The following is a 142,102-nucleotide window of genomic DNA, read 5'->3' on the forward strand; positions in this document are numbered from 1 at the left end:
AGAATTCACATACAAGTTTAATACCTAATACAGCACATACCATTATTACACAATTAATTTCAGTAGAGAGAACTGAAACTTCACAATGTGAATACACTTTATAGCTTTGAACCAGACAGGAGCCCCCGTGGACAGGTGGGGGCTGTGTGCCGAGTAGCAGTTTTCAACCAAACGCTGCACCCACTGGGGGAAAGCACGGAGCTGTTGCTAATATTTGCTCAGGACACGCTCCACAGTGCCCCAGGGAGCCGGTGCCATCACAGAGGGGGTTCGTCTGTGCACCCCAACACTCTGTGGCACAGGGAGCACTGGCACACCTCCGGGCGCCATGGCGCTGTCTGCGGGTGACAGTGAAGGGAACCCTTGTGTTTGGCACCTGGGAACGATGTCAATGTTTCTAATTTGTCTTCAGAACAATGCGTGTCCCGTGGCCATGTCTTCAGAACAATGCGTGTTCTGTGGCCATGTCTTCAGAACAATGCGTGTCCCATGGCCATGTCTGGGGCTGCGCAGCACAGACAGCGACGGTGCTGCAGCCTGTCTTGCTCGTGGGGGGGGGGGGGGGGGGGATGGGCTTCACAGGCCCGTTTGGCTGCGAGAACAATGGCTTACAGCTGCCGGCTGTTGTCTTTCTGTTCACGAAGAACATCTGTCCCCATCCTGCTGTGTCTTGGGCACAATCTCCTCAGGTCAGATTCTCTCCGGGGTCACATCTGACGTCTTCAATGGGGTCGTTCCCTCCCGTCCGGCAGGCCCCACACCCTGTGCTCCCACTCCTGCCCTAACTTCACATTTAGACACATCCTGCCCCCCCCCCCCCCCCCCCGCCCGGCCTCCCCCTTCAGTCACTAAGCTGAGTGCTGGGCACATGAGACTCAGCAGCTGTGCAATGACTGACTAAACATTAACACACTCTTAATTATGATTCTAATGTTGGCTACCTGCTTTCATTTTTCCTTAATTTGTTACAGGGCCATCACTAACCACCAACTTCCTCAGTGGGTTTGAGAGCTGAGTACGCGTTTCCGGCTATCCCGGATGAGCCAGGCGCACATCCCAGTGGGCGCCCAGAGCCATCGGACATGACTGGAAGGTCCTCACAGGCGATGGCCCGGCCGAGGAAGGAGTGGAGGCCTTGCAGGAGGTGCCGATGACCACGCCGTCTAGACACCGCTCTTTTCCTTCTGAGTGAATAAGTCCTCACTGCTCGAGGTGTCGTGATGTCCTTTGCTGGGTGAATGGGAAGGCAAAGCACGATTTTAAGATGAATGCTGTGCCTAAAAACTGGGATGGCAGAGAGGAGTTCAAGGTCATTGCCCTACTTTAAACGTCACAAACATAAACAGTCAGAACCAGCCACCAGGCCTCATGGCTGGACTCTGCATCGCAGTGCGTTCTAGGCCATGGCTGTGAGGCTGACAGGGCTGAGGGTGCACGTGAGGCTTTGCGATACCAAAGTGATGTAGGGAACCTGGCTTTTCTGTCTCCACCTTCCTGGTGCGGACAATTGAGAACTGAACTGAAATGACATTAGCTACAACCTAAACAGATACGAATATTTTAGGATTCCCGGGTTGACAGTGTTAAATTTGAAAACAAAATACAAGATTGAGTTACAATAAGTATACATACAAATACAAGAGTGAAAATTCTTAGTAGACAGAACATGTGATCAACATTTCTGAGAATAAAAACGACTTTTTCTTATGTGCATATATTTTCTTAGGTAGCTAAATTGGCCTCTTAAAAAAGGCTAAAGGAGAATTCCGAATTAACAAGAAAATTACTATATAAAGTAAACTAACAACCATTCTGTCTTAAAAACAAAACCCACAATTCTAAAAGGCAAAACTGACATATATTTGCAGGTAACTAGACGTTTGGTCTTATAGGAAATAAAGAACTTTGAGGTAGCACAGAGGAGCTTCACACAACACAATAAGGTACTGACTGTATAAGCACACGCTAGACACACACGGCTACAGGAGATCATTTGAGTAGGTCACACGCCACCCACAGCATTTCGCACATTTGCTGTAATTCACTTTCACTCATTTATATACACTGAATAAGTCATTAAATATTGCACTTATTGGCCCATGAACCCTCAATTCTGAGGTGTTGAAAATAGAAAAAAAATCTATTTTTGTAACATATTTCATGCAACATTTAAGACATTTCAGTTCCACAAACACCATTAATAGTTGTACATGTGGACAGTCCAACGGCGTCACATCACATCTGACATTAACGACATATTCACAGGAACACGGAGAACTTCCATTCAGCACACATCCTAGGGGTGATGGGACAACGCTTGGAAACCATCCTAACGGTGCAGAAAACCTGGACGGACGCAGGACACGCTCACCTCCCTGAAAGGCAGGGGCCTGCAGCTCACACACCACATGCCATTAGGTACACAGTCATGAGCCACAGCGACCCCGGCCACCAAAAACATGGATATGGAAAATTTTCATTCAGATATAAAGTCACAGCCAACTCTCAATTGTCCACAGTAAAGGGAAGTATGAACTCAGGCAAATGAAATACTAGGTAAAGCCCTGCCTCACTTCAGCCGGTGATGCCCAGGACAGCGCAGGGCGATGTGGATGGGAGGGAGGGGAACACAAATGCCACCTCCAACTTGCGCTGTAACACGTGCAGTGACACACACCCAGCAGCTGCGGAGAGAGCTGGGCAAATAAAGCTTGATTTGCCCACAAACAGATGGCCTGGTCTCAATACGTGAGCTCTAACATAATTTCAGAAATAATGTATTTTGTCTAGAATGTTTGCAAAATGTGTTTTCGCTCTATCCTCTTTTTAATGGGAACCAATTATGTGCACAGACACCCAAATCAGTGCAAAGAATCTATTTTATAGACCGATTTAAATAGTTGTTGAGTGACAGCTGGAGTGTAGCAAAAGCTCCCTTTTTTCTGGCACTGAGAGCGCCGAATACAGGCATTTCCCTTCATAAAACGTGTGTCATGTGTGTGCACGTGCCTCTACATGTGTCTCTGTGTGTGCATGCACCCATGTGTGTGCATGTGGGAGAGGCAACACTGTGTTTGTGGCCCAAGTGCAAATATTTTCATCTACCAAAGGGAAATCGTATTTGACTGAAGTGTCAAGCATTTCTGTAAAAATTTTCAAGAGAAAACGTTTATTTATGAGACACCAATAACAATGGGTAGATATGTCTTAGTCACGTTCCCCAGACCTGGCTTTGCCCTAGGGGAGGCTATACTTCTGGCATCTGGAGCCTTTGGTGCACTGCAGGGATACTGATGCTTTTTTCTGGTCATCAACTTCATCTTTTACTCAATCTGTTTCACTTCATTCCAGAACATAAAACAGGCTCATGTCTTTGACTGGCTTTGGTCAAACTTCACCTAAAATATTAAGAACTCTAACAAGCTGACCCTAACGGTCAACTCAGCAGCAAGACTCCTGGTGAGCTGTGAGGTGCAGCTGCTGTCCTAGTGAGCTGTGGGGTGCAGCTGCTATCCTGGTGAGCTGTGGGGTACAGGTGCTATCCTGGTGAGCTGTGGGGTGCAGGTGCTATCCTGGTGAGCTGTGGGGTGCAGCTGCTGTCCTGGTGGGCTGTGGGGTGCAGCTGCTGTCCTGGTGAGCTGTGGGGTGCAGCTGCTATCCTGGTGAGCTGTGGGTTGCAGCTGCTGTCCTGGTGAGCTGTGGGGTGCAGGTGCTATCCTGGTGAGCTGTGGGGTGCAGGTGCTTTCCTGGTGAGCTGTGGGGTGCAGGTGCTGTCCTGGTGACCTGTGGGGTGCAGTTGCTGTGCACAGAGGGGCGAAGCTGCCACAGCTGTGGGGCTGCACCTTCCGGCCACTGGAAAGGCCCCGAGCATGCTGACAGAGCACAGGGAAGAGTCCTGGAACCACACATGCACTCACATAGGGAGGATTCTAGAGAGACACAGGCCAGCTCCCAAGACGCCTGATAGAGCATCTCAATACGATGTGAAAACTCTGAATAAACACTTTGGTCTAGAAGGGTTTTTAGTCATGACTTCAAAATTATCTGCTTTCCACAGGCAGCTGCTCCCTCAGCCCTGAGACAGCCTGGTGGCGTCTGGACACATTTCTAACGGAGTCCCCAGGGCCTGCAGGATGCACCAGGCAGCAGAGGGACGGACGCCTGGGGACCCTGAGGAGGAGCCTGGAGACTTTGAAAGGTCACGAGGAGGAGCTGCTGGCGGAGCGGCCGCATGAGCTCCTCCTGCCCAAGTGAGCCTTCGCAGGGGCCGTGGGGGGTGCCTGGAGCTTCCCAATTAGGACTTAACCCCCAGCACCTTCCACACCCACCCACCGTCCAGAGGCTGAGATGCGAATCTGCTTCATGGGCGACTATTTGACAAAACAACTTCAGTCCAATGTTTCCGCTCCCTTAGGAACGAAGGCAACGTCCCCAAATCAGAGCACTCGGACGTATTTCCTCAGATCCATCAGGTTTGTCTCTAAAAGTAAGGGGGGGGGGGGGGCAGGTGATAGGTGTCCAGAGGGAGAATAATCCAGTTGAAACACTAATTGAATAGCATCAAGGACAAAAGATGCATGTCTGGCATTCACAAGCTAAATGGCATCTGTTTTAAGGTGTCTTCATCTTTTGAATACGCATTTAGTGAGGCCGTTAGTAAAAATGACCTCTGGTTGTTTAAGCTGCTGGCAGATGGGGAGCAGGTAGGAGGTGTCGTGCGCGCGTGCGTGTGCATGTGTGTGCATGTGTGTGGGGGGGGCACACATGGCCAAAGGCTGAAAACCCTTGGAACAACAGTGCGATAATTGATATGTCATATAACTTGATGCCATACACAGGCGCTCCCTTAGTTAACCCTGGGCTGGATCCTTTTTTGCCAAATTTGACTTTAGAAGGAGGATCCCTCGCTGAGGTCAGATGGAGAATACTCTCCCCACACACATCACAGAAGACACACCGTGCCATTCACTCCAGCTCCGTGGGGTCCTTCCTGCAAACTTCTCCCTCGATGAAACCCACACCAAGGTTCCCTTGCGGTGGAAAACAGAGTTTACAGATGCTCCTTGGCAAGACGCTCGGCCGCGGTCCATTCACCCCGATGATCCCTACGCAGCTCAGCCGCGGTCCAGTCACCCCGACGATCCCTATGCAGCTCGCCCGTGGTCTCCGGCATCTGAGACGTGTCCTGTCCCTGCCCACCGCTGCCCAATACACTCCCACCAGCACTTTCACAGGAAGATTCTCTACTTTAGAAAAGTGGAGAAACATCTTCAACACGAGCCCCAAAACAGGGTGAGCCCACCTCAGCGGCTGTCCTCCTCCCATTTCGGCTGTCCTCCTCCTCCTAATTCGTGCCTTCTGCCGCCTGCTGTCGGCGCGCTGGGCGGGGTTGGGCCACCCAGTGAGTCCGAGCAGCAGCTGGGGTTTGCGTTACCCATGGTGTCTCAGGGTGTCGGGATGTCGGGGCGTCTCAGGGTGTCGGGGTGTCGGGGGGGCGGTGTTGACAGTGCCCTCCTGCCTCTCACGTTGCTGCTGGGTGCTGAGTGTCTCCTGGACTCGGAGCATCTGGTGACGGAGGCAGGGATGGGGAGACGCTCGAGAAGGATGAACGGCTGATGGAAAAGGTGGAGAGGACAGTGGTCTCTTTCCCAACCTGGGTCCATGGGGATCCTGTTCAGACGGCTTCTGATCAGGAAAACGCGGGCATCGGGAGCTGTGCCCTGCAGGAGGAGGGCTCCAAGGAGCTTCAATCTGCGCCCGGGTCTGAGCCAGAGGGCTGGTGCTGCTGCCTGTTATGGAGCTACCATGTGTAATGGGGGCAGTGCATGTTATGGGAGTAGTGCGTGTTATGGGGGGTAGTGTGTGTTATGGGGGTAGTGCGTGTTATGGGGGGGGTAGTGTGTGTCATGGGGGGTAGTGTGTGTTATGGGGGGTAGTGTGTGTTATGGGGGGTAGTGCATGTCATGGGGGGTAGTGTGTTATGGGGCAGTGCATGTTATGGGTGGCTATCTAGTGAAGTGATGGGGGAGCTCATTCTACAGCTCCTCACTGTAGAATGCAATCTCCCCCGTAACATACACCCTTGCTGTCAGCACGCCTATTGCATAACCTTCAGTGCAATCCTCCCGGCCACCCGGCCAGTGCCCTCCAATGCCCAGCCTGTTGGGAAGCATCAGTGGAAAGAGCAGGCCTGGTGAGGGTGCCCCTCATTTAAACATCTAAGCTACGATCCGTTCAGACCAGTTCCAGGCAGGTGAATACCCATCTCTTAGGAATCTTGCCAAGGGCCTTAAACAATATTTCAATTTCTTTATAGTTGGTCTCCCAGTTATTAATAACACTGAAAACGAGACACAGTGACCTGCCTTGTACAGTAACCTGCCCTGAAAATGGGTAATTTACTCAGAAAATATGAGTCCTGTGCCCACTTGATTTTCAATTAAAAGCAAACAAGATATCCTGAGATCTCCCGTCTCCCCTCCCAACACAAGCAAGGCCTTGTTACCATCCCCTCCAGTGACCAGCAGAATTCGAACCCATGGCACAAAAGTCAGCAGAAGTGCATGTATAGCCGCCTGAGGTCCCAGCAGTAGCCCAGTCTGAGAAGAAATCTGAAACATAAAGACCCTAGAAGACACAGAACAAATCACATGCAAATACCAGATGTGGGTGGGTGGAGAGTCTCATGGGTTTAAGATCACGTATTTGCCACATTTCCACTCAGGGAGTTGCCCAAGAATTCAGTGCATGGAACAGCCATCGACACACAGCTCTCCCTCGTCTCCCTGCGGCAGTGAGTGCAGGCTGCCGGCCTTCCATGGATGCTGCCGGCTGGTGCCAGGCCCCGCTGCCCTTGAGGGGTTAGCAGCCACAGCCAGGCTGCGGCGGGGGCGGCGTCTCCTTGAGCCTCTCGCTCTGCTTCGCAGCGGTGGCGGCCTGCTCAGTGTCTAGACTCTCTGACATTTTGTCACAGATGACGTCCACCAGGCGCTCGAAGGTCTGCTTGACGTTAATGTTGTCCTTGGCGCTTGTTTCAAAAAACTCAAACCCTGCAGGGAACACAGGAAGCAGAGCCCGGTCATTCTGCCAGAAGGGAAGGGACTTGGGTGTGGTTAGGGCGGGGACGGTGGGACAGGGCGGGGGTCTGGGGGGAGGCATGCGCTGCCATTTCCACAAACCCTGGGCTCGGTGATGCTCAGGCGCTTTCTCTCTCTGATTCACCTGTGCTCCCAGCGAGGCTGCACAGACTGAAGGAGCCCTCGGCCAGGTCAGGAGCCAACACTCAGGATCCTCAACACAGGGTTTATCTTTCCTTCCTTCCCAACCCTGGCCACCGTGGAACCTCGTGAAATCTTTTCTAGCACTGATGTTCTTTGGCATTTTCTTCTTTCCCCATTTTGGACCCTACGAAAATAATTAATTCTCATAGTTTTCCATTCATTCAAAGCTTGGATTTCCTGGGCAGCTCTGTCTGTGTCCCCAGTGGAAGGTCGGAGGGGGCTTGGTGAACGGCCGCCAGGGGGCGCCACCGTGCCACTGAGTTCCCTGGAGCTGCTGTGCCTCCTGCAGGAAAAGCTTGAGAGGGATTAGCCGCCGGGGCTTTCAGCTCGGCCCCGATCGGCAGCAATGCCCTTCATCTAGGGAAGGACCCTGAGAAATTTCAAATGAGCTGCTAGAGTGGCAAGTACGAAAATGCAGTGAGTTTCACACTTCTAGGACGTGTGACGGCACCTGGGCCCAGGCGGCTTTGTGCGCTGCTCCGGACACAAGCCAATCTCTCCCTTCATGCCCTTCACCCCCACTTCCGCCCTGAGCTTGCCAATCAGTTGCCATGGGCTGCTCTGGTCCATTTGGGGACATTGATCTGGGGTGTACTGGGTTGAACACAGAAACACTTTCCTAATCTAGTCTGCATTTTACCCTATAAATCCTTGGTTATATCTGGCCCCATCTCAGAGGAGCCACGGACTCAGAATGATTAAATCCTGTGGCTTCACCCCAGCTCCTTGGGCCAAGGACAAAGAATGGACTAACATTTTACATCCATGTCAAAATCCCTCTGGCGCCTCAGAACCACTTACTTCTTAAATAGTATCGAAGGGTAGAGAACAAAAAGCCATTCTCATGTGTTAGAATGTCTAACTTGGTGACAATACTGGATAGTCAGATGGCTCATTTGAGCTTGAACCTCACTGGCTACTCTGTGTCCACGATTAAAGTCCCTGTGACTAATGGCAGGACTTGAGCTGAAGAACCCTGAGTAGAGCCAGGGTCTGTGAGATAGGGGTGGACACCTCAAACCCTCCTTGGCTAGTGTTTCTCTTTACATTCTGCATTTCTTTACGGCGAGAGTGGGAAGAGTTCTCTTCTGTCTGTGCAGCCCACAGGGCCCGGTGGTCCACGTGTCAGGTGTAAAGATGGCAGGTGGACTGGCCTTCGGGGGGGTTCCCAGTGCTCACGGGGCTGTTTCCTGTCACAGATGCCGGGACCTACTCAGGAAGCCAGGGTCCCTGCCTGAGACTTTGGAGAAAACGATTCCTCAATTCAGCACACCGTCCCAGCTGCTGGTCCAATTCTCTCATCTCTTCTGCCCACACGTCCTTCCTTATCGGCCTGACTCTGGAGGCACTGACCCCAGTGGCATCAGAAGGATTTGGCCATTAGGACAGCCCGGCACCGCACGGTCTTAGTCCGATGTGACTGCTTTCACTGCTGCAGGTGCACACTTTGAGGTCAACAAAAGGGTCCTTGGCCCACCAGGCAGAGCTCTCAGTGCCTTGACCTAATCTAACCTGGGACCCAGGTGGAGAGGAGGAGGTGTCCCAGGTGGAGACGCCCAGGTAGAGAATGCCGTATGGTAACAGCCCTGCATGGATCCAGCCTGGCTGGAGGGGTCACCCCATGACACGGTCTGAGGGTTGGATTATCAGGCCTGTGCTGTTCGAGGGTCAACTGTAAAAACCTCTGAAAAGCAGGCTTCCTCTCACTAACCAGAGATGCTATTTGTCATAAAATTGAATATTCAGGATAAAAACCAACACTACTGTTACTTCAGCTTGTAGTTGGATTCAGGGCAACTGTGCGTGAAACTGTGCAATAACTCCTCCTCCTCCAGGTGAAATCTGTGCCTTCAGTCAATCCCCGTGTGTCAGGCCACTCACACCCACACCTGTGTGCCCGGGTGTTCCAGCTCCTGCACTAAGCCAGAGCCACAGATGCACATACCTCAGCCTATCCTCTAAGTCACATGATGGATGTTACCTCCCAATCAAATGGCCTTGTTCTTAGAAACCTTTACCTTCCCAGCCACATACACCAGCATCATGGGAAACCAGCACTTCAGTCGATGATGATCAGGAAACAGAGACTTTTTTTAAAATATATTTTTTTATTGATTTCAGAGAGGAAAGGAGAGGGAGAGAGAGATAGAAACATCAATGATGAGAGAATCATGGATCGGGTGCCTCCTACACGCCCCCTACTGGGGATCGAGCCCACAACCCAGGCATGTGCCCTTGACCTGGGGCCCTTCAGTCCGCAGGCCGACACTCTATCCACTGAGCCAAACCAGCTAGGGAGGGCCAGAGACTTGTCTATAAAATTTTGAAGACCCCAGCCAGTGTGGCTCAGCCGGTTGAGCGTGGACCTGGACATTAGGAGGTTGCTGGTTCTGTGCCGGATCAGGGCTACATGCTCGGGTTTCGGGCTCAATCCCCAGCAGGGGCCCTGCAGGAGGCAACCAATCAATGTTTCTCTCATCAATGTTTCTATCTCTCTCTCCCTCTCCCTTCCTCTGTCTCTAAAAATCAATAAAAAACATTTGTAAAAGCCACTGCATTTCTATACACCAATAATGAACTATCAGACAATAAATTAAGAAAACACCCTATTTACTGCGGCATGAAGAACAAACTGCCTAGGAATACATTTCACCAGGAGGTGAACGACCTGTGACTGAAGAGAGTGTGATGGCGCACGCAAAGAGTACGATGACGCAAATAAATGCAGAGATTTTATGCTCGTGGATTAGAAGAACTCAAATGTCCATACTACTACCCAAAGCAACCTACAGATTTAGTGCAACTCCTATTTTAAAAATACAACGGCATTGTTCACAAAAAGAGAGCAAATGATCCTAAAATTTGTATAGAACCACAAAAAGACCCTGAATCGCCAAAGCAACCCTGAGCAAGAACAACAAAGCTGGAAGCATCACACTCCATGAATTCACACTATTTTACAAAGCCACAGCCATCAAAATAGCATGATATTGGCAAAGGAACGGATCCATAAATCAATGAAACAAAACAGGAACCCAACAATAAACCTCTTCCTACACCGTCCACTCCTTTATGACAACGGAGCCGGGAATCACAGAACACGTCCCCCATAAGTGATGCTGGGTGAACGGGACGCCATTCCAGAGAGTGGGGCGGGAATGCTACCTTAGCTCACGAAGAAAAGAGCTCAACATGAATGACATGACTGTGAGACCCAGACCCTGACACCCTGGAGGACACGGGGGAAGCTCCTTGACATTGACCTTGAAGATGATTGGGTTTGACACTAGAATGAAACTCAATAAAAGCAAGAACAAAAAACCAACAAAATCTAAACAGAAGTAACAACAACAAAACAAGTGGGAGACATCAAACTAAAAAGCAAGAGAAACAATACAATGAAAAAGCAATCTACTGAATGGAGGCAAATATTTCCAAATATACCTGATAAGGGTTTAATATTCAAAATATGTAAAGAGCTCATAACTCAACAGCAAAAATTCCAATTAAAAATGGACAGGGGATCTGAACAGACATGTTTCCAAAGAGGACGCACAGCTAGGACCTCGTGGCGCAATGGTAGCCTGTCTGACTCCAAAGAGGACGCACAGATGGCCAGTAGGTCCAAGAAAGATGCTCAAAGCCACTGGTCACCAGGAAATGCAAGTCCAACCACAGGGGAGGCTGCCTCACGGTCAGGACAGGCGGTGAGCACCACATAACGGACAAGCAGGAAGTGTCGTGAGGATGTAGGGGACGGGAGCCCCTGTGCAGAGCCTGTTTCTCCTGGAGTAAGAACGGAGGCCCGTACTGGGTCACAGTTGGGCAGCCCCGTTTGCCTCAGTGAGGGGCTTGGATCCTCACGATGCCCGAGTGTGGGGGGACCCACTCGCCCTGGAGAGTGTGCGGGTTCCCACGGCCGGGCTGACCATCTCCCCCAGCCCATTCCCCCACGCAGCTGGCCTCGGGGACTGCCAGCTCCCCTCCTCGTCCGGTGCCACTTACCAAGCTGTTCCCCCAAACGCCGGCCCCTCTCCACCGAGACGACACGCTCGTCCTCCATGTCACACTTGTTCCCCACCAGGATCACCTGGGCGTTATCCCAAGAGTAGGTTTTGATCTGAGTTGACCTGAAAGAAAAAGAACAGGCAAAAAAGTGATCAGAAGACAGTGGAACAGCACAAAATGAAGGAGGAGAAATATATCCCACACGTGATGGTAACAGCAAAAAAGGCCCAAATTTGGAATTACTTAGTCCAGTAAAATATCACCCATCAGTACTCATCAGGGATAACAAGTCAAAAATGAAAGTACCAACCCAGCCAGCGTGGCTAAGTGGTTGAGCGTCGACCTATGAACCAGGAGGTCAGGGTTCAATTCCTGGTCAGGGCACATGCCCAGGTTTCGGGTTTGATCCCCAGAGCGGGACGTGCAGGAGGCAACCCATCAATGATTCTCTCTCATTATTGATGGTTCTATTTCTCTCTCTCACTCCCCTCCTCTCTGAAATCAATAAAAATGTGTTTTTAAAAATTAAAGTACCAAAGGTGCTGTGTGAAGGATTCTTCTGCACTTGATGAGCTGACATTACGACGATTCCTTCCTTTTCCCACACCCACCTTCACAGCTGGCCCAATGTGCCCAGACAGTCTCTGCTTTAGGAGAAAAAGTCTCTGTTTTAGGAGAAAAAGTCGCATTTTCTGAGAAACCCCTCAGTTCCAGGAAATCCATCACACACAACCTGTCAACTGGGCCTAGGAATGGGGAGTCAATGGTAATTTTTAAAATGATTTATAAGAACTGATAGTCATTTTTAAGATAAAAATGCCAGGTTGATCAATATCAAAATTATAATACAATGGGCTGGTGCTTGAACTGACTATAAACGGGGAAACCTAGAATTCAGAATAAATTTCCATGTGACCAACTGTTGATTTTAACTTGGATAATAATTCCAACAGGCAATATTTGCAGGTGCTACTCTAACCGTATATATTCGCTACATTAATTAACCCTTAGAGTAACTCAGGGGGAGAGGGTTCAACCCCCACTTCACAGCTGAGGAACGTGAGTCCTGGGGCGGGTGAACCATTTGTCTGGGATCACTCGGGAGAGAGGCAGGTCCGCAGCCCAGACCCCCCGCACCGCTTGTCACAGGTGGGCAGAGGGTTCCGCAGACCTTCAGAGCTCGGGTGTCACAGGAGCAGGTCTTCAATCTCCCTTTGTGAAGGCGGAGACCTTGTCAAGGACAAGACTCCGGTGGGAGACATACCTCGCACTGAGTGGTCAGGAGAGAGTGGACACGTCGAAAAGCAAAATACTTGATGAAAGTTTACAGGAAAAGATCTGCAAAGTGTGAAGAAGGTAAGCTCGTGTGTGTCCTTACCAGCAAGTTCCAGATCCTTCGGGATTATTAAACGGAAAATAGCGATGAGCTCCCTCAACTTGCAAAGAGAAGAAAAGCAAACAGCTCCAGCCGCGGAGGGAGGCGCACCAGGAAGGGGCGCACACCAGGAAGGTTTGACTCAGGGCACTGGACCCAGCGCAGCTTTCAGATGAGATGGACCCATCCGGTGAATGTGACCATGGCTCCATCTCAGGGGGCACCAGGTTTTATCAGGACAATCCGGGGACGTAAGCTTCCTAATTCTGGTGCCTGAGGTAACGCACCCGTTTGGCGACAACAAGACGCAGCGCATGCCCATAACCAGGAGCAGAGGCAGCGATCTAAACGGTGCTTTCCTCTTGCCTCTGCTGTGCGGGTCCATGAAAATGGTGGACCACGGTGAACTAAGGTGTAAAATAGATCCTGCACACGGAGGGACCTGAACTGCAAGTGCTCACATTGTGTGACCAAGGAATCCCACAGGTTGCTTCCAGGAGCTCAGACTGAAATGGGTGCCTCGGGGTGTTTAAGTTGCCCGCCTGCTCCCGTGTGTCTTCAGAGCCACGGCCTGGCCTGGTGCAGGGGGGCCTGGGCATCCCCGATTCCCAGAGAAGGTCACCCGAGGGGGCAGTCACCCTGTGAGGAGGGGTGGCCAAGGTCAGGGACAGGCTTTCCGGATGGGAGGACCCGTGCTTGTGCGATCAGCCTCCTCTGACCTCGGCAAACCCACCCCACGCTGGTGATGTCGACACAACTCTCACCAGGGTCGTGGGGTGCTCCCTTCTCAGCACCTCAGGGTCTGGGCTCCACAGGACTGCCAGCGTGCACACCTTCCCATCCCCTCACTCCGGGAAGAGGTGAGGAAACCAACATGCAGCGATGGACGTCAGCCTGTGTTCCTCAGCCTCAGGGCTTCACAGCGAGGCTCCCACCAACCGGGGCTGCGGGGGGGCTCAGGAGGTCACCCCAACTTCCTGACTCGCAAGCATCTCTTCACAGACAGACAGTCTCAGTCCCAGGTGAGGCCATTCTTCCTCCCAAACCAGCTCGACGCATCCTGACCCCTATCATCTCAATAACGATGCATTTTTTCATAGAGAATCTCAAACTTTGTCTCCCGTTCACATCCTGAGACTGAAGTCCTTCCCAGGAAAATCTCTGCCCGGAGTGAACGGTGTGCCTGTTGGGATGGGAGCGGGTCCTCCTCTCCTGCGTGTTTCCACATGTTCACTGTTTGGATCATTGCTGTATTTTGTAAAACGACTCGCCTGCATGGGGGATGCTTTCAATCCCACTAGGGACCACCTTACTTCTTTGTTGGACACGGACACACGTGTACAGAACGTGGCTGCCACCACTTACTGTGCGTGTGAAACAATGATTTATTTCCCAGTCGCTGCAGCAGCTCCTTTGGGATTTACTTTAAACTCAACGAGATTAATGGGATCAGAAGCAAGATGCTGGTCACCATGGTTACTCAGCAAATGGCAATTAAGGCCGACCCTACCAGGACCGTTCACAGTCATTAAAAATCTGTTGTCATTAAGTGAAACACAAAACCAAAACAACCCCCTCCATGTTTACGTATTTTCTACGTTTGTGTGTGTTTTCTTTCTCCCTAAATACAGTCACACACACACACACGCAGGGTTTTTGTTGGTTGGGTTTGTTCTACAACGCAAGGCAGCAGGGGAGGAGTTTTCCATGTTAGACACAGAGATGACTGCCCTCGGCACAGAAGGCGATGATGTAAGTCCATTCCTCCTGTGCTGGGCAGCAGTCACTCCTAGGGGCCCAGCCTGTGCCCCTGAGCACATCCAGCTGGTCACGAGGCCCAACCCAGTGCCCACCACGGGCCTCGTGGCCAAGAACTGCTGGCCTCTAGGCGTCTAATGGGGCCGCGTGCGGGACATGAGGCACCGGGAGCTGCCCTCCCGGTCCCACGCAGGGGACAGGGCTCAGCGAGGCCGTCCAGTCCTGAGAGCTCACCGTCCACGCACCCCCTTCCCTCATTCTCCCAGCACCTGGCGGCTCACTGCTCCGTGGACTCCGGATTCGTGAGGGAGTTTCCCAGCCCCCTGCTGCTCGACACACAGGACTGGCCCCTCAAGTTATGTTTTCAAACATCCAATCAGTTACTTACTCAATGTTTCTTGGCCCTTCGAGAGCTCTGAACAATGACTCCCACTTAGAACATCCCCTCAGAACCCCCGGGACCTGATCCTAGGCTTGGAAACAGTCCATGTGTCTGCCTGTGCCCTGGCTGGGACCCGTGCCTCTGCCCGTTTCTCACCCGGAGGAAGGGGCCCGGCCGCAGAAGGCAGCTGGCTGGCGGCAGGTCCTGTCCTTGCTGCTGGGCCAGGCTGTGGGCCCTGAGTCCTGCTGGCCGAGACACACGCTGCGTCTCTACCTGAGCCACGGGATTTCTCAGCCAACGGGGGGATGATGTAGCGCCAAGATCCGTCCAAAGTAAAAACACACGGGACCGAGTTGTTTGTCTTCACGGGCTGTTCGTACAGCTGGGTCATAGAGACCAGTCTGCAAAACCTAAACATGCAAACGGCCAGAAGCTCCATGTGAGATACACTTCCCCAGAGGGTTAAGATTAACACATGAGAGTCCAGTTCGGTCCGACGAGACTAGAACTGCTGGGGTTAGAGCTCTTGTTGTCCTGAGCCGGGTCTTGTCAGGATCCCAGGGTGATGGTTCCAGTCCAGGGGCCGGGGCCCAGGGGCAGCGATTCGGACGTCAGGCGCTGCTGAGGTGCCCACGATGGAGACCTGCCGCCTGGCCTCACCCAGGGCAGGCCAGGCCTGTGTCTGCAGACGCCAGGCACACAGACCTCTCTGCTCCGCACAGCCACCTGGTCCGCAGGAATTCTCTCCCTTCTTAAAGACAGTCAGGTGAGGCGAGCAGACAGGGTGGAGTCCCCCAGGTGCCAGTCTGTGGGGCTTGCCTCACGCTGGGGCGAGGACCCTGTTGGCTTGTGAGGCCTCGAAGCCCCACCAGCAGCAGGGCCAGCAGCCTCTCGCCCCTCGGACGAGCTTCCCCACCATCCAGCCCTTCCTGCCTTTCTCCTCCCTCCCCAGGGCCCTGACTCCACTGGTTTCCACTTGAGGGAACTTTTTTTAAAGACAACCTTTCCTTCTAGCTTAAGGAAATTTTCCCTAAAATAAGCTGTTTTATCCAGCTATCTACATTCAGTCAGTGTTGGTACTTTTCACATCATAAGCTGATGGGCTATAAAATTCTGTGCTCTAGCAATTAAGAAAGGACCCAGCTCCAGATATAAACTGTGAAGACAAAGATTTACATAAATTACCATATTAATATACATATTTAAAGTTATCAGTTTATGAAGTACGGAAAGATAAGAAAATAATTTTAATTCTAGCAGAGCATCCATTTTTTCACGTTGCTTAACCCTTTGAGTGCCAACCAATATCCTAGGAACAATGCTAAAACTGCCAAGGCATTTTTGCTGATTTTACAACAGATTAGGAAAAAAATTATGATAGCGCTCCCAGCACTTTTGGCGAAAGACAAGAGGAGCACGATTGCGCTCCCTGGCACTCTAGGAGTTAACTATTTGATATGCAATCAGGGAGTGCTGGGCTGGGGGCCACAGCTACGCTGTCCTTCACTCCTGAACGCCAGGTAACAAATCTATCAAAGATGCGACCCAGAGGCTGCAGGCTGAGGGGAGGCATTGGATGAGAGGTGGGCTTAGAGATGGAACCGGAGGTAAAGATAGTTGTTGTTCTACGATTTGCTCATAAAAAGGAGTGTTTTGACATTTTGACATCAGCAGCTGATGGGCTGTATCCACAGGACCCTGTCACACTGGCCTTGTCACTACGTTTCACTTCAGAGCAACGAAGCTGATTTGAATATTTGGGAAGCCAACAGGTGTCGTCATGGCGGGTGTGGCCGTGGCGGGTGAGCACCACTCCCGTCACCTTTAGGAACGTTTTCTACAACGTGCTCTTCCACAAGAAATATAATACATTACTATATTATTCAAAACTCTATATTCAATCCATCATTTTTAGCATCTAGTTTTCTGTGTTTTGTAATGTGCATTATAGATTGGCACAATAGTATGTGCTTATTATTTATAAATAAATAAAGGAATGCTTTATAATAAAGAATCTGGTCAGTCTTTGTCCCTAGTTCCTGGGAGGTAACCTCTAAACCAGTGGTTCTCAACCTTGGCTGCACATTAGAATCACCTGGGAATCTTTTTAAAATCCTGATTTCTGGGCCTCATCCTTCGGAAATTCTGTTTCTTGGTTATGGGGTGGGGCCACAACATTAGTAACAAAGAAACAGAATTTCCGGAGGATGAGGCCCAGAAATCAGGATTTTAAAAAGATTCCCAGGTGATTCTAATGTGCAGCCAAGGTTGAGAACCACTGCAAAGCCTTACTATTTCCAAAGTGACTGGAGTGTCTGTTATTCATGATGGGTCTCCAAAGCACACCTGATGGTTTATGCTAATGATGACCCACCTGATAGTTAATGCTAATGAGATGACTCACCTGATAGTTAATGCTAATGGAATCAGAATTGGGGAGGGGTGGTCAAGCCAGGAAGACCAACCATGTGACCAGACAGCTAGCACTCTGCGGAGGAGGTCAGCCTGGGGCAATGGTGCAACCAGTCAGCCTACGTAGTGACGCCCCATGAAGGTTGGGCATCAGACCTAGGGGAACCCCCGGATGGCAACGTCTCCCCAAGGACCGCCGGGCCCCGACCTGGACCCTCCCGATCTCGCAGTCGCCATCGCTCCCTTTGGCTGGTTCTGAGTTGTATCCTTTTGTTATAATGAAACAAACCAGAATGGTAAGGACAGCACTTTCCTGAATTCTGTAGGTCATCCTAGCGAATTGTCAAATCTAAAATGGTTCATGGGAAACCCTGCAGTTATAGCCAGGGGGTCAGGAGTGAGGGGGCCCTGGGGACCTCATGTATAACTCGTGTCTGAAGTGAGGGGTCAGGGCCAGCCCGTGGAGGACTGTGCCTTTCGCCTTCCCTGGCTCTGGGCAGGCACGTACTTTGTGACTACTCACAGCTGGTAGTTGCTGTGAGGATGGGAACGTTTGGGAACCACCCAGCTAACCACTCAGGCTCTGCGGCCTCTCTTCCCTCACTGGCACCCCTGGTGGTTGCTCTGGGAAGGAAAAGTGTCCTAAAAATGTGTGATATTTATAGATCAAAATTAGGTCACAGGACACAATACACTGAGAGGGAGGCCGAGAGCGGGGACTGTGGCACTTCTGCGGCTGTGCAAGTGCGTGACTCTTGCTCGGGGTTTGGAAACAGGTGGTACAGAAAGGGACAGCCAAGTGGCAACAGGACGGTTTTGTCTGAATCTAACAGAGTCCCACACCGTACGCCATGACCATCTTCTCTGGCAACAAGAAAGGACCCTCCTGTGACAAATGTGCTATTTTCTAATTTCCTCTTTTGAATAGTTTCCTTTCATGTCTATTTATTTATGTGGGAGAGGTGCGCAGGGGTGTGGTTTACGACTGGTCACTGGATAGTTACCTTAACGAATGGAACTGCAAAGGTGCTGTTCCACCAGCGGGGAAGGAATCACAGGGCCGGAGCCCCCACCAGGGCCAGGACCCCACGCTGGGTGGGTGGTGTCTGGGACTGCAGCGTGTAGACCTGTGACTTGGTCTCTCTGCTCACTTCCCAGGGCGGCTGCTCTGCCTGGGTATTAGAAGGTGGGCCCAGTGCCTGCATGGGGACTGAGTGCGCTCACTGCGGGGCAGCAGCCTTGATGGAGATCCCATGGACGACGACCCGAACGCACCATGAGGCCAGGCAGCCGCAAGCAAGGGGCCCATTTCAAAGCCCAGGCTGCTCTCTACACTGGATCCTCCTTCCCACAGGTTCGCCTGATGCAACGGCACCACCAAGCCGCCCAGGAGCCACAAGGAGCACCCAGGGCTTGAGAATGTGCTCTTTTCACAGTGTCATCGTTGTCCCTCAAGGCCAATCCCCCCAAAGACAGGCAGCTAATTTAACAGAGAAGAAGGTCTATTAAAATGGAGAGACCCTGAGGGAGTCCTGGGAGAAAATGCCATTATTTGCAATAAATATTGTGACAAAACTGCACAGACCAAGTCTGTTTCAGAGAGCAGATGACGCAGAATGAGCAGCAACATGTGTAGGAAACGCTTTCATCCGAGAGCCCAGGTCTGCCTCGGACCTTCGCGTTCCCCCACGGCCTCGTGAGGTCAGGCAGAGCCACAGGACGCACTTCCCGCCCTGGCTTCCCGCCTTCAGAGCTCGGCCAGACAGGAGGCACCCGCCCTCGGCTCCCCTCCGACAGTCTGCATGCCAACCCTAACGCCCACCTCATGCTGTCCCCACGCCAAGAGCTGGCTTCTGGGTCATTCCCCTGCCCCCAAAACGTCCCCGCGCCTGGGCTCATGTGTGGAGAAGACACGGAGGCACACAGTGTGCCTGGGCTTTTATTTCAGTTTCTGAAAGGAGCCATGTATCTTCTAAATACGAAGGCGAGTTCAGGTTGGGCTGTCTGTACAGGGAGAGTGTCCCATACCCGTCAGAGCAGCCTAAGAAAGGTCGTCCCTGCCCGGCAGGCATGGCTCAGTGGTTGGAAACTAGAAAACAGCACCCAGATACCAAGAGGTCTGGGCAATTCCTGGTTGGGGCAAAGCCTGGGCTTTGGGTTCTATCCCGCTGAGGCTGTGCGGGAGGCAGCCAGTCAATGTTTCTCTCTCACCAATGTTTCTCTCTCTCTCTCTCTCTCTCTCTCCCTCCCTCCCTCCCTCCCTCCCTTAAAAAAGAAAAAAGAGCCTAAACCGGTTTGGCTCAGTGGATGGAGCGTCGGCCTGCGGACTGAAAGGTCCCAGGTTCGATTCCGGTCAAGGGCATGTACCTGGGTTGCGGGCACATCCCCAGTAGATGTGCAGGAGGCAGCTGATCGATGTTTCTCTCTCATCGATGTTTCTAGCTCTCTGTCCCTCTCCCTTCCTCTTTGTAAAAAATCAATAAAATATATTAAAAAAAAAAATAAAAAAAAAGAAAAAAGAAAAAAGAAAAAAAGAAATGTCACCGCTCAGATCCCGGGACAGGAGAGACTGCCCGATGCCCAGGTGGGAGTGGGAACTTGGGGTCACCCTGTCACTACCCCTCGGAGCTGCAGCATGACCAGACGGGGAGCTGAGAGGACCTTGGACCTTGACCGAGGTCAGGAAACACTGAGCAAATGCCCATTCCTCTCAGCAGCCCTCAGGCTACAGTTCTTTCCTGTCTGACGGAGGTCACCTGCGTTTCAGTGTGTCATTTACTCTGGAGAAAAAGGAGAGAAAGGTGAAGGTGCGCATGTTTGAAGGTGAAGTTCTTTCTGGTTAAGGTGCCCTGAACGGCACAGAGTGAATTATTAAACAGGCGGGAAGATGGGTCAGACTGTTACCCTTGGTCTGGTGGGTTCTAAACAACATCCATCTGCCCACCAGGTTTCCTGCCTGGGAACAGCCATCCTACCCATAGCTCCGCATCATGTCATAAGGTGCGGCCTGTGATGCTAAGGTGGGCATCCTCCGAGGTGGCCACGCTCTCAGGACGGGAGCTCAGGAGGGTCAGGCAAGCAGGGCTGAGGCGGGTGGAAATGCCGTCGGTGCGGGAGACCCCGAGTCCCAGTGGGCGAGAGGCACCTCTGATTCGGGACTCAGGGCGTTGACCCCAGCGGGCCCACTTGGTGTTAATGAACTCAGGGACCTCCTGATCCCCCAAAGCTGGAGCTAAACTGGTTCTTCTGTAGAGAACCCGCCTGTCAGCCCTGAGGGCTGGACTCAGGCGCAGGGCCACCAGCTGCCTGTCCCTCCACCAGCTGCCCGTCCCTCCCCAGAGCTGGCGACCAGGCGGGGCAACCCAAGGCAGGAGTCCCAGGCGCACCACACAGCCACACAGGCTTTCAGACGTGATGCAGCCGTGTCAGAACGGCTCTGGGTTACCTTTCCCTTCGTCCCAGACTTTTGAAACCTTTCAATTTAAAGAAAACCTGCAACAACGTGGCAGATCTGAGAAGGGGAGCGGCAAGCGTGTACAGGAGGGGCCTGATGGGAAACCACAGGTTCAGGGGCACGCGGCGCCCGGGCAGCAGCGAGCTGCCATGTGGGGTCCCTCCCACGAAGCCTGCGAGCCGGCTGTTCTAATGCAGCTTTACTCGCAAAGCCAGTGAGGCCGGGCTGGGCGTGGACGCCCAGGCCCACGAGGCTGAGGTTTGGGCTCCAGCCCCCATGGTAGACAGTGACCGGCCGCCACACGCTGTGTTTTAGATTCACAGTGATGGTCCGGCCCCACAGAGCCAGGGGACAGGACGCCACCACGATCGGGCCCATTGGGCCCTACACGCCACTCGGGGCCCCGCTGGCCTGTGGCTGCCAGAGAGGACACGTGTGAGAACACGCTACCCCGTGGGCAGCCGCCAAGGGGGAGCTGCTGAGGAGGCCTCGCTGGGGGGCGCTAGCCACTCACCAGTCCTGCACGGCGTTGAAGGACTCCCCGTTGGTGATGTCGTACATCAGGATGAAGCCCATGGCCCCGCGGTAGTAGGCCGTGGTGATGGTCCGGTACCGCTCCTGGCCCGCTGTGTCCTGGAAAGAACGGACAAGCTCTGAGAACCAGGCCATGCATCTTCTGCAACGTGATGAATGACCCCCAACAGGCCCAACAGAGTCCAGCTGTACCAGCCACGCATAGTTTCTATCTACCTCAGTCATGTCTTTCCGAGTCATTTTCATGGGTTAAGTCTGTAAATTATGAAAAACTGTTTTTTTGCAAAGATCCAGCTTAAAGCACCTTCTACATGGTTCACTCCCACTGGCAGCAGGAAATAAAGTGAGAAGGAAGATGGTGCACATAACATTCCGTGTGCTCCGCGCAGTGAAGACGGAGGTCGCGTTAGCCCGTCCTGGTGCATCTCCTGTGTGATGCCAGCGTGTCATGTGGGCTACACTTATGGGAAGGTCTCCGCATGTACAAGCAAGTGCGGGCTCTCGGTTTATGCTGTAAAGTGAGGTCAGACCCCTTCTCTGTGCGGATGTCCCTCAGTCACGGGGACCTGCCCCTGTGAGCCCAGCTGCTCTGAGGGTTAAGGACATGGAGCGTGTGGACCTGGCACACACCCAGTGGGAGGCCGAGCCCACAGTCGCAGGGCCCAGGCCACAGGGGAGATGGCCTGGGAGAGCCGAGCCTGGGCGTCAGCGGAATAGCCTGTGTGGGTCACAGGGACTGTGTCCTGTAGCTCAAGACACCACTGCCCACTCAGCAGCACACAGGGCCTGTGGCGCCCGTGCTCCCCTTCACTCCCAGCCGGGCCCAGACTCCCTCCACAGACTCGTGCGCTTCGAACCCAGTTTGCGGGGAAGTGTGATCTGCCTGCGGCCTTCTCCCCTTCTCCTTCAGAAGGCTCAGTGTGCTCCCCAGTTCCCCAACACTCAATAGGCCTGAAGGGAAAGCTAATGTGTCCAATGCCCCACAAATAGGGTCCTTATCATCAGAGTGAAGCCAGCACCTCCTGGTCTCCCTGTGGGGATGGCTGGCCTCTCCCACTCCCGCTGGGACGCTACCCCGCCCTGGGCTAGTAGAGGGGTCTCAGGGCTGCTCACAATGTCCCTGATTGGAGTGGTGCAGTCTGCTTGCCCCTGCGAGTTCAGAGAAGGTGGTCAAACCAGACTAAAGAAATGTGCACATGATTTGGGAGAGCCAGCAGGTGTGAAACGGGAGCTGACGATCAGCTGAGGCCATGGTGGACAGGGATCAGGCTGCCCTGATTAGAGGTGTTTATTCGATAACATTAGGGAAATAAGGCTCCAGAGGTCAGATGAACACAGAGCACAGAACCCAAAAGAGCAAAAATAAAGCAACCCTGTGTGGGGAGCTTTCAGAACCCACCAAGGGCAGGGAGACAAGCACAGGTCCCACCACATGGAAATCTGGCAATTCCTCAGATACAGAGAAGCCCTGTAGGTGAAACGGATCCAATCGAATGATAAGCTGGAAAAACATCCGCACTGTACCAGAGACCACGGGCAATGGCTTTAATACACTAAGTGGTGGTAGAAACCATTACGGAGTAGGTTAAATATTCTGATTTTAAATTTTTTTGTAAACAGGTACATAAATAGCTAATTTTTTATAAAAGAGTTGAATCCCAAGTATAATAATATAAAGGCAATACTGCATAGCTTCACACCTATATAGAAGCAACCTAGCCATTATTTAACAAACATTTTTTTGTACTTTTCTTGGTATTTTATAAATGAGAGAAAACATGGATATCATAAACTGCATGTAATTGGGACAAATACACACAATTATTCAGCAGAAAGGAGATAATCTTGAACAGATTCCCAAAGACTATGTTTGGGAAACAAGGTATAGTGGGAGACTGAGTGGTATATTTAGCTCTTTAGGGAACAGAACAACTCATAACAACTCATTCTGTCTTAAAACTCCCACAGCGACGTGAGCCCAGATCCCCAGTTGTCTATCAATCCCTTTTTCTACTGTGAATTAACCTTCTTCTTCTCCAGGTAAAAGATCCTCTGGCAGCAACTGAGCAGCTTCCTCACAGGCGAGGACCCGCCCCCCTCCTGCCCTTGGCACAGCATCCTCTACCCATCCCATCGCAGAAACAGCTGGGAGAGGCGCTGGGGCTCGGTGCCCTCTCCCCCGTCAGGCACGTCGTCAGGCACGTCCTCATCGAGGCCTAGAGTCCTGTGCAGCACGATGACGTCACCTCTTCCTCCTGACCTCTTCCCTGTGGCTCCCCTCAAAGATGTTAATTTTATTTATTTTTAAAAATATGTTTTATTGATTTTTTACAGAGAGGAAGGGAGAGGGCATCAATCAGCTGTCTCCTGCACACTCCCACTGGGGATGTGCCCGCAACCCAGGTACATGCCCTTGACCGGAATCGAACCTGGGACCCTTCAGTCTGCAGGCTGACGCTCTATCCACTGAGCCAAACCGGTTAGGGCAAAGACGTTGATTTTATTTTGACAGTAAAGAACCAGCCCCGGTGTCATAAACACACCAATTTCGCACGGAGCACAAGGAGGTTTTACAGGCAAAGTCATGACTGAAATGCTGCAGGAAACCACAGGGCAGAGACCCATCACGTGTCGCAACTGAACACAAGAGAGAGGAGGACAAACACAGTGTTCAGGAACGAACATCAGAGCTTTCAGAAGCTCTGACAGCCCAGCAGGGGCAGGACCCTCATTTTGTCTTAAACCCAGAAACACCATCTAACTAACTGGAGTTGTCACGGGAAAGCCCTCAGGGAGAATGGGAAACGCACCGGGCAGGGGAGTGAGTGAGAAATACGTACAGAGAATTCCCTCCAAGGGCAGGAGAGAGGACGATGACGCTGAAGCTGGTAACAGACACGCTGGCCTGCAATGGTTTTGGTATTGAAACCATTTCGGGGTGACGGGCTCATTAGCTTTTCTCTCCTGTGACATCAGGGAGAAAATGGGGTCAGAAAGCACTTCACTGCATCAGCCATTTACTGACGAGGGCGGAGGTGATATTAGAAAGAAAAGAACATTGCGCACTGGCAACTGCCCCTCCCGTAACCACAGGTGGCAGCGGGAGGAGAGTGAACGGTCCCTCCCCTTCCTTTGCTGGGAAATGGCTCCAAGCCCTGGCTTTGGGCTGCTCCCTGCCCAGCTGATCCGAATAACTGGGCCACCTGCTGATTTTCCATGAAAACAGGCTCCTGCGATGGGAGCCACCTGAAATCTCTTGCAGAGAAAACAAGGGACGAAAGTATGACTGAAACGAAAGCTTTCTCCCAGGAGCTGGTTTTCACCTCCCTCTCTTTAAGAAAATAAATCCCTTCAGTTGGTTTAAATATTTTGATTCTCAATCAGGTTTTTAGAAAAATGTTTGGCTTTAATGACAGGTTTGATTAGCAAACACTTGACTATCTGTCAAGAAAAAGACTGAAATGGGAAACATTTGCAGCTTGAGACATAGTAGCTGGGAACATTTCAGTTTGAATTTTGGCATTTTTGTCTTTGTCTTGAATTTATTTCTCTGATACTACGTGTTTTTTCTTTTAAACTCTGTGTGCTGCATTTTCAATCCCCATGGAGGTCCTGCAGAGATAAGAGGCAGTTTTAATACTGAGGAAACAGCTTTCATTTGTAAGGTCTGGGCTATACTGTAATTTGGTTTTTGTCTTGGTGGTTACTTTTCTCTGTATTGGATTACATGGAAAATGGAAGTAACCATTAGTAAAGAAACATAAATACTATCACCATAATCAAAACACATTTATTGAATGTCCACACAGAGAAAAACAGATTGAAGGGCAGGCAATCCTGTACATGATGAAGTGGGTAATTTTCTAGTTGGAGAGACCAAACCAAAGCACATTGTTGTTGACTGGTCAACAAAAGTAATTACATGTGTTAAAGGAAACAACATGCACCAATCCAAAGAGAAAGGCCACAGACTGGAGGCTGGGGAGACGGCAACACACAGAATGCGTCTTGAGCCAGTGAATCCAAATGCACAAGCCCGTGGGCATCAGCAGTCAAGCAGGAGTGACCCCTTAACCTGGACTTTGCTACATTTTACCTGTAGAAATTATTCTGAATTATCAAAGGAAAATGAAATTATGGGCAGTATCTTGACTATATGACTCATTCATTCATTCATTCATTCATTCAATAAACATTTAGTGAATGCCTATTACCAGTTACGGACTGTGCCAGGTATATGTTAAATTCCTTCTATCTATTCTAGATATATTTTTGCACATTTTAAAATTCTACACCTAATAGCATTCATTAATCAGATGTCACATTCTCTACATGTCTACGAAAGATGAGGTAACTTGTGAAAACATCATTTCTGAAGAACCAGAGAGCATAGCAATGTAAAATGGCAACTGAGACCACACCGCCGGCTCCATGGTGAGCTGTCCCCTCATAGCACTGCCAGAGGTTCTATTAGGAAACGGACTGTGACCTCATTTGGAAATAGGGTCTTTGCAGGTGGAGACAAGTTAAGTTCTCAGGGAGGAGTGTGGCCCTGATCCTATGACACAGTCCCTTAAAGAAGAGAAAACAGACACAGGCCCATGGGGGCCACACGATGGCAGAGGCAGAGTCCAGTGATGCAGCCACAGCCATGGACACCAAGGCAAGGACTGGGGCAGCTGCCACAGCTGGACCGAGCCTGACAGACCTGGCTCTGCCGACACCTTCATAAAGGTTCGTGGCTTCAAAACCACGAGTCCACAATGTCTGCAGTTTTAAGCCACCCGTTGGGGCTTCATTACGGCAGCCCTAGGACCCTAGGAGCCCAGTTTGCAATCTTTATGATCAGGGCAAAAGCAATATAAATGTCACAGCTTCCCACACACACTCACTGCTTAACAGAAGAGAAAAGATAGAAAATTAGCAGTGACTTGTGAAGTAGTTGAACATAGTTTCCCTGTGTGAATTCATGTAGTTATGCTAAAATGTATTAATATATTCCCTTTATGTAAAATAATTCGGTCAGAAAAAGGTGAGGTGATATATCTTATTGTCTTAAGACCCTGGCCGCTGTGGCTCAGTTGGCTGAGCATGGTCCCATACAGCCAAAGGCTGCCAGTTCAATTCCAGTCAGGGCACATGCCCGGGTTGTGGGCTCGATCCCCGGGTGGGGTGGGGGGTGCAGGAGGCAGCCGATTGATGTTCTGCTCTAACATTGATGTTTCTCTCTCCCTCTCTCTCTAAAAATCATTAAGAAAAGTAAAGAAGTGGATCTTCCCATCTCAGCACGAATGTGCAGATATTGGAGCAACACCACTGCCTGTGGCAGAGGTTCCACCCAGAGGCTGAGCTGCTGCCACAGGGACCCTCACACGCTGGCCACGAGGCAAGGCCTCCACCAGAACCTGCAGAGCGCGGGCTGCACACAGCACTTCTTTTGTACGATGTTCCTTTCCCCGAAGCTGTTTTTATTTCCATAAAAGAGGCAGGCACAGAGCAGCATGAACTAGAGTCTTTAAAAATAGGGAGGGAAACAGGATGCTTAAATATTTTATGCTTTCCCATTGAACGTTTATTTTTGGAATGAAATAAAAATGTTTTCCCCTTACCTCAGGCAGTTAATCTGTGAAAATCTACAAACCCTGCTTCCCTGCTGACCTTGTGCAAAGTCAGGCTGGATTCATTTACACGCTCTCAGATGCTCAGACACCGGGCTTTAGGAAAGAGAGGAATAAGCGGGCCATCAGGGAGGCCTCCCTGCCCACCGTCCCCGACTGGCTCTTCCCCCAGAGGTTCTAGCATCAAATCTCCTCGTGTTGGGCTTTGAAATGCCCAGGTCTTCACTTGCAACAGCATCCGCTTCTGACTAAAACCTACTAGACTGAGCCTGAGGCACAAGGATAGAACTTGACCTATTATTTCTGGCGGTGTTTCCATGGCAACTGTCTTTCCTGGGGTGCGGCGGGCGGGGGAGCTCTGACCACGGCGGCGAGAACCCCACAGCTGGTTCTCTCAGGGAAGCTGGGGACCTTTTCAGTAAAATGACCTAAATCTCAGAGAACGCTTCCGGATCCGAATAACATGTACAGCGAAACCGAGTAAAGGCGACTTCAATCACGAGTGCTTGGTGAGACGATGACCACAAAGGCAAAGAGAGGCACCGTTCTGCCATCTTTCTGGCTGATCTTTGGGACACACTCCCCCGTGGGCCTCAACGTTGTCAGAACGTGGGGCACAGACACCTCAGCGCAGGCAGCTCAGAGCTTCCCTCAACGCTGGTGACTGTCTTCTCACGGGTGCAACTCAAGATGCTCCCCGATCAGGTGCTCTGGTTAGAGGACAGGACTTTTACTGCTGCCCCAGAACAGGCAGCAAAGGCTCCAACCAGACCCTCCCAAGGCTGGGTGGCTGCAGGGCCGACAGCTGGCGATGTCCCCCTGTGCTTGTGCAGGGGTGTCTGGGACCGGAGAGGCTGGGGGTGGGGGTGGGTGGGTGAGGGCATTCCCGTTTATTCAGAGCAGGATCCATCGCTGACATAGGAGAGGCAAATGCGATCCAGGGCCCAGCTGGCCGAGTGACTAAACCCTCCTGACCACCTTCCGGCTAAACAAGGACAATGTCTGCCTCCTCAAGGCTGTGGTAAGGACCAGGCTTCTCGCACACACTTGGGGAGCAATAACTGGGGCTTCCTGCTTTTTTCCTGTTTGTTTGTTTTCCTTTTCCAAAGCAGCCATGTGTGGGCGACAGCAGCCCCGAGACGCACATGCTGTGAGGCTTTAGAAATACCACCGAACCTCTCTGAGCATCAGTTTACAGATTTCCAAAAGGGAATCAATAGCTAATGCCCAGCTGAAGTGTAACTGCCAGTGAGAGAAGGTCTTTAAGCTACAAACTGCTGTCGGTGGTGCATTCTCATTGTGTTAATGACAGTAAAGAACTGCGCCTGGCAAGTCCCCAGAGGAAGTGGCTGTTACTCTGCATCTGGATGGCTCAGCAGAACCCCAGTCCTTCCTTCCCATCCCCAGGGAGGAGGGGGGTGAAGATGCCAGTCCTTCCGAACCACCCAGCGACACCCGCTCCACAGCCCTCACTTACACCGCCTGACCCTGCTCCTGGTTTCACATTCTTGCTTTTAAGTTTTTGTTGGAACCTCATGGAGGCAAAGGGCCTTCAGGGTTCCACTGTTTCCAGGTTAAAGCCATGATTCCCTCCCGGTAGCGGAGGAAAATCATGTGACAGTGAGTGCTATGCCCACGTTCACAGGGGACGGGAAGTGAAAATGTGGAAGCAGGTGCTAGAGACAGGTTGCAGCATCTGCCACGTGCTCTGGGGCGGCGGGCTGTGCACCTGCCCGGGCAAGAGCGTAAGTGCTTCTCTGACCCTGGGGAGGCTGCAAAGCCTGGAAATGCAAGCATTTCTCTTGCAGGTGGTCTAAGCCTTTATTAGTTTCTAAATAAGTAGCCCTCATCTTAAACAATTTTTAAAATATAATGAGATAGTACAGGCAAATGAGCCATTTAAACACCGGAGGCAATCTGGGCTGCTGAGTACTGTCCCCCACTGAGTACTGTCAGTGGGAAACAGGAAGCCCACCGCCTGGCTCTCGGGAGCAGGGACACACGGCTGTCACAGCCTGGGGAGCCTCCACGGGTGACCCCGTAACCCCACATTTCTGCTGGACTTTACAGTGTTTCACAGTCATCCAGGACCTCCTCAGGGCAGCTCACTGCACACAGGCTCCGGAGCCCAGCCCAGCAGATGGCAGCCTGGCTGCTGCCTCCATTTTCTGGTTCTGCTGAATCCATAGACCAATGGCTTCTGCTGCTGTAGCGATTCTCTCTTCCCAGGGCCCAGGGCCAGCTGATTGCTTTGCTGACTTACAAAATGAGAACTTAAACATTCCGTACGTGATGTGTAGTTATTTTATTCGAGTTTTTTTCTTTTTATCTAAAAGTACTTTGAGAGCAGAGGTTCCCTGAAGAAATATCTTTTCACCCAACATGAGGTCCAGTAACCAGATAGTTAGAGAAACACTGAAGACCACGGGAAGCGCGAAGGATGTGATTGTAAAAATGATAGTTATGTTCTCCTCTGCACCGAAGATGCTGGTCTTGAATATGACGCTGCTGCTCGCTGGGCACGACCACCCATGAAACAGGCATAAGGATATTTGATGGCTAACCCCTGGCTGAGTCTGACCTGGCACCATGGGAGCCTGTGGGCAATCGGCGAGCACAGCGCTGCTGACAGATGCACCTGCCTGGGCTGAGCAGGGGCCACTCCTACTCGGATGGGACGGACTGTCACCTGGAGAGGTTCTAGCAGGAGGGCGGGAGAGCCCCCTTAGACATCTGAGCCACACAGCCACTGACTCAGACAAACTGAGGTCACTGTGTGCTCAGCATAGCTCCTCTGTGGCTGCAGCTCTGGGACGGAGAGTCCAGCCGAGATCCCTCGCGCACTTCACTGGGACACCCTTTGGTTTGTTTGTCCTTATCTAGTTCCTCAGGCGCTCGGTGTTTGTAATACGTGCTGTTGTGTAGGACCGCTGTGCTGTGCGAGAGATCCCAGAACCTACGCATCTACCAGGGGCAGGTTCGTCCCTCACCGAGCTCTCTCACCCCCACCCTCTCTCGGAAGCCACCATCTTGCCCTGTTTCTACCAGTTGGTTAGTTTAGGCCCACGAGTAGGTGACATCTCACCGTGTACCCACATGGCTCCTGTGTCTTTACCGTGGAGCCTGGGCTCTCAGGACTCGTGGTGGGTTATACTCAGCTGCTTGGATGACGAAGAAGAATGTCCTCCCTGGAGACAGAACACCCTGCAGGTTATCCTGGGGGAGCCCTTCCGTGGGGGCTGCCGCTTCGTCTTATCTGAGAGCCCAGCAGGCAGGGGGGACGCGGGCATGAGCCATTAGCAGAGATGGCAACGCGGGGCAGCTATCTAATTACGTTACAGCCGCATGTTCCTCTTTAAACAATAAAATGTATTTTTATAAAGAGACTGGCTTCAGGATGTGCCATTAAAGAGTAAATGGCAAGGACTAACATGCCATCTGCTTGGTGAACCCAGGGCTCAAGTGAGCCCCTCCTCCAAGCATGCCCCAACCTGAGAAGGGGGGTGCACCTGCAGTCAGCGTTCTGCCAGGAACAGGGGAGGGGGTGCCCCGTCTTCCTCGGACTCACCAGCACCTCGGGGAGCTCCCTCATCTCCCCAGTTTCAGTGCCGAGACAGAATCGCACAACATTAAGGTCTCTTTCAGACGAAGCTTTCTACAGAAGTTTATTTCTGGGCCAAAGTTACATTCACAGTGCAGGCCCCAGAAAGCTATTGGTACATGGATTTTTTAAGAGTTTATGAATTTCAGTGCAGTGATTCTCAAACTTTTTTATGCAGCCAAATTAGTTAAAGTGGAAATTCCTGCCCCCCCCCCCCCACATTAGGGATGAATCCGGGGCACAGGGTGCAGAGCCCGCCAGGGATTCTGGGGTGCCCGCCAGCACCTCACCGAGATGCGCTCCTGGCTCAGAAGAAACAAAGTGATTCCTTCAGATCCTGGCTTTAATCCCTGGGAAAAGCGCTCAGCCGGAAATTAAGACACAACCACACCGAGAAAGACGTGCCCTCGGGAAACTGATGGTGAAGAAAACACTCCATGTTGCTCACCAGGGAGGGCAGCTCTAGCTGCCGCAGACAGGCTCTGCGCACCCATCTCCTTTTACTAAAGGCCCCTTACATCCCCTCCCGCGGAAGCCACTGCACTTACCAACAGGTGACATCTGGTTACCCGCACGGCTGCCCTGAGCCCCTGTGAAGGCTCCTGCCTCTGACCTACACTCACTAACCAGGTCAATGTCCAGACTGTTCCCAGCAGGTGACAGAGTTCTCCTGTTTGACCCTGGTCTTTAAGAACTAAGTGTGTAGCTCTAGAGATCAAAAGGTGATTAACTAAAAATGTATAAACATTCAGTTACTAGTATCTCTGGAGGGTTGATTTACAGTGGGTTTATTTTCTGCTTATTCTCCTGTATTTTCATTTTTACAAAGGACTTTTATCTTTTATAATGTTTCCTTTTGCCCTGGCTGGTATGGCTTAGTTGGCTGGGCATCGTCCTGTGCACCAAAAAGTCACCAGGTTGATTCCCTGTCAGGGCACATGCCTGGGGTTGCAGGCTCCATCCCCAGTAGGGGGCGTGCAGGAGGCAGCCAATTGCTGTTTCTCTCTCACAGCAATGTGTTTCTCTCTCTCCCCCCCTCCCTTCCTCTCTAAAATTAATAAAGATAAATAAATAAATAAAGCCTATGTTTCCTTTAGAAAGAAATAAAGAAAAGGAGGAGAGGAGGGAGAAGGAAGTAGATGATGTGTGTGAGGAGAGGGAGAGAGAGCCGCCTGGCGAGTGCTACCACAGACCGTGGGGCTGGAATGCAGAGGTTACAGTTGCCACGGGTGTGGTGCTGACTGCGTGGAGGACATTGAGGGAGGCTTCTAGGAGGCCATGCTGTGGGCTGAGCTGGCAGATGGGAGAGCGTCAGCCGCGCGGGAAGAGGCAGCCTCAGTTCAGAGGGCGGGGCAGGCCTGTTCTGTCCGGCGTCTGCAGGTCATTTGCAGGACGAGCACACAGCCGCCGTGGCCGTGACCATAGATCGTCACTGGGGCCAGAAAGTGCATGAAGGCAGCCGTGACCAGCAGCGTAAGGTTCAATAGGCATCACAGGCTCATCCCACAGAGCCCTGAATGCAGACTCCAGGGTTTCTGCGGACGTGGGAACTGGGTCACGAGGGAAACGCATTCTGTACCGAGGGCTGTGGTCACAGAGCCTTTGAGCCCTGTGAGGACAATGGCAGAGCCTCGTGCTCGGCAAAGCACCCTCGTTATCCTCGGGCACAGGTCTTCATATTGCTTTGCACGTGTGTAATATGCAGCACATGTGATTCTACACACAGTGTACCATGTATCACGGCACTGCTGACAGAGGGGACCGTCTGTGGGGTTTACGCCCTTCCATCCGAATGGAACGTCACTGTCACCTCCACAGTGCAGATGGGAGAGCAAACGGAACGTGTTTGCTGCCACTGCTGTTCCTTCACCGCCGTGTGTCCTTCACCGAGGTGGTGCCCAACCTCATGCTAAACCCAAAAGAAGTCCCAGAGGCAGGCGAGAGACAGCACCACCGGAGCTTACACTCCGTCCCAAACATCACCTCAGCGGCTTCCTTCTCCCTGAACATTACTTTCTAACTAGAACGTATTTTCTAAACACACACCCATTCCTGATAAGTGGCACAGCAACTCATTTTTTTTTGACAAATACATTAGCTTAACATTTAAGCGCACATTAAATATTCTACCATCTAAACTGGGAGTATAGAAAACACTGCCATAAGAAGGCAAATGCCTGTTTGGGGATGTATGTACATTGTGAACAACCGGACTCCCTCGTTGCTGTGCTGCACACACTTTGTGTTTTTAAGTGTCCACCCACACGGAGCTGTCTTCATGCTCTAACACAGTGGTTCTCAACCTTCTGGCCCTTTAAATACAGTTCCTCATGTTGTGACCCAACCATACAATTATTTTCGTTGCTTCTTCATAACTGTAATGTTGCTACTGTTATGAATCGTCATGTAAATATCTGATATGCAGGATGGTCTTAGGCGACCCCTGTGAAAGGGTCGTTCGACCCCAAAGGGGTCGTGACCCACAGGTTGAGAACCACTGCTCTAGCACATGACTACTTAGTCGGAACGGGGCAGGCCTGCTCGCCCTTGGTGCTCTGACCTTGAAAAGGTCACTGTTTGCATCGGGTGAGTCTAGACCAGCCGTGGGCAAACTACGGCCCATGGGCCGGATCTGGCCCGTTTGAAATGAATAAAACTAAAAAAAAAAAAGACCGTACCCTTTTATGTAATGATGTTTACTTTGAATTTATATTAGTTCACACAAACACTCCTTCCATGCTTTTGTTCCGGCCCTCCAGTCCAGTTTAAGAACCCATTGTGGCCCTGAGTCAAAAAGTTTGCCCACCCCTGGTCTAGACAGATCCCCCTAGTCCAAGAGCGCCTGCATCCATCAGCCTCAGAACACAACCTCATTGTGTGAAGAGAGGAGAGTGACTCATTTATGGCTACAGAACAAGACGGCCAGTTCCTCACACTAATCCAATCAGGGGCAAATCGGTTTATCTGATGTGTTTCTCCAGTGATTTCAGAGGTGAGCAGAGAGTAGAGAACATCTAGTTCAAAACAACATTAAAAAAAGCACAAATGCCCATTTTGGGATCGCACCTCAGCGTGTTAGTGTCACTGGGCTGTGTCCTGGGTGGGCCAAGAGTCCACCCTGTTACCTATCAATCTGTTTCCAGAGGAGAAGTATTGATAAGAGTCCTCTTCTCTTGCCCACTTGAAAAGGAGAGCTGCCCTAAGAATTAAACTGCGTTTGTGTGTTGGGGAGTGGGTTGGGGATGGGGGTTGGGGTGAGGAGGGAGGATGAGAATTAAAAACAAAACAAAGAAAAGACAGACACAAACAGCTATAGAACTCACAGGTCGTCATAGGAGTAATTGCTGAAACTTCCGTTAATTGGCCCTAAAATGAAGAACATTCAGGACACCTGCCGATGGTTACTTGTCTGTGTCTGTCGGGCACTGTGAGCACATACACACGCGATGCACATGCAGAGACGGCCAGACCAGAGGGCTGGGCAGCACCACAGTTCTCCTTGCCTCACACAGTGACCGGCCTGGTTCCCTAGACCTTTCATGTCTAGATAGAAACCCCAGTGAATGAGTGCTGAGGGTTAAGGCCTTCAGCAGAACCACCCAGGCACTGCCACCTCTAGGATGGAAACAGAAATGGAAATGAAGACACGCTGCACGATTTGCTCAGTTCCAGCGAGTCACTGATCACCCGAAACCTGCCCAGCACCTCCTAGTCCAGAAGAGAGAGGACCAAACCCACCCGGCCCTTAGGGACTCACAGATGGGCGGCAGAGGGATGGGCTGCAGAGGGGGAAACAGTCCCCTGCATGACCTCACAGAAGCTGGTAGCTCCTGCTTCCTCCTCTTCCCTGGCCTTGTCCTGAGAAGTTCTTTAAACTTTTTTTTTTAATATACTTCAGAGAGGGAGAGAGATCGAAACATCAATGATGAGAGAATCATCGATCGGCTGCCTCTTGCACGTCCCCTACTGGGGATCAAGCCTGCAACCCGGGCATGTGCCGTGACCGGGAACCCAACCATGACCTCTCAGTGCACGAGAGGATGCCCAACCCACTGAGCCACACCGTCCAGGCCCCATTCACCCCTTCTTTCTTCACTGATGCAGCTCCTCAGGGCCCTTTCCCTCCTTCCCTCTGACAGTTCCTCCCACAAACTGCCACGTCCCAGCCACTTCCCTCCTTCCCCTTATCTCGACGGGGTGACTCTTGCAGCCCCGAGAGGCACTGTGATAAATAAGGTGGCATGAGACCTGAAAACTGGAAAATCTAATTTGTAGTGTCAGCACTGCTGGTAACATCTCTGTAGCCCCAGCCAGGCACCAACTCTGCCCTCACCCTCACTCTGCCCACACCCTCTGGCCTCTGCCTGCCACAGGCTGGGGTTCTAGACTCCTGCAGTTGGTGTGGGTCCTGCAGGCGGTGTGGGTCCTGCAGGCAGGTGTGGGCTCAGGTGCTCCCCAGGTGAGGTTGGCCCACTCACTTTAGTTCTCGGTGCAGATGGGTTACTAGTGTGAAGCTGGCCCTGCTGACAGGGTTTCCCCAGGAAACCTCATGAATAACAGTTTTCCTTGAAACTCATGGGAAGAGCTCACTCATATTCTTAGGGTCATTGTTTCAATATTTTCAAAACTGAGATGGGGAAGAGAATCACTGTTTACGTTGTTTATGCTGTGAAACTTCTGGGACCTCCCCGACCAGCGCTGGGCTGGTCCATGGGGAGTGTGGTGACTGAGAGCACAGGCCGCCAGGTTCCCATTCCAGCTCTGCCGGTCACCTGCAATCTGCGGGGCATGGCTGGAACCCGTGTCCCTGGGCACAGAATAAACTACCTGTCCCTCAGCTCTCTCTATGAAATGGGTGCATCTGGTCCAGCCGAATGTGCGTTTCCACGGTGATGTCTATTATTCAGCTATTTGCTTGATGGGAAGCTCTGGCTGCCACCCTAGCACTGGCTCTACACATGCTGACCCGCTGAGCCTGCACCGTGACTAAGTCACAGATACCAGACCTCCAAGGGGCCGGGCATTCAGTCTCAGGCTCTAGCTCGACGGAGCACAAGACAGCACTCACAGGCTGCACCCAGGGCTCCAGACTGCACCCAGCGGCTCCAGGCTGCACCCAGCAGCTCCAGGCTGGGCGTTCTACCTGCTGGGCTCCTGGCCTGTAGACTTCCCGACGCAGACTTGCCTCTTTTTAACTGAGTTTTAACTGCACTTCTCAGACTCACTCTGGTGGTTGCTTTAACCTAGTTAAGTCTAGTCACCAGCCACATGCCCACGAGGGTACGATACGCAGCCCCAGTCAAATTCAAGGCATGGCGACGAGGACAGCAGGCGCTGCTCCTGTGTCACACACCCTCCCGTGGAGGAAGCCCAGCTCTGCTCAGAGGACGTTTACAGAGGAGCCCAGGAGAGCAGCGCGTGGGGGACCAGCATCCTCCACCCTCGTGGTGCCGTGCTCTTTACAACCAAGGACGCGTTCACGCCAGTACTTAATTCACTGTTCTCATCCTGCTGCCCCCAGGAAACTCGCTCTGGTGTCTGCAACGCCCCAGGGAGTAAAAACGAGCTGAACCCCTAGAACAGGGGTGGGCAAACTTTTTGACTCGAGGGCCACAATGGGTTCTTAAACTGGACCGGAGGGCCGGAACAAAAGCATGGATGGAGTGTTTGTGTGAACTAATATAAATTCAAAGTAAACATCATTCCATAAAAGGGTACAGTCTTTTTTTTTTTTTTTTAGTTTTATTCATTTCAAATGGGCCGGATCCGGCCTGCGGGCCGTAGTTTGCCCACGGTTGCCCTAGAAGCTAATGAACCGAGAGGCAGGAAGCCTCTCAGGAGCCGGGTCACAAACGGGCAGTTTAAGGAGGGCATTTAGGGGGTCCCTGCAGAGCCTGGAAGGTGGGAAATCACTGCTTTCAATCCCGCTTCCACCTGGAGCCCAATCAGGCACTTTAATGCATGTTTTCTCCTGGAAACAATTTGCCTAAATTTGCAAACAGAAATGTGGCAGGTTGGCCAATGGTCCGTCTGAACAGCTAATTACCAATTACAGAGGAGCCCAGGAGAGCAGGGACCTACTGCCTGTCGCGTTGAAACCTCAGGTTCCCAGGTACGGGCGAGCGGAGGGTCCACCAGCAGGTGATGGAAGTCCTGGCCTCAGAGACCATCGTGCTGTGAAACCCGTGTGACTCCCACACGGAAGCCCTTCCCCTGGCCTCAGGGTGCAGGACACACCCCATCCGGTGCTCTCCCGCCAGCTCGGTCCTCTGCTGCTGCTGACGCCTGTGGCTGTTTTTAGGGCCCAAGTAAAGTTTAATCTTTTTCTCTTTCCACCTTGTCTTCAGGAATTGATCTTCTATTTAATTATTTCATAAAAATTGGAATGCAAGTTGCATTGGCTACAATGTTACCCAATTATGAAGGCTGGATGCAGATTATGAAGTTAATTAAAACAACCATCAATTGTCATCTACATCAAAGTGTTTCCACTGACAAAGCAAGATTGTAATTTCCCAAAAATCAATGCTCTCCTATGAGTGATAAGTGTAGAGTAACAGGACATATTGTGAGAAGCTGAGTCAGACAGTAGCCTCGTGGCATGGAGCTGATGATGTGTGAACTGGAGTCGAGCCCAGGGCTGTGTTGGGGAGCGGGTAGTTGGCCTTCAGCGCACGGAGAGGTGGAAGCTGAGCTCACAAGTCATCGGATGTAGTCGGAGCTATGTGAACACTTTCCTGCCTGTCAGACTTTCTCACCTCCTCGCTCGCTTATGCGAGGAAAATAGGAACAAGCCCTGCTAATTACAGTGCAAGTGAGCCCAGGAGATGCTATTGAGAAACAGGGATCTGTCTGGACAACACAAGAAAAGTCGGGGGGAGAGCACCCTGACTGGTCTCACCTCGGTATCCACAGTAGGGTTCCTGCAGCCCCAGGGACTGATCACCGATTTCCTCATTTACTTCACGCCGAAATTCCCAAAGAACTCCCCTATTTTTCTCTTACATGGAGTCTCAGTCTTAAGAATGGGCAGACTTCCAGGTATTAACTTCTGCATTCTCATTCAGAATTTAGAACACACTTTCCTACTAAAAAATGTTATGAAGAATGTCAGTGGAGCTACACAGCCAACATAATTCATAAGTTAGCAAAACTACTGTATTTTTTCTTAAAAGAGGAAGACAGACCTCTTGGCTAAAATGAAACGACACGGTTTATATCTCCCCTAAAAGGCATCCCTCTCCCGCCTGCCTCTCAGTCTCTGACAAACGCAGTGATGGTGGCCGACCCCTGATAGGCCGTGCTGGGCAGACCCAGCCTCTGCTCTCCTCCCACACCTGCGTCTCTGCCACCTGTCCAGTAAGTACCACAGACAGGAAGCTTCACCCACTCGGGTTCACTTCTCAAATGCAAACCCCCAATCCAGCAGTCATGCCCCAGTCCCTCCCTCACCAGGCGCTCACCTCTGGCCCCGTCCACCTGTCCACATCACCCAGGGCAGCACCGTCAGCCAGGACCCCATGCCCAGGGCCTGCTGAGACATGCAGCCAGCCAGTCCCAATCCTGCCCACAGCCTCCCCACTCCTCCAGAAACTGCCACAGGGGCTCCTGCCACAGGCTGCCTCTCCCTCTGCTCCTGACCCTCCCAGGGATTGGTTGGGGTCCGTGAGTACAACACATGTGGGTGGCAGTTGTCTGCTGACCTGTCGGCCTGGCCACCCCTAAGTAATGCCAGAGCCTCTATTTTAAAACACCCTCTTCCCCCGGCTTCACGTCCACCTCCGGCACCTGACGGTGACACAGCTTCTGTGGATCGTGTGGTTGGTGAGCACACGGGGGACAAGCAGATGGCATCTCTGGGACAAGAGACCAGCACGGCTCAGACCAGGCCCTTTGGGTGGCAGCCCTGGCCCTGACCACCTGAGGACATGCTTCCTATGAGCTCAGCCAGAGCTCAGGAGTAAAGGCGGGAAGGGTGCCGATGAGGAAAAGAGATGCAACAGTGAGCAAATGCTCGTGATGACTCTTAAGGACACATAATCCTGCTGCCTACCTGCTCCATGCAGTTCACCCTTTGAGCTCTAAGCCAGTCTCCCATAGTCAGAGCCAACACCGACTTCTGGACGTGAACAATGCAGACCTGTGCTTTCCTGGGGAAAGGGAGCTACGCAGTATGGTCACCTGCACAGTGTAGCCACATGCACACTGTGGCTGCCTGCACACAGCGTGGCCGCCTGCACACAGTGTAGCCACATGCACACAGTGTGGCCACCCGCACACATGGCTGCCCTCACAGGACCGGGCAGGAATGGCCAGACTCTACTGCAGGCTTCTCTAAGCTCAGGGCTCCCATAGCGGTTACCCGGACGATGACAATAAACACAGGAGAGGTGCTCAGTGTAGGATGCTGCATTACTTGTGATCTTCTCACTGGGAAGAAATCTCTACATGGCCATTCTTGAGGCCTAACTACTTTTTAAGTTAGAAGCAAAAGATTACAGGCCCCAGCTGTGAGATATTTCTCCATAATTAAAGTGAAAAACCACACTGAATCTGTCCCCAGTATATTCATAGCAGCATTAAATAGATACAAAGTAATAAAGGAACCAGCCTAAATACTTGGAGTCTCTGAAATCTTGAAAATTTTGATTGGAGTCTCATAAAAATGACAGTGAAACGGAAGTGCGCAGGAATGCCAAGGCAGTGAAGACAGCGGGAGCGCACGTGCACTGACAGACACAGAGTCTGTGACTCGTGCAAGCGAACGGCAATGTTCTCTAGACAGGCTCGCTCCCAGGCAGTGATGGACGTCAGCAGGAAGGACACGTCCGAGAAGAAACGTCACGTTTCTGTGGCTGTAGCCACGCTGTACTTGGCTGTGGGCTGTGGGAAACCAGCTGTCCAGGGTGTGGGTGTGGAGACCCCATGCAGCACACCGGGGAGCAGAAACAGGGAGTCCCCAGCTCTGCCTCCTGACAGAATCCCTCCTGAGGCCTGGCCTCGGGTTGGAGCTCCCGGGCCTGTGGGTGCCTGACGAGCAGGTCCGACAGAGCACAACTGCCCTGACTCAGCACTGGCCTTGCGGAACTGGCGGGTCAGCACCAGACCGGCCGGCACCAGCGGACTGGACTTGAGACCCTGCTCTGCCTTGTCTCTTAGCCTCTCTACACCTTGGTTTCCTCTCCTGAAGGTAGCTCTCCTGTGGGCAGTTTAAAATCAGGAGAGTGAACAGAATTACATAGATATCTGCAGCCGTTTGGTGCATTGGACCAATCACGACAGGTTTCGTTTCTGTGAACCCACTTTGTGTCTCCCCCTTTGAAACAGACGAGAGGCTGAGATATGGCCACAGAGTAAGAGACGCAGGTCTGCTCTCCTCCTGGCTCCTGGTGCAGGCTCCTGAGACCCTGAGGTCCATCGTTGGTGACTACTCACAACAGCCCTCCCTCCACCCAGGTCTTGCCCACAAGGGGACCCCTGGTGGCCCCTCCAAGGCCTCAGGACAAGGACTGTTTGCAGAAGAGCAAACCATGGGAGCAAAGGACTAGAACGTCCCCTCACCCCTCCTCCCCCACCTACTGGGGGACAGGTGCTGAATACCAGGTTAATCAGCAATGGCCAGTGATTTTAATCCACTGGGGCCTGAAATGGAAGGTCCACACACCCTGAGGAGAAAATGTGTGCGCGTCGGGGGGAGAGCGCACCATCGTGCAGGTGCCACGCCCAGAGGGGACACAGAAGCAGCACCTCATCCCTCCCACCCTCTGTCCTGTGCGCCTCTTCTCTCTTCTGCTCCTGAGTTGTGCCCTTTATAATCCTATCTTATAAAGAGGGAATATGCTAATTGACCCCACACCATTGCAATGATGGCGGCACCCACAGCCAATAAGGAGGGAATATGCTAATTGACTGTCATGTGCACCTCTTCTCTCTTCTGCTCCTGAGTTGTGTCCTATGGGCAATAAGTCGTTACCTGTGAGTCCCTACCACTCCTGGTGTCATGTCAGACAGCAGAGAACAAAGGAACTGCTGGTGTGCCAGTCCCACACGCGTGGTATCAGTGTTGGGAGCAGGAGCAAGGGTAGCACAGGCCAAGATGACCGCACATCTCGACAACGTGTTTGCACTTTGGGAGAAGTCCGTGGAAATACCATGAACCGGGAAGAGCAGCCGGGAAGTGATGGAAATGCAATGAGACAGCACACCATCAACGTCAAACACATTCCCAAATAAATGATTTCCTGAAGCCGACAGACAGTAGGAACTGTGCAACCTCACTGTTTTCCCGGAGCTCACACTACATCACCAAGCAGACCCCAGCTGTGGGAACAACACCAGGGCACTCCCTGTCACTCTGCACGCCTCCTCATGCCTCCGCTCACTGCTGCTCAAGCCCCTTCTAAGACACTTCCCTCAGCACCTGGGACACGCCCTGTAAGAGGGCCACCGCACAACCATGCACCGCCTGCGAGGAGACTTCTCATGACAAAGCCACAGGCACATCCACTTCCCCGCACTCTCCCCTGACTGCAGCCGGGCTGGGAAGACCCCAGTTAGACAAGTGGAAGAGCAGGAACCCACTGCAGACACCTGTGAGGACGCCAGTCTGTGCACTGAGAGCTGAGCTGTGGAAGGGCACCCAGTGTCACCGACATGTGCATAAGGGCGCTCTGCCCACAGCCTGTCTCTCAGCTCCTTCGAGCAGTAAGGCTCACCCTGGGTCGGGGCCAGCCCGGCACCTGCACCAGGTGGTGTCAGAACCAGCTCAGGAGAAACCTCCCTCATGGGAAAAGCCTGTTTGCAGCTCAAATCGACATCAGCAGCTGAGGATCATGGACAGGAAAAGGGGCCTGCACTCATGGAAATGGCCGACCGGTGGCCTACACTTTACTTCGTAGACGTGAATGCGTAGCAGTTCTCTCCTGTGCACCCATGTTCCTGATCCTTCGTCTCCCATCTGACCTTGGCCCCACTGCCCACCTGCATTTCTTCTGTCTCTCACTGGCCACTCTGATTTACCCCAGCAGTTTGGTGACAAATCCCTGGTCTATTGATGGAAGCAGGGAGGCCAGTTGGTCTCTAAGCTGATGGAGCTCCTTGTGCTCAGGGAAACCATGTTTAAAATAAACGTTTTATTCCTCTTGCTTTGTTTTCTTTGTGTGGATAAACATACCTATTAGGGCTGAGGACACAGAGTCTGTGAAGTATAAATCAACCTCGTCTGAGGTTGCAGCTGGGATTTTTGAAGGGACAGACTTCGCTTCCCTGCATTTGGCTGTTTGCCTGTGTCCTGTGGCATCAAAGGTGAGACCCACTTTGCTGGTCTGTGGGTTGGAAAGGTGGTGAGGAAGGCTTCATGGTGCTCAAGGTCACGGGGTCATAAGGCCGAACAGTCCAACCGCTCCTCCCACCAACATAGTGGCCATACGTTTTCCTTTTTCTGGGCGCTCATAAGAAGCACGACTTGACAACAGGCACAGTTTCCAAGCCTTAAAGTGGCTTCGCTCCCGCCCTAAAACAATGCCCCACAGCAAAGCGCTGCATCGGGACCGTGGCGCGGAGATGGGCAGGAGCCCTCCCCGCACACGTGTGCCCCACGCCCAGGACCGAGCACACTCGGCACAGCCACTTACCCAGATCTGAAGCTTGATTCTCTTCTCGTTCTTGAACACAGTCTTCACTTTGAAGTCGATGCCCACGGTGCTGACGAAGGCGGACGTGAAGGAGTCGTCCGCGTAGCGGAACAGGAAGGAGGTCTTGCCCACGCTGCTGTTGCCGATGATGAGCAGCTTGAACATGTAATCAAAGTTCTGGTCGGAGGAGTCTTTCTGGCCAGACCGGACATCCTGGGCGGCGGCCATCTGTGGAGGAACAAGGAGGGGTCAGCCCACCGTGGACAGCAGCAGCACCCACTCGCATGGGCTGTGAGCAGATATCAGGCCCTGGGGACAGGCAGTGGCTCTGTCCCTGAGGCGTGTCTATGGCCATCGGTCCCCCTGCAAGGTGGGGGCAGGCCCACAGCTGCCCAGATGCGCTGGCGCTGGCCCTGCATGGCATTCAGAGCCAACCAGAGCACCAAGGGGACATCCATGGGCGACATGAAAAGCAAAGATGTGAGGACGGGCTGGGCACGTGGGCTCCGACACACAAAGGCAACACCACGGGTCCGAGCGGCAGGAGCTGCTTCCCGAGTGACCAGTAACTAGAGGCTCCCGTCTCCTGGGCAAGCACACCCAGGCATCTCTATTTCATCTATTCCTATCGCGTTACCAGAGCAGCCGAACACACGGCAGCTCTTTCAAATCGAGAACCATGACGATGGCAAGTACATATGGTTCACACAATGTGCCAGGAACCAGTCATTCCTTTAACCCTCATGACTGCCCAGGAGGCGGTGCCTCATTATCTCCACATTAAAAGGAGAACACAGAGGCTTAGCAGCATGGAGCAGTGCACTCAGTTTCAGTGACACGTCCCAGAGGCATGCGGGCAGGCCCTCCGTCCTGTCCCCAGCAAGGACGGGACTATTACGTGGGAAAGACCAAGGGGGAGGCTATGCTATGGGAGGTGCATCGACAAGGGACCCCCCTGGATCAGCCACACACACACCCCCGCCCCCGCCCACCACATGCTCCTGTTTGTTATTGTAAGTCTGCACCTCACTTCCCTCTCACGTGAAATGGAAGAAATTGTGACCTCACTTGGGACATGTGTGAAAGTAATGCTCGTAGAGCAGACGTGTAGAGCACCGGCCCAGCATGGAGAAGGCTGCTGTTAACCACACATGCTTTACTCAGAGGCTGTTGTTCCTCTTTCTCTTTTTTAAACGATCGCCTAACATCTACGGAGACCAAGCAGCCTTACTTCCAAGTGCCATCTGGCTCGTGCAGAAGAGGCATGTGGAACACGGAGTCACATACATCTTCCCGCCCCTTTTCTGACGCGATGAATCTTCGGCGATCGCCACTGGTCACGGGCACCTGTTCTAGTTCATGACAATGGAATGAGATAAGCACCAGAGCCTCCGCCACACGTCACAGGCGTCCACGGTCACTGCACTGGACAGGACGGGCACCAGCATGGTCCTCAGGGCAGAGTGAGGCCACACTGTCCCTTCCATTTCCCACAGAATCGGATGAACAATTACAGCTTCCTGGGGGGGGTGTCAAAGAGCGAGGCCAGTGGACAGGGGGACAGACGCTAGAAACAGAACAGAGTGCTCAGCCTCACCCACGCCAAGGTTGTTGAGGTCAGGTGTGTGTGTGCGTGTGCATGTGCGTGTGTGTGTGCATGTGCATATGTGCATGTGTGCACGTGTTTATAGATAGCCGAGGGCCATGGAGAAAGGGAGAAGGTAAGATAACATTTTCCCTTTTGACAAATACTTACTGCCAGTAAGAGAACACAACTGTGAGTGTAAGAATAAAGACAAAAGAAAGCCAGTCGATATTATAAAATGCTGATTGCGCTCACACTTCCTTACTAAGTACACGCATAGGCATTTCTCTTTTTAAGTCAAGTAACGACACCGAGGTCTCCAGTCATTACGACGCGCACAGCATTGGCCAGAGGGAAGGCCTGGCCACTAAATGGCAGGTGTCCCCACTTCCCTTTCTGGCTCAGGGCAAACCGCCCACAAGTACCAGCCAGGACAGACCCAGGGACGTCACCCTGACGTCGGGTGAGCAATGAGGTCTGGCTCTGAGGCCGCTGGCACCCAGACCGCCTGGTGGCTGTGTTGCTGGGCACATTCCTGCCGACATCGTCCTTTCAGCTCATGCAGCTGCCGAGCTCAGCCAGGCCTGCGAGTGCCTTTGTTGGGATCCTGTCACCATCTTTTATGGAAACCAGCCCAGATCCTGCTTCTGGGTTGGCCACGTTCAGTCAGGCACAGTGAGAACAGACAACACAGACCCAGGCTGCTCACTGCTCAGCCTGACAACGACCACTGAGGGGGGATGCTCCTGAACCCCGTTCCCTCAAAAAAAAAATGTGGTAAATTCTCTGCTGCTGTTAATCCCAAATCTTACTCCAAAATTAGACGCTTCCAAACCTGCAGAAATAGAGACCTCCTCAATGTATAGACTTTGAATATAACTGTGGAGGTTTAGGTGGAGAAAATCGCAGTGCAGCTTTCCCCCGGACAGGAATTGAGTATGTTCATCCTTGCGTCTGCTAATCCTCTGAGCTGGGAGCAGAGAGGAGGGTGGCACAGAGCGTGGGTGGGCACAGAGGGCTCAGGCGAGGGAGGCAGAGCTGCGGGGATGGGGACCCCAAGCCTCTGAAGGGTTAAGGAAAGGAGTTTGCTAACCACTATTCTGGAAGATTTTTGTTAATATTTCCTGATTTATATCCCCAATAAGACTCACAGAGAGCCAAGAAGCTGTGCTTGGGAATGCATGTGTATTATTAAACTTTAGAATAAAGTAAATCCTGGCTCAGAGGGTGGACAGAGAGCCGGACGTCTTGCTGAGAACAGAGATGAGGCAGTTCAACGGGAATGTAGAGGGAATCACAGGCGCTCACTGAGCGAGTATACTGACACCCTACATACCAACTCATGCGGACATTTTCCACATTTTCGTGGAAAAATAGAGCTAAAATCTGGAAACATGAATAGGCATGAAGTAACCTCCCACAGAGCAAACTGGATTTCAGAAAAGATACAGAAAAAATAACTCTTTAAGTTCCATTCATCTTGAATTAATTTCCAACAAAAGCACCACAGAGTAAAACGATTCTTGAGAGCGATGCCACCTCCCCTGACCCCGGCCCCCTTCCCAGCACCCAGGCTCAGGGAGACTCTGGCCTGCCCTTCACACCAGGGGCCGGAGTGAGCCAGCTCTGAAGCAGCCTATGTCGCAGTTAAACAACTGCAATGGCCAAACATTTTTTTCTTGGATTTCTGTGAAAATTCCCTCCTGTAGCTTCTGCCCATGTGTTCTACATTCTGCCGGTGGGTCCTCTCCCATCGGAGGGACCGCTGGTGTCTCAGGGACCAAGCACAGCCCTGAAGCGTCATCTGCTCCGCTGGGTGGTCCCAGCTGTGAGGCTCACACGGACATCTCTCCGGGGTTGGCACAGGGGAAAGTGTGCTGTTGTGTCCAAACACACATGACTTATCGTAAAGACTCCTGGAAGGCTCAGCACTTTTTCACATTAATTGTCACACACACACAGGTCTCCCCCATCCCGGCCCATCCTTGGGCAATTTATTTTTAATGGAAATGTCAATCTTTATATTGACCCTATTACATTTTCTTTTGTTTGCTTTGATCTGTGATTTAATTCAGATCTGATCATTTTATGTCCTTTCATAAAAAATAGTTATCCATTCCATATTTGTGTCATTTATAAGTTTGATCAATACGAATTTAATATATTCATTGAAGACCTGATCAAAATGCAAATCAGATAGAAGACAAAAAAAATGAACTTGTTATGGTGTTGAATCTATACATCCATGCATGCGACCTCTACAGTAGAGGTCTTCTCTGAGGAATTGGACATTTTGGCGCAAATCCTTCACCCTGGGTGCTGAGCTTTGCAAAGGGTCTGCACACTGGATGCCGCTGCCCAGACAAGCTGAGTTCTGGAAACTCTCTCACCCCTGGAGAGGCAGGGCCCTCTGTGGGCTCAGGCTGTGGTGTGACCTGTTGCAACTCCCTGTCAGACATGAGGAGGTCCACCCAGTAAGAAGAAGGCATTGTGTCCTTTTTTTAAAAAAAAATTGATTTCAGAGAGGAAGGGAGAGGGAGAGTGAGAAACATCAATGATGAGAGAGAATCATTGATCAGCTGCCTCCTGCACGCCCCCTACTGGGGATCGAGTCTGTAACCCGGGCATGTGCCCTTGACTGGAATCGAACCCGGGACCCTTTAGTCCACAGGCTGAAGCTCTATCCACGGAGCCAAACCAGCCAGGGCAGGCAGCGTATCTTCAGAGCAGAGCCGGGTCCTGCTCAGCTCAGCTGTGGAAGGTGGCCCTGACCTTCTCCATCAGTCATTTAAAAAAATAACACAGCTGTACTCTGCTTCCCTCACGCCGCGAGAAAGCACCGAGAGCTGCAGGAGCTGCGTCCACACTGGAACCGCAGATGAAGAATGTCTCTCGCAAGAGTGTGTCTTCGCAATAACAAAGTAAGAAGTAGACATAATGGACATACCCAGCACTATGCATACAAGGAAAAACCTCTCCAAAATACCAGTAAAATACTCTAACAACTCCCATGGAGGGGAAACTAAATTTTAATATTAGTATATGTGTCTCCCAAGAAATAGTCATCATTAAATACTTAAAAATATTTAATGTTATTTTTAAATATTTAAGCCCTCAAAAAATGCCTCCAGAGATTTGCTATAAAGATTCCTTCCAAGATTTGACTTTGGGTGGTAAACTCATCCGAATATATTAAGAGTATGAATATCCAAGCTATACACTGGCAGAAAATATTTTAAATATACTTAAAGAACGAATTTCAAAATTATAAACTCTCCTGCAACTAAACAATAAAAAGATAGCCCTCAACATGGACAAAAGGCTAAACAGACACGTCACAAAGGGAGACATAGTGATGGCCAGGAAACAGATGGGAATATGCAAAGCGTCACTTGTCATCAAGAAAATGCAAATTCATGTCACAGGGGGATACCACAAAACACCCATAAAAGGGGCCAACATTAGAAAGGCCACTGACGCCCTTGACACCATCGAGGCTGTGGGGCCACCGGAATGTTCACACTGCTGGTGAGAAGGTCAAATGGGAAGGTCAAACGGTGAGATAAACAGGGCTCCAGGTTTCACTGTTCCTTATACAGTTGAACATGCACTTACCCTTGACACCATCAATTCCACTTCTAGGCATTTACCCAAGAGATATAAAAACCTCATATTACAGAAAGAACAATACAATAATGTTTACAGTCTTCATCATAATCGCCTCAAATGGGAAATTACCTCAAGTCCATCAATGGAATGGATTTAAAGAGTATGACAGATTGATACAACCGTACAATACACATCAATGGAACGGAGTGAATTATTGATAAATGCAACAACATTGGATCCTCAAGACACTATTCTGAGCAAAATAAGCTGGACTTGAGAGTACCTGCTGTATGTTGTGCAGTATGTTGATATAAGTTTTATAGAACTACATAAAGTTCTAGAACAGACTGATTTAAGTGAAAAAAGTTAAGATTATTGTGTCAGTGGATTAACTGGAAAAAGAATATGAGTGAAGAAAGTTTGGGGGTTGATTGGAGATGTTCTGTATCTTTATCGTGGTGAGTATTACAAAGGTGTAGCCATTTACCAAAGTTCATCAAAGTGCTCACTCAAGATTTTTGCATTTCAATGTATATAAATATCTCAAAAAATATGAATGAACAAATGAGAAATGCTGACGATCTGTATAATTCCAAATAAATCTAAAAGGTATAATCTTCACAGGTCACAGCATCCTTGACAATAAATGGTGACCTACTACAATGGGGCGTCTAGCCCAGGAGTGGGGAACTTTTCTTCTGCCAAGGGCCAATTGGATATTTATAACATCATTCACGGGCCATGCAAAATTATCAACTTAAAAGTTAGCCTGCTATAGTTGGTCAAACATTTAATTAACTCACCCCTAATGCCTTGGCAGGGCCAGACCAAATGAGTTCACGGTCCTCATTTGGCCTGCGGGCCGGACATTCCCCACCCCTGCTCTCGGAACCCAGTTAATGAATGAAAAGGGGAAAATGTTTAGCCTCTAAGGCATTTATTTCAGGTGGCACAACTGTTTGTACGCAGCAAGCTGAGTGTCCTTGGTGTAAGAACAATCACAGGAAAACCCATCCCTGAGCATGAAAATATCATTGCTTCCTGGAATAGGATGATGAGGAAAGGAATTTCTAGTTCCAGTATAAGCTTAAAATGGCAGGGGAAATTGTGGTTACGCATGTAACAAATCCATACCTTCTTGGACTGAAATGTGGAACTGGAAAACCATTTTCACACCACAGAGGTTTACTTTGCTATAGGTTAACTCCCCTTTCTATCCTCACAGAGGAAAGGCGGGCACCTCAGAAATCTGATCAAATGGAGGAGGAACGTTTCTCCAATGTCACCCAGGTTTTTCTCCGTTCCTGTAAGGTACGGAACTAAATTTCCGTTTCTTATACAGATAGAGGGATCATCATTGAGGCTGGACAGGGACAGAAGTTCATCAGTCATGAACTGCAAGAGTGCCATGTACTTCTCATGGTCAAATGAAACCACGACAGTTTGTTCATCAGTTTTTCTATACAGCATGACTGTATTTAATAGTGAGTATGGCTTTTCACCTCAACTTCATCTTCAGCCTGCATCTATATTCTTTCTTCAATCCTCCTCATTTGTAGCCAAACCTCTTTTATTTTTATTTTGTTTTCACACTCTACTTCATCCATTGGGTAGATGTTTTCCTTTGAAATTTGCCAGTCAGGAGGCTCTGCATTGATGAGATGACCCAAAAAGCTTGTGAATAACAAAACTGAAGACTAAGCATTTAATGAGAGACAATGGATTCATCCCATTTGGTCCTGTGAGAGAGTAAGCAAACCTGCAGGAAATTCAAATCCAGGAAGCAAAAAGCCGGCCATTTTTACAACAACGTCCCTTCCGAAATGTTTGGTTTACTTCACACAAGTTTGTTTTCTAAAGAGAACATAGAGACAATTTTTCTTTCTTCTGAACCGAATGAAGGGATTAATTTACAGCAATAGAGCCCTCACTCTGCACAATCCTCTTCCGTGTCTTCCTGGGGAGCCCAAAATCACCAAAGGAAGAACCCAGGCTTTCTAGCCTGAGATCTGGCAGAGTCTCGAACCTGCCATGTTGGGATAGTTCCTTATTCTTAATAAGCTGCAGTTTTGTGGCTGTAATGAGAAGTGGTGACCTCTAGGACTGCCTTATATTTACACACACACACACACACACAGCAACCTGAATGCAAGGCACAGTGGTGCTTGGTGCAGACAAAGCACTAAATGAACTGGAATTTGTTCAGTCTGGCTCCTGAATCAAATGACAGTTGTCCATCAGTCTTTGCCTCATGTTATGAGCACTGTTCCACTTGGCCTCGGGATTGATGCAGGCACTGAATCAGAAGGCACACAATGACCATCTCCTGCACTAACATGTTAGCCCATCACTTGGAACACTTACCAAAGCACACCTGGTTATTTAGTTATGAAGGAAATATAGATACTAAATGTTATCACTGTATATTATTTTAATAGTCACTATAGAAAGCAATTATTATCCATCACTTTGCATCAACTCAAAGAGCAATAGTTTAAAAAAAATGCTTATGTCAGAAACAACTACCTTGAACAGAACACCTTTAAAAGACCTTATAGAATTTTCCAAGGCTTCTTTTATTTAAGAAAATAAGCAAGTAAAGTAGGAAATCAACAATTAAAGAGCTCATTTTGTTTCACATCAATAAATGAACTAAATATTTTTAAGTGGTGAAAAGAGTCTCTTAAGATAATGTAACTATTGGATGAGATTTTGATTGTTACTCATTGTCCAGAAACCTAAGTAAAATTTGGGACATATATTTAAAATAATGATGTAGTTCATTCAGTTTTAAATGGAAAGAAAAAGAAATGTCAACTATTTATCTCGTTGCATTTTCATATATCAAAGTCTCCTGGGATGGGATCGTGCGTCAGAAGTATGGGTGCTGAGACATTATTGCCACTTAAGAAATATGAAGCATGTTTATAGGTTTTATTCTTCCTGTCATTATGTTTGAAAACCTGATTATAATGAAGAGTGTGTCACCCAAACAACAATTTACTTGTTAAATTGAAACAATGAATGTGCTTTAAGTAAATATACCACAGAAAATTAGTTTTTGATTTCTTAAAATGTACATATTATTCATGATAGTTTTGGGGCACTTAAATATTTAAATCTCAAAAATCTAGTCCAATCAATAAAGTACACCATAAATATGAAAATAACTGCATTCATGAACAAATTTATTTCATCACCTATTTTGATATTAATTCTTCATTTAAGTGCCTACTATATAGTTATATGAAATAATTTAAAATATCTCCTAAGGCATTAATTTCATTTAATTTTGTAACATTTTAGTGACCCTCTAAAGATTCTAAGCAACTCTTGTACACAAATAAAAATCAAGATGCAGTGTGCTGACTTTTTTCATAATTTATTTTGATTTCCGTGGATATAGGGGGTTGACTTAACTACTACCCATCTACCTTCAAACTCTATTGTCAATGTTTACTTCTAATCAAATACAACTAATTGAGCCAGTTGGCTCCAGGCAGGATCTCCAGCAATGGCAAATTATCATAAGCCAATATATCTTGATTGCCACCGCCTGTACCTTTATTGTCTGTCCAGATTGTGTTCACATCAGTTCATAATGAAAAGCCACGTCACACACAGAGGGACAGGAAACACACCAGGGGGCTCCCCTTCTGGGGAACAATCAGATTGTCAATAACCCACAAGGTAACTGGAGGGCTTCCATCCTGTAACCTTCAACAAAGAGATTCTACGGACTGGATTTCCATTAGCCACCCAATCAGTGCCCACCTTCACGCACACAGCCTATAAAATAGATGGAAGGTACACAGAGGCATGTGCTCAAAGTCTTTGATTCATGAAGAAATTCACTGAAAACGTTTAAGCAGGAGTTACGGTCAAATATTTATTCGGTTGGATTTGGCAGCAGAGGTGGGTTCTCGGGAGAGACTCCCGTCGCAAATGGGGAGCCCACTCTCCTGCGAACCCCGTCCCCCAGCGCCTTTCTGCTGCGCGTGGCTCGGGAACAGGCTGGTGTCCAGCGTTCACTCGTCTTCACTGGGAAACAAAATGTAATCACGATGCTCAGGCGCCCGAGTCCAGGGAAGCAAGCCCAGGGGGAGTGACGGGCCGGGCGCACAGCTATGGCCCCAGCGCGGGGGAGGAGGGGGCAGGGTCTGGGGGGCAGGAGTGAACCTGCCGGGGTCAGAGGTGAAGGGCAGGGGTGAGCCAGCCGGGGTCAGAGGGGAAGGGGCTCTCGGGTGCGCCAAGCCCTAAGCGCCCTTCCTCCCCCGGCTCGGACGCGGCGCGGCCCCTGACGGAGGACGGGTCGTGGGGACCGTCACACCGCCTCCCCTTCCCCTTCCCGCTCGTGGAGGCGCTCGGTCGTCCCGACCCCAGGACCGCTGGACGCCCCCAGCTCCGACGCCTGTGCGCGCCCCGCGGCCACAGACCCGAGGAGACGAGGACACACGACCCCGCGCCCCGTACTGCGGTTCACCGGCTCAGGACGCGCTCAGGTCCCTGCGGAGCCCCTCATCCCGGCACAGCCCGCGGCGCGGGGACCGTCTGTCCGCGGACCGAGTCGGAGCCGGCTCCGCGCCGTGGCCGCCTGGCCCGAGCACCCCCGTCAGTCCCTCCCGAGGCCCCCCGCTCCGCACAGACCCACCTGCACGGGAGCTTCGTGCCTCATTGTTCTCGGTCCTCGCTCGCGGGGACGACGGCGCTGGCCGGGCACGCGCTCCCCGCTCCGCTCCCGGTCCGCCGACCTGCCGGGGATCAGCACCGGCGCTGTCCCCTCCTGGAGCGCATGCGCGTTGCTGCCCGACGCGCGCGTTCCTGGGAGTTGTAGTCTGAGCCCCGGACGCGTCTTGCGAGCCTGCGAGCCGGGAACTACAACTCCCGGCGATTCAGCGGCCAGACCGCCGCCCCCACAGCCGCTCGGCCGGCTACTTCAGCAGCGACCGCGCTCAGCCCCGCCGCCCGCCCCTCCCCCGGTGAGAGCGAACGTGACCCCAACTCGGCTCACTGCAGGTTTCTGGTTCCCACCTGTCACCTTGCGAAGCGACCCCGTGAGTCCCGGGTAGGAAGCGCTTCCTGGTGCTAAAGACCAACAGAAACGACCCCAGGACCGCTGGACGCCTGCGCGGGGTCCCACTCTCCGCCCTGCACCCGCCGTGCCGACCCAGAAAGTGTCTTCCACAGGCAAGGGGGCTGGTGTCACATTGTCACCCCGAAGCGCGGGGAGAAAACGACGGACAACACACACACGAGCCAAGTGAGTTCCCGCACAATCGCGTTAGGCGCGTGCGCGCGCACACCCCCCCCCGACTCACACGCATTCACATTGGCACACGCACGCGCTCACACGCACTCACACTGGCACACGCACGCGCTCACACGGACACACCCTCACACGCCGTACACTGACGCGCGCGTGCACACACAGGCACACAAACACGCGCGCTCGCACACAGCCACTCACGCACACACGCGCGCGCACACTGTCACACACACACACACTCAGGTCCGGAGGCGCGGGCCCGCGGGCCCCAGGGCGCCCTCGCTCACCTTCCCGTACAGATCCATGGCGGGCGCGGCCCCTTCTCCCAGTCGGGTTCCTGCCACCGGAGGCGCGGTCTCCGCAGGAGGCGCAGACACACGCGCAGCACAAAGACGAGGTGGGGGAGGATGGCGGAGGGAGAGAGGGACGTGGGCGCCTGCTGACGCGGACAGAGGCTCGTTCCCCGGGAGGCGCGTGCAGTCCAGGCGCCACGCAGAGAACCGCTCCCAGGACCTCGCCCTGGCGCACCGAGCCGGCGGCCCCTTCCAACCCCAGCCCCGGGCGCGCGGGGATGTTCACCCAAAGCCGGTCCTACAAAGGGAGCAGGCGCATCGCTGGAGCCAGAGCCAGCAGCGGAGGGCAGCCGGGTCCTTCCTCACGTGCAGTCACTCCTCCCACAGCTCACATGTTTCACTCTAGTGCAGTCACCTTTCCTCCTGGTTGGCTGACATGTGTGGCCGCGCATGTTCCCTGCACCGCCTACAGGCAGGTCTGTCCCATACCCAGAGGTCCGAAGGGATTGCTATTGGAGGCGGGGTGGGAAAAGATGAGCGTGATGTAGTCTTTATTCTGGGTGAACAGGTGCCCAGGGAGCGGCAGGAATTCTGTCACAGAAGAAGGGAAGAATATTGGAAGGCAGCGTAGTCTCCGCCCCAGGCACAGGGGACCCTGTGACAAAGCTTTCCCCCTTTGCAATGTGACGGAACTGGAAAAGCCTGCTTAGACATCCGTGTTCCCAAGGATCTCTGCACCTGGACAGCAATCACAGCCTCAGAATCAAGGAACTGCCCCAAAGTTAGAATATTCCAGCTCCTGTGGAGAACACAGGGAGAGAGCTTTGGAAGCCTTCTCCACTGTCAGAGGAATCTGGGGTTAGTTGATAGGAAAAATGGTTTTAAAGGGAAAATGTAGTTAATAGAAAGCAAAGGGGCCACCGTGAGTGTCAGTCTGCAGCGTGGGCCTTCCGGATTGACCCTGGAGCAGGCTCAGCGGTCCTGAGGCCTCTCTCAGCGGCGTGGCTGGGTGAGGACTTCAATCTCTGTCATCGCTCTGTTTTCTCCTCTGTCCCACATCACTATTCATTGTAAATAGGCTTCTTGCTACCCTGTGTTTATTGAACATTTACTAATATTCACTTTGATTGTTGTATTTATCTAGTTTTTCTACATCTGTTCCCAGCCTGTGTCTGTGTCAGCTCTACTAAATAGTGAAATTCTATCAAGTGGGGATAGTCTGGCTAACACAGAGCCAAGAACAAAGGCTGTTAATTAGTGGTAATGTGACTGGTTACGTCAAAAATAGAAATAGATGCTTTGTTTCCATCACTGTTACCACCTCTCTGTTGGGATTTATACTGCAGTCAACGCCTGGGACTTGGTGAAAGAGGGCCTCACTGACACCCTCCTCAGGCCCCACGCACACCCACAGAGCGGATAGCAGGTGTCGAGCCTAGATCGCCCGGGCCATTTCCAGTCAAGCGCCCTCTTGGACTCCGCCCTGGCTTTGATTTCAACTCTGTGCCTCCCTCGAATTAAAAATGCTATTGTGTCATGTTCCCTTTGGAAGAAATCAAACATCCTACAATGTCATTGATTTATTCTTAATTAAAAGGAAAAACCATTTTAACTCATTCCTGCTCATGATGTTTCCAACCCACACATAATCAATATAAGTAAAAGGTGTTTTTAAAAAATAAACACATGCTCCCCAATTTTCTTTTTATAACACAAATATGAGTCTACTAATGGTAACTACCTTTCCTCCATATATTTTTGTAGGAGGCATTTTGTATATGTTACTCCATCTAATCCTGAATAATATTTCAAGGTAGTGTTATCAATCTTATTTTACAAAGAAGAAAACTAACAGGCAGGTTAAGTATTTTGCTCATAGACAACAGGCTAGTAAGGTATTGGGCCAGGACGTGAAGCTCGGGGTCATCCGGTTCCAAAGCTCAGACTCCTGCCCATAGTTTTTCTCATGAAAGGTAATGTTGCTTCAAAATAATATGTTTTATAATCTCTTACAAAGAACTTTTATCCCACAAACATACTGAGTACTGTTCAGCTACAGGTGTTAGAAGTTTGGGTAAAGGTTATGTGACCTACATCTTTATTAAGGTGTACGTCTAAAAAATAGATATTATCTTAAAAAAAAACACCAGCACTCTTTTTTTAAAAAATTAAATCTTTATTGTTCAGATTATTACTGTTGTTCCTCTTTTTTCCCTCCATAGCTCCCCTCCACCAGGTTCCCACCCAACCCTCTGCCCTTACCCCTCCCCACTGTCCTCATCCATAGGTGTACGATTTTTGTCCAGTCTCTTCCCGCACCCTCACACCCCTTTCTCCCCCAAGAATAGTCAGTCCACTCCCTTTCTATGCCCCTGATTCTATTATATTCACCAGTTTATTGTGTTCATCAGATTATTTATTCACTTGATTTTTAGATTCACTTGTTGATAGATGTGTATTTGTTGTTCATGATTTGTATCTTTACCTTTTTCTTCTTCTTCCTCTTCTTAAAGGATACCTTTCAGCATTTCATATAATACTGGTTTGGTGGTGATGAACTCCTTTAGCTTTTTATCTGTGAAGCTCTTTATCTGACCTTCAATTCTGAATGATAGCTTTGCTGGGTAAAGTAATCTTGGTTGTAGGGTCTTGGCATTCATCACTTTGAATATTTCTTGCCACTCCCTTCTGGCCTGCATAGTTTCTGTTGAGAAATCAGCTGACAGTCGTATGGGTACTCCCTTGTAGGCAACTGAGTTTCTTTCTCTTGCTGCTTTTAAGATTCTCTCTTTGTCTTTTGCTCTTGGCATTTTAATGATGATGTGTCTTGGTGTGGTCCTCTTTGGATTCCTTTTGTTTGGGGTTCTCTGTGCTTCCTGGACTTATAAGTCTATTTCTTTATCTTGCTCTCACTCTTCTTCTGGCACCCCCATAATTCGGATGTTGGTACGGTTGAAGTTGCCCAGTGGCTCCTTACACTATCTTCATATTTTTGGATTCTTTTTTCTTTTTGTTTTTCTGGTTGGGTGATTTTTGCTTCTTCGTATTTCAAATCTTTGACTTGATTCTTGCAATCTTCTAGTCTGCTGTCGGAACTCTGTATAATATTCTTTATTTCAGTCAGTGTATGCTTAATTTCTAGTGGGTCTTTTTTCATATCCTCCAGGGTCTCACTAAATTTATCGGCCGTCACCCACAGAATCATGAATGGTCAATTTGCATATTACCCCTTTATTATATAGGATTGCCAGTGCTGGTTCATAATTCTGTGGGTGATGGCTGGGTGTGCTGAACCAGGTCTGCTGAGCAGGTCCGTGTCTCAGTTGCGCACACACACCTGAGCAGCAAGTCAGCAGAGGGGCTGTGCTTCTTGGGTCTCTGGGCTACTGACGGGCAATGGGAGAGGGACCAGGCTGTGTGTCTGCCATTTCATAGGCAACCTCGAGTCTGTACCCACAGCAGCTCTTCAGGTTCTAAGAGAAGGAGCAGAAACACCAGGCCTCAAGGGGCCTTGATTCGGAACAGGCATAGATTCCTTCAGCCAGAAGTCTTATTCAGCTCAGAGGCAAGACATGGAGAAATAAACTCGACTTCTTGACGAGGGGAGCTACAAAGTCACATTTCGAAGCCACTCACATGCTGGAAGGTGGAGAATGTGGCACTGTTAGGGCCCTCTGCACAGACCCGCGCTACGTGAGGCGCAAATCCCCAGCCTGGCCCCTGCTCCCCACACAGGACCCCGTCACCTTCCTGCTGCAGGGTCTGTCAACCCCCTGGGCCCCGCTTCAGCCCTCAGCCACCCCACTGCTGCGGATTAACCTTCCATTTGAAAAATGCAGTTTCATTATTCACAGGGGCCAAAATGTGTCCAGGCAACTCCTCCAGCTCAGGCACACCAGATGCACACCACCCCCAGCGGCAGGCAAGGTGAGGATTCCTGGACAGAACTCACAGGCCTATCTCCACCAAAGAGACATGCTGCTCATCCTCAAGCTGCACATGAGTCAGAGTCAGCATTTACAGAGACAACGTCAATGGAATGGGTGACACCTCCCCACTGTTACAGTATGAATTTGGGGGACACAATCCATCAGTTCATAGCAGGCACTTAACTGAAACATGTTAGGCCTTACTGTTTATAGGGGACAGAATAAAAGGGTAAAGCGTGTTATTTAATGTGGCAGTTGTCATCTATAGAAAACATGCCTGTGTGGGCAGACAGGAGAGATTATGTCCAAGTGAGATGACATCGCATCGACCATATGAAAAGCCAATAAATTGTGGTCCAAGCATATTATTAAGAAATGCAATAGTATTTACAAAAAGGTCTAAAATCTGCAGCAGTGGTTGCCAGTGGAGAGGTGAATTAGGGCTGGTAACATTTAGACCCAATTAGTTCTGTCTCTGTATTATAACGTCTTCTATTTTCTTCGATTTCTAAAAAAACAACTGTGCATGTATTATTTGGATAAAGCAGGTGTTTCAAAGAAATAAAAAGTACTGTAATTCAGTTTATTTTTTCTGCCCAATGTCCTTGGCTATATTTTAAGCCTAGACAATCTGGAGGTTAAGAGATACAGAAATAGATGGAGCAGGATTGCATGTGGTTAGGAAAGATTATATCAGAAAATATCAGAAAACATATGCCCAGAAAACAGGACCTCTGGTGGCAGGAAGATTTGTGTAGAAAGAGGGGCAGCAAGAGAAAGACACAGCGAGCAATCTGGAATACAAAAGACAGGCTATCCCACTGCTTTGCTATGTGGTTGCTCATGCAATCAGTACCCTTTTATTGAACACTTACTCTCAGGCTGTATTTAACAATCACAGTTAAATATTTAGGTTTGTGCCAGGCACTGTGTTGACAGCTCAGGACAAGAGCAGGAGGGATTCATGCCTTGTGCTATGATTACACAGAACAAAGTCACCTCCCAGGTGCCTGAGGTCTCAGTTGCTTCTGCTTCTGCTTTGCTCCAGCTTCTGGCCACCTCCCCCCACAGCAGTGGTCAGGCCGAGCAGGAGGCGGTGGCCGGGGCAAGCGAGAAAGTGGCAGCTGTCACTGAGATCAGGTTCAGGGAAGAGAAAGGGGAATAAGTGACAATGAAATGAGCCATACTATTACCACAGAAAACAGACAAATGGGGGAGAGGGGATGAAATTAAAGATTAGAAAGGACTTACTCTGCCAGTGTTTCCCTGGAAGTGTCAGCTGAGCCTTAGAGGGCAGTCGTCTCAGGCCCATGGTGAAGTGAGTGGCAGCTGTTACTCCCCTCCTGGTGACTGTCCTGCTGGTGGATTAGAAACAGGTGAAATCGTGGGAGATTCACACTCTTCCATCATAACTAGCAACAGCCTCATGTGATGAAGCCTCTTGCTTCCATACCACTTACATCATAGAAAAAGCAGCCTAGAGATGTATAACAATGCAGCTTCCTCTGCTCCATTCCAAAGGTTTGGGTTGCAGAGTACAATAGTGGAAGTGGAGAATACATTATAGAGAATCAACAGTGGAGTAGAGAAGCAGAGGATCAAACCAGCAATTTGAAAGATAAGGAAGCAGAAAGCACCCAATCAGAACAGCAAAAAAAAGGAATTTTGGAAAATGAGGATAGTGTGAGGAGCCTCTGGGACAACTTCAAGCACCAACATTCGCATCAGGGGAGTGCCAGAAGGAGATGAGAGGTAGCAAGATATTGAAAATCTATTTGAAAAAATGACAGAAAACTTCTCTTACCTGGTGAAGAAAATAGACATACAAGTCCAAGAAGCACAGAGAGTAGCAAACAAGAGGAACCCAAAGAGGCCCACACCACGACACTTCATAATTAAAATGTGAAAGGTTAAAGACAAAGAGAACCTTAAAAGCAGCAAGAGAAAAGCATTTAGTTACCTTTAAGGGAGTGCCCATATGACTGTCGGCTGATTTCTCAACAGAAACTTCACAGGCCAGAAGAGAGTGGCAAGAAATATTCAAAGTGATGAACAGCAAGGACCTATAACCAAGATTACTCTACCCAGCAAAGCTACCATTTAGAATTGAAGGTCAGATAAAGAGCTTTACAGGCAAGGAGGAAGAGCTACAAGAGTTCATCACAGTCAAACCAGTATCACAGGAAATGTTAAAGGACCTCCTTTAAGAAGAAGAAAAAGATTAAAACTATGAATAATAAAATGTCAATAAATACATATCTATCATCCATATGTTCATTGCAGTATTATTTACAATAGTCAAGATATAGAAGCAACCTGAGTGTTCATCAATAGATGAATGGTAAAGAAGTGGTGCATGTATACAATGGAAAGTGACGGCCATAAAAAGAAGGAAATCTTGCATCTGCAACAACATGGATGAACCTAGAGCAGTGGTTCTCAACCTTCCTACTGCTGCGACCCCTTAATACAGCTCCTCATGTTGTGGTGACCCCCAATTTCATTGTTACAAGTTGAACATAATTAAAGCATAGTGATTAATCACAAAAACAATATGTAATTATATATGTGTTTTCCGATGGTCTTAGGTGACCCCTGTGAAAGGGTCGTTCGACCCCCGAAGGGGTCGCGACCCACAGGTTGAGAACCTCTGACCTAGAGGGCATCATGCTCACTGAAATAAGTCAGAAAAGACAAATGCCACGTGGTTTCACTTACATGTGGAATCTGAAAAACAAGCTAAATGAAAAAGCAGAACAGAAACAGACTCAAAAAACAAAACAAAACTGAGAGCAGACTGGTGGGGGCCAGAAGGGAGGGGCTGGGGAACTGGGTGAAAAGGTGGAGGGACTGAGAGGTACAGATTGGTGTTGCATTCCTGAGAGGCACAGGCATGTAACGGGCAGCAGAGGGAAGAGAGTCAATGATATTGTAATCTATGTATGGGTCAGGTGGCACTAGATTTATCGGGGTGATCACTTCATAAGTTATGCAAATGTCTAACCACTGGGCTGTACACCTGACACTAATATAATCTTGTACATCAACTGTAATTGAAAAGTAAAAAATATAGATTAAAAAAAGAAAAATAGAACACCCCCCCCCACACACACACACACACAAAATAGATAAAACAGTGAATGGATGGCGGGCAATTCTGTTTTTGTTTGTAATTTGAAAATATATCGTCAGTTGTGATGATGCTGATCATAAGTTCTGATTAGTAGTTATAATATGAGATTGCTGGCAATTCCAAAAGAAATGATTATATAATAAATGAAGTTTATTTTGAGAAAAATACTTCAAAGCACAGTCTTTGAAGAAGAAAACCATGAGCTGTCCTCCCTGGAGAAAAGCCCAACACGACGCAGGCCACGCCACTGAGGCGGGTGGCCAGAGGCCGAGGTCTGGGCACCGTGGGCTGGCACAGCCGTAGCGGTTAGGATTTTCACATATTATCTCATTCCATTGTCACAACAGCCTTGTGGGGTTTTTAACTCTTTCAGCTGTGGGTTTTCTGGCTCAGAGAAGTATTGGCAAGGCCACATGCTAATACTCATCACAACTGACAAGAGTATAGGTCTGCTATATGTTTCAGCCTTTATTTTCTCTGGTGAATTACACTGCCTAGAAATATTTAGGTTTGTGCCCCAGACCTGTGTAGAAGGAAAGCTCTATGAATTTTTCTCAACCAATATTTTTATGTTTTTTTTCTAATTATTATTATTTTTTAAAATATATTTTATTGATTTTTTACAGAGAGGAAGGGAGAGGGATAGAGAGTTAGAAACATCGATGAGAGAGAAACATCGACCAGCTGCCTCCTGCACACCCCCTACTGGGGATGTGCCCGCAACCAAGGTACACGCCCTTGACCGGAATCGAACCTGGGACCTTTCAGTCCGCAGGCCGACGCTCTATCCACTGAGCCACACCGGTTTGGCTCTGATTATTTTTAACAGCAGTTTACAAACACTTCAAAGCAATTTGAGATTTCACCTTTCAGCAAACGAGCTGTGGCACAAACGGTAATGTTCAGTAAGGAAGGAGGCCCACTCTGCAGCAATGCGGTCATTAATTCCTGCTTTCTTCCCAGGTAAACTCTGCTCATGCACTTAGTCCCTTAGTGACCCATGGTAGCAGTGTGCCCGTCTCAGTAAGTCAGGTTCAAGATCTTCTATAGAAGCTTTAATATCACTGTGTTTCTTTCCTTCATAGCATTTATTTATATTTCTAATTATGCATTTATTGGTGTGGGGTTTTTTTTATTTCATCTAGACTGTAGGCATCGTATGTTTTTATTCACCATTCAGTCCTGGGTCTTTATTTATTTTTAAACTGTTTTTATTGATTTTGTTAGAGAGGAAGGGAGAGAGAGAGAGAGATAGAAACATCCATGCCTGCTGGCGTGGCTCAGTGGTTGAGCTTCCACCTATGAACCAGGAGATCACGGTTCGATTCCTGGTTGGGGCACATGCCTGGGTTGTGGGCTCGATCCCCAGTGTGGGGCATGCAGGAGGCAGCCGATCAGTGGTTCTCGCTCATCATTGATGTTTCCATCTCTCTCTCCCTCTCCCTTTCTGAAATCAATAAAAATACATTAAAAAAAAAAAAAAGAGGCCGGAAGGCGTGGCTCAGTGGTTGAGCGTCAACCTATGAACAGGCAGTCATGGTTCGATTCCCAGTCAGGGCACCTGCCCAGGTTGCGGGCTCAATCCCCAGCAGATCAAGGATTCTCTCTCATCATTGATGTTTCTATCTCTCATTTTCTCTCTGAAATCAATAAAATTATTTTTTTAAATTAAATCTTTATTGTTCAGATTATTACAGTTGTTCCTCTTTTTTCCCCCCATAGCTCTCCTCCACCCAGTTCCCACCCCACCCTCTCCCCTTACCCCTCCCACTGTCCTCATCCATAGGTGTACAATTTTTGTCCAGTCTCTTCCTACACCCCACACCCCTCTCCCCACAAGAATTGTCAGTCCACTCCCTTTCCATGCCCCTGGTTCTATTATATTCACCAGTTTACTCTGTTCATCAGATTTTTTATTCACTTGATTTTTAGAATCACTTGTTGATAGATATGTATTTGCTGTTCATAATTTTTATATTTAGCTTTTTCTTCTTCCTCTTCTTAAAGGATACCTTTTAGCATTTCATATAATGCTGGTTTGGTGGTGATGAACTCCTTTAGCTTTTTCTTATCTGTGAAGCTCTTTATCTGACCTTCAATTCTGAATGATAGCTTTGCTGGGTAAAGTAATCTTGGTTGTAGGGTCTTGGTATTCATCACTTTGAATATTTCTTGCCACTCCTTTCTGGCCTGCATAGTTTCTGTTGAGAAATCAGCTGACAGTCGTATGGGTACTCCCTTGTAGGTAACCGAGTTTCTTTCTCTTGCTGCTTTCAAGATTCTCTCTTTGTCTTTTGCCCTTGGCATTTTAATGATGATGTGTCTTGGTGTGGTCCTCTTTGGATTCCTTTTGTTTGGGGTTCTCTGTGCTTCCTGGACTTGTAAGTCTATTTCTTTCACCAGGTAGGGGGAGTTTTCTGTCATGATTTCTTCAAATAGGTTTTCAATATCTTGCTCTCTCTTCTTCTGGCACCCCTATAATTCGGATGTTGGTACGCTTGAAGTTGTTCCAGAGGCTCCTTACACTATCTTCATATTTTTGGATTCTTTTTTCTTTTTGCTTTTCCGGTTGGGTATTTTTTGCTTCTTTGTATTTCAAATCTTTGACTTGATTCTTGGGATCCTCTTGTCTGCTGTTAGATCTCTGTATATTATTCTTTATTTCAGTCAGTGTATGCTTAATTTCTAGTGGGTCTTTTTTTATATCCTCCAGGGTCTCACTAAATTTATCGGCGGTTTCTAGAAAATTCTTGAAAAACCTTATAACCGTGGTTTTGAACTCTATATCCAGTAGTTTGCTTTCCTCCATTTCTGTCATTTGTGACCTGTTTCTTTGTCTCCTCATTTTTTATGCTTCCCTGTGTTGGTAGAGTGGCTTTGTGTGCTAGGTGTCCTATAGGGCCCAGTGGCTCAGCCTCCCCAATTACCTGAGGTGGACACTCTTGGTGCACCCCTTTTTGGGCTTGGTGCACAGTCTTGTTGTAGTTAAGCCTTGATTGTTGTAGGTATCACTGGGAGGAATTGACCTCCAGGCCAATTGGCTGTGAGAATCAGCTGTGTCTACGGTGGGAGAACTGTGCTGAAGACACCCTTCTGGGGCAAGACTTGCTTCAGTGGGGCTTTGGAGCTCACTGAGTCTGCCCCCTGAGTGTGTCCCTTATGGATCTGATGAGTTGTAATCTGGATGGTCCCACTCTGACCACTGGGTACACTGGCTTTTGGATCTAAGGAGGTGCTAATTTAGCCTCTGCCTGAGGCTACCCAGCAGGAGCTACGAAGAGATCTGCAGATTCCCCTTCCTTGTTTGGGGTTTGGAGGTGCCCAGATGAGGCCCAGCGGTGAAGCAATTCAAGCTGCTGTGGGGCCTTGGGCCTTCTCTTGGAAGTTCTGGGTCTGTCTGGCCCAGCTGCAGTTTGTTAGGTAATTTTCAGATTGCAAAGGGCCAGGGCATTCATATGCAAAAGCCTCTATCGCAGCTTGGGTGGGGCAGGGTCTCAGGGAATCAACAGGACGGAGCAAGCAGCTATGGCTGATCCTCAGCCCTGCCCTAAGGGGCCGCACATCTCAGTGTCCGGGTAATCGCTGCAAGCACCTCTGAGGGAAAGCCACCCTCAAGTTCCAAGTTCTGCCTGCTGCCAGACAGTCCAGTTTCTCCCTGTATGAGTCTGGATCCCCAGAGACTTCCCAGAACTGGTGTTCAGAGCAGTCGGGGGCTTGTGACTCCCTCCCGATTCAAAAAGACAGCCACGTCCTCAGTTGCCAGCCCTCGCCACGTGTGCCTCCCTACCTCTGCACTTTGCTTCCGCAGCTCCTCTGAGTCTCAGTGTGCTTTTCTCTTTCCTTCTAGTTGTAGAATTTCCACTCAGCCAGCCTTCCTGTGGTTCTGGGTGATGTCTGTTTTGTCTTTTAGTTGTATTTTTAAAGTTGTTGTGCGAGGCAGCAATTTCCGGTGTTTATCTATGCCGCCATCTTGGTTTCTAGTCCTGGGTCTTTAACCAAATGTCTGAAGTGTTTTCCTTTGCCTCTCATTTGATCCTCACAGAAATCCTGGAGTAGGTAGATAGGAGACTCAGTAGAATCCTATTTTCTTTTCATTACCCAGAAAACGGAGATTAAGAAAGTTTAGAAACTTGACCCAACTGAAAAGAAGTAAGAAATGGTGGACCTTGAAAATGACTTCAGGTTTTCTCACTGTGCAGAATATAGTCAAACACTGCTGCAGTTAAATATTTTACCCTTTGTTCTCCCTGCATGATCTACAATAATAATCTGCTTTGTGGTGATATTTACTACTGTGTTGCTGACAATTACCTGAAAGAGAAGCTGGGGTGCTTCACTGTCTTGCTGACAATTACCTGAAAGAGAAGTTGGGGTGCTTCACTGTCTTGCTGACAATTACCTGAAAGAGAAGTTGGGGTGCTTCACAGGACTGGAAAAGTTTACCTAAATCAGAAAGCAGGTCTAATTAAGCAAGTTTATTCTATATATATAAAAGGCTAAGTTGACTCGCACATGCGCGATACATATAAAGCTCTCGCTGGCGCCAGTCGCACACGTGTGTTTCGATCTGTCACTGTTGATCAAGAATGTGGTTGACAATCTATTATAGAGAAAGAGCAAATAGCGATATTAAAATAGTTCTTCTAATTAATTTCCTTTCAATGTGCACAAATCCGTGCACTGGGCCACTAGTATATGTATAAATGGGTAGATGGATAGACAGATAAAGGAGGGAAGTCAGGAAAGGGGTCGGTCATTTTGGACTGCTAGGATTGAAGACGGCTTCATAGGTGACCTGGGATTTAATCTGGTCTTTGGAAAGGGGGTAAGAGTAGGATCTCAGCCCACATGTTGAAATACACAACCTTTATCACAGCTTTAATTTTTCTGTTAAGTGCATTCAAGGAGATGCATTCTAAATTGAGCCTCCCAGCTTTCTTCTTCAACACCTGTGGGTAAAGAGGGCATTGCTATGTTAAGCAACAGAGCTAATGAAAAGAGGAAATGAAAACCATTCTTAAATGAATAGAGTCCCACTTCCTCTCCAGCTTCCTTTAATACGATGTATCCTTGTACAAAAAAATGTTTCACTAGAAAGGACTTCTTACTGAAAGGCAAAATTAAGCCATATTCACCTTTCCCACAGACCTGCAGGATGCATGAGAAACAGTGGGAACTTAGGGCTGAGGAATAAATTGTTTGCTGCTCTGCAGAATGTCTGAAATGCAATGCGACTAGGCAGTGCTTCTCTTGCTCAACCCAGAACCCGAGCCTTTAGCGCCTGATTGGCAACTGTTCCCTGCCTCGTCTTGCAGATGGCCGAGGTTTCAACTTCTCACAAGACTTTCTCTCTTGATGGCGATTAAGGGGATTATACGACTCCAACAAGGCTTCCTCCTCGTGCATGTCTTCATCCTCCTTTTTCTAAGTTCTCTCTCCCATGCGCTTTCCTCCCCTCTTCTAAATGTTTGCTCTGAGATTTAATTTGTTGATCTAGCAAATTAAAAAGTACTTATCCCTTTGCATTTACTTTTACATCTTTTGGTTTTAGAAGGAGACTCTCCCTTCATGGCATGTCAGGTTTCTTCTTGCTCGGGACGTCCCAATGTTCTCCTTGATCCTCCCCAGGACAGACTGACCTGGCTCTGAGCTCCCCCTGCAGCCCAGAGCTGCCGTTTGTGGGCACTAACTTGACGAGTTTCCATCTCCTGATTTGAGATTTTAAAAATCCTTTGCTAACAGGTCAAACCTCATTCACTGCAGTCCTCCTCCTGAGCTCTGAGCAGCACATTAGCGTCCGGCTGGTACACAGGGCCGCTGGGCAGGGGGTCTCATGTTCCAGCCGAGCTCTGGGCTTCACTGAGCTTCCGTCTTTGCCTTTGGCAGCTTCCGGGCACCTGGGGACTCATGGCAGCCCCGCTAGCCCTTGCCTGCGTCACCTGCAGGGACCTAGGATCCGAGAAGTGATGGATCGCCCAGCTTCCACGATTTGCAGCCTTAACAATTCAGGAAAGCCAATCTGTCCTTCAAAAAGGGAAACACTGCAGGACCGCGGAGCATTGGTTCCCATGGCAACGGCATGGGTCAATCGCACCGTCACCCCTTCCGCAGCCGTGATTGCACCTGCAACTACCATCTCCTGGCTTTCTTTTGTGTGAGCCTCTCTCCTTAGCTCAATTGCCATCTCTGCTGGGAGAATCTCAAGCTGCGAAACGACAGGAGCTGAATTTAAAGTAAAAGCTGCGGAAACCTTAATAAGACACCGCAGCCAGGCCGGCGTGGCTCAGTGGTTGAGCATCAACCTATGAGCCAGGAGGCCAGGGTTCAATTCCAGGTCAGGGCACATGCCTGGGTTGTGGGCTCGGTCCCCAGTAGGGGGCTTGCAGGAGGCAGCCGGTCTATGATTCTCTCTCATCATTGTTGCTTCCATCTCTCTCTCCCTCTCCCTTCCTCTGGGAAATCAATATATATATAATTTTAGACACCACAGAGCTCTGCTTATTTGGAAACTCAGACACATGCTCGCTGAAATCCAGGCCTGCATCTTGAACCTCAGACCCTCTCTTCCCACCTCCTGTCCCAGCTCAGAAATTCGTGACTTGCGATTCCCAGTGGTTTTGGAAAAGTCCATGCCATTCTGCCGTCCAAGGCCATGTACATCGTGGACAGACACCAGCTTTATTAGGGCAAAGCCCACACCCTCCAGCTGTGGCAGACGCCCTGTGCTGTGTATGTTCCCCCACGTCCCGTGTGGTTCAGGGTTCAGGATCTGGAAGAGGGGCCGCATGCAAATGAAAGAGACGAGACAAGAAATAATAATTTGGAAATATTGGGGGCCAGGCTGGCAAGCCCAACTCAAGGGGAAGGACTTCCACTGGTGCCCAGGCCTCGCCAGCCTTTTATTCAATATCGGATACACATCTAGCTCTTAGTCAGGCAGGCAATTGCGGCAACAGACAATCCTAAAGGTCAGTAAATATTAGAAGGATTCACTCTGAGACTATTTGGTCAGGAAATAGCTTAAGCCCCCATTGTCTGGACTGGATAATTGGTGCATAGCTCTGGCCTTGCCATGGGTTCAAGGTCCACCAGCGTCCCGGGCTCCTTGTTGGCACTTCTCTGGTAGTGAAGACAATGGGCGGCCTCCTGCACTGTGCCATGGGCCTTGGCTCACGGGACTCCCTGCCTCTTGCTTTTCTCATCTGCACTCTTCAGGTAAGTGGCGTGTAGCTCTGTCAGGTTCTTGAACACACCCTGTACTCTGGGCCCCACATTGGCTGTCCCTCTTTCTGGAACACTGTTCCCTCAGCCTCGGCCTGTCTGGCAGGCATCTTGTGACAGGGGAGCTGAATGGGATGAGCTCACTAGCTGGGCGTCTGGGAGAAGAGCATCCGGCTGAGAGGCTGCCATGTCCCCATGTTCAGGCAGGTGGGAGACCTGGCAGGAAGGTCAGGGTCCAATACCCTCCCTGACAAGGGCATGCAGTTTCCACATGGTTCCTAGTAGCCAGTTAGTCTCTGCATTCAACCCGGTTATAAATGCACTTCTTTTTACAGCTAACCTTACTAGCAGTTATGGGGGGTGGAGAAAACAATGGAAATTGTATTCAGTATCTCTTTTTCTGCACATACTCCATTCTTATCTTTCCCATTTCCTATTCTCTCTTTTCTCCTTCTCTCATTTTCAACCCTTGTCACGTCTCCTCCTCCCTCTTCTTCCCAGCACCCTTCACATTTCTGTCTCCTATCTGCATCCTTTATTATAATATTTCTCTGTCTTCTTAAAGTCTCAAGAATAAAACTGTCCCTGTGAGATAAAGATAAGAAAGTCTGTCTGCATCTATTGAAAATAGCAGTTTGGATTTGTGTTGTGTTACTAGCGAAAGTGACCACATTACCGCGAATATGAGGAAGGATGTGGGGGGGGGGCGGGCAGGAGACAGCGAGTGTGGCTTGTCATGTATGCACACAAGCGCGGGCTCGTCTGGCCTGGGACACAGATCTGGGCTCTGAGACCACAGCCAACAACGACGGGCACCTGCTCTCAGCTTGTGACCTGAAATACCCCCTCCTCTCTGCCTTATACTTCAGTGCAGAGGTAATGACAACAGACCACCCTATCATGATCTGATGGTGGACGGGTTCTGCCTAAACCACAAAAACCTGCATGACAGCCTCCCCTCCTCCCCCATCTCACACACACACACACACACACACACATCCCGGGACTCTCAGCCTGCTGCCTGCCTGGATCCCTGTCGTCCCAGCGGATCCCGGCCCCTCCCAAGCACAGGCTATTCCCCTGTCACAGGTGCTGGGGAGGCAGGGGAGTGGTTACTTTAGCAAAAGGCATCCTCCTGAGCCTTGAACACGGCCACGTGCTCCAGTCCAGAGAGCGCTGTAACCTTTCTTCTCGAGAAGGGAAAGGAGCCATTTCTAACCTTTATGCGTTTTCATCGCGGATTCCCATCTGGCCCCTTGCCAGTCACTCCTCAGCCGTGTCTCCATTCAAAATGTAAATGTTATCATGTCCCTGCTCTGCTGGCCTCTGAGCCACACACCAGCCCTACAAGCAGCTGCGTCTCCGGGTCCTCCTGCACCCCCACCAGGTGTCACCACAGGCCCCACTACGCTCCAGCTACAGAGCTGTCTTAGGCTCCCAGAGCACCCCAATCTTTCATGCCTCAGGTCCACTCCCCAAGCTGGCCCCATCCTGCCCACCACATTTACACGAATAACTCCTTTCTTCCTCGTCTCAGCTCAAGTCTGTCCTCAGAGAGGCCTCCTTTGACCGTCCCATTAAACCCAAACCTTCTTCCTGTCCCAACTCCATGGCTCTCAAAAGCAGACACAGAACACTTTTTTTTTTTCTTTAAAACACCTGCTATACATTTTCTTTGTACCATTTGGGGTCCACTTTGGAGAAAAAACAACATACCAGGTTGTTTTAACAGGGAGAATTGAATACAGAAAATTGGCCAAAAAGGAACTGAAGGATGGAAAAGTGGGAAATTAGAGAAGGGGGTAGGCTTGGCAGGAAGCAGCCTGAGCAGAGGGCCGGGGACCATCAGGACCAGAAGGGGGCGGCTGCAGGGCCGTCCAGAGCTGGGAGGGCCCTGTCCTTGGGGAGCTGGGAGGGGCTCTGGAGAGTGGCTTTCAGCCCAGCGGGTGGGAGGGTGCTGCTTGGCAGGTGCTGATGTTACTGATGGACAGGTGGAGGAACTGGTGGTGGGAGGCTGGAAGGAACTAGAATCTGCAAGCAGCAGTGATGCTGGGTCAGTCATAGGACGGCAGGACACAGAACAGTCCCCCCAGGTCTCCCTCGCCCCCCACAGTCAGAACCCAATGCGGGCCCACCTGTCGGAGGAACAGCGCCGGCACCAGGCGGGTGCGATGAGGGGTCGGCTCACTAGCCAGCACAGCTGCTCGTCTTCATTGCATGTTCTTTCCTACCAGACTGTTGGGTCGGGACCCATGCCTTTCCTGTGACTACTCACCCGCTCCCCACCAAGGGCCCAGCACAGTGAGAAGTGGACAGAGGCACTCAGTACATATTCCTTGGACGGACACATTCGTTTTTTAAAAAAACAAAAAACCTACAACTGCTTAGCAGAATGTAGGTTCATTCTTGTCCACTGAACAGTAATGATCCAGACTCTGTGAGCGTGAGGCCCTTCGCATTAGCGAGGAGTTGAAGACATGCTCAAGGTCACATGTAAAGCCAACGGCCACAGCACAGGCGCAGGTTTAACTGCCCAGGGAGCAGGCAGCAGAATCCGGAGGTCGGGCAGGAGGAGGACAATGTCCTGGGCTGACAGGCCCTGGGAGGCTCTGACCAGAGGCAGGTGAGGGCGACCAGGAGAGCGGGGACGGGGGCGCCGGGGGTAGCCGTCCCAGGTGCTGGTATCGAGCGCGGAGAAGTCGCTGGGGAAGCAAATGGAAACCACCTGCGGGCAGCCATGACTCCGCAGCCGGCAGTGTATCCGGTCTTTTGCAAAACGTTACAGGCAAAGGAGTGAGGTGGCCCTTGAAGATGTTTTCTGGGGAGAAATGGGCAGCCTGGGGAACTGAGGGCGCAGCAACCACAGGACTATTCACCTGAGCAGAGAACCTGGGGAGCGCGGATGAAGGCAGAGGGAACAGGTGACCTGAGGGGAGGATCGGTGCACCGCGCGCAGGAGTCAGGACCCGCGGGCGGAGGGGGCGGGCGGGAGGGGCAGGGGGAGAAGGGGGAAAGGGAAGGGGGAGAAGGGGGGACAGATGCAGGAGGAAGGGGAGAGGGGAAGGGGGGCGGACGCACGCGGGGAGGGGTGGGAGCTGAGACTCCTCCCAGGGGCGCCCGTGAAGACTCGGGCCGGCATCCGAGTGACGGCGGCGCCGCCCTCCGCTCAGTACGCGTCCGGGAGGATGTAGATGTCCTCGTCCTGCGGCGCCGCGGGGGCCCCGGGCGCGTGGAGGTTGTAATAGTCGCCCGCCGGCTGGTTCCCGTAGACGTGCTCCTCGCAGGCGCCGCCCCCCGCGTTCTCGTACAGCCCGCGGGCGTGCGCGGCGCCGGGGCCCCGGGCGGGCAGGTTCTCGTAGTGGCCCTGCGGGTCCTGGGGGTCCGCCGCCCCGGCTCGGGGGCCGGGGGCCGCGGCCTTGGCGCCGAGGCCGGAGGGGCCCGCGGAGAGCGTCTGGGAATAGTCCCCCCGCCGGCGCCGCGGCCGCAGGAACCCCGGGAGGGCGAGGGGCGCGCGGCCCCGGTGCTTCCAGCGCCAGACGCACCCGACGCCGCCGGCGAGCGCCAGCAGCAGCAGCGACAGCCCCACGGCCAGGGCCACGGCCCCGCCGCCGCCACAGCCCCGCAGCATCTGGGCGCAGGCGGTGCCGTTCGGGGGGACGCGGAGGCCCCCGAGGAACTCACAGGCGCAGCCCGCGGTGAGGGCGCGGCGGGTGTGGTTCCGGTTCTGGTTCTGGACCGGGAGCTCCTCCGGGCATCGCCCTCTCAGCCCCGAGAGGACGGGGCCGGGCAGAGTCTCGATGCAGGTGGCGGCGAGGAGGAGGAGGCGCGGCCGGGGGACTCGGTTCTCTTCGTTGCTGAGGTTCCCCGCCTCGTGCCTGGCGACCAGCAGCTGCGCGGAGTCGGGGGGCGCTCGGCTCCACGGTCCGTCCTGCGCGGAGTCGGGGGGCGCGGCGGGCGAGCAGGGCGGGCAGCAGCAGAACAGGAAACCCAGGGACAGGAAGGCGGGACGGCCTGCCATCCAGACCTGCTGCGAGTGGGAGCGCGTCAGTGCCGTCTGTTCCGTCCGAACGAACCTGCAATTCCCACCCCCACGACGGCGGCTCGGCCTGCTCAGCGCACGGCCACCTCCAGCTGCGGAGGGTCAGCCGCTCCCGGCACCGCCCCTGCCCCGAGTCAGGGAGGGTGGAGGGCCCTGCGGTGCCGCGACCACGCCCTCCTCCCCGGGCGCCCTCCTCCCCGAGCGCCCACATCCACGCAGCGGGACAGCCTCCTCCACGGGGAACTGAAACTGTCTTCCCACCTGGTGACTGGTGGGCAGAGCTCAGGCCTGTGCATCTTTACAGTCTAGAGAGGAGCAAAACCTGGCGCAGAGGAGGCCTCACTGTTTACTGAATGAACGATGAAATACACAACTGGCTCCAAATCTTAGCATCAAATGGCTTCAACTGACACTTTAAAACTTGAGATATGGCCCAGCTGGCGTGGCTCAGCTGGCTGGTGGTGTCCGCCGGTTCAATGCTTCAATGGCACATCCCCAGGTTGCGGGCTCCAACCCCAGCAGGGGGAGCGCAGGAGGCAGCCAATGGTTGTTCCGGTCTCAGGTCAATGTTTCTATCTCTTTCTCTCCCTTCTTCTATCTAAAAATCAATAATAACAATAAAAAACCTTTAAAAATATACCTCAAGATATGTCTTCTACAGGAGGGTATAGTTTATGCTTAAGAGAAGAACTCTGTGCGTTGGCCTGTGGACTGAAGGGGCCCAGGTTCGATTCCAGTCAAGGGCATGTACCTTGGTTGCAGGCACATCCCCAGTGGGGAGTGTGCAGGAGGCAGCTGATCGATGTTTCTCTCTCATCGATGTTTCTAAGTCTCTATCCCTCTCCCTTCCTCTCTGTAAAAATCAATAAAATATATTTTAAAGAGAAGAGCTCTGTGACATAAAACAAATTATCTTTCAAAGCCTTCCTAGCACCATTCTCAAAACTTCCAGCCAACAACTTCCATTCAATTAAGATAATGTTAGCGTGTGTTCTTCAATGTTTTAAAATTGCAAAGAGAGAAACAGAAAGGACTGTACTGAATGTTCTATTTTGATTTTATCAACAAAATACTACTGTGTGTTCTCCAACTACACAGAGAAATAGTTACATCCAGTAGTTTTTTGTTTTATTGATATAATTGACATAATATTGGATATGTTTAAGATGTGCAACATGATTTGACAGATGTGTATATTGTGAAATGATTGCTACATTAAGTTTAGTTTACATTCAGCACCTCCCATAGTTACAATTTTTTTCTTGTGATGAGAAATTTTAAGATCTATTCTCTTAGCCAATTTCAAATATGCAATATTGTTAACAATACAGTCATCCAGTATTGTTCATTTTGCTTGTGAAAGGATTACCATCTTTAATTAATTAATCTTTAGTGAAGAGTTTACGTTGGGTCACCTTCTAACACCTTTCCCTGGATTTCTATCTCCTTCAACCCTATGGCTGCCACATGAAGCAGACATTACTGTAATCTCCACATGACAAATGAGAAAGGACAACATTAAAGTAGTTAGGTAAGTTCTTTAACAACCAAGGAGCTACTGAATCACGATTCAGGTAAAACTTCCCCCCCAACATTATTCTTACCCAGATTCCCGTACACAGCTGTGAAGCACAGCTGTCACTGTGAAGGGCTGGGTGACCTGGGTCTCCAGGGCCGGGAGCTTATCTAACTCACCTGTTACCAGCACGGCACTGGACACGGCACAGCCAGCTTATTAAATATTGGTTAACGAATGAGCAGCCTGCCTTAGGTAACATAATAACCATAAACAGGAACAAGGAAGCCCACAACTTGGGCCCAGCTTTCTGTGACTAGTCAAGCCCAATAGTGAGCCCGTCCAAGCTATTCGTGGTCAGAACACATCAGGTGGCATGCCACACTGGGTAGGAGATGCAGCTCATTTATAAAATGTGGCTGCAACAACCACAGGGACAGGTGGCCCCGGCCGAGACATGCTTGAACCTCCGGCACTTTGTGGGTCCCTCCTCCTCAAACTGGACTCCAAGGACAAAGGTTTGGCAAATGACTCACCACGGGGGACACATTTCCCTTCTGAAACAGATGAGAGCTGATCATGTTATGTTTTACAGCATAAGTACTTACTAAGCAATTCTTTGCTAGCATAGGTGAGCTGAATTTTAGACATTGATTGAGATGTATCCGCTCTTTAGAAGGCGCCAGGCCTGCACCCACTGGGGATGACTCTTGTCGCTGCAGAGGGTCACGAGTTACCCCTCAGTTCCCAAGAGGAGGCTGTGTTTGACCATCGATGCTGCTCTGAGCAGAACAGATATTGCAGGACACCCCAATGTTAGAACTGCTTGTCAGAGACGTGTCACTCAGACAAGAGAGGACTTTCTACAAGAAAATAAATGCGCCCTTTCTTTTCTTTAAAGCAATGGTTCTCAACCTTCCTAATGCCGCGACCCTTTAATACAGTTCCTCATGTTGTGGTGACCCCCAACCATAAAATTATTTTCGTTGCTACTTCATAACTGTAATGTTGCTACTGTTATGAATCGCAATGTAAATATCTGATATGCAGGATGTATTTAGGCGACCCCCGTGAAAGGGTCGTTCGATCCCCAAAGGGGTCGCGACCCACAGGTTGAGAACCACTGCTTTAAAGTAAGTTAACAGGAAAAACCCGCAATACATACACAAGGGCCTGGTCAAATGAAAACACGTTCAACAGAAGCCTTCCAAATAGTCTCACCCTAAATAAGCTTCTCTTTGCCCAGTCTGGAAGAAGACTTTTTGGGTTTTTTTGGGAAAATAGTTCCAACAGGTTACCCAACAATTCTTCATTTGTCTTAAAATCACAACTTGTTGATAAACTTCTGGATTTTCAAAGTCAGACCCTGCCCTTCTGTTTGGAAACAAAGCAACAGCCAAGCAAACCTCACACTTGTGAGCAGACACACCTGCAAAGAACCAGCAACACACCCACCCCACCCAAGGCCGCCACCGACACGGCCTGGTGAGGTAAACAGTCACCAGCTATTAAACTGCACTCGGCTCTCAGCTCTCACCAGCACAGGCGGTTCGCTTACCTCGATGGCACGCCTGGCGCTCCACTGCCCTCCGGGTCCGTTTTAAACCTGCTCTGGCGGAGCCTGTTCCTCTTTGCACTTGGCCGGCACTTCCTCCTCACCCTCCTTTCCGATGATTTCGTGCTTGCAGAGCTTCCTGGCTCGGGGGAAGTTCCTGTCAGATGCCCAGGTGTCTGATCAGGGAAGGCCCAGCCTTCATCTTATCACATCATCTCCCACTTCATCAAAACGATGCACAAAGCCTCGATGGTCTCTTATTGGAGCAATATTTGCAGTCCTCACTTTAGAATCCATCCAATTCATTTCACTGACACTTCAGTTTATAAAAAGAAAATTTTTTAAACACAGTATCGCAGAGGTCTTGGTTATTTACTTGTTTCCGCCCCAATGGCTGGGACACTTCTCATTGTGCACAGTATGTCCCAGTGCCCAGGAGCCTCCACACTGTGCCCCGATGCCCAGGAGCCTCCACACTGTGCCCCGATGCCCAGGTGCCTCCACACTGTGTCCCGATGCCCAGGTGCCTCCACACTGTGTCCCGATGCCCAGGTGCCTCCACACTGTGTCCCGATGCCCAGGTGCCTCCACACTGTGTCCCGATGCCCAGGTGCCTCCACACTGTGTCCCGATGCCCAGGAGCCTCCACACTGTGCCCCGATGCCCAGATGCCTCCACACTGTGCCCCGATGCCCAGGAGCCTCCACACTGTGCCCCGATGCCCAGGTGCCTCCACACTGTGTCCCGATGCCCAGGTGCCTCCACACTGTGTCCCGATGCCCAGGAGCCTCCACACTGTGTCCCGATGCCCAGGAGCCTCCACACTGGCCCCGATGCCCAGATGCCTCCACACTGTGTCCCGATGCCCAGGAGCCTCCACACTGTGTCCCGATGCCCAGGTGCCTCCACACTGTGTCCCGATGCCCAGATGCCTCCACACTGTGTCCCGATGCCCAGGTGCCTCCACACTGTGTCCCGATGCCCAGGTGCCTCCACACTGTGTCCCGATGCCCAGGTGCCTCCACACTGTGTCCCGATGCCCAGGAGCCTCCACACTGTGTCCCGATGCCCAGATGCCTCCACACTGTGTCCCGATGCCCAGGAGCCTCCACACTGTGCCCCGATGCCCAGGTGCATCACACTGTGTCCCGATGCCCAGGTGCATCACACTGTGTCCCGATGCCCAGGTGCCTCCACACTGTGTCCCGATGCCCAGGAGCCTCCACACTGGACCCCGTGCCCAGGTGCATCACACTGTGTCCCGATGCCCAGGTGCCTCCACACTGTGTCCCGATGCCCAGGAGCCTCCACATTGTGCCCCGATGCCCAGGAGCCTCCACACTGGACCCCGATGCCCAGGAGCCTCCACACTGTGTCCCGATGCCCAGGTGCCTCCACACCGTGTCCCGATGCCCAGGTGCATCACACTGTGTCCCGATGCCCAGGTGCCTCCACACTGTGTCCCGATGCCCAGGAGCCTCCACACTGGACCCCGATGCCCAGGTGCATCACACTGTGTCCCGATGCCCAGGAGCCTCCACACTGGACCCCGATGCCCAGGTGCATCACACTGTGTCTGCAGGATCTCCAAGACCCGTTCCCTGGAGCACTAAATGGAAAGTGCTGAGGTGGGCAGAGGAGAGGATGGGGATGGGTTCTGCCTGTCACACGCACTGGTGACTCCTCAGCTGCAGGGTGAACAAGAGGGATCAGAAGACCGACATCCTGAGGTGCAGAGTGGGCAGCAAGAGGAAGGCACGCCCTGCAGCCTCCCACTGACCATGTCAGACCAGGAGCCAAGGCTCAGAGCACACCACGCACAGGGCTGTGGGAGCAGAGGCCCCTCAGGGTGTCCTGCAGAGCACGGGCTGGTGAGGGTCAGTAGGGGCTCCTCGCAGGTCCCAGCGTGACTGCACCTCAGCCGTCCTCCAAACGGGGACACAGGTGTATGCACAATCGCACACGCTCTCTGCAGGTGAGGATGGCGGCACATGCACCCAAGCTTCCCTTTAAAACTGGGAGTTACTAAGCCCTTACACTCCAGGTTTCCTACAGATGAACAGGTGCAGGGACACTGCCTGGCTCCTCGCTCCAGATAGGAATTTTTTAAAGTAATAGAATCATTCTCTGAGGTGTTAGAAGGAACGCTATGTATATTCAAAACAGAATGACTGTATAATTGTCTTGTAGTGTCAGGTCCGGCCTGAGTTCCGTGTTTCCTCTTTCCCCTATCTTTGGCCGGGACACACATTTTCATTGTCACTGTCTGTCACGGGACCAAGCCTGGGTTCCTTCACCGGTTTGGGTGGTTTCGGTAGCTCGGGGCCTGGAGGTGACTCTCTGTCCTGCAGTAATTGGGTCTGGATAGTTTGTATCAAATAAACGCCCCTCTCCTAGTCACTGATTAACAACCACTTTATCTAATTGAAACTTAGATTCCCAGTAATTTCTTTTGTGTCAATTAATATATTTATTTTAACCATGTTTTTGTTTTTACTTTTTTCAGATACGTGGACGAGCACTGTGGTGGTGAGCGTGGACATGTTTGTTCCGTGGGCTCTGTCTGGACGCTGCTGGATTACAGCGCCTGCCTGCTTGCTCGGCGAGGAGGCCGCACTGCACCCAGGCGTCAGGAGCCGCAGGGGACAGGCCCCGTGGCATAAGGCAGGGTGTTCCCTGGGAAAGGTGGAATGCACATTAGCCTAGAGGTTCGTTAACATTGATTGGTTTACGGGATTAACCAAAAGCTTTAATGGAATGAGTCGCTGCCTCCCAACCATGCGGGGCAAGGAGTTAAGGAAACATGTAAAGTGCGGGAAGGGAGCAGCTGAAGACGGAGAGAAGGCGGGTGAACAAGAAGTCACTTCTGTTCACAGGGGCCCGTCCTGTTGGCAGCTGGCAAACTGAATCCCACAATGTTGGGTCTCAGATATGATGTAGCCAAGGGGCTCATTCCCAAACCTGAAAGTCTATCAAAACCACGTAGGAAGGTTTTTTTCTTTAAATACAAATTCCTAGGACCCTGGGGATCGTGCTTCATGAAGTCTGGAGTGGGGCCGAGGGATCTTTTAATTTAGCATTAAACACCCCCAAGGCCTTCTCGGAGTGACGGACGGGGGTAGAGGGTTACTTTTCATTTTACACTCTTTCATACGATTTGACTTTTTCCATTAATATGCACCCCTTTTAACACAAAACAAACACGGAAACGTCCCAGATGCTGCTGGTTTGTGGCCGGGTTAGAAACAAATGGAGTTCTGTGAGGTTCGCTTTGGGGCCAAGGAAGAGAGGGGAGCAGGCTGTGTCGGATCCGCCTCCCCGTCCGTCAGGTGCCTGAATGTCCGATTCCCTTTACTCCCCCCGGCCGCCTCCCCACCTTTACTAAGACCCAGCCACCTCCCAAACACTGGGGTGGTGACAGGTGTGTCTACAGGCAGCCATGCTCCAGGCTGCCTGTGAGACTCCTGTGCTATAATTAATGGTATCGTAATTTAAAAAAGAAAAAAGACAGACAGTTATTTTAAAAGTCACGAAAAGTTGAGGCCATCAGCTAGGATATGCTTTTGATTCTTTCGGATTACCATCTTCTCTGTAAACCATCGACTGGTTCGAGTAGAGGAGTCCTCGGTGACACGGGAGGGAGACTGAGCGGGCGCGTGGAGCTTCTCTGGAGCCTCCAAGCCTGGGGCTGGTGAGGCTGGTGGAAGAGGCCTCGGGACTGAATTTTGAGGGCCACCTGTCACAGCAGGGGTTTCTGCTTTCTAAGACTAAAGTTCCGTTTGCCCTGAAACCAGGTACAAAGCAATCGTACCCAAGGAAACAGTTCTGGCCTCTTGGGCAAGTGACAGCGTGCAGGAGGCTGCACCGGGGGAGCCCCGAGTCCTTCGATGCTACCAGGGCCGAGCGGCTGTCAGTCAGGGAGGGTGTTCAAAAAAAAGCGGTTTTCGTGTTTAGCATCCACTTCCTTTTAGCGCAACTACCTCTTTTCATCACAAGTCTTTCCTCATTGCAACGCAGACCAGATAACAAGCCTGGACACTTGCTTCAGCGTTAACCTCACTCTCTCCCCCCATTCCTTCCCCGTTATCCCTTCAGAACAGAAAATAAGGGACATTGGGAAGCTGAGTAATTACTCAGCATGGAAACATTTTACTTCTTCATGAATACAACTGACAGCTGCATAATTAGCGTCCCCATAGCAGAAAGTCTTAGGCTGTGAACACAATTTCACAAGTCAGAGAGCTGATAAATTATGTCAGCAGGTCTTGCTGTTGTTCATTGGAGGAGGAGCGTCCTTCAAACTAGGATTAATAAGACATCCACTTGGACAACGTTTGCTCTGCCAACTTCCTCAGTAACTGCTGAGAGGTGCGCTGGGGACTAGGCCTCAGTAACTGACACCTTCACCCAGGACCAGAGATGGCCGGTGCCATTACCATTTCAAACCGGGGAAGCTCGGATCCGGTGGAGAGTGGATGAGGCCTCAGGGAGAAGCTGGCTGCAATCTTCTCTGGCGCTGGAAGCTGGTGGGGACCTCTCTCCTGAGGAGCTTTGAGGACTCGTGCTTGCGTTCCAGGCCACAAGCATTTTCAAAAGATTCCTGAGGGTCTAATTGAACATTCGTAGTTTCAAAGGTCGCCAGCGAGCCAATCCTGATCTCGGGGTTTTCTGAGCTAGCACCCCTCTCTGCTGTCTGATCTTGAGCAAACCAGTTCTGTTCCGTGTAAAAGGGAACTGGGGAGTGCTGCAAGACAAAGAAATAGCCTGCAAAGTACTCCCAGTTCACCTACCAGACCACCCCACCCTCGTCCACACACTGTGCCTCGAGCTGGCAGGGATGGTTTCAAATACACACCGGACCCCATTCGCCCTCTGCTCTGCGTAAGATCCGTGACTCCCTCGCATCGAATTTAATTCCAACCCAAACTCAGTGGAACGGCTTTCAGATGGGGCCCCACCCTTTGCGGCCACCCCCTCGGCCTCCTCCCTAATCCCTCCTGGCTTGTCCCGCCTTTAGAGAGAACTCCTCACTCCCTCTGACTCGACATTATACCCCCGGGGTGTTCCCATGCCTGGTCAGTCATTCAGCCTTCCTCCTCAGTGTCCCCCCTCAGGGAGGCTTTCTATGCCCCCGGACACACTGCCAGTCACTGTCCCCCACACATATGCTGTCACTGTCCCCCCCACACGCTGTCACTGCCCCCCCACACGCTGTCACTGTCCCCCCCCACACGCTGTCACTGTCCCCCCGACACACGCTGTCACTGTCCCCCCGACACACGCTGTCACTGCCCCCACACACTCTGTCGGTCACTGTCCCCCCCACACGCTGTCACTGTCCCCCCGACACACGCTGTCACTGCCCCCCTGGAGGCAATGACCACCCACATGCTGCTTGTCTTCCTCTCCCTTCCCACTTCCCAAGTAAAAAGTGACCAGAAAGGGAGCTCCTACGTTACTGACACGGGATAATTAGTCTCCAATTGTTCCTTAAATTTCCTCTCTGGTTATTTTAAGTACATTTTCTGTCTCTCTGTTGCCCTCTTTTCTGAGGGAAAGGGAAAATAGATGCTGGGCTAGCTAACAGTTTATGTTTTACTACTTTTTTATTGACTTTAGAAAGAGAGGAAGGGAGAGAGAAGCACTGACTTGAGAAACACCAACAGTCCCTCCCATACACGCCCTGACCTTCCAGTGCACGGACGACATGCAGCCAGCTGAGCCGCACTGGCCAGGGCCATCTTATTACTTTTTAAATAGCTCTGCTTCTTTTCATTCTTCTTCGTCTACTGGCATAAACTGAAGCTGTGACTTTGCCTCCAAGCACTGTTCAGCTCAGAGGTCCCTCCTGTGCCGGCCTTCCTTGCATATCCCTGGCCTCCACCTTCTAGAAGCCAGCAGCCGCCTCCCCACTCAGGACACCTGGTGCCTTTGCCAAAGGTCCCCTCGTGGAAGGCAGACTGTCCCAGTCCAGAAACAACGCTTCAGCTGTATTCCGAGGCCTGATAGCTAGGGTTTCCTCATTTTTCTACACATTCTAAGATTTAGGTTTGCGTTTTTTATGTGATGCAGCTGGTTTTTTAAGATTGACTCTGACAAACCTTACAAATGTTGTGGAATCTTTCCCCATAGTTCTGAGTGGAACTGAGAAAACGTCAGGCCTGACTCTCGGGCAGAGCAAGCCCAGGTGTGGCCCTCTTGCTAAGGAGCTCCAGCTGTGGGAGAACAGCACCTGGCCTGTCCATCTGCCTGCCTGCCTGCCTTCTGAGGACACGGAGACCCTCCCCAGGGGGAGAAGTCCCTCTGTCATTGCTGCTAAATACCCTTGTTCGCACTGAGTTGATAAATACTCTCTTCTGCAGCAGGAGCAGTGTTTTGGGCTCTAACACGCTTCCTTGTATCTGCTGGGCTGAAAGCTGGGGGCGGGGGGGGGGGGGAGGTTAAAACTCACCGAGTTAGATGTCCTTCCTGGTTTTCATTTCCCACCTGCAGTGCCCAGAGGTTTCCCAATACAATAAATATCAAGGTTAATGAACAGGAAGGGACCAGTTTCTTCAAATAGTTTTAAAAATAGTAAAACTGGATCTCGTCAGGCATTGGTATTAAAATAAGATGACAAAAAAGGGCCTTCACTCTCAAGAAAAGTTTTTAAGGGGCTATAGGGTGATGTTGGTCCACACAACATTCCACGTGAGTGGGTTTCTGGAGAAGTTTGTGGCGAGCTCTCCACTGTCTAGACTCCAGTGGACTGAAAGGTCTGAGGGAAAGGTGTCGTTGCTTTCTAAGAAACGGTCTTAAATGAACAGGAAGTTCAGACCTGCATGCGTGGAGGAGATGCAAATTGCAAGACGCAAACATTCAAAAGGGGAGGAGAGATGTTCTCTAAAAGTTTTATAAGATGCCAACAAGACAGGTTTTTCATATTAATACTTACAGAAGGTTTTCATTTCCAAGAATGAGGAAAAGCTAAAACATCTTGAGCTTACTTTTGTTACATTCTCTTAATAATTTTTTTATTTCTAAAACTTTAAATAAATTGACTTTAGAAAAAAAGTGTGCCCTTTAAGACAGATGCAAAAGTGAGGTGACTTCGAGGTGGGCATGACTTGACAGCACTGAGTGGCGTTACCATTTTGTACCAGCAGAGGGAGCACTAAGTCCACTGCAATGACAGCTGTGGTTTGTGCAACAGTGAATGGGGTTGGGGTGCTCTTGAAGGGAAGCAACTGGCCCCCACAATATGCCTTTTGGAATATTGATTTCAAGCTGGTTATCAAGGAACAGAAGACTCTGGAGGAAACCCGTGAACTCCCCTAACTGCCTAAAAGGACTTTAGACAGAGGACCTGTTCCTGGAAGGAAGACCCCCTCCGCGTCCTGCAGGTCCCGGGAGCTCCTGTGATGCGCAGGAGGAGTGCCAGGCCCTCTGTTCACGGTGCCGTGTCCCGTGGTCCAAGAGGCAGCAAATAGTCTTTCCCCAAACACTGGCTTTTCCATCCCACGTGAGTGTCTCCCAGCCACACATGGATGCAACCCTCGACTGCCCAAGCTTCGTTGGGTCTCTATGCTCATGGCAGCCCCGAATGTGTTCATAAAATAAATGTAGGGCATTTTCTCCTGTTAATCTGTTTCTTTAATTTGATTATCAGCCCAGCTAGAAGAACTTAGAAGGTGAGAGGAAAAGTTCTTTCTTTAGCCCTCACACTCTCAAAAACTGTTATTATTACCATGTCCCGAACACTGACAGATGAATGGTAGGCGGGTAGGTAGGTAAACAGACAGACAGGTGAATAAGAGGTTTTGGTCAAATGCTTTAACAAATGTATGTATAATATCAACTTCACCAAAGATACTGGCAGGACTTGCTGGGGAGTTTCATTCATTTACAAAATGCCAATATGTCAAAATGACCACAACATAAAGGATATGCAATACGCAGTCCTATATAATAAAAGCCTAATATGCTTAGTGACCGGTCAGCCGTTTAACCAATCAAAGCATACTATGCTAATGATATCCTAAGGCTGCTCGACCGCTCGCTATGACGTGCACTGCCCACCAGGGGGCAGATGCTCTGACCGGTAGGTTAGCTTGCTGCTTGGGTCCGGCCAATCGGGACTGAGTGAGTCTGGCTGGACACGCCCTGGAGCCCTCCCACAGTCCCTCCCCCGCCGGCCAACATCCCGCGTCCCTCCCCAGCCCCAATGGTGAACCGGTGGGGTCCCTTGGCCTGGCCTGTGCCCTCTCACAATCCAGAACCCCTCGGGGGATGTCGGAGAGCCGGTTTCGTCCCGATCCCGCAGGCCAGGCCAAGGGACCCCACTGGTGCAAGACTTTGTGCACCGAGCCTCTAGTATACTTAATATTTGAATGCTAAACATAACCTTTTATTTTATATTGTTTTATATTCATTAAGTTAGATATTAAACCTAAATATCCAATCAAATATATTGTGATGGACATAAAACGAGGTTTGGACTCTTTTCACCTAGAGCAAAGCCCTGGTGCCCAGGATAGTTCGACAGACTCGACACACCCAGCGGAGTCCTGCGGCCTCCAGACAGCACATTCCATGCCACACTGTTCTCTTTGCTTTACTTCCCTCACATCATTATGCTCATCAGAATTTTTTAAAAATATATTTTTATTGCTTTCAGAGAGGAAGGAAGAGGGAGAGAGGGATAGAAACATCAATGATGAGAGAGAATCATGGATCGGCTGCCTCCTGCACGCCCCCTATTGGGGATGGAGCCCACAACCCAGGTATGTGTCCTGACCAGGAATCGAACCATGATCTCCTGATTCATACATTGACACTCAACCACTGAAGCATGCTGGCCGGGCTCATCAGGACTTTTTAAACCTGAATTTAAGGTATTCATAACGGGACTAACCCTACTCCTTGGCTCATGGCATAGTTATCACTGATCTGCGCAAGCATCCTCCTTTTTAGTTTCTGTAATCCAACCCAAGAACAAAATCCCTGACAATAATTTACACAAACCCACATCTTTGTCTCTCCTCTATCCCTGCCTCACTCATGCAAGGTAACCATTAGCCTACATTTTGTGTTTAACATTTCCTTGTTTTTTAAAATAATTTTTTAAGATTTTGTGTTTTTAACATTTCCTTATTTTTTTAAAAGAAATCAATATATATAAATGCATGAGCATAATATTTAGATTTAGATCTTGAATTTCATAAAAGAGTCACCTTAAATTTGCCATTTTAAAACACAACATTAAGATGTATTCATGCTGATGTGGATATCTGTAATTCATTGATTTTCACATAATATCCCATTATGAGTACATACCACATCTCCTGTCTAATGGGCATTTGAGTCTCTTTTAGGGTTGTGTTGTTGGTTTTTTTTTGCTTTTACTAAGGTGTTGTCATGACTATGTTTCTATAGGTGCACAGAATGATCACTTCGCTGCTCTCCCAGAGTAATTATATAAGTGAACTAGAGGCCTGGTGCATGGGATCCGTGCACTGGTGGGGCGTGGCCTGCAGGGATCAGCCTGCTGCAGGAGCAGCAGCTCATCCTGGTCAGCGGAGTGGCTGTGCACCGCCCTCTGAGCACCTGCTCCCTCTATGGGAGCACACTGACCCCCAAGAAAGCAGGGGTAAGCTTCTTGGTTTTGTTTGTTTGTTTGTTTTGGGGGTAAGCTTCTTGACGTTGGTCTTGGCAGAAAATAAGTGGGGCCACATCAAATTAAAAATCTCTGCACAGCCCAACAGAATGACAAGGCAGCCTACAAAACAAGGAAAGCCATTTCCAAATCCTGTATCTGATAAAGAATTAGTATCCAAAATATATGAAGAACTTATACAATTCAATATAAAACAGAGAAACAATTTGATTTTAAAATGGGCAGAGGACTTGAGTAGACATTCTCCCAAGAAGACATATACATGGTCAACAGGTACATGAGAAGATTCTCAACATCACTAGTCATCAGGGAAATACAAATCAAAACCACAAAATACCATCATAACCGCCAGAATGGCTATTATCAAAAAGATGAGAAATAAGTGTTGGCGAGGATGTGGAGAAAAGGAAGGAAACCCTCCCGCACTGTTGTAAATTGTTGCAGCCACTGTGGAAAGCAGTATGGAGGTTCCTCAAAAATTAAAAATAGAACTACCACATGCCCCAGCAATTCCTCGCCTGGGTATGTAGCCAAAGGAAACAAAAACCACAATCTCCAAGAGAAAAATGCACTCCTGTGTTCACTGCAGCATGACTCATAATCGACCAGGTATGGAATCCCCCGACGTGCCCTCACTGCACCCTGAATACAGAAACTATGGTACATACCTATAGCGGAACATTATTCAACCTTAAAAAAGAAGGAAATCCTGCCATTTGAGACAACATAGATGGATGGGCCTTGAGGGCATAGTGCTAACTGAAATAAGCCAGGGAGACAAATACATACTGTATGTTCCCATTGTTAACGTAAAAAACATTCAAACCTGTAAAGCATTTTTGTGAGTTTATTTGAGCCAAACTGTTGACAATTGCCAGGAAGCAGAATCTCAAGGGATTGGGATAGTGCTCCGGAGAATGTCGGCTTTTCACCTTGTTTTACACATTACAACCAAAGGAGGAAGGTAGGTGAGTTACATGAAATCCATTGGTGATAGATAAGGGAGGCGGGAGAAAGCAAAGGGGGGTGGCCTCTGGGATTGGGTAAAAAGTAAAATGATAAACACATAATTCTTTTACTTGGGTGGGTACAGGATAGTTAACAGTCAACAATTAACATGGTAACAATAACAATGAAGGGATTTGTGTCTCTGTCCTGGCACCCAGGGCATGTGATTGTACCCTGAGGGGTCCAGGAAAAAGGGAAGTTACAGTGACCCTGACATTTCAACGATGTTATCATAGATGCAAAAAGACAATAAGCTCAGTTAAGGTAAAGGTTGACCTTGTCAGGGAAGATACCAGCCTAGGAGGTGAGTACCCACCATAACTGCTTTTAGTTAGTTTTAATTTCAGACCATCCTTGTGGTGACTTTAGGTCTTAGAGTTTGCAAGACCACCATGCAGGCCTCCCCTGAGCGTGTCAGGTCAGCATGTGGCCCCTTCTGTCCACACACTTATATGTGGAATCCAGAGAACAGACTGGTGGTTGCCAGAGACAGGGTGGGGTGAGCGAAATGGGTGACAGTGGCCAAGCTTCTGTTAAAGATTAATTAGTCCTGGAATGTAAGGTACAGCAGGGTGGCTGCAATGAATAGCACCTATTGCGTATTTGGAAGTTGCTAAGAGTAGATCTTAGTTCTCATCACAAGAAAAAAAAATTGTAACTATGCATGGCGGTGTAAACTTACTGTGTTAATCATTTCACAATATGTACCAATATCAAATCATTATGTTGTATAACTAAAACTGATACGTTATACGGCGATTATATCTCAATTTAAAAAGTCTTTCCCTACTCTATGCTCAAAGAATTGGCGTCCTTCATTTTCTACTTGATCTTTCCGTCCATACTCTGTCTGGAGTAGGCATTTGTACCTGGTGTGGGTGTTATGGCCTGAACAGGGTCCCCTCCCAATTCACATGCAGCCCTAACCCCAGAACACGACTGTATTTGGACATAAGGCCTTTAAAGAGGTAACGAGGTGAAATGAGGTCACATGGGTGGGTCCTAATCCAATCTAACTACTGTTCTTATACCAGGAAAGGTGGGCACACACAGGGACACCAGTGATGCTCGGCCCAGAGCAACCGCCTGTGAGGAGGTAGCCCTCTGCAGCCGGGGAGGGGTCTCAGGGGAAACCAACTACCTGCACTTCGGTCTTGGCCTTCAGTTGCAGAACCGTGATGAAATCCATTTCTGTTGTTTAAGGACCCAGTCTGGGGCCCTTTGCAATGGAAGCCTAGAGAAGTAACACAGTGTAAGGCATAAATTTAATTTTGTAGATGAAAAAAAAGCCACATGCTAACCTGACTAACTCGGGGAAGACCTGTGTGAAGAGACCTAAAGTAACCACAAAAATGGTCTGAAATGAAAACATTTAATTAAACAGCAGTTTGTGGTGGGTAGTCATGTCCGAGGCCAGTATCTTCCCTGATAAAGATCAACTTCGATCTTTACTGAGCCTGTTGTCTTTTTGCATCTACGATAACACACCTGAGGAAGGTCAGGGTAACATGTAACTTCCCCTTATCCGGACCCCTCAGGGCACAACCAATGGGGCAGGGCACCAAGGGTGGAGAGCACAAAGTCCCCCATTGTTAGTTATCTTGTTAACTAGAGGCCCGGTGCACAAAATGTGTGCATGGGGGAGGGCCCTCAGCCCAGCCTGCACCTTCTCCAATCCGGGACCCCTCGGAGGATGTCCGACTGCTGGTTTAGGCCCGATCTCTGCTGCCTAATAGCTCGCCTGCCTATCTGCCTGATTGCCCCTAACCACTTCTGCCTGCCAGCTTGATCGCCCCTAACCACTCTGCCTATCTGCCTGATCGCCCCTAACCACTCTGCCTATCTGCCTGATCGTCCCTAACCACTCTGCCTATCTGCCTGATCGTCCCTAACCACTCTGCCTATGTGCCTGATCACCCCTAACCACTCTGCCTATGTGCCTGATCGCCCCTAACCACTCTGCCTATCTGCCTGATCACCCCTAGCCACTCTGCCTATCTGCCTGATCGCCCCTAACCACTCTGCCTATCTGCCTGATCACCCCTAACCACTCTGCCTATCTGCCTGATCGCCCCTAACCACTCTGCCTATCTGCTTGATCACCCCTAACCACCCTGCCTATCTGCCTGATCGCCCCTAACCGCCTCTGCCTGCCTGCATGATCTCATCACTAACTGCTCCCCAGCTGGCCTGATCTCGCCTAACTGCTTGCTCCCCTGCTGGCCTGATCACCCCTAACTGCCTCTGCCTGGGCCCCCACCACCGTGGCTTTGTCAGGAAGATGTCCGGTTGATCCGGTCTAATTAGCATATTACCCTTTTATTAGTACAGTTTGTTGACTGTTAACTATTCTGTACCCACTTGTGTAAAAGAATTATGTGTCTATCATTTTACTTTTTATCCAATCTCAGAGGTCCCCCCGCTTTGCTTTCTCCTGCCTCCCTAATCTCTCGCCGATGGATTTCATGTGACCCACTTAAGTCTCCTCCTTTGATTGTAATGTGTAAAGCAAGGTGAGAAACCACCATTCTCCGTACGTAGCATTATATCAAGACACTGAGATTCTGCTTCCTGGCAATTGTCCGCAGTTTGGCTCAAATAAACTCACAAAAACTCTTCACAGGTTTGAATGTTTTCTATGTTAACAGGTTTTTCAATATGGAAAAACCGTTTGTTTCCAGCGCCATTTACTGACCAGCCCCTCCATCCTGGGCACCGCCCTCATTCTCAGCGTCCCACACACATGTGGGTGTACTTCCCGCTCTCTGCTCTAGCCCGCCCGCACCTGCTCCTGTGAGAGGACCAAACTCTCCAACAGCTACAGCTTCATGACCCTCGTGAGGCTGGGAGAGACAGGCCTCTTTCGTTCTCCTTTCAGCGGCCTTGCTGGTTTTGATCACTTACTTTCACAGAAAGTTAAAAAATCAGCTTGTCAGGTTCCACGGAAAAATCTCACTGGGACTTTAACTGCACCTGCGTTACGTCCCCAGAACTAACGAGAGGTGGTTTGCAATTAAACGTCCGCCTCCACTGGAAAGTCCATTTTCTTTTGTGCTCTATGGACTGCAGTTCCGGTTCTGTCCACAGGATGGCACCACCAACCAAAAAATCAAATGTCACAGCCGACCCCGTAACACAAACACAGGGTTAATATTGTATTAAATGCCCAAGGGTTTTGGAGGGCAGACCTACATTTCATACGAAACGTTCAATAGCCTATCCAATTCTTGGTACATTTGGTAAAGATGTGGCAAGTAGTATGTGATAATCAAATAAATGAAAGAAGGAAAAATACGACAATCTCTTCTTCACAGTCCTTTTACCGTAGGAAACCATAACCAATTATAGGTTAAAAATTCATTACCAAACCAGAGGACAAAGGCACGGTGAAAAATCGGTCAGGAAAGGAAGGTTGCGTTTCTAAACCAGCGAGCCCAGTACAGGCAGCGAGCAAAGTCCCCAGGTTGAGGCCCTGGTTCTGCCCGGCCCGCCGCGCGCGCCCGGGGCTGGCGAAGGGCTTCCCTGGAGACGCCCGAGCGCGCCCGCCGCTCCCACCGCCCCATTCCTTCCGGCCTGGGAGCCCCTCCTGCTCCACGTCGGGGTGAACAGACAGAAGGGTTAGGAACGTGTCCACGGATCTGAGATGACAGATGGGCCGCGGGCGGCCTCGGCCTGGGCACCTCCCGGCCGGGAAGGAGCGGCCTCTGGCTGAGCGCGGACCCGGCGGGAGCGCCTGGCAGACACCTGTGCGCAGTGGCGCCTCCCTCCCCTGGACGCTCCGGACACGGAGAGCGACCTCACCGCCGGCCCCGCGCCCCGGCTGTGCAGCGGGAACAGCACGGCGCCCAGGTTCAGTCGGGCTCTAGCCCTGCCCGCCGCCCCGGGGCTCAGAGGGGCACCCGCCGCAGGAGCAGGGACCGCGGTGCCCTGGACACCCGGGAGCGGGAAGCGCGAGGAACCCGGGTGACGCCCCTCCACCGGCGCCGGGCGCACCCCCTCCGCCCCCCGGGAGCACGTGACGGCGACATCCCTGCGAACCCGCACCCCGCGCGGCACCTGCCCGCTCACCTGGCGGGCAGTCCACCTGCCACCGTCGCGCGCCCATTGCGCTTCAGCGACGTCCCGCCAGGGGGCGCCCTTGCCCCGCGCTCGGTTGCCTGCGAGGCGGAGGCCACGCGGGGCGTGCGGGGCGCTCACCCCGGACACTAGCGGTCGGGCTGCGGGGGGTCCGCGGGTGCGGGGCCGCGACGGAGGGCTTCGGGGCGGTGCCTCGACACCCGCGGCGGCGACAGCCCGGAGGGCGGGGCCGCGACCCCGAGGGTGCGGGGATCTTGGCCGCCCCTGCGCCCCGGCTGTGCTCCGCCCCGCGCGACTGGTGGGCGTGGCGACGTCGTGACGTCCCCGGCGTGGCCGCGGCCCCCGTATAAGAAGCCACGCGGCGCTCGCCCTCGCACCAGTGGCGGCGGCGACATGGAACTGCTCCGCACCATCGCGGTGCCGCCGGCGGGCGCCAAGGGCGGCGAGCAGCCGGGCCGGCCGGGCGGGGACCCGAAGCGCAGGCGTCCGTCCCCCGCCGAGGACCCGGAGCCGACGGCCGCCCCGCAGCCCCGCCACCACGCGGGCGCCGAGGTGTCCCGGGTCGTCGTGGACCCCACGACGGGGCGGCGCTACTGCCGCGGCCGGGTGCTGGGCAAGGTGAGGGCGCCGCCGGGGCTCTCGCGGGGAAGGAGCTCGGGGAGCAGCCTGCGCCCGCCCCCCCCCCCCCCCCCCCCCGCTTTTCTTGCTGATTTTTGCTGGATTCTAGATCGGCCCGCCGCCCACCGCTCCACCAGGCTCAGTTCCGTCTCGGCTTTGTTTCCTTGCAGGGCGGCTTCGCCAAATGTTACGAGATGACGGATTTGACCAGCAACAAAGTCTACGCGGCCAAGATCATCCCGCACAGCCGGGTGGCCAAGCCCCACCAGCGGGAGAAGGTGCGTGCGGTGGGGGCGCTCGCGGGGCCGCGGGTGGGAGCCGCCTGCCGCGGCGGCGGGGCTGAGCCTGTGCCTCCCGCAGATCGACAAGGAGATCGAGCTGCACCGGCTCCTGCACCACAAGCACGTCGTCCAGTTCCACCACCACTTCGAGGACCAGGAGAACATCTACATCCTGCTCGAGTACTGCAGCCGGCGGGTGCGTGCGGGGCGGTGCGCGCGCGCGCTCGCGGGGCAGGGAGCGGCGGGGCCGGGGGTGCGCGCGCCCTGGGCGCCGCGGGCGCTGGGGTCCGTGTGGGGGTGAGGGAACCCCACATCCCGAAGCTGATGGTCCCGCCTGACAGCGCCTCCCCTCCCCTCCCCTCCCCCCAGTCCATGGCTCACATCCTGAAAGCGAGGAAGGTGCTGACGGAGCCCGAAGTCCGATACTACCTCCGGCAGATCGTGTCGGGGCTGAAGTACCTTCACGAGCAGGAAATCCTGCACCGGGACCTCAAACTCGGTGAGTCCTCCCCTGGGACACGGACTTGCTGGTGGGGCCCCTCTTCTCTCTCGCTCCCTGACACATGCACGCCCCTCCCCCCCATCCAGCCTTCAGTTTTGTTGTGAATGGGGGGCGTGAATAGTCAGCGGCTGGCCGCTGGCCCCCAAAGCGTGTGTGTGCACTTGCTTCGTGGGCCTTCAAAGGACTCAGGCGCGTGCTGTTTGTCACCCAGGGAACTTTTTTATTAACGAGGCCATGGAGCTGAAAGTCGGGGACTTCGGTTTGGCAGCCAGGCTGGAGCCCTTGGAGCACCGAAGGAGGTGAGAGCCAGAAAGACCCCTCCCCTGGGGTCTGTGCAGATCAGACACCCCGTTATTTCCCAGTTGGGGGCAGAGAAGGTCAGTGGATGCTCAATGTAAAAACCACGACAGTGTGAACTTGGGCCCACGTGGGGCCAGGGCCAGCGCCTTATGTCTGCACGCTGATCATGAAATAAACCTGTCCTAAGTTTGCCTGCTGTGGGTAAAAAGGCCTGGTCCCAGTTGGTTAAAACACTTTGTCCGTGTGAGCGGAGGAAACTACATGCCTTAAACAAATACCAAGAATCACTTGGTCAGATGCCAGCTGTTCAAATGCCAAAACCAAAAGTCAAATGTTTCCAAACAGAAACTCCACACAGTGCTTTCAAGGTTTTATCGAGGGAGCCAAATTCAAACAATGGCACAGTCCCTAATGAGCTCTTCCTATTTTGTCTTTGCAGAACAATATGTGGTACCCCAAACTATCTCTCCCCCGAAGTCCTCAACAAGCAAGGGCACGGCTGTGAGTCGGACATCTGGGCGTTGGGCTGTGTAATGTAAGTAGCTGCACCTCGATGACCAAAAGCAGGTGTGGGTTTAGGTTTTGGTATTTGAGAAGCGTTGCTGTGTGACCTTCCTGAGGACGAGCTTCCTTTCCCCAGGTACACGATGCTGCTCGGAAGACCCCCGTTTGAAACCACGAACCTGAAGGAAACGTACAGGTGCATCCGAGAAGCCAGGTACACCATGCCGTCCTCCTTGCTGGCCCCTGCTAAGCACTTGATAGCGAGCATGTTGTCCAAAAACCCCGAGGACCGGCCCCGTCTGGATGACATCGTTCGCCATGAGTTCTTTGTGCAGGTGGGTGTGCGTCCTGGGTCTCTGGGTGACGTGCTGCGGATGCCCGTGCCAGCAGGTCACTGACAGCCTTTCTCGCGCCCCACAGGGCTTCACTCCCGACAGGCTCTCCTCCAGCTGCTGCCACACGGTCCCCGATTTCCACCTGTCCAGCCCCGCAAAGAATTTCTTTAGGAAAGCCGCTGCTGCTCTTTTTGGTGGCAAAAAAGACAAAGCAAGATACATTGACACACACAGTAAGTTTGAAGACCTCTCACTGTTCTGAATCAATTGTTATGTTTAAGTTGGATCCGTTAGTTCAGAGAGGCTTTGGCAGTGGCGTAGCGTAGCCAGTGTGTTTGTACACTCTTGCACTTTGTCTGGCACAATAAATCCGCACTGCACAATGGGGCTGGTGGCTTTCTGTGGATAGGCAGTGAAGCGTGCTTCTTGCATAATTGAAGCTAATGGCCGCGATGAAAATGCTGTTTTTGCCCTGGATGCTCAGAGCTCGTTATTAATGCAAAGTGAGGAACTACGCTAGCTCTGTTCCTACCTGGTGAGGATAGAGTAACGCTCAAAATCCTTGTCCTTGATTTGCAGATAGAGCATCTAAAGAAGATGAAGACATTTACAAGCTCAGGAACGATTTGAAAAAGACTTCAATAACGCAGCAACCCAGCAAACACAGGACAGACGAGGTATGCTGGCAGAGACCAAAGTAGATACTGATGCTTTATATCATTTCACTCTGTTAACTGTCGCTTGCTCTGGGATTGTCATAGTTCGGGCATGTCAGTGTTTGTTTATTTTCTTCCATCCCTTTACCCTTTGAGAGGAAAGATTTCTGTCTTTCAGTTGAACAATGCATGCAATGGAGCTGTTGCAGTAGCTCTTGCCTGGCCGTGTCCACTGTTCTTACCTCCATGTCCACTGCTCTTGCCTGGCCATGTCCACTGCTCTTACCTCCATGTCCACTGCTCTTGCCTGGCCGTGTCCACTGCTCTTACCTCCATGTCCACTGCTCTTACCTCCATGTCCACTGCTCTTGCCTGCTGTGTCCACTACTTTGAGAAGCTTTCCCAGCAGTGGCCACGATCCCCTCTGAACCTGGACTTCTCAGGCCTAAGTGACTTTCAGGTGCTGGATTCATTGTGTGGTTCTCTTCCCAGGAGCTCCAGCCACCTCCCGCCACAGTGGCCGGGTCGGGAACGGCTGTGGTGGAAAACAGGCAGCAGGTGGGGGACGTGATTCGGATGATCGTCCGAGGGACCCTTGGCAGCTGCAGCAGCAGCAGTGAGTGTGAGTGATGCCAACAACGCTTCCAGCAGTGAAACGTCGGTGCCCGGGCTCAGCACTGGGTAACAGGCCCTTCCCCTGCACTAACTAACGTGCCATCAGAGGAGCAGGCAGAGGGCCTGGGAGCAGTCTGGGAGGAGTTTTGAGTCCCTGTGCTTAGGAGAACCAGTGGAGGGAAACATGGCATCTGCCGAGGCCAAGCGGCTTTGTTAATTATTCCATCACTTTCTCGACTTCTCAGGCCTGGAGGACAGCACCATGGGGAGTGTGGCGGACACGGTGGCCAGAGTCCTCCGCGGGTGCCTGGAGAACATGCCGGCGGCCGACTGCATTCCCAGGGAGCAGCTGAGCACCTCCTTCCAGTGGGTCACCAAGTGGGTCGACTACTCCAACAAGTACGGCTTCGGGTACCAGCTCTCCGACCACACGGTGGGCGTCCTCTTCAACAACGGCGCCCACATGAGCCTCCTTCCAGACAAGAGGTGAGTGACACGCGCCGTCCTGCGCACCCGGTCTTGCGCTGAGACGTGGAAACAGCGACTGACGCGTCTGTCCTCCCCGCCACAGGACCGTCCACTACTACGCGGAGCTCGGCCAGTGCTCTGTCTTCACAGCGACAGCCGCCCCCGAGCAGTTCATCAGCCAAGTGACGGTGCTGAAGTACTTCTCCCACTACATGGAGGAGAACCTGATGGACGTAGGTGCTGGGCTCAGAGCAGATGCTGGGAGGGGGCTCTGTCCGGGGCGGCTGCGTGGCCTCGGGGCTGCGGGGGGCAGCTGGGGGCAGCTGGAGGGAGGGGGCGGGGATCCCCGGGCCACCGGACATCTGCTTCCTTTGGAGAGGCACTTGCCTCGAGAGGAATGGAGTGCTCGCTGCAGTCTCTCCAGTCCCCTCTCTGCCAATCTCTTCAGGGTGGAGACCTGCCCAGCGTCACTGACACCCGGCGGCCTCGGCTCTACCTCCTTCAGTGGCTCAAGTCCGACAAGGCCTTAATGATGCTCTTCAACGACGGCACCTTCCAGGTGAGCAGCCCTAGGGAAGGGCAGGGGGAGGTCCTGAAGAGTTACTTGCACTTGCCGTCTAGTCCGTGACCCGACGTTCCCCATTCATATTCAGAGGCCTAATCATGTCTTCGTTTGCTCTCCAAGGTGAATTTCTACCACGACCACACGAAGGTCATCCTCTGCAGCCAGGACGAGGAGTACCTGCTCACCTACATCAATGAGGACCGGCTGTCCACCACCTTCCGGCTGACCACGCTGCTGGTGTCGGGCTGCGCACCGGAGCTGAAGCAGCGGCTGGAGTACGCGCTGAACATGCTCCTGCAGAGATGCAACTAGCGGCGGGGCCGGGGCCGCAGCTCCTCCCACGGAGCCACGCGGCCAGGGAAGGTTCCGCACGCTGGGAGGCAGGCAGCGGGGGTGCGAAGGCCGTCCTCTGGCTGCGGGACTGTCTGAGGATGCCGCTCTTGACCTGGACAGTCCGAGTGGGAGCCCGAAGGCAGGGACCTGTTTTAAAAGGTTTTCCGGACAATTTCAGAGAAAGGTGCATTGACTGACTCCTGCTGAGTGTTTCAGGCAGAGGACGGGCTGTGACCTCCTTCCCGAAGGGGCGGAGCCGCATGGAGAGGCTGTGACGGGCAGCATTGGGCTGCTTAACTGTGAACTATGGCCATTGACAATGTTTTTGGTTACTTCTTAAGACACTTGTGGCTGGAAAAGTGCATTCCTTGTTAATAAACTTTTTATTTATTACAGCCAAAGAGCAGTATTTATTATCAGATGTTTGTTTTTTTATGTTGACCATTTTAAACTGTTGGCAATAAAGCTCATGGAAAAGCAGCAACACTTGTCCAGTAGTCTGTCTGTCACGGTGCGTCGCTGGGCGCAGCCTTCTCGGTCTGGACTCGGCATTGCATGGGGCATAGACGCGTACTGGAGAGTTAGGTCTTGGCTTTTCTACTAGATTCCAGGCAGGCAGGGTAGATCTCGCTTGACGAGAGTGAAACAAAAATACTGCTCTCATTGCAAATACAGGCCTCCTACTAACTCCAAAACCAGTTTCTCTCCAGAGGTTCAGCTCGGAGCTGAAGCTGCTGGGATCTGTGTAAACAGACTCTGTTATTAGTGTCAGGAGGTTCAGGAAGTTTATCTTAATATGGACAAAATGCTATGCTGTGTGTGCCCGCACCTCCAAGTGCATTACTCACCCGAACCTGCCCCAACGCCTCCCGCGCCCCCGGCAGGACCAGCGCCCGCTCGATGGGGGAAGGGCTTCCTACACAGTCGTTCTGTTTTCCTTCTGGTGCGCGGTGGCGAGGATGGCATGGGAACCAGCTCTGCTTTCAAACGATCAAGTCATCCCAGAGCAGACCAAGCTTCTCTTCAGTGGGACCTGCCCTGGGACAGACACGGAAAGCTGCCCAGCCTGTTCCCTGAACTTGCAGTGACCCGTCCGAGAGGCAATGCCTTGTGCTGGGTGGTGACCTGCTGTGAGGAAGGTGCTGTCCTGAGAAGTCAGCATCTCTCACATCTGGGCGAGGGCCGCGCTGGGATCCTGCACTGTGGTGCCAGGATGGAGGTGTGATCGTCCACGTCTCTTAAAATTATCACCAACTGCTCCTGACGTATTTTATTCCTAAAAGTCAGATCTGGAGAATTTGCCTTGGATATTCCACAGGTCCTAGTTGGCTGGAATGCTCCGGCTGTGCATACAATGTGAGTCTTTGTTAAATGGCTTAGGGTGATAGCTGAAAAAAAATTACACTAATCGCTGGGTGTGCAAAAGTAGAATCTATTCTAGGCAGAGAAGGAAAAAGCAGGCGCTGGCAAACGCTGGAACATGTTCCTTCACTGAGTTGCACAGTGTCAGGCTGTGTATTACTTTGCAGCTTGAAAACATGTGCTTGTCCATCGTGTGTGCGGAGGGTCCCTGGGTTGGAGGTGTGGAGTAAACCCACACCCCTCCCTGCCCGCAAGGAAGTCCCGGCGAGTGGAGGAGACAGTGCATTTACTTATTAGCCTGATACATGCCGTGATGTAATGATCCAGGTATGCGCTGGGTGTTCTGGGAACCAGCCGAGACTAGGACCCATGAGGAAGGAGCTCCAGGCGTGGGGTGGGCGCAGAGACTAAATTCCAGAGGAGGAAGTTCTTGTTCATTGGGCTTTGAAGATGAATGGGGTTAGGAGAGGAATGCGCAGGGAAGGGTTCTCAGAGTGGGAATTACGGGCACGGTGCCCGAGGACGAGCCTTCACAGTGCCAGTGGGTGTGTCGCCCGGCAGGTAGAGGCTGGAAGGAGCAGACGGCAGGCCTTCTGTGTGCCGCCCGGGCGTGTGGGCTGCACCGAAGGTTATGCTGGTCACAAGGTTTTGAGGAGGAAAGGGACCTTGTATTTCAGTTTTAGAGAATTCATTTTGGGGGCAAATGGACGGGAAGAAGGTGGAGAAAGAAACCGAACTGCACAGCGCTTAGTGCTCTGATCCAGGTGAGAAGGGACCGAATGACAAGGAGGATGTGGAGTTAGACGCAGCAACTCCTTGCCCCCCGGCTCATGGCAGTGACCTGGAGCTGGGTACCAGGCCTAGCGGAAGGCGGCGGATGCTGAGGGAACAAGTGGATGGCAGTAGGTTGGGGCGGGATTTGGAAAGAGGGCTTGCAGAGCGCTGGCTGATTGACTGTGAAGCCGGAGGAAGAGGGTGGGGCTCAGGGTGATTGGCTGGAGCAGTCCCTGCGGGGAGGGGTGCTGTGTGGGGCCGGGGATGGAAATAAATTAGGAATACAGAAGGAAGAGCCGAGTCAGGGAAGGATGGTGAGTTCAGGACGTGCTGAGTCAGACCTGTGTGAGGACGCCCAAATAGGTCCAGAGAACAGTTGAATATACATGTCTATGTCTTGAGAGAGCAAGACTGGGGAGTAGCCAGGCTTGGGGAACAACATAGGAGGGCAAGAGGGTACAGAGGATGGGTCCCTGTCACCCAGCCGCGTTCCTATGGTGCTGAGGGCAGCCACAGAGGACACAGCAAGGCCGTGGAAGTCGGGGAAAGAGGCTAAAATATTCCCCAATACATTCTACTCTTCCAGACCAAGGGAGCCTGCAGTCCGTAAAAACACCAACATGAAAGCTGTGCTTCATGAGCACTTTTGAGCCTTGAGAATGTCTCTCAGCCGCCTCCAGTCCTGGAAGCAGACGGGCTGAGGGAAAAGGTGATATCTGAAGGCGCCCTGACTTCCACGCATCCTCATGAAATGAAAGGGAAAGTGAAGTCAACATGGAGGCTCAGGCACTGCAGAGCCAGATGGGGAGGGGCCAGCAGACTCTTGGTTGGAGTCCATTGTCCAATAATTGTCATCATTGAACCACTGGGAGCTTTCAGACAAAAACGAGCATTTCCAACTTCTTTTGAAAAATGTCAAGATCAGGCAAAATTGGGTTTGCATTTCTGCGTCAGGCTGGTCAGCTGGAGCCGAGAAGCACCCGCCCCTGAGGGGGGGACAAGCCCTCCCCACGGTCCTCACCTGATTGCTTTTCTCACCTGGCCCCTCCCCTCACCTGGCCGCTCCCCTCACCTGGCCCCTCTGGACCTGTGAACGAAGCCTCTCTTAGAACCAGGTGAGACTGAGGAAACCTATCTTCAAATTCTGATTACAAAAGATGTCTTCATGTCTATAAATTTCTGGTTATTCAAAAGAATAACAAAGGAGAAATGACCATGTAAGTTTTCTCTATTTTAATATTGTCTTTATTAATAATTCCCTGTCCATTACCTTTTTGTTTCATATTTTGGATGACTTAGGGGAAAATGTGGGTTGGATGTTGAAGGTCAGGTGGAGCTGAAGGGAAATGAAGCAGTAAGTCCTGACACAGACAAATGGAGACCTGCCAAGCCTTCAGACACCATGGGTTTCACCAGAATGTGCTTGACTTCTGTTCATCAGGATTTCTACCCAACCAGCAGAAGGCGTTAAGGTCATCTCACAGAATTCGTGATGAAATTCAGGGTGACGGTGAAGTTGGAGGTTTTGTAGATGAGGAACAAGAGGTCATTCCTCATCTGACTTGCACGCTGGTTCAGACACAAATCTTGTTAGCAGTTACCATGACCCATCCCCGCTCCCTTCTGTCGACCTGCTGCTAGACCCGGTTATTGACTCAGACGCCTGAGCTGTGGGCTGGCGGCTGATTGTTCGTTCCCTCCCACCCGGGTAGAGGGGGAGGCAGGGCATTGAGGTGGACCCCGCAGCAGCGACCCCTGCCCACCTGGGCTTGACCTCGGGTCTCCTGTTTCCATCCGCTGCCCTGCCGGCCTGCAGCTCTGCCACAGGGGTTAGGACTAAACTCTGAGGAATGTTCTCCTCTGGGATCAGTCACAGGGAAGGGCAAGTGACTAAACTGGCCCAAGACCAGCACCAGGCTTTTTGGTTTTATCTAAATAATACACTCTGAGTTGAAGCAGTTAAATCTTCCTCCAAATACAACGTTTGTACCTAAAAAACAGAATAACTTCTGACACTTGTGCAATCTGACATATTCTCTCAGGCTCACCCCTTCCCCAACAAATGTTCGCCTGGCATTGCTCAAGTTAAAACGATATACTGGACAGTACAAAACTGGTGCGTAACACCATAATTAAAAAACTGCATTAGAAAACATCATTGCAAGTAGACTTTGATAAATGCATTCAGAAATATCAATGAAAACATGATTGTTCATCTGAACATAAGAATGTAAATTAATACATTTCCAAAGCCCTAATGGGTGAAAAAAACTATCGTTTACCTCAAAGGAAACATGCCAGTTAAAACTTACGGCAAAAACAAAATCAGTTCCCCAAATAAGAAACATTTGTGGCTGAAACAAAAAGTAAACAAATTATGGAAATAGATGATGTAGCAGAAAAAGCTTAGACTTCTCATCAGGGCTCAGGCTGGATGCAGCCGGGCCAGTGCTGCTGGGTGATCCTGAGCAGCCACTCCGGGTTCCGACGTTGCTCCTCTGCGAAGCAATAATCGTAAAAACTGTGTTAGAATCTATTAGTCGATCAGTGTCATGCTGCCAATATCTGACCATTTTTGACCTAGAACAAAAGCTATTTCTGGTCATTCAGAAGAGGAGAAATGACAATGTACGTTCTCTCCCCTATATTTTAGCCTTGTCTTTATTAATATTTCCCTGTGCCCATTACCTCTTGTGTCATATGGACCTCAGTGGTTAGCTATATCCCACATCACGTCATATCGTCGTCATCCAGTAAAAGGCACAACTTAACAACTTAACCGTTCTTAGCACTTTTCATCCGCAATCGCCATGTCGTCACGCTCCTGGGAACCACGTCCAAGGACTACAAGTGGGCGCAGTTTTCTTTCTATGACTGACAGCCGTGCAGGCAGGTCACGCAAATGTTCCCCACGTGTTGCGTTTGCCTTTGAGACTTTCTTTTACCGTCCCCTCACCTCCATTCAGAACATACTCCCCACTGTTTTCCAAGGAACAAAATGCCTTTGATGTCAAAATATCCCCTGTGAGACTCGTCCCCGGCACGTTATTCGGGGAAATGGCGACGTGAAAGTAGAGAGAGTTCCAGAAGTCAGGACTGCAGGAGCGTTCAGATGCTGAGTCTGCCCCACGGGTCTCCGTGGGAGGAATGGGCTTTTCCACACTTGCTGGCTGTGCAGTTTCTCTTGGATTCACTTTTAAATCACAAGGAATGTTCCTTGGAATAGTTTGTCCGTGATAGAGTGATCGTACTTGGTAGCCCAGGTTTACTTTTAAAAGATCGCGAACCTGCCAGATGGGTTGGGATGAAAGCCCAGATCCTTACAGCAGGACGATATTCAGGTAAATAGGAACTTTAACCCCCTCTCTGACATCACGGTTCCAGACCCCTTAGATAGCTCATGATGACCTCATCAGTAAAGCTAATTCCCTCTAGAACCACTGCTCTAGAAGAACTCTTGGCTCTAAAATGAACTCAATGGCGAGGGATCGAGGTTGACTTTTCATGCAGACACCTCACCCCCAGATGATGAAGAGTGGTCTACCATGGACTTTTGCACATTGCTGTTTCCTTGTGATGATAGAATTAAAATGCTTTAACACATTGCGTACCACATAGAAATCTCTAAGACATACGCCAGGGACCACACGTTTTTGGGAAAACTGCACGTTATTTAAATCATCATAATGCACATTAGGTGTTGTTTTTCTTTCTTTCTTTTTTTTAAAATATATTTTATTGATTTTTTTACAGAGAGGAAGGGAGAAGGATAGAGAGTTAGAAACATCAATGAGCGAGAAACATCGATCAGCTGCCTCTTGCACACCCCCTACCGGGGAGGTGCCCGCAACCAAGGAACATGCCCTTGACTGGAATCGAACCTGGGACCTTTCAGTCGGCAGGCCGACGCTCTATCCACTGAGCCAAACTGGACAGGGCAGGTGTTGTTTTTCAATAATTATAACATTTTTATTTACATAAACAATTAAACAATTAAAGTTCTTAGTACTTTTCTAACGTATGGTGCTGCGTAGAACATTTTCCTCTATGAAGAGGGACCAAACAAAATTTACATAAGTATCTAGATTCGCTCCTTTTCCCATGGGCGTGCAAAAACGAGAACAGATGGCGCGGGAAACACGAGAACACTCCTGAGCGGTACGAAATGTGTTAAAATAACGTTTTGCCCCTGGTCACTGATGGGTTTGGAAGAGAGCACGTTGGCGGTGGTCACACTGAACGCACGGTACAAGCTGCTGAGAGCCCTTCCCTACCTTCCCCATGAGACCCCACTGCAGAGAGGAGCAGCTGTATCATATGGGCACATCAGGGCACGATGTTAATCAAACGTTCAGCTTGGAGACTATTGGAGGAGGCCAGCTTTAACTGGTTCACGTGAATGGCACTGAGGAAAGGGGTTATGCATTCAAAACAGACAGAAACTCCATCAGTGTAGAGTCAGGAAGCCTGAGATGATGGTCCGCGCGGCTCCTGAAGCATCATTTCTAGTCCCACTGAAGGGAGAGGGTCTTCAGGTCCACCACATGGTTTGGAACTCGTCCTGCAGCCTGCCAACGGAATCGTCGTCTCCTTGGGCTTTTCCTCACTGTTACTGAGCGGCTGTGAACTGCCAACAGCACAGTGCATGTGTGTAGCAGGTGATTACACAATTCCGTTTGTCTGGGGAAGGACTAGCCATGTCCTGTCCCAAACATGTCTGGGTTTGGAGGATACACACATGGCTGCCTATGAAATTTTCATTGTGGTTCGCGTGAGTTTCATGCAGCTGAGGTGCATCTGGTATGAGTCCCGTGTTACCCACGTTTGCCCCCCCCCCCCCCCGCCCCGCCTCCCGCATGAAAGGCAGGTCAGGAATTCCAAGGCTGCTGCTGTCTGGGCCTCATTTTTATCTCCATTAAGCAGAGCAGCAGAAAAGTGAGTCCAGGCTGTTCAAATCCATTCAGATCCATGACACATGATGTGCGTCTTCATCCGCGTGGTGACAATGGTGGTAAAAAATATTAGTGACAGCCAATGGTTCAGGTACCGCCGGGTAAAGGAGAATGAAAGAAACGTATGTGGGCAGAAAATGGTTTCTCTAATCCCTCATCTTCTACAGACGCTGATTCAGAATCAACTACTTGTCATTTCAACTTGGAGGCATATGGTTGCGTTAAACAGGGACACGATTTCATCCTGGCTTCAAGGAGGAAGGCCTCGAATAGGAACACCAAGTCCTTATCGCAGATGAAAGCGATTTCCTTCACTTCAGGTGAATTTGCAACGTCCTCTGAGAAGAATACATCTCACTGATTAAAAAAATATATTAAAATACTCTGTGGACTGTGGTAATGCTCTGATGGAGATAAGAGCTTAAATATATCCACACCATTTATTTGGCAATATTAGCTTAAATGCCAAGACTAAGTCTACCCAGATGTCACAATTATTTTTCCAGGAAAGGAAGTAATAAAATAATATTCTTCTGAGTTCCTAGATACACCAAAGAATTCTTCCTTGCCCGTGGTGCATTGTGACTTACGGGTGCGTTTAGAACTGCAGTCGCGCTAGTATCATGGGCTCCGCTAAGAATTAAGTGTAAGAATGCTCTTTGTGTCGGGCATGTGCCGCCCGTTGGCTTTCGTGAGGTAGATGATGCACTGAACCTACCACGTAGCGATTTGAGTTTTTCAGGAGGGTTTGCCAGGTCCCACGTGGCCTTCCTTGTAGCATCTATGGTACAAGAGGGACATGTCACGGTACCTGCAGCTGTCCTTTCCTTTTAATGGGGAGAAGGATAAAAAAGGAAGATTAGGAATCATAATTTTAAAGAAACTTTTATTACAAGCATTTAATAATTTCCAATAATTAATAGTCAAGATAAAGTTTTTTAAATCTCTAGGGTAAATCAATATTTTTGTTTAAACCGGAAAGTTTGTGATTTAAAAACTGCAGCAACTACAGGGCACATCACAACAGTCCACACTCTCGTGAAGAGGGGGCTCGGCTCCCCTTCTTCCACTCTGTCAGCTCAGCACTCACACGGCCGAGTCACTTACTTTGTGTTAAATATCATTGATTTCAGTTACACAGAGAAGTCGTAATTTGTCCAGGTGTTTTGGTGACTTCTTCTCAGGGAAGTGCTGTGCCTTGTTTAGAAAAAGTATTAAACATACTGATATTATTTTAGTCTGATGTTCACGCATAACGGGTGTCTGTCGGGCCAGTTTCCTGCCCAAGTGAAGGGATTTGGGGTCAACGAAGCCGCAGAATCTCCATGTGGTTGTGTTCCGGTTTTCAGACTCTAAGTAGCTGTGAGATGAACGAAAGCCGGTATCCTGACCAGCGAATGGTAGAACAGTACTCGCTTTACATAATGAAGCAAAACCAACAAAAAGCACATCCCTCGCGGAGTGTCCACAGACAAGGCAAGGCGGGTCCTGAGGAAGCACACGTGCTGGAGAACTGAGCCAGGACCCCTGCGTTTAAGGAAATGAGCGAATCACTAAGACCTTTCGGGAGATGAAGGGTTCAGTTTTCTCCATGCCCAGCCCTTTCTCGTGTGCACAGGGGACCTGTGAGCTGAGGTCGAAAGGGGGTGAGGGAGGTAGAAGAGGGCGAAGAGTTATTTTGTTTTCTGGGTTACATGCTGCATCTTCGCAAAGGGAAACCTATGAAATAAAAACAAAACCCAAGCTTCAAAAATTAAACTTCATCTTTTTTTTCACGTAGGTACTTTGAAGCATTAAAGTTCGATTTCCAAAAAGCGCCCCTGCAATGGGAGGTTTGGGTTGAAGAAACAGACCCTTGTGTTGCAAAGTCCTCAGAGGGTCTCAACGCACAGGCATCCTTTTACTCATGAGGAATCGGTGCCAAGGCTGATTTCAAAGTGTAATGATGAATAAGCTGCTGGAAATCCTGTTCTCTCCACGAGGAACTGAATCCCTTACAGACAACACCAGCTCACTATCAGCGTGAACGCGGGACCCCCTGGGTTGTTGGGGGCATTCTCGATCTCATTGCACAAACAAGACTGCGCGGAACCAAGTTGTTACAAACACATTTGTACAAGATCAATTTTCCCTCCACTGGGTCAGCTGACACCCTCGAATGGTGTTGGCCAATAGCAAAATTCAGACTATTTTATATTTTTTCTGTCCTTTCCTAGAGTGGAGGTCCTGGGATTTTAAGACCTAAAGTCGTTAGCTGTACACAATTCCTGATAATCACTGGGTGAAGGTGCAATTCTGTGAGAAGGATGAAATCCAACTGTATCTCTACTTAACCAGGTAAGATGTAGAGACGCTGCTAAAAACAGTGAAGGGTTTGAATAATAAACACATTACTACCAAGTCAAGGATGTCACAATGCATCTAATAACAGGGAGCGTTTATTTATTAGGATAAAAAACAACTAAAATAAGTTTCACATCCATGCTACTTGCACAAATTACATCATTATCAAAATAACACCACATTATTGACAACATGGTATAGGTTTTACATTATTTTATTTTTTACTGTGGGTTTTAGGTTCAATCTATGCTTCTAAACTATCAAATCTTAACATTTCAAAATCGAGGTTCAAAAATCAGCTTCCATCAAACAATCAGATCCAAGGCTCAAATATCAGGCTGTAGGAGACATGGGCATTGTCCTTTATGGCGCCAACCGGCAGTACCACAAATTTCAAGAGATTCGAGAAGTTATTGTGAAGTAACAGAGGAGAGATGGCTTTTGTTTGTGGGTGGTTTTAACAGTGATAAGGAAATGTACTTAGATGAGTTGAGTCAGACTGTGCCATTTTTGCTAAAATGGGTATTTACCATTTCCAAAATTAAAGACCAAAAATATCTTCATCACAATCAATCATTGTGTTCAGATTTCTCACTCTGTCACAGCTCTGAGCACTGAGGGTGACATTCATTGTGGGGGTTTGCTGATCTCGGTGCTCAACTCATTTGAAAAGCAATGATACTATTTTCAGAAGGCAATTAACTTTAAACTTCCAAACATAGCACATCCATGGCTTTGCGTTCACAGCATTCACATTAGCATTGTTGAATCATCTCTTTGAAATCCCCAGTCTCATGCAGAACTGATGCTCCTTGGTAGACTTGCTTCTCTTTAGAAGCAACAAAAGTGAGGCTACATCCTGGAGATTCAATGATGGTTTTTCTCTTTTCTGGTTAGTTTTGTGGTCAGACAACCAGGATGTTTGACTTCATTAGCAAAAAATAAATTTCTTTTTAAAAGACAGAACAAAACAAAACAAGAAAAACAACAAACAAACAACCAGACTGAATTTAGCTCTCCTTGCTCATCGAGACAGCATTTTTGGAAATGAGACATTTCTTAAAGGAAAGATACTTTATATGGAGACTTCCTTTGTAAAACCGGTGTTGGGTGTTGGGGTGTTGGGCTGCTGGCGTGTTGGGGTGTTGGGGTGTTTGGGTGCTGAGGAAGGTGGCTGTTCCTTTGCTCTGGACTACTTCTGAATCAGGCACCTTTCATTTTACAAAGTGGAGGATGTTTTAGACCCTTTGCTCTGATTGGCGGCTGTAGGGAGGAGTGTTGTTCAGAAGGGTGGTCTGGCCGGGAAGGAATCAGACCCGTGTCAGGTGGGCCCAGGATCTGCATCTGTAACAAACGTCCAGGGCTCTGAGCTGCTGACCCTCAGTCACATCTGAGACCACGAGGCAGGATCACGGGGGTCATTTGGAAAATGCTTTATTTGTTCAAGAAAATGAAATAAGAATCATAGATCCGTCCTGCAAACAGGACTTTCCCGTGAGGAAGCGGGTGCTGGGTTCACAGACGTACGCGGGAGGGAGACTGGCTGCCTCTCCAAACGAAATCTTCTCCCATTTGAGGCTAAAGGTCCTCACTGAGGCAGCGGTTAATCTTCAAATCAAATTCTGCGGGTGGAGAGAGTCTGTTTGTGGAGGGTCTGTTTGGGAATTTTGAGACGACACCAGTTGGAACTGACATTCTCCGCCATGAACTTGCTGTGCTCTTCTGTTCTTATCACGGAAAACTCGGTGTGCTTGGGAGTTAACTGACGGACTGCGTGCTGTACCATTTTATCCGTTTCTATCTGTGGAACGTCCACTCTTTCAAAGGCCACTCATACAAGGTCCCCACTATTTCTGACTTACACGGAGCTCCGGAGATGAAGAAAATGGTTGTAGGGCCACGGGAGGGATCGGCAATAACGAGCCGCGTGCGCCAGGTGGACAGGATGTTTCCTTAACAGCACAGTGGCTGCCGTCAATAGCGCTGGTTGAAGGCAAAATTGTGAAGACGTCTTGGTAACCCCAGGTCATCGATGCCTTCGCCCTCCCTCTCAGGTGTCCCATGCTCTATCCCTCCCAGAGGACCTATGACGTTTATCTCTCAATCTTTTATAATCTCTCATAGAAAACAACCGACAGCATACATTTTCACCCAAATGCATGACCTCTTTCAGTCTACGTTAGAACGGACATGTATCCCACAGAAGAGAACTTCTGGTCTGAAGGGACGGAATACTCATCTACGCACCCTGAAACCTGCAAAGTGGATGCTAGTGCGAGGGCGTGGCCTCACCTTTAAAGGGTGCAATGGCTGTGAGGATGTCATACAAATTGGCATTATAATAGAATGTTTATTTTACTCAGATACTTTTTGTAAATTAAAATATGTACATTCCTACAAGTTAAAAAATGTAAAATAAGACCAATACATTTATTTTAATGTACTCATACAGGGAAAGGATGCAATTTCAGGGTGTGTGAATATATGAATTTGCAAAACGTGTGATATTGAAAGCCATTATGACAAGGTTCCTTAGACTGCAGGACAGACAGGTGAGGCAATTTAGCCTCAATCTTCAAAAACACACTGCCCCAGAACCCGGCCCTGCCATGCTGACCCAAAGAATGCAAAATCTTCCTTTTTGAGATCTTTTACTTCAGAATTGCTAATCTAGACATAGAATTATGATCTAATTATGAGTTATATACAAAAATATATTAAAGAAAGACTGCCTTTACACCCCTTGTTAATTTAATCTGCCGAAATACAGTCTATTTGCAAAGTGGAAACCTGAATTAACAAGGCATCATTCATACAGAGATGACATATAAACCTCTATTTAGCTTCTGGGTTTCTACGTACATTCTGAATTTCCCCAATCAGGTTTCATTGCTCATACCACTGAATTAGCTTAGTACATTTTCAAAGGAGCTGGTATAGGGTGAGTGAATTATCATCATCTCCATCATCATCATCCTGATAAAAACACACATACATATCCATAAATATATTGATAACATAGCCGAATAGTAAAATGCTTAAAAAACAATATTCCCTGGATCAGAGTGGTTTTTCTATTTGAATATTAACTCCCTCACTGTGGGTAAACTTAGGGTTCACAGCATGGGAACAAAAACCGAGCTTCACAAGTTTGTGAGATTGGCCAAGATCACATCCTCATGTGAGAACCGTCCATGACAGCTGGGACCCGAGCCTCTTTCACACACAAACATGAGGGAAGCCAAAGAAGCCACACTGAAATATAAAGATAAAAAAATTATCATCAAACATCTATAATAATAAAAGGGTAATATGCTAATTAGACCAGACGTCTTCTGGGCGTCATTCCAGACGTCCTTCCTGAGTAAGCCGGGGCCTGAGGGAAGCCAGCCCGGGTCCCAGGTGCCAGAGAGAAGCCAGTGAGGCAGCCCAGGTCCTGGGTGCTGGAGGGAAGCCGGTGCCGGCAGCCAGGGGAAGGAAGGCCTACTCTTGCATGAATTTTCATGCATTGGGCCTCTAGTATTAAATATTTTCAAAACCCAATGGCAGAACAAGGCCTTTTTTGTATTTAAGAGTACAGTCTAATGTTTTTCCTATTTCTTTTGATGATGAAAAAGATTCATGTAGTAACTAAAGGTCTTTGAAAACTTCAACCTTTGTTAATTATCTAGATGAACACAGTTTTCAAATATATTATAAATACACATACTATCCTATACAGTGGGGCCTTGACTTATAAGTATCCCAACTAACGAGTTTTTCGAGATACAAGCCGTCTCTCGGCTGATTTTTTGCTTTGAGTTGTGAGCTAAAATTCAGGTTACGAGCCAGCTTCAGATACCCCACCGCTAGTTGGTGCAGCAAACGTCACAGTGAACGCCACAACATCAGCCCAGCATCACGTGTCTCACTCGTTCACTTTTTGATTTGACATACAAGTAATTTGAGTTACGAGCTCTGTCACGGAATGAATTAAACTCGTAAGTCAAGGCCCCACTGTAAAATAAAAGCCTAATATGCAAATTGTCCCCTCAACTGGGAGTTCGACTGGGAGTCCGACCGCTCGCTATGACATGCGCTGACCACCAGGGGGCGGCGCGGAACATGGTGGGCGTCAGCAACTTGGCACTGGCAGCGGGCGGCAGTGGAGGCGCTGCCAGCCTGTTGGGCCCTGACGAGAGCGAGACCCCGGAGGGATGGCGGAGCAGGTGAGTGGGCAGCGCCAGTCCAAGGCGGGTGCAAGTGGGGGCCTGATCGCCCCACAGATGGTGACCAGCGGAGGCTCTGACACTTCCATTACAGAGAAAAGGCAAGTAACAATATTAAAACATTTCTTCTAATTATTTTCCTCTCAATGTGCACAAATCCATGCACGGGGCCACTAGTTGTTATAATAACATTTCACAGATAAGAAAACTGAGTCTCAAAAAAGCAAAATGAACTTTATTCAAAGTCAAGAGCAGAAAAATGACAGAATCAGACTCAAACCCCCGTCTCCACACATCACATGAACTCTTCATAAGGTACTTTGCATTCTGAACAGGATCATTCCCTCGCCTGCCCTGCCTGCCCTGCCATTCCCTGACCTTCCCCATTCTTGCTCTCTCTTCTGTCAGCATGTTCAATGCCTACATTTTGCTTTCAGTGGCTGGGTTTGTGCCCCCACTTTCAAGGAACTAATAGAAAAATGACAAGTGAACAAATAAGTACAAAAAAAATCGAACACGTGATGGAATTAGTCACAGGCTGCTAGAATGGGGGCATAGGTGGGAGGGCAAAAATACCAGAAAAAGAAGTTGAAAGGCCAAGAAAGATCTTGTTGACTTTTTACAAAAAACTATGTTTCTCCAGGAAAATGGGTTTATTCGCGATAAGAGTTGCAATTGGATACGTGTGGTCTGAGTGCGAACCAAGCCAAGTCCAGGGGCACAAAAGGACAGGACCCTCTTTTATGGATTTGGGAGGCGACTGTAAGCAGACGCCATTGGAGGACGGAGATGTCTCATTGGCTGAGCTGTTACTGAGGGCAAAAAGTAGAAACTTCTCATTGGTTGAGCTCAGGCAGCCTCCCATTGGCTGAACTGTCCCAGTAAGGAGAGCAAAAGATAGAGACTTGTCATTGGCTGAGTCCAGGCAGGCTCCCATTGGCTGAGCTGTTACTGGGTGAGGCAGACGAAGGACAGAGACTTCCCATTGGCTGAATCTGACAAGCAGCTCTCCGGAAGAGAAGGGGTCTTAGTGGTTCGCCGATGGACTCCCTGTTGCAGGTGCGTCCAGTGAAGCAGCGAACCAGTACCTGCCGGAGCTCCCGGATGGGAACAACGAAACGTTCCCACCTGGGCAGGTGCACGGAGCTCTGTCAGGGGAACGAGAGACTGCGGAGCTGGAGCCCCGCGTGGCGGTGGGGCCGCCCGCGTCCCAGGTAGGACCCCCGGGCCGCTGACCGGCGGCAGGAGGCGGCAGGGTGGGTGGGCTCCTCTCTCACTGAAGGCGCTCCCGCCCGACCGACTGAGGGCGGAGGCCCGACAGCAGCTGCGAGGCCGCCCTGAGCTCGGGCCGCGAGGGGGCCACCGGGCAGGAGTGAGGGGCTGGGGGGAGGGCGCCATCCTTAAAGCGGGAGGATGAGCGTTTTGTCCCAAGACCCCGACCCTTCGGGACACAATGCTTTAAATTCGGATGTTGGACGATGGCGCCGTTATGACGCGGCGGCCTCAGCAAGGCCTCGGCTGAGCCCTGGGCAGCAGCTCAGGCCGGACGCTGAGGTTTGCGGCATCGAGGGGGCGGGGAGGGCTGCTCCGGGCCTGGCCCCTGACCCTCCCGCCGTTTGCACAGACACGCCCCAGGAGAAGTGAACCCTGGGCCTGACCCATCGAAATGGGAATTTGCCCTTGACCCTAAAGAAGGTGAATAAAGCCAGAGACTCGGGGTTCAGAGGTCAAGGTCAAGACAAAAGGCATGGGTGTGCCCTTCCCCACCTGGAGGCTGTGTATGCAGAAGGCGCTACCGGAAGGTGACAGCTAAACTGAAGGAGGGGTTAAAAAGCCCTTTTTAGAGCTTGGGACATGCATGTGGACTTGGACATTTCCCAAGAAGTTTATTCTCTCCACGTTGACTCCAGCCTCGGCTGGAGGAAGCCTTCGGGCTTGCTGACCTTGTTGTGGAACGAGGATCGGGCATGAACAGCTGTTTGCCAGCTTCCCAGCTGCTCAGTGCGGAGACCGCCAAAGCCCTTTGCTGGTGCCTGTCCTTTCACGGGCAGGTTAGTTTCCCAGGTTCAGCCACTGAGAACCAAGCTGGGTGTGGGGGAAGGAATGTTCGCCTTTCGGTCTTTTCAGGTTTTCTGGTTTGTGGAGCATTGGACATGCGTATCACAGTTCCAAAAGGGAGCGGACAAGAGATGAATGGGTAGGACTCCCTGTTCTATTCGCTCAGGCCACAGTCTTAAAACCATAATAAGAGAGAGAAAAAATACTTCTTTGACTTCTTCCAAATTGTGCGAGTGGGGTCTCGGTCACGTCTGTCTCCACTCCCCTCCTGGCAGGGCACAGGTGTCCCTCCTAATATGTGGGGGTTGGGATTTTCCAAAGCTGAAATTTGAAGTTAGAGGCAGAGTATTGAATAGCTCTTTGGGGATCATTGCATTTGAGTTTCTCGACATTGTTTACAAATAGGGGTCTGAGAACATGTATGTCTGCACTTAGCTCATACAGTCAAAGGGTTTTTGAGAGAAAAGCCATTTCGTCTTGCTCAGGGTCTTAAACACTCTGCTTTCCTTACGGATTAAAGAACTGAGACAACAATAAATTGAGTTTATGAAGCAGACATCACTAATTTAGTGTGTTGAGCTTAGCAGAACTATGGAGTGCTATACAGTCATAATTTGCTTTAATCCTCAAAAGTCAGAGGAGGTAAGAGTATTGTTTTCCCATTTTACAAAACTTCTAGATAAATAACTTGTCCGCATCATCAATAATAAGGGGCGGAGCCAGAGTGTCCCGTCCTAGCCAAGCCCTGGCCGCGGTGCTTGCTCTGCTGCCCTGCACTTGCTTCTGTAACCAGGGAAGCTCCTGGTGGAGAGGGTACCACAGGCCATTGCACAGCATGGGCTGGCTTCGCTCTGCCTGAGGCTCCGTGGGGTTATCGGGAAGCGCTCCTGGACAGGGGCCGAGTCCTCAGGAGGCTGTTCTCAGCATGGCGTCAGCCGATGAAGGCTGTTAGGCCCAAAGGCTTTAAGATGTTTTGGGCTTTCCCCCCCGTACTCCCAAGTTGTTTGCTGCCACTCCTGCTTGAATGTCCCCATTCCAGACGGGAAGCAGGAGTGGGACGATGAGTCAGCTCTGGGGGCTCTTTTATCAGAGAACATGAAAGTTTCCCCCAAATGTCCCAGCCGTTGTCTAGTCCTATGATGCCACGGACACTCCAGGGGGAGTGAAGAACAGCGGGACCAGGGCCAGTCTGATCGTGGCCCCTCACCAGGGCAGGCGGCCTGTGAAGGGCCACACGCTAAGTACCGTAGGCTTTGCAGCCCAGCTGGGGGGCTGTTCTGGTGGAAAAGCAGCCACAGACACACACAAATGGGCTCATCTGTGGCTCCAGCAGAACTTTACTTACACGTGGGCAGTGGGACCCGTTGGGCTGGTGGCTGTGGTTTACTGGGCCCTAGCCTGGAACTTGGTGCGTTGTTTCCCAGACAAATGGGTGTGTTATGAGTAAGGAAGCGACTCAGGTGGGCACTAGGTGGTGGGCAGCTTTGCTACCTGCCTCCTTCCATTCGCTTCCTTCTTCCTTATTATTCTGCGAGGAGAGTGCTGTGCTCAGATAGGAACTGTCATTCCGGCTGCCCACGCAGCGAGAAGCGGCCATTGGACCGCCTACTGGCTGCGAGACCGCGTAGAAGTAGACAGAACGCTCCTTCCTTCCGAGACCGCGTGGAAGTAGACAGAACGCTCCTTCCTTCGGTGCAGCTCCCCTGGGCAGGAGCCCGCCCTCCTCTGTCCCCTTTGCCCTCCTGCAGCCACAGTGCAACAAGCCTGGGAAAGCGCCTGTGAGAGTGCCTGGCCCCAGGAGGAAGGAGCAGGTCCTGACCACCTCGGGGAGCTCTGCCTGAGCTGCTTGCATGGAGCTCCTGTGGCCAGTGCGTCCAGGACAGAGGCACAGGAGCCTGTGCTAAAGGGGAGGGGAGCGGCTCTCCTCCGCTCGGGGTCGGGGCCACAGGGCTCCACTTTCTGCTTCTGACTAGTGCTAACACTGGAAGCTTCTTAGTCAGGGTTCCGCTCCTGCAGTTTTGATGCCGTTTTGCTGAGATTGGCACAGTGTGTCCCAGGACAGAGGACACGAGGTGAGGTGAGGTGGTGTCTGGGATCCTGATTTTCCACTTTGGTTCCCACCACACCTTATTTGTTTATTAGGTCACAGGTGTTTCTTCCATCAATTCAAGCAGGTAGTTCCTGGGACTGCTCTCCCCAGCTCATTTGTTGAATGTATGTTGAGTGTCAGGCAAATACATTCACTACAGAGTTCATAACATTTCGATTGACATACAGTTTGGTTACATATTTTCTCCATAAAAATAATTTGAATTCCACCATGCAGAGCTCGCATTGTTAACATTTAATAGTAGTGCCTCCTAGACACAGAGACAGACCGTATGTTGCACACACTCATCGGCTTGAAGTCTCCATGCACACGCAGCTTTGTGTCTTGCTGGTTTCTCACATTATATAGTGAACTCCTCTCTGGTCTCCCTATAGCATATAGTTTTTAAAACGTATTTTTTAAAATTACTGCATAATATTGCATCATACTACAAATTTATTATTTCTTTATTAGTCCCCACCCAAGGATATTTTTCCATTGATTATAGAGAGAATGGAAAAGGGGGATGGGGGGAGATAGAGGAGATAGAGATAGAAACACTGACGTGAGAGAGACACAGTGATTGGTTGCCTCCCCCATGCCCTGGGCTGAGGATTGAACCTGCAACCCAGGTACATTCCCTTGACTGGGAGTCGAACCTGAGACCCTTTGGTCCTTGGGCTGGTGCTCTAACCATTGGGCCACTGGCCAGGGCCAAACTATATTATATTTTTAAAACTCACTATAGGTGAATGTTTTAGTTGTTTTTTAATATCTGGCCATCATAAATGATACTGTCATGAACAATCTTATATGGACATTTTGTACTCTTGTATTTTCTTAGGATAGATTACTAGAAATGAAACTTATAAATCAAAGAGTGACAGTCATTTTTAAATTTTGCCAAATGGCCCTTCAGAATAAGTGGAACTGAGTTCTGATTCCATCAGTGGTGTGTGTGTAGCTTTCTCTGTTTGCACTCCTCCCACACTGTCATATAACTTTAGCCAAATTAAACCAAGTTTGAAGTTAGTCTCATGGGGAAAAGTCTTTAAATCTCACGTGTCTCTAATGAGTGAGACTGAGTATCCACCTCATATGCTAATTTGTGCCGGGGTCCAACCCCAGCGGGTCCAGGGGTTCCCCATAGGTGAGGACGGAGTCGGCGAAGAAGGAAGGACACGGAGACAGCGTTCAGTTGATCAGCAGCCTAGCCAGGATCTCCAGCCAGGATCTCCAGCCAAGTTCTGGTCTGGATCTCCAGCGAAGTTCTGCTTCAGATCTCCAGCCAGGTTCTGTGTCCATGTTCTCTTGCTAGGTTCTCCAGCCAGGTTCAGTTACCAGGTTCTAGTCAGGTTCTCTTGCCAATTTCTGTAGTCAGGTTCAGTCCAGGATCTTTTGCCATGTTCTCTCGCTAGGTTCTGTCTCTAGGTTCTGAGGCCAGTTTCTGTCCAGGAACTTTTGCCATGTTCTCTCCAGCGAAGTTCTTCTGTCTCTAGAGAACGTTCTGTGTAGGTTCTGTGCCTAGGTTCCGTCTCTCTTGGTTCTGTATTCTAAGTTCTGTCTCTAAGTTCTGTCTCTTGCTGTCTTGTCGCATCTGTATTTATACCAGTTGATTCAATCCTATCAATCTCTATTACAAAGGTTAGGGCGTTTCTTATCTCCATTCCAGGGAGTAAAGATTATGTAGCTTAAGCATGATTGTTCATAGTTAAAGTGATTAATTACCCACCTGGCACTAGTTAAGAGGTTTTATTCCCTCCCTAACTTCAGGGGAAAATCCCTACCTGGGGAAACAACCTTTCTCAGAGACCTTGGTTAAAACACATAGTGCCAAGAAGGTGAGCAAACATATTAAGAACAGTATGCCATATATGCCAGGTCCCTTGAAACAGCAAGCATGGTCCGGCTCCCGGAAAATTTGGCTATTTTTAAAAAAAATATATTTCTTTATTGATTTCAGAGAGGAAGGGAGAGGGAAAGAGAGATAGAAACATCAGTGATGAGAGAGAGAATCATTGATCGGCTGCCTCATGCATGCCCCACACTGTGGATCGAGCCAGCAACCTGGGCATGTGCCCTTGATCAGAATCGAACCCAGGACCCTTCAGTCCACAGGCCGACACTGTATCCACTGAGCCAAACAGGGCACAGTCTTTTCTTTTTTTTTTTTTTTTTTTTTTTTTTTTAATATATTTTTTATTGATTAAGATATTACATATGTGTCCTTGTCCCCACGTTACCCTCTACCCCCCACCCCCCCCACCCCCGCTCATGCCCTCACCCCCCCGTTGTCCATGTCCATTGGTTAGGCCTATATGCTTGCATATAAGTCCTTTGGTTGATCTTTCCCCCTTACCCCCACCCTCCCCTACCTTCCCTCCAAGTCCCGACAGTCCAATCAATGTCTCTCCGTCTCTGGATCAGTCCTTGTTCATCAGCTTATGTTGTTCATTATATTCCACAAATGAAGTGAGATCCTGTGGTATTTATCCGCTCTCAAGTTCCATCCATGCTGTGGCAAATGGTAAGAGTTCCTTTTTCTTCTTCCTCTTCTTAAAGAATACCTTTCAGCATTTCATATAATGCTGGTTTGGTGATGATGAACTCCTTTAGCTTTTTCTTATCCGTGAAGCTCTTTATCTGACCTTCTATTCTGAATGATAGCTTTGCTGGATAAAGTAATCTTGGTTGCAGGTTCTTGCTATTCATCACTTTGAATATTTCTTGCCAGTCTCTTCTGGCCTGCATGGTTTCTGTTGAGAAATCAGCTGACAGTCGTATGGGTACTCCCTTGTAGGTAACTGACTGTCTTTCTCTTGCTGCTTTTAAGATTCTCTCTTTATCTTTTGCTCTTGGCATTTTAATTATGATGTGTCTTGGTGTGGTCCTCCTTGGATTCCTTTTGTTTGGGGTTCTCTGCGCTTCCTGGACTTGTAAGTCCATTTCTTTCACCAGGTAGGGGAAGTTTTCTGTCATTATTTCTTCAAAAGGTTTTCAATATCTTGCCCTCTCTCTCCTTCTGGTACCCCTATAATTCTGATGTTGGTACGCTTGAAGTTGTCCCAGAGGTTCCTTACACTATCTTCATATTTTTGGAATCTCTTTTCTTTTTTCTTTTTCGGTTGGGTATTTTTTGTTTCTTTGTATTTCAAATCTTTGACTTGATTCTTGGGATCCTCTTTTCTGCTGCTGGATCTCTGTAAATTATTCTTTATTTCAGTCAGTGTATGCTTAATTTCTAGTTGGTCCTTTTTCATGTCCTCCATGGTCTCCCTATACTTATTGAGGGATTCATTAAATTTATCGGCGGTTTCCATAAAATTCTTGAAAAACCTTATAACCGTGGCCTTAAACTCTATATCCAATCGTTTGCTTTCCTCCATTTCTGCCATTTGTGACCTGTTTCTTTGTCTCCGCATTTTGGCAGCTTCCCTGTGTTGATAGAGTGGCCCTGTGCGCCAGGTGTCCTGTAGGGCCCAGTAGCTCAGCCTCCCCAGTTACCTGGGGTGGACACTCTTGGTGCACTCTTGGTGCCTTGGTTGTTGTAGAATCACTGGGAGGAATTGACCTCCAGGCCAATTGGCTGTGAGAATCAGCTGTGTCTAAAGTGGGAGAACTTCTGTGCTGAAGACACCCTTCTGGGGCAAGACTTGCTTCAGTGGGGCTTTGGTGCTCACTGAGTCTGCTCCCTGAGTGTGTCCCTTATGGATCTGAGGAGTTGCAGTCTGGTACCCTCTGACCACTGGGTACAGTGGCTCCTGGATCTAAGGAGGTGCTAATTCAGCCTCTGCCTGAGGCCACACAGCAGGAGCCACGAAGAGGCTCAGCTGTGAAGCAATGCAAGCCGCTGCGGGGCCTTGGGCCTTCTCTTGGAAGTTCCGGGTCTGCCTGGCTGGGCTGCAGTTAGGTACATTCACATGCAAAAGCCTCTGCCGCAGCCTGGGTGGGGCGGGGTCTCAGGGAGTCAGAGGGCGGAGAAAGCGGCCATGGCCGATTCTCCGCCCGGCTCCGCCCGGAGTCACGCGTCTCAGTGTTCCGGTAACGGCTGCAAGCACCTCTGAGGGAAAGCCGCCCTCAAGTTCGCTCGCTGCCGGACAGACCAGCTTCTCCCCGTATGAGACCTGGGTCCCCAGAGACTTCCCGGAACCGGAGTTCAGAGCTGTCGGGAGTTTGTGATTCAAAAAGACAGCCGCGTCCTCAGGCACCACCCCGTTTCCTCGCGCGCGAGCGCGAGCCGCCGTACCTCTGCACTTCACCTCCGCAGCGCCTCTGGCTCTCAGCGTGTTTTTCTTTCCTTCTAGTTGTGGAATTTACACTCAGCCAGCCTTCCTGTTTTTCTGGATGATGTTTGCTCAGTCCTTTGCGGTAATTTTCAATTGTTGTATGAGGCGATAATTTCCCGGTGTTTACCTATGCCGCCATCTTAGTTGCAAAAAAATCGCACAGTCTTTTCTTAAACTGAAACAAAGTCTTACATGGGACATGGTCTTCCACATTTTTATTTTAATAACATAAATTAGATAACTCTCAAATACCTGTTCTTCAACCACTTTAATCACCCCCTTTGGTCTCATGAAAAGATTCTAGAATTCCTGGAAAGCTTATTTCAAATGGATATATTTTTTAAAAGTAACTGTTCTTCAGAGTTTAAAAAATTTAAATGCTGAAGAAGTTGCCTCATTCTTCCCTGACTATGGAGTGAGACTCCGCATTGTGAAACCAGAAACTGATGATGTCATGTCTAAGAATTTCATTGTGTAGCAGTTACAGTGGGAAGGAAAGTACTTTTTTTCTTCCTCTCTGAATGAAACACTGTATTATTTCTCACTCTTGCCTAAAATGCACGTATTCTATGCCTGATTATAGGACTACTGTAGGACTATGAGCCGTTCTCTAACCTGCCAGACAACTAAGTCGGTTATTATGTTTCATAATTAAAGTAAGGGATAGAGTCTCTTTTAAAGGAAGGTTCCTGTTTTCATAGCTTGAGGAAGACCCACCACATCAAGGGATCCTCTTGGCTAGTCCCTGAGCTTGCAGTGCACTCTGTCTGGTTGAGGGCTGTGTGTCCATCCATTCACAGCCCCACGTCCTTGGTGTCTCATCTGTTCTGAGCCCATCTCTTTGAGGCAGCCACTGTTTAGGCTCAGTAATAAGCGTTATGATGACTAGGTTTTATCAAGCTGGTGCCAGGCCCCAGCACAGCCTGAACTGGCCCACCCAGGGCCTTCTTATGACTCAGAGAGAAGCCCGCTGCCTGGCGGCATGAGGCTGACAAACCAGGGCACCTTTGTGCAGAGCAGACAAGGTGCTGCCTCACCCTCTAGGCAGTGATGGCGAACCTTTTGAGTTCAGCGTGTCAGTATTTTGAAAAACCCTAACTGAACTCTGGTGCCGTGTCACATATAGAAATGTTTTGATATTTGCAAGCATAGTAAAACAAAGACTTATATTTTTGATATTTATTTTATATATTTAAATGCCATTTAACAAAGAAAAATCAACCAAAAAAAATTAGTTCACGATCACCTCTGACACGCGTGTCATAGGTTCGCCATCACTGCTCTAGGCTGACCAGCCCCAGGCCAGGCCGGGGAACGGAGCGTGGCCTGCATTAGAGGAAACTGTCTCCCTTGCTCAGTTAGAAACCTTGGGGCTGACATGTAGCCTGGAAGCGCCTCAGGGGGAGGGAAGGAGCAGGCTTGGGACACACGGGCAAGCAGGCTGATAAAGGAAGCGTAGGAACAGTTGCTGAAGCCACAATGAGGGCGGCCCGCAGGCTACACAGGTTGTGTCACTTGGACTCATCTCTCGCGTTAGATAAATCAATGCACCTGGACCAGAGAAGATGAAGTCATGTCCTTAAGTCACCCTGGACTCCACAGTTCCCTGGACGACTTAGTGCCGTCAGATGCGACCATGAGCGAGGGACAGAGTGGGCAGGGACCCTAAGGCCATGCTGGGAGGATGTGTGATGACAGCTCAGGGTCCATGGAAGGGTGGTTAGGAGGAGGATGAGTGACGTGTAGCGAGGTGGCAAAGCCAGGCACCAGCACAGAGGTGACATGGTCCCAGCCAGGAGACTGTGACTCCCACAGTCCCCGATCAGGGAGGGGTGCCTGGAGGTTCAGAGCCAAAGACAAGACCATTTCCACACGCTACTTTGAAGACCCCGTTTCCCTCCTGGACAGCAGAGGGAAGAACGGAGGCGACACGGACTAGTAATCAGAGAATTTGTACAGAGAGAAAGGGGACGGGAATCATCAGGATGGGGGACACCCCAGCGTGATTGAGAGCAGTGTGTCCGTGCGTCAGGGAGTGGATTCCAGCTGGGGATAGACACTTTCTGAGCCTTTTCTACTTGCTGGGCAATTTATGAACATACGGTCATTGCATTCTCACCATAGTGACTGTTTTTATTTATTTTATTGATGAGGAAGATGAATTTCAGGGAGGTCAAGTAACTTGTCTGATTTAGAGGTAGATCAGGGATTTGAACCCTAATTTATTTGATTCCAAAACCCAATCACTTTTTATTTTATTTTATTTTATCCCATGCTGTCATAATTCAGTGAGGGGGTTCTTGAAAAACATGATGAAATTAATGTCTGGGAAGATGAAAATGAATGCAAAATAGAGTCTACAGATGTCGTATTATAAAATGATGCGCCTGAAATTTATGTAATATTAGAGGTCCGGTGCATGAAATTCGTGCACTGGGGGGTGGGGGGGCCTCAGCCCGGCCTGTGCCCCCTCACAATCCGAGAGCCCCACGATCGATCCTCCCAAAGAGGTAGACCCTGCCCACCCAGCCGGGGCTCCACAATCGGCACTGTGCTGAGGTGGGTGGGCAGGGCCTCCCTCTGAAGGGCGCTCGATAGTGGAGCCCTGCAGAGGGTGGCCTGGGCCCCCCTCTTTGGGGCAATCATGGAGCCCCCCCAAATGATTGCCCCTCCAGCTGGTTGCCTGGACCTCCCTCTGCAGGGCGATAGTGAGGCGATGGCGCCCCCGCACCCCCCAGACCAATCTCATTGCACCCGCCTTGGCTGGCCTGGCTCCAGTGCGTGTCATGGCATGGTCATCTGGACGGTAGTTCTGCTCTTCGGCGGTTCGGTTGATTTGCATATTATGCTTTCATTATTATAGATTATTGACCAATGTTATCCCAATAAATTAAATTTAAAAAGCAAGTAAAGCCCTAACCGGTTTTGCTCAGTGGATAGAGCGTTGGCCTGTGGACTGAAAGGTCCCAGGTTTGATTCCGGTCAAGGGCATGTACCTTGGTTGCAGGCACATCCCCAGTAGGGAGCGTGAGGAGGCAGCTATTCGATGTTTCTCTCTCATCGATGTTTCTAACTCTCTATCCCTCTCCCTTCCTCTCTGTAAAAAATCAATAAAATATATTTTAAAAACAAGTAAAAAATGTAACTTTGGTGAGCACAAAGGGCTGGAGGCATGAAGCGTTTTTAGGAAGTAGTTTTAAGTGGAGCATGGCTAGGTTGGCGGCAAAGGAAAGGACAGACATGAGCGTTGTTCCAGGGAAGGTAGTGTCTGGCTGCATAAAAGTGAGGCGGGGGAGGAACTGGGGGACCCGTGGGGGAGCACCTCAGAGGGGCCCCACAGAAACAGGAGTCCTTCCCCCGCAGTCTGGGTCTGAGGAGTAAGGGGATGGATTATGTGCACCTATGACTTCACCAGCTCTAACATTCTGTGCACTCTGACTCAACGATGACTCAAGGCTGCAAGCCTGTGTTGTTGAAGGAATGTTCTTTCATTGATGGAAAGACACTAATAAGGAGTGGTTATGATTTTGGATTAAAAAAAACTTGTTTTCAAGCTTGCATATGACCTTTGGCCCACACGCACCCTCACCCTTCACCTACTTCCCCACCACAAACATCTTCCACCCACCGACCCTCCATCTCCCAGTCGCAGCCCTGCATCCCCGTCATGGGGTCCCGTGTCCCCACCCTGCGCTGATACCACGCTGCGTGCTCTCTTTGAGGCTTAAAAAGTCTATCCTTACAGTCCCCAGTCTACCTCCTCTTTTCCTAAAATGGAAGGCAAGACCAAGAAAAGCTCTCACATTCTTTACTGAAGATATACTTGTAGTTTGACATCAAAACTGTGTATCTTGACGTCATCATCACAATAAGATCTGGTGTATGTGGAGACCTTTCCTCAAAATATTTGTAATTCCCTTTAACCAAGAACAGCACATGGAAGTCTAAATTGGCAAATTGAATAAATGTGAATAACCATTACTTGGAAAAAGCTTTCAGTAGAGACTCCCTTAAGTAGTGAAATTATCTAAAGCATTTAAAACATGACTCGAATGTTAAAAAATGTAATTGGCATGAGTTTTTAGGAATTTACATGTGGTGTAACCTGGGTACCGTTGTGAATGGAAGGGTAACCACAGCAACCACATTAGTAATCAACCTGAAACAGTGTTTGAAGAAAGATGACTCAAAAGGGCAACAGGAAACATGGTAATTAACTCTTCCCCAACCTTCTAGTTCAGACCAGATCTGCAAAACAACAGGGAGTGCTGCTCATCAGAATTAATTCTTAGACATTCCTTGGCGAGACATTTTCTCCAGTGTTTCAGGTGACATTGTGGATAACACAGCCTCAGTTTCTCCCATATTTTTGCAAAGCAGGACTGCAGGGTGGGTTGCCCTCTTCAGGCCACATGGAGTGGCCCTGGGCTTCTCCTAGGTCCCAGGCATTCCAGGTAAGACTGCTGGTCACACCTGTCTGTCAGAACTGACATTCCACCATTAGAAACTGCCCTTGATGTCAGGGAACTTTGGTTCCAGTAACAGTGGTTAAAGGCAAGTGTATGATCTGAATAACAACACGCAGATTTGCCATGATTCCTGCCTCCACTTCTCAGGCCTGTGGCGCTTTAGGCCACATACTACCCCGCGTGTCCCTTTTAGCTCACAAATGTGCCTCTAGTGGGCGCTCCCAGTGACGAAGGCCAGGACAAGGATGTCATTGTCAGATGGAGGAATAAGGAACACCTGATTGTCGTGCAGTCACAGAGTTGGACATGACATGCTGAGTATGTCAGTGACTGATCCCAAGGTCACAGCATCAGTTAATGGCAGAGGGGAAGCCAGGTCTTCAAACTGTGACCTACAAAAGCATCGCTGCTGGGGAAGGCCCAGGGGTTTGCAGACTGCGGCCCCCCTGGGATGCTGAGGAAGCCATCAGTGACCGTCACAAAACAAGGAGCATGTCAGCAGGGCAGAGGGCAGGGGAAGGCTGGACACAGTTTCCCAGCACCCACGGGAGCCCAGGAGACGGTCACAGACGTGGACTCGCAGCAGCTGCTCACAAAGGTGCTCTCGGGATCCACTCAGAGGGCTCCTGTTGGGTTTGGCCACTGTGCGTGTTACAGCAATTGCCGTCTTTATTTGGGGTTGAAGTGGATGATCGTCCTGAGAGGGAAGAGCAGGCTTTTCTGACATACCCACACCTGCGATTGCCCGCTCACCTAGCCATTGAGTGACTCCGTGGTTGCCCCGCGCACTGGCTTTTCTTGGCGTAGAGAAAGGAGAGGGAGAGGAAGCAGCACGCTGCGGGATAAAGGCTGGGAGCTGGTTCTTTCCCTGCTGCAGGCATTGTCTCACTTCCTCGCTGAAGTCAGCGGCTGCCTGCAGGGACCGGCCAGTGTGGAGCCCCGGGCCAGGATGGGGACCAGGACCGAGCTGCTTCCTCTCCCAGCTCTCAGGGCTTCCCTCCCAGGTTGTGGCTCCCAGCGTGGCCTGGGGCACCTCTTCATGGCAGGTTCCCTTTGTAAACAATTGTGAGTTCCATCCGGAATCAGACTTGCTGAGGGAGGGGTGCCCATTCCTCTTCTCCTTTTGCCACAGGCCGGCTGTGCTGCTGATAGGGCACTGATTTAATGGCCTTACCTGCCCCCTGATAAATCCCAGGCTGCTGAAGCAGCTGGAATTCTGCTCATAAAACCATGTGGAATCCACATTTTAAAGGGCTGTTCCCTGCAGTAGATAATCATCTTCCAGTAAAACACGGTGCCAAGCTGCAAAGTGCTGATCGCCCATGGGTGGGGCCTGGGAGCTCCGGGTAAGGGAACATCATGGATTTAAGGCAGGTAGTCGGTTCTCTCTGTCACAGCGACAGCTCAGGAGAAGCCTTGTTCCCACCAGCAAATCATTGTTCAAACCTTGTCCAGGAACTAAAACGACGGGACAGAAGGACAGAAGACGGGACAGATGCAAGAAATGGCATCTCCTCATGTGGGTCCCAGTGTTTGCCCCTGTCCTGCCGTCTGACCCCATGCAGACACTTGTGGGGGTGGTGGCTGCTGTGAAGACCTCATTCAGCGAGGACACACGCTGTGAACATCCCACACGGCCCGTCTGCAGACGTCACGTGTATAACTTGGCCTCAGGTTTCATGACGAGAGTGTCTCTCTGTTTTAGTGTCACTGCTTTAAATTTTTGATGTTGAATATCAAGTGCAATTAATGGTTTCCATCAGGCCAATGGGAAATTTAAAGAATGGACATGCGTTAAACATTTTGATGCAATTCAAGCACAAATTCATACAGGCTCTTTTGTTTTGCTGGGGGGCAGGTACTGAGGAGGTTTTGGTCAGGTGCATGGTTTTAAGGTCTGTACCTGTGTACATAGGCAGCAGAGTTGTGTCCATGTCGCACAGTCTTTGCACTAGAGCTCTGAGCATAAGGTATTAGGATGGTTTCACAATCGTTCCTGTCCCAGCACGTCTCATTTCTCAGGAACAGCTTTGCAGAGAGACTACATAGAATCATGAAGCTCTGTGGTTTAGGCAGGCAGCTGTTGACTGCACAAACCTCCCTCTGCAGAGTCACAGGATTGCAGGGGGCTGTGGTCCCTCTCAGTGCCTGACGATGCACGAGAGGAGGCCATCTGCGCCCCTGGGCCTCAGAGTCTGCCTGGGTCAGCGACCCAGCTGCCGCCTGTGGCTGAGTGAGGAGATGAGCTCACCCACGGGGTGCCCTCCAGGACGGCCAGAGCAGAGGCAGCTCCCTGTCAGAGCCCTCTTCCTGGGAATTACTCCTTGGGCAGCGGCGATGTTGCCGTACCTCTCAGAGTGTTTTCTCCTCTCCTGAGGGCCGTGCTCGGTGGATGAGTGAGGCTTTGAGGAGGCCAGGAGGAACCTCCAACACTGAGGAGCCATTCTGTCTCTATGAGAAGAAGCTAGTGTTGGTAAGACTTTCTCGCAGGTAGTTGTGTGGAATGAAGAATTTGAGGAAGGGGAGCTTGTGACCGGTCTGGGCGCCGTGGTGCAGAGTTGTAAACTAGAAAGACATCCACTGGATCCGCTGTGTGAAGATCCCCGCCCTCCAGGGCAGGGCATCCTCTGCAGTTGTGTGATTTCATGGCCTTAAATCCAGAACGTCCTTTTCCCCTGAGCAAAAGGCCTGCACAGCAGCTTTGGGGCAGCTAAGTCCTCCTGAGAGGCTAAGGGGAAGCCGCTGGGTTAGGGAGAGGAGCTGGAGTAGGAATTGTCCCATGTCCCTCAGGTTTCTTCTGGGGAATGTAAGTGCTAGCAGGAGCCAGTAGGATCTGCATGGTTCGGGTTGCTGCGTAACGCATGAGACGTGAACACGAAGCCACTCAAATGCACAGGGTCCCTCTAACACTGGAAAGGAGGGCTAGTCAAGCCACAGTGTTGGGAGTGAATGACTCAGTGGGAGGCAGTGATGGGGCCGGAGCTGGTCAGTGGCCCGGGAGGAGTGGGAGTGTTTTCTCTGACTGACCCGTCCTTCCTTCCCACTCGGGGCAGCCCTGGGTCCTCCCACCTCTCTGGCTGGCACAAAAGTGAGGAACCAAGAAATGCTCTTAATCACTCCCCATGGGTAAGTTTATTTTCTATGACAACGATGCTGCATGAAAAGTAGGACAGCAGCTTAATGAACAGATGTGACAAAGGCACTCTAAGCAGTCACTGCAGACCAGGGCCTGGCTCTCCTGCGGCGCCCATCCCTGCACTGGACTGGATCGCGCCCAGCACACAACCGTCTGGGCTGCCGCCCCTCCCCCAGCACAGCCACCCTGGTTCTGGACCTCTGAATGTGGGCTAAGAGGGAGGGCAGGCGATGTTTGGGGCTCGTGTCTTAAGGCAGAACAAGATGGTGGGAAAAGGGGGAACAGAACACAGCTAGATCCTCTGCTCTCTGTCCTCCTCCTCCTCTAACTGTTCACACGTGTCCCAGGCGTGAAACCCTAAAACTTGCACCTGCAGATGCAGCATTTCCTTTCTGGTGCAGGTCAGCGCTGTCGCGTTCTCACGCTGCCGGTGGGGGGCACAGAGGTACAAAGGCACGTGCCTGCCGGATCAGAGGGGTTGTGAGGATCAAGCCCTTTGTCCCCATCTAGGACTCTCAGAATTGGGGGAGTCTAGTTCCAGGGGCGGAATTCTAGTTATGGAGAAAGAAGGCAATGTTTACTTTCATATTTCTTCTGAGTCAGGCTGGGGTTCAGCTGTGCTGGACAAGCACCCACCTGCTCCCCTCAGGTGGTTCTCAGTGACGGTCGAGGGGCCAGGCTCCCTGCGGTGCTTGTGGGGGGTCTTCCATCTGAGCAGGAGGCCAGAGGAGGAGGTGGTGCTGGTCCCTGGGACTCTGAGCATGAGTGGCCTGTGGAAGCCTAGAACCATGGTCAGGAAAAGTCCTGGCCCTGGTTCAGTGAAAGGTGCCCGGCCAGAATGCTACCTGCACACCAGGAGCTCTGGGAGGCTGACGGCCGAGGCCCCCGCCCCTGGGACGGCCCTGCCACCCAGGGGGGTCGTGGCAGAGTCCAAAGGCTGGGTGGGTCCGGTCCCAGCTGTCTCTAAGTCACTGTGCTCTGGGCTGCTACTTGGGCTGTTTCTGAGATACCATGAACATACGAAATTAGGGCTGTTTGGGCGACCCTATTGATGCAGCCTGTGAGGGCACTTGGCACACGCGCTCTGAGCTGAAGGATCGCTGCCAGGCCTAAGCTGCCTGTGGGGGACATGGGGGGCAGAACCACCCTGGGCTGTGAGACCAGATCGGGTTACGCTCATCACGTTATTACACGAACTGGCCACGAACCAGGGTTGGGGTGGTGCCCCCCCCCCCCCCCAAAAAAAAAAACAAAAAACTGATTGGCAAGCTCTGCACAGCTTTACATCTTCCGAACCGGTGTTCCTCTTCGTGTCCATGCGTAAGTCAGGGGAGTGGGATGTAGTTGTTCCACTCTGAGCTTCTTCCCAGCCCCGTCCTCCTCAGGAAACAGAATCCACAGCACAGCAGCATTTTCTGAGGAGATCTCAGCACAGCATTTGGCAGGTAAATGGACAGTCACAAATCCTGTAGCTAACACGGGCATGTCAGCCGCCTGAGTGGAAAAGGGGCCGGGGCCTGCCTGACTGTTGCTTTTCCACGGTCTGGTCTAAGCACACGTCCTGAACCAGCTTCTCTTCAGAACAGGCGGTCCATGGAAACGATCCATTCCTGGCAGATTCCAAGCATGCGGTTTCATCTCCTGGTTGGCAGAGGTCACTTTTCCTGAGGTTGGTCCCTGAAGAACACCGTGCAGGGACCCTGGGATCTCACTGGTCTTCAGCGAGATGTGTTTACAGCCTTCGTGTCTGTGACACCCGGTGCCTCATTCGCCGCAGTACATGTTGACTACTGTTCTTAACAATAAAGCTCAAAGACCTTTTGATCTCTCACCAAGAATAAGGAATAACAGGCCTTCATCTCCCTGTTTGCCCATTCGTATCAGCTGCAGATTCACCTGCAGTTGAGTCATTCACATCAACAGCTATTTTTGAGCACCAAGCCTGCTTTAAGGACAGAAAACACCAGTAAACAACTCCAAAGACCTGCCTTTCTGCAGCGTATGATCTAGTGCGGACGACCATGGGACGGGTAGTAGTCGGTGTCAAAGGCGCTGTCGATGTGGCAGGATTGTGGAGGCTTCCAGAGGAAACCCGTGGTTGGAAAGCGCTGGCCAGCCAGGCCCTGAGGAGGGCTGACAGGTGCTGTTTTTCTTCAGGGTTTAATACACATTGAGCATGAAGGTGACACCGGCAGGGCTTCCTTATAAAACTGTTGTCTTTCTATGATCCTGAAGCCGAGTCACAGCTGACACCAGAGAGACCACAGGAAGGGTAGTTAGGAGGAGTCACACAGCCTCGGGAGAGGGCTGTGAGTGACTGTGGACATATACGGAGGCCGGATGGGGGCAGCCCAGTAGGAGGTGAGAAATGTCACGGAGGCCTTGGGCCAACTCAGGGACCATGCCCCGCGTCTGCACACCACGACGAAGCAGCAGGTCGTGGCGAGTAGTTAGAGTGATATGGTAAATAACAAAGTTGCTCAGAATAGGATTTAAAAGTTCCCAACAGTTTGTGAGGGGAATGACCTGGCTGGCCGTCGGCTTTGGTGGACTTAGGTGAGTGCTGACTGGACCTCACAATGATGGGCAGGGTTTTCATCAGTGAGAAGTTAAACACTAACCATGTCCAAAGTCTAGTTCTAAAATTTCAGAGCAGGTCCAAGCCAAAGGCTTTCCACGTCGAAGGACCCAAGAGAAAAAGAAACCTATAGTTATATCTTGAGGGTTTCCCTTTTCCCAAGAGTAGAGGCAGAGGATGAGGAGTATCTGTCTCCTCGACTTTGTGGTTCTAGTGGATTATCGTGCCGCTTCAAATGCCGGTGCTGTCGCTCAAGGTGCCAGCACCGCGAGTCAGCTCTCTGCTCCGTCTCCTTTCATCAGTCGGGCCTGCGGCTGCTCTGAAAGTGAGACCCAGTCACTGTTTCCTCCTCTCCTCTCCCACTTTCCCACTCGCCTTCTGTGCTGCCTGTGGGTAGGAAGAGTGCCAAGTTCAGTGTTCCCGGTCCTTCCCCTCCGGTTACTCAGAATGACTGTTTCTTGCTTCTGATCTCTGGTGAGGGCAGCTCGTTAGCAAAAGCTCGTCTCTAAAGGACACGCCGGTCCCAGCTGCTCTGAGAACGTTGAAGAAGCTCCTGGATGCAGTTGGTAAGGCCGGCATTCAGCCAGTTTCAGGAGTCAGAGGGCGTGGGACAGTGTGGGGGTGCTGCTGGTGCGGAGTGTGCTCCTGGACATGCCCACTGCCTGACCTCGACGTGCCTGACCTTGACATGCCTGCAGCCTGACCTTGACAGGCCACAGTTCAGAAAACAGAGCTTGGAACTGCACCAGGTGCTGCAGCCTGTTTTATAGCCCTCGTTCTGACCATCACTAGCCAGTCCGGAGGGGAGCGGGACACTCGCAGGAGTTTTATTTGGTGTCTGGAAGGCATTTCTGAGCGGGATTGAAGCCGTTTCTATGAAAGGCACACAGGTAACACAATCTTCAGCACTCTTATTTCATTTTCTTTTTCCCCCATCTTCCTAATGTAGTTGGCTAAATTAGCGTTTCATCTCTTTTCAGTGAGTTACAGGAAGAATAACTATTTAATCTGGTGGCGTTTGGCAGTGGCACACGTTCTCTCAACTCTCAGCTCTTCTGCCGCCCCTGCCGCCTCTCAGTCAGAGAAGAGCAGGGCTTGGGAATCACTGCCCGGCTTATTTCTGTGTCCGTCAGCTTTTCTCACACGACTGCTGCGTAACAAGGCCACACTTCCAGTGGATTGAACAGTACGCCCTTATTTCCCACACACAGGACGTCAGCTGGATGGCTCTGCTGATCTCCCCTGATTTGGTCGTGCGTCTGCCTGTCTTCTGAGGGTCTGGGGCTCTAGACAGGTCTGCTGGGGGTGCAGCCAGCTGCCGACAGAGGCCGTGAGGTCACTCAGTCACCTCCCACCGTGACCTCAGGGTGGTGCAGGGAGAACACCATGGACACACCAAGATATGGCTGCTGCTGATGGGTGATCTGAATAAGGTAAAATAGAACTGGAGAGTATGACCCAGTTCTAGATAATAAATAACATAGGTTTTGAAACAAACTAGAACCAGAACCACTACATTTAAATGATCCCATTGCGAGAAATATTTGACCTTGATTTTTTTCTTCGTCTCCTATTTTCTGTGCTTCAATCTTAAGTACTAAATTATCATAAGAACTTCTTTTGTTAAGGGTTAGTCTTAGTTTGCCGTGGGAGGTGGTATCCTCTGTAGCACAGTGCCTGGAATATCTAATTGGAGTCCTTAGAATCCAAATCCCAGCTCTTAAAAAAAGGGCAGATGTCTTCACTAATGTGTCTCAGCTTCATTGTTGTTCCTTGGGAATTAATTCTAGTTCTCATGCAGCCTCAACCAACAATTAAAATATCCAGTTGGTACCTGTCTTGTCAACACCAGCTGACAACCGGCCTGCCCTCTGTTACTCTGAGCTTGTAAAATACTCTCAGCGGGGAGTTTTCTCCTCTGAGGCTTCAAGGACTCCATAAGCTAAATTTAGTGCCTCAATTAGGGATCATCATTATTACCCCACCTAAAGTGAACCAACACCTTTGTTCATAATAATTACTTAGTCTCATGAAAGCTGCAGTTGGAATACATGATAGAATTTCCTACCCATGAGAATTATTTGGTATGAAATTATCTTCAAAGGGAAGTATTAGTATCATCGAGGCTTATAAACTCACCTGGGACTCTCCCCAGCCACTGCAGGAAATAACCTGGGGAAGATCTCAAGAAATGGGAACGAAAGTACTGCTCCTGCTGTCTACATTTCTCAATCTTAGGAAAATTTGGAGCAGAGTTTGGAAAGAGAATTGTAAAGTTATTGGTTGTGAGTGATGGTTCCTTGTAGAGAAAGAGATGTTAAATGGCTAATGATAGGATTTTAAATGGATGATTCTCCACTGTTTTAAGCCAATTAGGTTTATATTAAACCATTGCTTTATATTGTATTCATATATGAATTGTCTTATTGCTTCTATCTTTATGTTGACTTCTTATCTGTCTCTGCTTTTACTTCCAAATCTATATTACTGCCGGCAAAACCTGCTTCCTCTCTGCTCTCTATGTTAATCCCATCCATCTCTAATCTATTTGATGTGTTACTATAGACCAGTTTCTCTTTAAAAAGTCCATTTTATGTAAATTTTAAAAAATCCTTCATGGCTCTCTTTTGATCATGGGAGTGAGAGGGAATGAGGAATCAAAGATGACTCTGAAGGGTGAGCACTGGGTAGGCAAAGGTGTTGATAGCACAGGGGGCCCGGTAGAGGAGAGATGGGTTGGGAACTAGGGGGAGATGGTGAAGGGATAGCCAATAAATGGATACTTAGATCTGATGCCCAAGAGAGGGCTGAGCTGGAGATAACACGTCTGGGAGTCATCATGATATTGAGAATTATAACACCACAGAATAGATAAGTCACTCGGAAAGTACATTAAATGAGAAGGCATAATCTTAGACATACACCTGGTATTATCAAAAGTTCCATTGTTTGAGAAGCTCACATGTGGAAGAAGAATCCATTTAACACCTAGGGCCAGTGGGAAAAGGTGTAGGAAGTCCAGTTGCACCTGTTGTTTGATGGAAATGTGTACTGAGTCGGTCTGTCAATGGCAGGGATTCCCCTCTTAGGAAGCTAGGAGTCGGGGCTGAGACAGTGTCTGCATCTTGTGGAGAGGGGGCCTCCAAGCAGTAAGAAAGTTGGTCATGTTGTTTCTCAGGTTCTTTTACTTCTCAGACTGTGATTCAGCACATGCTCCGTTTTCCTCCCCAGCCTGTACATACCTGGGGCATGAGGGTTATGTCTCAGAACTGAGAAATATTGGATGGGAAGTGGATCTCAGCAAGTACCTATCGCTAGCACATTAGAAAGTGCTGTAAAAATAGGTCAGCACATGCCTTTTAACCACACATGTTCAAGGAGCATTGCAAAAATGAGGTGTGGAGACAGGGTGAGTTAATTAGGAGGAGAGTGGAGGAGGGCAGATCCTGGAGGAGGAGAGGAGCCCCAGCAGAGAGGAACTGGCGGTGGTTTGCTTTGAATCAGGGCTGAGTGAAAGAATGCGTGTAGTACAGGTGCCGGGAGACATCGTACTGTAACGCGCTGGGATGGTCTGGGGAGGGCTGAGCATATTGTTAGGAGCAAACACTACACATACAGAGACCCACACAGACACATTTCCACACTGTGACAGTCTCCCTGCCAAACAGATCATGTCAGGCGATGGCACCCTACACGATGCTGCTCGGACACACACCAGTCAGTGGTTAGCGGCATCTCCTGTATCCCATCCAGTGCCAAAGCCAGCGTTGGTTCTTTCCTGAAACCTCGTTCTCTGAGTCCCTCCAGGTGCAGTCGCCGAAGCACCAGCTCAGGCCGCCTGCAGCTGGAATGTGTCTGCTCCCAGGTGTCCTATGTTCAAAGGGCCCATGAGGCAGAAAGCGTCATTTCCCTCGTGTCACGGGTAGTAAACGCTGTAGAATAGCTGCGCTTCATCCCCGTCGCCTCCTGCAGGCAGCTACACATGAAAGCGAACACGATGTCATCGATCTCAGGGCAGAAATAATCCTTGGAACCGGGTCATGTTGCATGTGTTTGGCAGCCATTCCCGGGGCTCAGCCAGTAGCTCATTTCAAAGGTGGATGATAATTTGCAGATTCATTCAATAGAATTGAAAGTAGTTTCCAGTGTTTTGTACTCTGTCTGCAGCTGCCAAAATGATCTCTGCTTGCCCCAGTTGGTTTGTCTCAGTGGATAGAGTGCTGGCCTGTGGATTGAAGGGTCCTGGGTTCTATTCAGGTCAAGGGCACATGCCCGGGTTGTGGGCTCGATCCCCAGTAGGGGGTGTGCAGGAGGCAGCCAATCAATGATTCTCTCTCATCACTAATGTTTCTCTCTCTCCCTCTCTGAAATCAATACAAATGTATTTTAAGAAAAGGCCTCTGCTTAATCCTAAGCTAAATGGGGCTAAATCCAATTCAACAAATCAGTGGTGATTGCATTTCGATTGTTTAGAGCTGGTGTGCCACGGTAATGTTTAACACATGTGACACCTGACTGTTTAGTCAGGGGCACTGACCTCTTTTCCCTTAGTCCAGTGGTTTTCAACCTTGGCTGCACATTAGAATCACCTGGGAATATTTTTAAAATCCTGATTTTTGGGCCTCATCCTCCGGAAATTCTGTTTCTTTGTTACTAATGTTGTGGCCCCACCCCATAACAAAGAAACAGAATTTCCGAAGGATGAGGCCCAGAAATCAGGATTTTAAAAAGATTCCCAGGTGATTCTAATGTGCAGCCAAGGTTGAGAATCACTGCCTTAGATTATCAAATTAAAAAATGGCAACAGCCAACACAACAATACCTGTCCAGTGTGAATGAATCAAAATCATACCTTTTGTGTGTGTCAGATCGGCAAAAATAAACTTTTTGGTGTGCTACAGAATTTTATTAATTAGTTTGTGTGCCATGAGCTGAAAAAGGTTGAAAATTGCTGGGTTAGAGGAATACACGTTGTCTTTTTAGAAAACGAAGGCACCTGCAGATAGGGGACTTCATCCTGCAGCGGCACAATGCCTGGTAGGAAGTAGATTTCCCAGCCTCTTGCATCATGGACCTCCTGTGTGCACCCGCATTCCCAGTGGGCTGCCTGTCACTTCAGAACCTGCACTTTCTGTTTGCAGGTGAAGGGCAAGGCTGTCGGGTGACTTTGCTTATGTCAACTCCTGAGGGCAAGACCCTCAAAACTATGGGCGTGGTCCCAGAGAAGCTCTGAAAACTCTTCCCACCCCTACCCCTGCCCCCCCCCAACAAAAACCAACAAGAAGTACCCCATCTTCAACAAATTCCAGCTCCAATGGTGTAGCAGTCAATATCAAACAGTGCTGACTTTGTGCCAGGAACTGTTCTAAGCACTTTAGTTTTTAAAATATAATTTTACTGATTTCAGAGAGGAAGGAGGAGGGAGAGAAAGATAGCAACATCAGTAATGAGAGAATCATTGATGGGCTGCCTCCTGCATGCCCCCTACTGGGGATCGAGCCCACAACCCAGACATGTACCCTGACCTGGAATTGAACTGAACTGTGACCTCCTGGTTCATATGTTGATGCTCAACCACTGAACCATACTGGCCGGTCTCTAAGTACTTTATGTAAACACACACATTTAATTCCCAGTAAGCTAATAAGATAGGTACTATCCAATATGTCCCTCGTTTTATATTTGGGGATAATGAGGCTAGGAGTGGTTAAGGAAGTTGCTGGGTTCATACAACTGTGGGCTTGTAGGGTCAGGATACCAGCAAAGGCAGCGGGCTCCGGGGTCCTGGCCCATACCCACCTACAGAAGTCACTCTGACTTTCAGCTTGATGGTCCTCATCATGAGAGCATTCCCCCTGTTGCTCAGACTGCTTCCTTTAAAAATATCTGTGGGACTGAACTCAAGTTTTCCCGTGTTCTCCACCAAAGGAAGAGACGGCACTCCTCCGCACAGGAAAGGAGGTTGTTTCCGTCTCAGAGGCTCTGCTACTGTGCGTTTAAAACATTGCTGCTTTAGCAATACTGTCGGAGGACTGACACCCAGAGAAGGTGGCAAAGGGATGTTGGAGCCCATTCTGTTATATTCAGATCTCCCTTTTCCAGGGAATGTCAGGCTGAGGCTGTGAGAGGCGAGGCCCTGCCTGTTCTGCTGAGCTGGGTGAGTCACTCGAGGTGGAGAGTCACATCTCGTGGAGCTGGTGGCTCTGCCTCAGGAGCTGCAGACACTGCTTCTCTGCAGAGCTCAGGCAGCAGCACTGGTGTGACACCACCACAGCCAGAGACCAGCATGTAGCCAGGCCCCGCTGGAAAGGTGTTTGGAGCAGGACGTATGGTGAAGTGAGGTTGTGGGCACACCAAGGAGTTCTTAGAAAGCAATGTACTACCCACAGTAAGGGAAGATATTTCAACTGTATGTGTTTGGGCCTCATGGAATAATCTTGATCCAATTTTTGATTTAATTCATCTATAAAAATGCTGCTTATATTCTGTTATCAGTATTTAAAATAATCTTTTATGTGATGCTTTTTAAATGGCACGACTCGGGATGGATGCAAGCCAGGTTCAGCTGTACTGCTCACCTCTTTCACACTCACCTTTGACCACTCCTGGTGTGACCCCGAGATGCTGGCCACACCGAGCACTTGTATTCTCAGCACACCGTTTCTTACACCCTCGCTCATCCTGTTCCACCAAATTTTTGTCTGTTTTTATTCATCTTCTGCGCTCTCATAATACCCTATGCAGCCCACTGTTAACATACCTACTACCATGGGGTCTGGAGATGATTTTATTTATTTATTTATTTATTTATTTACTAAAGATTTGTGCAATTGGCCTTCCTTCCCCTGGCTGCCAGCACCGGGTTTCCTCTGGCATCCGGGACCCAGGCCTTTGGTCGAGGCTTGGCTTTTCCACTCCGGCTGCAGGGGAGAAGCCAAGCCTCTTCAGTCTTCAGTCTTCACTCTGCGCCTGCATATGCAAATTTGCATGCAAATTTGGCAGGTTAATTTGCATACTCATCCTGATTGGCTGGTGGGCATAGGGGGTGACACTAATTTGCATGTTTCTCTTTTATTAGTGTACTAGAGGCCTGGTGCATGAAATTCATGCATGGGTAGGGTCCCTAGACCTGGCTGGTGATCAGGGCCAATCTGTGGGGCGACCAGCGGGGTGATTGGGGTGGGGAGCCCTCTGGCACCTGCCTTGGCTGGCCTGAGGGCAGCTCCCCTTTGAGCATCTGCCCCCTGGTGGTCAGTGCGAGTCATAGCGACCAGTTCCACCATTCGGTCGATTTGCATATTAGGCTTTTATTATATAGGACTAGTAGCCCATTGTGCAATATTGCGCAGTAGGCTGCCCACTACTTCTGCGGGAGCTGGCAGGAACCGCAGTGCACCGCCTGGAGCTGCGCTACTTCTGCCAGAGGCAGGAGGGAGCCGCGCTGATTCCGTGGGAGGCGGAAGGGACCTGAGCTGCTTCTGCGGGAGGCAGGCCCGCCATCTCCTCTCCGGGCCTGCGCTCAGCTGTGGAGGTTGCAGAGCATTCCCCTGTCCCTGTCCATGTCTGTTCCAGTCGGACCGCCTCCAAGCCTTCGTGGGCCCTGAGCGGGAGCTGCCTCCAAGCCTTCGCGATCAGGATCATGAGCCGCAGGCAAGGTGGCTCCTGGGTCCCAGGGGTGCCGCCTTGCCTGCAGCCTGGCTTTCTGATCGCGATCACCGGCTGGGGGCGGGCAAAGGCACCCTGGTTCTCCAATACAGGGCTGGGGGCCGCCTTTGCCCTGCCCCCTGGCTCTTGCCTGCCACCTGGGTTTTCGATCACTGTTCTTCTGTCCTTCCCCTTTCGCCTCCCATCATTGCGCCTATGTATGCAAATTAACCGCCATCTTTCTTGGCAGTTAATTTGCATATCACCCTGATTAGCCAATAGGAAGCGTAGCAAAGGTATGGTCAATTACCCTGTTTGTCTTTTATTAGATAGGACATTTATTTATCTATCTATCTTTAGTGCTAAAAGTATTACATATGTTCCCTTTTTTCTCCCATTGACCCCTTTTAGTCCTCCCCTTCCCTTCCCCTGCCTTCACCACCCTATTGTCTGTGTCCATGGACTGTGCATACAAGGTCTTTGGTTGATCACTTCTCACCCACCAAACCTCCCCCATTTTCCCTCTGAGATTCTCAGTCTGTTCCATGCTTCTGTGTCTCTGGGTCTATTCTGTTCATCTGTTTATTCTGTTCATTAGATTGCCATATGCGTGAGAGCATGTGATACTTGTCTTTCTCTGACTGGTTTATTGTGCTTAGCATAATGCTCTCCAGGTTCCTCCATGCTGTGGAGACAGTTTTGATTGTTGCAGCTGGTGGGGGAGGTTGTGCTGCTGGCATCTCACAGGCAGAGGTGAGGGAGCTGCTGAATATGGTGCCAGCACAGGTCCAACAGGAATCATGCAGTAGTGTTGATGTCAAGGACCCCGATGTAGAGCATCTGCTCCATCAAAAAAGCTGAGTGAATGTTCGAGGAAAGAAGGAGCGAGCGATTTCCCTAAAAGGGTGGTTTCAGCAATTTCACAGATAGTGGTAGCATTCTGAGAAGGGTGTCAATTATAAGAGTGGATCTGTATAAGTTAAAGCAACTCAGTGATCCCAAGTTTGCAAAACATTTTTTAAAGACAAAAATCTAGCAGAGCACGGTGATGGCATTTCCAGATATAATATCTTAAAACTGGATTTGATGACTGAAACCAAGATTTTTTTCCAGAGGGAAAATGTTGGATTCCAGGAGTGTATCTGCTAGGCATGGGTTTCTGTTTGGATGGGATCTGGATTTTCTAAGGATTTGGAATATGGCACTTTGCCTCTTTGATCAGAGCTCATATATTAAGAAACCTACAGTTAAAGAAATATAATTTGTTGTGGCAGAATGCACGGGAGAACGATCAGCCAGCACTCTGAGGGAGGAAAGTTTAACCTTTATTTTGCAGGTCTACTAGTCCAGGGGAATTCGGATCCAAAGCCTGAACTGAACTCGTGGGGAGGCTCTGACCTATATATCTCCTCCTGTGGCGGCCCCTGAGGGTCCCTGCAGCTCCGCCCAAGTCAGTCAGAGTGGGGAAGTAAGACTACAGTTTTAACCAGACACTGAGCTAGGTTGCAAGCCCCACCAGTTTCCTTTTTAGTTCACAAAGTGTATATTCTCTACAAACCTTTCCTAACATCTTCCACTAGTCTTGGGCTGAGGAATGACATTTATCTGGAATAAATACCCGCAAACAAAGAATTCTTATCCCGTGGTATCTCCTTTCTTGTCTTATCTCTCTTGCAAAATAGCCGCCCTTCTCCTATTCAGAAGGGATACAGGGTAAACCCTATTCCCAGATAACCTGAGCTCAAAACCTGGTAAATTCTCACTATCCCTGCAGGGATCACCTGTGGATATGGGTTACTGTTCCTCACATTGGGTAATAGTTTTAGCAATTTACAGTACTTCCACTTACTATGATACTGTACAGATGTGAGGAACTTGTTCACTCCTGCCTGTGCTGGCTCTCATATGTAAGTCATATAAACATTGTAGCATTATCAAACCTGTCCTACCATAATCAGATGTTCAGCAGGAAGAAAACTTACTGTGTAGAAAATGTATGAGAATTGATGCATCTTCAAATTGAACTGGTCTTAAGAGATGATGCAGGCCTCCCATCTTGTATGCTTATTTGAGGATGAAAGAGGAGAATGGACCCTTTATAACAATCTTGCCAACTAGGATTTTGGATTTTTAAAAGACCTTTACGGGCATTGGATTTTTTTCTCTGAAATGGGCTCTGAGTGACCAGAAGAGAGGAACTCCCCTCCTGCCCCTTCCTGGGTTTAACCTGAAGTCCCTTCTGGCCTCGAGGGCATCGGTGGGTCCCTCATAGCTCTGCCTCAGACCCACAGGGATCGAAGATCCGCAGCCTAGAAATGCAGAGCCATGGGGAGTGGAGATGAGGTTACTTGGGGTTAGGAGGAGGAGAGAGAGGCCCTCCACTGCCCTTTCTGCTTTTTCCCAGTCCACAGAGAGACCCGTCCTGATGGGACAGGGTGTGGAGTCCCTCTGAGGACCCTGCATGGATCTCAGGGCTGTGGGGGCGGGGTCCCACCCATTTGTAATCCAGTTGTTCTCTGGAGGGAGGAGAAGGGAGCATTGAATCTGTTTGCCTGTAAATACCAGCTGCCCAGTTAAACAAATTAGAATTTACAGTAGGATAAGAATTTCAAGTTCTAATTATCATAGTAAGTGGAAGTACTGTAAATTGCTAAAACTATTACCCAATCTAATACATATTTTTTAAAAAATATATTTTATTGATTATTTACAGAGAGGAAGGGAGAGGGATAGAGAGAGAGAAACATCAATTGGCTGCCTCCTGCACGCCCCCTACTGGGGATGTGCCCACAACCAGGGTACATGTCCTTGATCAGAATCGAACCTGGGACCCTTCAGTCCGCAGGCTGATGCTCTATCCGCTGAGCCAAACCGGTTAGGACCTAATGCATATTTTAATAAAGCTGGTCATGGAAAAGAGCCAGTTACACAGATGAAATTGCTGCAGTAACAAAAGGTGGAATTGCAGCTCCAAAGTGTAAGTTTTCATTGAGAGGCAGGCATGGTCGGTTGTGATGATAGCACGAAGATAAAGTTCTGGGAATTGAGGACTTTGCCTTCCCTCCCTCGGCCCAGCAGAGAGGCCCAGAGTTGTTTTTCTGGGTGCCACTTGGAGCTGCTCTGGATGAGCACCTGCTCATAAATGGGTTCTCGTACCACCGAGGCCTTGCTGACATCACGAGGGTACCAGACAGAAGGAGGCAGCCCTCTTTCCGAGGTACCTGGTAGAAGGATAGAGGCCTTGGTTACTGCGTATTCAGTGCTTGTTGGTAGGAATGTGAGAGATTTGCACCCGATTGCTGCCATTTTTCAACGAGCCTGTGTCACCAAAAGGAATGAGTGAGCCTGGAGCGCACCCCTCCGCCTTCTGGGGCTGCACATTCCTGTCTGCTCCCCTGGCCAGGCTGTGCATTGCCACTTACTGAGGAGGAGCCTCTGGAGATGACTCATGGAAATTTCCTCGTCTGCAGAGTTCAGTGCCATTGACACACACTGAAGGACACAGCCCAGCACCACATATTCCACAGGTGTGGGAGGACCCATGTGCTTGTATTGATGTTCTTTGCTTTGAAAGTAATGGTGATGTGCAAGATTTGTAGCTTAAGGTTTCCCCAGGAAAGTTGGTGGCCTTCACATGTAAGGAATTTGATTGACATTGATTTTTAATGCTCTTGTCCCTTAGCATGTCATGTATGAATTAGGTGGCCATGTAACCTGTTACCCGACCGGGAGCTTTTGTCTGGGAAAATGCTGGAGTGGGAGGGCCGTGGACAGAGACCCACGCGGACTGCTCCCAGCACAGGGAAACTGTCAGTCACCCTCCGCCCAGCAGGGGCTGCAGGTGTGGTCGGGAGTGCATCTCCTTAACCACGTCCTATTGAAATGAAACCTGTGCCTAAAGCTGCTGGCTAATCCGTTAGAGAGAGTGACGACGGGAGGTGGAGCCAAGGGTCTCTCTTGCTCACCACGCCACGGGGCGTCATGCGCACCCAGGAGAGTCCTGACGAGCTTTGGAGTTCAGTTAGCTCAGCTGAGATGGATTTTGAGAGATGAGGTAGAAGAAATATATGATCATTAATGGCCCCAAATAGATTTTCATCCATTCATTCCCAACTCAACTTCAACGTCAAAGTAGGAGATTATTATCTTGTCGTTTTCATAACCATCGACCTTGGTGTTGTGAACGAATTCTCTTGGTCCAGTCTCCTATTCCTTTCCGTGGGACTTTAAGATGTATCGTGGATTTTAAAACACCTATAAAGCTGACTCTATACTTATAAATTGTGATCAGAATCCTGAAATTCTCAGCACCCTTAGGACTTTACTGTGGGTACTTGAAGACACATGTTTTTACCTGCTTTTCCTATTTCGTTACACTTGTTGGTTGGTTGGTATTGTGTAACTGACTTAAACATTTCTGGAATCTGGTTGTTGCTCTGGAACAGCAATGGTAAGTTGCTGGGATCGACCAGTGCCTGCGATGGTTCTCCCCAGCACCGAAGCGGGTCGCGTTGTGCCAGGCTCGCCATGCGCTGGGAATTCCCGGCTCTCTCTTAGTGACTGTGGTGTCCGCTGCCTGTTCCCTAACGGTCTGGCAGATGACGACCTTCTGCACTTGATAGCTTCTCATTTCCCTGCTGGATCTCAGCAATTGTTCATATTTCAAATGATTTTGGTTGAAAGTCAACCACAGGTGGTACTGCAATTATTGCAAGTGTCCCAGTGACATGACAGGTACCTTATACATAGGTCATTGCACATGTTCACGCAGTTTGCACAAAGCACAATTTATGCTACTAGGGGCTGGCAAGTTGCTTTTCACTTAATTATGCAGTGACTACCTGATTTCAAAAATACTAATATGTTGACAAAATAGGCCCATAAATTAAGAAACTTGGTAATGTACTTGGCTGATTAGTACAGGGAATTAAAGCCGCTGAAATGGCTAATGGCAAGAGTTTGTCATAGCGACAGAGTAAACAAGGGGACAGAACAAGCCTCCACTCACACTGGGGTGTTTTTATCCTGCTTTTTAGAAGCCAAATACTTTCACATTGTTGCACGTGTCTATTTTTAAGAAACTGGGCTATGAAATGGTTCCTCGTGTCTAACTCTAAGGTAGCCAATCAGTTAAAACTGTGCTAAAGAATAGCATGCAAATTGCCACTGTGTGGGCGTGGCTGGGGGCGGGGCGTTGTGCAGAACGTGGCAGCCTGTGACCTCACTGACCAGGAGGAAGGATAATCCACTCGGGTCCTCACCTTCCCTCTTCCCCCGGTTATGTCCCTTTGCTTCTCGTTGCCTTGAGGACTCTGCACACTCCCTCCTGTGCAGGCTGCCTAGTTCGGCAGGGCCAGCCCTGGTGTGTCCCTGCCTGTTTTACAGACTTAGAATGGCATTCAGGCCACTTGGCTCTAAACCTCGCTTGATGATTGTGACACAGTTTCTGCTGGAAAACTATTGGGAGCTCCCTGTCTGAGTGGGCGGTGGCACCTGCTGGGCAGGTCAGCTCCGGGACAGTGAGGGCAAGGAGGCGCTGCCCACGGTCTGTCTAACGAGCCTTTCTCATGCGACAGAGCCCCTCAGACAGGGCTCTGCTCCTTGTCATGGTCACCAGTTACTGCCTGGGCGTTTTCAGAGGAGCCAACTCAATGCTGAAAAAAAAAATGTGGCCACCTATTTAAAACCAATTATCCATTTAAGTAGTCACATGACAAGTAGCACTGGGAACCTCAGTGTTCCCACATATCAAGAATGTGCTGATGCCGAAACCGGTTTGGCTCAGTGGATAGAGCGTCGGCTTGCGGACTGAGGGGTCCCAGGTTCGATTCCGGTCAAGGGCATGTACCTGGGTTGCGGGCACATCCCCAGTAGGAGATGTGCAGGAGGCAGCTGATCGATGTTTCTCTCTCATCGATGTTTCTAACTCTCTATCTCTCTCCCTTCCTCTCTGTAAAAAATCAATAAAATATATTTAAAAAAAAAAAAAAAGAATGTGCTGAAATATGTCCAGATGTGCTGAGGATGGGCACCTTAGGATAAAGAGGACAAGTAGGCACATCTGAATAGGATTAAATTAAGGCAATGGTATCTTTGTATCTAAAAATTAAATAAAAATTAAACATAAAAATGAAATGAAGTGAGGGCCTCACACTGGGAGACTGGGGTGCGGTAGACATAGAGGGCTCAGCCGGGTGTGCCGGCCGAGAGCAGCCCCATGAGGCTGGGGGAGGGCTAGGACCACATGCGCGTGATGGTACAATTTAAACTCTCTCAGCAAAAGCTTGTGTAGCTCTCGGAATTACATGGAGTCACACAAACATGCGCACACACACGTGGCCCAGCTCCAGGCAGTCCCGTGGATGGTCCTTTGAAATCTTAGGCACTGAAAGTCCTTACCGAGCCATAGCAGCTGCGCCGTGTCTGCACGACCCCGCAGGCTGGGCCTCCTGTCTGTGGATGGGCGACGGGCCTGGTGGATGCTTTCTTGGCACCATCTTGTTTGTGCTACAACCAACTGCATGTCCGCACACACCTTCCATCTTTACTGACGAAGACAGTTATCCCTGGAGCGATCTCACTGAGAAACGGGGGAAGGAGGGTGACTAGAACCAAAGGCCTGACTTGCCTTCCTTGTCCTGAGCTGTTTGGCCGTGCAGCCCCATTCTCACATTTCCAGGACTTAGTGAACCGTGATGTTTAAGTCTGTAGGAACCTGGGGAAGAAAGAGCTTCCTGGTTTATCTTTAGAGAGTTATGTTAGATGAGCAATGACCAACACCAGATGGGTTTGGCTCAGTCACAGAACACGGCTTCATTGCCGTGAGGACGTACTCTCCCGGAAAGGGAGCTGAGCAAGCCCCCTGAGAACGGGAGTGGGAATGGGGGCTGCTCGCTGTGAGTGGGATTCCTGGCACCTCGGACGGGCTCTTGAGTAGGGTGTCTGGGTGCTGAGGCACTTGGCTCAGGGCCTGCCTCTGGTTTGGGGATGCTGGACTGGGTCCTCGGCCAGGTGTAAAGGCTGTCACCTTCCATGTCCCCGCAGAGCTTCTATGGCTCTCTTGGCATGATGGTCTTAATTTCACATGGACTGAACTGAAAATAGAAAGTGCTTTAGGCTTTGCTTGTTAAAAAGGCTCTTTTTAACTTCAGCATTCCTCAACATTCATTTGTTTTGCATGGGTAACCATAGCACTGAGAGAAAGAATAAAGTTGCTGTTGGATGTCCTGATTAGTAGCATCAGATTAGGGGACTAAGTTGTTTTTAGAACATTCAGTCCATGACTATGCTCTCTCCTTGGTGGTTTATTAATATGCTGTGAGTTCTTTGGCTTTGCTGGCTCACGTGTAACTCCAGTGGGCACCATTCTTCTGAGTGTCAGAAAACTGCATAAGCCAGGTACTGCAGAGAGTTTGCAAAGGATATTCAAGCAAAAGGTTATAAGATGTCTAAGAAATTGGAAAAGAATAATTACTAAAAAATGGTATGATTGAAAAATCCGGTGGAAGCAATATATTTAAAGGACTCAGTACACTTCAAGTTTCAGCCTTTGAAAGGTCACAGTGGAATTTAACAGGCTTGTCTCAGATGTGGTGCCTGAAACTCACAAAGGCCAGTGGAGTTGGCTCATTGGCAGTGGAGGGAAGGAGTTGGAGGCCAGTCCCATGAGAACATGTAGACAGGTTCTACCGGACGGCCGTGTTGTGACAGCCTGCACAGCATTTCCGAGCCCACGGAGGAGCAGGCAGCAGCAGCAACAAGCCAGACCTGTCCCAGGGTCTGTGCATGAGAGCTCGCCAAGGTGCGTGGGTCGGGTCTCACCACGGTCCAGGGGGCGGCACCTGGCATCTGGATGTCAGTGTTCACGGGAGACACTAGGGTCACATCAGGTCCTCCGAGGATGCCTTCCTGAAATCTGAACCGGTTTCAGGAGGGATTAGAGGGGATTAGTAATAAGAATAAGGAATGTTCAGTTCTCACCAAGGAGCAGCACCAGAGAGAATTGGTTTCTGCCCCGGACAGTGGAACCTCTCTGAGCCTCAGTGTTTCTCACCTACAAAATGACGATCATGACAGCATTTTACA

At 50.2% G+C, this 142,102-nt stretch overlaps 3 protein-coding genes and 2 long non-coding RNA genes across 8 annotated transcripts in view; 3 read left to right on the top strand and 2 right to left on the bottom strand.

Annotated features, from left to right (window-relative positions):
* Window positions 1-832: 832 nt before the first annotated feature.
* On the bottom strand, window positions 833-53,195 carry RAB3C (RAB3C, member RAS oncogene family). 2 transcript variants are annotated; one of them, XM_036308951.1, is made up of 6 exons: window positions 52,803-53,195; window positions 51,901-52,000; window positions 42,056-42,283; window positions 21,184-21,302; window positions 11,286-11,410; window positions 833-7,049 (listed from the first exon to the last, which is right to left on the bottom strand). In XM_036308951.1, the coding sequence occupies exons 2-6, from the start codon at window positions 51,922-51,924 to the stop codon at window positions 6,862-6,864; spliced, it is 684 nt and encodes a 227-aa protein (XP_036164844.1). In that variant the 5' UTR covers window positions 51,925-52,000; window positions 52,803-53,195; the 3' UTR covers window positions 833-6,861. The 2 variants fall into 2 exon arrangements, with proteins under 2 accessions (XP_036164844.1, XP_036164845.1); XM_036308952.1 differs by lacking the exon at window positions 51,901-52,000.
* On the top strand, window positions 52,139-80,592 carry LOC118656118. The gene is made up of 3 exons (XR_004967500.1): window positions 52,139-52,509; window positions 76,708-76,909; window positions 80,334-80,592. It is a non-coding gene; the product is annotated as an uncharacterized LOC118656118 (long non-coding RNA).
* Window positions 57,348-89,273, bottom strand: GAPT (GRB2 binding adaptor protein, transmembrane). Of its 3 annotated transcripts, none has more exons than XR_004967499.1 (3): window positions 88,933-89,271; window positions 57,989-58,095; window positions 57,348-57,867 (listed from the first exon to the last, which is right to left on the bottom strand). XR_004967499.1 is itself a non-coding variant. In XM_036308948.1 (3 exons), exons 2-3 carry the CDS (start codon window positions 86,051-86,053, stop codon window positions 70,258-70,260), a joined length of 909 nt encoding a protein of 302 aa, XP_036164841.1. In that variant the 5' UTR covers window positions 86,054-86,098; window positions 88,933-89,273; the 3' UTR covers window positions 70,192-70,257. The 3 variants fall into 3 exon arrangements, 2 of the variants coding, with proteins under 2 accessions (XP_036164841.1, XP_036164842.1); XM_036308948.1 differs by lacking the exons at window positions 57,348-57,867; window positions 57,989-58,095 and adding exons at window positions 70,192-71,118; window positions 86,006-86,098 and having other exon boundaries at window positions 88,933-89,273; XM_036308949.1 differs by lacking the exons at window positions 57,348-57,867; window positions 57,989-58,095 and adding an exon at window positions 70,192-71,115 and having other exon boundaries at window positions 88,933-89,273.
* A 33-nt stretch (window positions 89,274-89,306) lies between these two features.
* Window positions 89,307-94,602, top strand: PLK2 (polo like kinase 2). Its single transcript, XM_036308947.1, has 14 exons — window positions 89,307-89,559; window positions 89,730-89,837; window positions 89,920-90,036; window positions 90,210-90,339; window positions 90,554-90,641; window positions 91,082-91,177; window positions 91,283-91,481; window positions 91,567-91,714; window positions 92,061-92,158; window positions 92,630-92,759; window positions 92,998-93,238; window positions 93,324-93,453; window positions 93,669-93,779; window positions 93,906-94,602. The coding sequence occupies exons 1-14, from the start codon at window positions 89,335-89,337 to the stop codon at window positions 94,095-94,097; spliced, it is 2,013 nt and encodes a 670-aa protein (XP_036164840.1). The 5' UTR covers window positions 89,307-89,334; the 3' UTR covers window positions 94,098-94,602.
* A 47,069-nt stretch (window positions 94,603-141,671) lies between these two features.
* The window catches only part of LOC118655688, a 4,894-nt gene continuing 4,463 nt past the window's right edge, over window positions 141,672-142,102 (top strand). The window contains exon 1 of the long non-coding RNA XR_004967349.1: window positions 141,672-141,818. This is a non-coding gene — a long non-coding RNA (uncharacterized LOC118655688). The remainder of the gene's footprint in view (window positions 141,819-142,102) is intronic.

The sequence above is a fragment of the Myotis myotis genome, unplaced genomic scaffold (genome assembly GCF_014108235.1).
Source record: "Myotis myotis isolate mMyoMyo1 unplaced genomic scaffold, mMyoMyo1.p scaffold_m19_p_5, whole genome shotgun sequence".
NCBI classification, from domain to species: domain Eukaryota; kingdom Metazoa; phylum Chordata; class Mammalia; order Chiroptera; family Vespertilionidae; genus Myotis; species Myotis myotis.

Bases quoted from the DNA above. Each gene is read 5' to 3' on its own strand.
- GAPT (XM_036308948.1), bottom strand. From the start codon at position 86,053: ATGGATTTCATCACGGTTCTGCAACTGAAGGCCAAGACCGAAGTGCAG. The intron at 71,119-86,005 runs GTAGTTGGTTTC...TCCCACTCGCAG, and splicing joins AGGCCAAGACCGAAGTGCAG to CAGGTCTGGATGGCAGGCCG.
- PLK2 (XM_036308947.1), top strand. From the start codon at position 89,335: ATGGAACTGCTCCGCACCATCGCGGTGCCGCCGGCGGGCGCCAAGGGC. The intron at 90,037-90,209 runs GTGCGTGCGGGG...CCCTCCCCCCAG, and splicing joins TCGAGTACTGCAGCCGGCGG to TCCATGGCTCACATCCTGAA. The intron at 92,159-92,629 runs GTATGCTGGCAG...TTCTCTTCCCAG, and splicing joins GCAAACACAGGACAGACGAG to GAGCTCCAGCCACCTCCCGC.
- RAB3C (XM_036308951.1), bottom strand. From the start codon at position 51,924: ATGAGGCACGAAGCTCCCGTGCAG. The intron at 21,303-42,055 runs GTAAGTGGCTGT...CGTTCTTTCCAG, and splicing joins GAATCAAGCTTCAGATCTGG to GACACAGCGGGCCAGGAGCG. The intron at 11,411-21,183 runs GTGAGTGGCTAG...TTTTTCTTTCAG, and splicing joins TTCAACGCCGTGCAGGACTG to GTCAACTCAGATCAAAACCT.